The sequence below is a fragment of the Fundulus heteroclitus genome, chromosome 9 (genome assembly GCF_011125445.2).
Source record: "Fundulus heteroclitus isolate FHET01 chromosome 9, MU-UCD_Fhet_4.1, whole genome shotgun sequence".
NCBI lineage: Eukaryota > Metazoa > Chordata > Actinopteri > Cyprinodontiformes > Fundulidae > Fundulus > Fundulus heteroclitus.
In genome coordinates this window covers 6248862-6380751 of record NC_046369.1, presented here as the reverse complement: position 1 = coordinate 6380751, position 131890 = coordinate 6248862, and the positions used below count along the sequence as shown (strand labels likewise).

Genomic DNA, 131890 nt, shown 5'->3' with positions numbered 1-131890 from the left:
ATATGATTGATTTTGACTTTGTAAAGTGCCTCGAGATGACATGTTTCATGAATTGGCGCTATATAAATAAAATTTAATTGAATTGAATTGGGCTTTGACTGGACCGTTCTACCACACAAATCGACTTTAGTCTTTAGCGGTCTATTATAGTTCTAGTTGTATGTTTGGGGACATTGTCTTACCGCAAGGTGAACAAAGTCTTTTGGAGCCTCCAAACGGTTCTCTTCCTAGGCAGAGGAATATTTTTGTTCATTCATCGTTCACAAATGATGGTAGGATCGAATGAGAGATGGACTGGCATGTTGGTGCTGCTTCTGCTGTAATGCGAGCGCTGCTCCGGTCCGTTGTGGGGATGGAAGAGCTGAACCAAAAAGCAAAGCTCCCGATTTACCAGTCCGTCTATGTTCCAACCTTTACTGATGGCCATGAGGTATGGACCATGACCGGAAGAAGAAGACCTGGATACAAGCGGCCAGAATGTGCTTCCTCCAGAGGGCTGGGCTCAGCCTTAGACTTTAGATTATTAGGTCCCTGAAGGGTAATCCATTTGCAGCAAGTAACAGTACAGCAACCATCACACAATCACACAAATAATAGGCAAGACGAAAGGATAAGAAGCGACTTAAAAAAAGTTAAAAGAGATCAATCTAAAACACATATTTGTAAGTAAACTTTATTTATACAGCACCTTTCACAGGATAAAACCCCACAAAGTGCTTCACAATAAAAACAACCATAAAACAACACAAAATAAAAAGATAAAACAGCATAAATGCAACATCATAGCATTAAAAACTGGTTAAAAGCCAGTTTTTAAGAAGCAGGTCTTCAACTGCTTCTTAAAAGAAGGATCAGAGTCAAGACAACGTAAAGATAAAAGCACACAGTCTGGGGCCCACAGCTTTAAAAGATCGATCCCCTCTGGTCCTGAAATTAGTTTGTTTGTTAAAGATACAGGACTGGAGCTAAGACTTGAAGTAAAGATTAACAATGAATGCTAAAGTTAAAGTTAAAGTACAGCAACCAGGGGCCTGTTTCAATAAGGAGGTTCAACCAACTCTGAGTTAAAACTTGAACTCTGAGTTGACTTAGCCTGAGATGGGAAACTCTGAGTTTTGGGTTTCAGAACAGCTAAAATGAGTTAGTTCAATTAACTCTGAGTTGACTCACTGAGTTAAGCGCGTGCACCACAACTATAAAAAGCCATTATCAATGGAGCGCAGATATTACGAGTCACCATGGCAACAGCGTCAGACAAAAAAAGGTGTGCATATTTCTCACCAGCAGAACTGGATGTGCTTATGCAAGCATATGCAGAATTTGAGCATGTATTTAAAAAAAAAAGCAACACAGCTGCAGCGGCAAAGGAGAGAGAGTTAGCTTGGGTGAAAATAGCTGCTCGAGTCAATGCGTAAGTTTACATTTTAATTACTTTTATACAGTGTTGGGTGTAATGAATTAAGTTTCTTGTCTCTCCTTGTATTGTTCAAGTGGGTGAGGTTGATTTGGGATTTAGAAAGTAATTAATAAGTAAGTAAAACAAATTAGTAAGTAGACCAATACTTTCTAGAGACAGTAATTATCACATTAATCTAATTAGACTTGTTGAAGATAAAATTTGTAGTTAGTAATTAAGAACTATTTTAGAGTAACTTACCCAATGTTATAATATCAGAGGTGAAACTGGATGAACAGTATTTTATTAAACCTAATTTAATTTTCATGGATAGGTGCAACCCTGCAGGCATCAAAAGAACATGGCAGCAGCTGAAAATGAAATATAAAAACATACTTCAAGCAGGTAAGCCTTGAGCACATCATAGGAGTGGAGTAGCTACCTGGCTTTACAAACATTTGACATATTAAATGACTAAATGGCATTCAGTGTCTAGCAGTGCAGCAGCATTTTTGACATAGGTCTAAACGTTCATTCTCATTTGACTTCTACTCATCCAACAGAAAGAAGGCAGAAGCTCGTAAAACAGGTGGAGGACCTGCACCACCAACCCTGACAAATGCAGAAGAGAGTGCCTTCATAAAATGTAAGAGGTCTACCTACAGTGTTATTTTTTTTATATAGACTAAATGTGATATTTCCATTTATATTACTATGGATTGGGTTTTTTGTTGGTCCCAACAGATTCGGATGCCTCTTGGAGCCTCCTGTCCCAACAGTACCCCATACAGTTGTCAGTAGCCTACTCTATACACCATCAATTATGACAAATAGTATTATAAAGTGTACTCTATGAAATGCTCATCTTTACAGGATGATGGGGATGAAGAAACCGTTTCTGCTGCCACAGACAGGCCTACAGAGGTAATTTTAATATTATATGTCTACACATCAAACAATCTACACATTCACATTTATATATGGAGTAGCCTATAGAATCCAAGTTTATATCTATAAATGCTCATTCTTATCTCTAACCCCCAGAGTGTGGAAGAACAACAGGAGGAAGGTGTAATGATTTGAGTTTTTGTTATGGTTTGATTGTGTTGTTTTGTTATCAGTCAGGGTTCTGTAAGCTTTTAGGTTGGTTTACCTGCCAGGCCACTTAACTGTCTTAGTTTGTTTTGGGCCATAGTGTGGGCTCTGGGGTTATTTGGTATGTTGTGTATGTGATCAGTTTTATTTACTGTCTGCCATGTTTTTCTGTTTTGGTTTCTAGCTTGCTTCTGTTTTCTGTTGGGAACTGGGCACTGATGGCTGAGTTGATTGTTCTCTTTACACACCTGCTCTGCTCCACCCCTCCTGCAATTACCTTTTACTGGATTCACCTGGTCTCAGCTCTATATAATTCCTGTTCAGTCAGTCATCAGTGCCAGTTCGTCAGCTCTTGTTTTTGGTGAGTCTGATCCAGCATTTATAGTTAACTGTTGATCCTTTTTATTTTGTTCCAGCATTCTGAGCCATTCTGTTACTTAATTCCTGTTTACCTGATCTGATTCTGTTCCTGTCTAGTAGTGCTCATCTGTTCCCAGTCCTGCTGCTTAGTTTATTTGTTGCCAACCTTAGACCAATTCTTGGATGCTGCTTTTGGATTCTGGTTTGGACACTCTTGCTATTTTTTTGATTTTTGTTTTTTGACCCTGGACTGATTTTTGGATTGGTTTCTTGTTTTTCCCTTATTGTGATCTGACTGCCTCAGTTGTTTTGGTTCCTGTTCCAAAATAAATATCTTCTGTCGGCACTCTATTTGTCTGGCTGAATACTGGGTCCACGTTCTGAATCATTACAGAAGGTCCATCAACTTCTGGTGCACAGTTGGACACAGTTCAGTGATTTACAGTAAATGCCACAGTTTCATTCTGAATTTTAGACTACATTCATGATGTAACTCTAATCTAATGTATTTTCAGTTGCCAGTTACAGAGTTATATAGACTTCTTCTTATTGAAAAAACCGCCAGATCCAAAAGGCAGATCTGGAAATCGACATTCTGAAACTAAAGCTATATGGTCACAGGTGAATTCTAGGAAGTATTGAAACTATTTTAAAATCTTTTCTTTTTTTTTTTAGCAAATGAAGAACACCATATAAATTGCTGTGATAGGATAGGGATATGACAAAAAATCCACTCTGGGCCTCAAAATCCTTTCCCGACGTAAATGTAACTCCCTACGAAGTAATACAGCCTCTTCGTCAACAGGATCATCCATAAATGGACATGCCATTTCATTCCCTTTGATGCGCTCTGCGTGACTGAAATGTGCGCAATGAATATGTCCCCAAAGAATCAATGAGGTGTTTAAACACCACTTCCTCTTTAAAAAAAGGGGAGGAGACCAAAATAAACTCTGGGTTTTCTGAAGAAAACCTGCTCCTGACCAGGTTAGGTTCACAGAGTAAATTGCCATGGTAACTGACTCTGAGTATAAGTTACCTCTCTTTCAGAAACGGGCTTGAATTACTCTGCTTTCTCAGGTTTAACTTACCTCCCTTTCTGAAACAGAAAACCCAGAGTTTCCCTCATTTCAGGGTTAACATACTCAGAGTTTTCACTTAACCTCCTTTCTGAAACAGGCCCCAGATAGCCACCTTAAATCAGGACCTGAGAATCTACAGTTTGTTTAAAGAGCCAGTGACCGTAGGGACAAAAGAGTTTTTCCGTCTCTTGGTTCGACACCTTAGTAGAGCGTATCTGCTACCTGAAGGGAGGGGCTTAAACTCCTTGTATGGGGGGTGCGTGGGGTCTGCCAACTGGTGAGGAGCTCTGTCACCCGGCGGGAGCTCAGAGCAGAGTTGATTCTTCCCCGCATCAGAAGGGTTTAGTTGAGGTGGTTTTGGGCATCTAATCAGGATGCTCCCTGGGCACGTCCCACTGGGAGGAGACCCCGGGTAAGACCCAGAGCTGCTGTACTTGGTCCCTGAGCAAGACCCTTAACCCCAGATTGCTCCCCGAGCGCCGTTCAGTGGCAGCCCACTGCTCCCCAAGGGGATGGGTTAAATGCACAGAACAAATTTCATTTGAGTGTATGTTGCAACAACAACAATTATTATTATTATTATTTATCCTGTCTGGGATGGGAACACACTGGGGTACCCAGAATAAACTGGAGGATGTTGGAGGGGAGGGATATCTGGGTTTGGCCCCCATTACCCGATCAAGGATAAGCAGAAGACAAAGGATGGATGGACAGAATGGATGAGTTCAGTTTGGTGTTAGTTTTTTTTCCAACCCATTTTTGCTTGTTGGCCAGACTGTCCTCAAGAGACTGGATATTTCACGTTTGTCCCTTCATGACTAAACACAGCACTTCTTGTGGCTTTCTTTCACGCTTTCTCCAACACCAGATTTGCAGACTGCGTCATCAGTCTCTCTTCTGGCAACAGATCGTCCCACCTGAGCCGCGAGTCTCTGCGGCTCCTCCCAAGACGCCACGGGCAACTATGCTGCTTCGCTGATTAATGTTGTCTTTACTCGGCCTGTCGGTTTAGACGAACCGCCGGTCACGATAGGCTTGAAGTGGTGTCCTCCTCAGTGAGACGTTTAAGGACCGGGGAGTTGTTTGGACCCCCAACTTTCTCCCTGATCTTCCTGCCAGGTCCGTTCGTCTTCATGTTGCTGTTTTTCACTTTTCCAACAAACCTCTGATGCCTTTACAGAAACACTGTGATTATACGTAGATTAAAATGCACACAGGTGGATTTAACTTGATTTTTACACTTGATTTAGCAATCAGGCCATTTCTAAATCCAGTCGGTTAACACTTAAGGAGCCAAAATATTAAAACTTATACTGCATTTCTTTCATTTGCATTTATTAATTATGCATGACTTGTATTGGTCCATGGAACACATTGTCTTTTCTCTTTAATTATGACATAAGAGGAAAAGCATCATCATTTTGTACGCCACAGGTATGGACTCAGTTTAGGCCAGGGGTCACCAACACGGTGCCCACGGGCCCCAGGTAGCCCTCGAGGATCATATCTGGGGCCCTCAAGCCTGTTTAAAATATACCACCACCCTCCAGAGAGCTGCATCTAAAATGTTATTTCATTTATTTGCTCTTCCTTTTTAATCATACTTGTACTTACATAGATTTAAAATGATAAATGCATAAAGAAAAGGTGAGCTCTGACTCGTCTAGTTCAATTGTCAGCACAGGTATCACACAGTACCCAAAAAGTAGCTCTCAACTTCTAAAAGGTTGGTGACCCCTGGTTTAGGCTACGCATCGACAAGTCCAGAGCTGGAAATGTATCCGTGGAGCCAAACCTCCCCTCACGTCCCCCACGTCCTCGTGCAGCAATAACACTGACGCAAACAGCGGACGTGGGGTTGAAACGGACATTTTGAAGATTCAAAACGACTACGGGACGCCCCGCTTTAGGCTTAGCGCTCCTCACACAGTTGAGCGGTGACGGTGGACAGATTGACGGACATGAATCACCGAGCGACGCTTTTACGGAAAAGACAACAAGGACTTGCCTGTCACTTGAAACAGGCAGATTTTTTATTTATTTCCATTTTTTCTGGAGACGCATGAATCACTCCACTTAGCGCTAAACAACGTTTCCATGAGAGAACAATTAGTTTCTTCTCCCGGTCCCTTGGCAAAAAACGCATGCCAGCGGAGTGTTACAGATGAATCAGATCATCCTGCAACCACCCCACATGCTGTGGTTATGCAAACTATACCTTTTTTTGCCCCCCCCCCCTCTCTATATGGAAAGTCAGCCCAGATCACAATGGACTGTGCTTCACAAACCAAGAGGAGAAGAGACGTTAGACGCTCTCTGCACAAAACACAAGAGGCCTGCCAGTGCAGCGTGTCAGCCGGTGATTCACAGCCCTTTGGAGTGGGTGGCGGTGGAGAGGAGAGGAGAGGAGAGGAGAGGAAGAAAGCGGGAACACGTTCGGTGCTGCGGCTCACCGGGACCGAAGAGTGCGAGGGCGTGGGTGGGCTGAGAGGCTGAGCGGGCAAAGCGGGCACCTGGGACGAGCTCAGTAGGCGTGAGGACGGGGAGGGAGGGTTTACCGTGAACGTCAGAGTGGCTCGTCGAGTTGGAGGAGCCCAAAGATTAAGCACATCCACATGTGCACGCGGATTGCGTGGCCTGATTAGTGACATCCCCGAGCTGGTCGGGAAATGATCTCCCTTTTCAGGGGGGGACATTCTAAAACGCTTAACGTGAAAAAGCTTAACGTGGCTTAAGGTAGGAAAACAACGAGGAATCATCACCAAATTTCCCATGGCCATATCTTGTCATGAAGACTTAAGCCTGTCAAAAAAAAAAAAAAAAAATGAAATCCAACGATTATAGAAGATATCTCACACATTAACCTTTTCTTCTTCATTGGCGCCTATGGCGAGAAAAAGGCTTAACGTGGTTTAATGTACCTAATCAACGATCAATGATCACCAAATTTCTCTCATATATTGCTCCTCATAAGCACATGAAACTGTCAAAAAATCGAAACCAAAGTCCAATTATTATGGACGTTATCTGACATTAAGCGTTGCTGCTTCATTGAGGCCTATATTAAAAGAAAAAAGCTTAACGTGGTTCAATGTAGCCTACCTAAACAACGCTCAGTGATCACCAAATGTCTCTCTCATATTTCTCATCATGTCCACGTAAAACTATAAAAAATATCGAACCCACGTTAAGCCTTTTTCTTTTAATACAGGCCTCAACGAAGCAGCAACGCTTAATGTCAGATAACGTCCATAATAATTGGACTTTGGTTTTGATTTTTTGACAGTTTTATGTGCTTATGAGGAGCAATATGAAAGAGAAATTTAGTGATCATTGATCGTTGATTAGGTACATTAAACCACGTTAAGCCTTTTTCTCGCCATAGGCGCCAATGAAGAAGAGAACGTTAATGTGAGATATATTCTATAATCGTTGGATTTCAGTTTATTTATTTTTTTGTTGACAGGCTTAAGTCTTCATGACAAGATATGGCCATGCGAAATTTGGTGATGATTCCTCATTGTTTTCCTACCTTAAGCCACATTAAGCTTTTTCACGTAAAGCGTTTTTTTTTACGTTAAGCGTTTTAGAATGTCCCGCTTCAGGGCTCCTGCAGCCGGTGTCACATAAACCATCACAGGTGCAGGGTGGATTCATTTCTCATACGCCGTATAAAAAAAAAAAGAGGAGATTAAGGGACGTGTGACCCACTAAAAACAGCTGACCAGAACACATGGGGACAATATGCAAAAGAGCTCCCTGCCCAGTTCATGCCCTAATTACAGCAGCCGTGATCTGGGAAAGCGGACGGCACAGACACGCAGAGAGAGAAAATGTGCTGCGGGTGCATGTCTGCTGCACCGGTTGGCAGAGCGGAGGCTGACTGAAATGACCCCAGGGTGCTTGGACACCGAGCTCGGTGCTCTAATTCAGAGTTTTTTCCCTGACAGGGAGCAGCAGACAGCTCGAGGGATGGAGGGAGAGCGGGAGGAGGCTGACAAGGAAAAGCAGGCATGTCTTTGAAGGAGGGGAGGGAGAATTCAGACAAACAGCTCAGAAATTTGGGACGTGAGGAGAAAGCTCCAATCTGTCAGGTCCTCAAAAATACTTTTTACCTCAAGGTGAAACTAATAACCTCGCAGGGATTACTTCAGTTTACAAGACAATTACTCTGCTTTTATTAGGACACCACATATTCGGGCCTTCGGTGTGAAGGTTAACAGGAAAGAAGGCCGGTGTTCAAGTGGTGTGATTAAAAGAAAATGATTTTGTTATCAATTCTGGAAGTGCAAAGATAAAGTGTCTCTTTCACAACTAGAAGCACTTTTGCAATATTTACCGTTTTAAGCCCTCATCAAAAAGAACCTCACCATTTAGTAAGTTAGGTTTAGAGAGTTTACAGAACTGTAATCGTGTTGACCTTTCATTAAAAAAAAACAACAACCATGTGGCAAAGAGTGAAAAAGTAAGAATACTTTTGCACGGCACTGCAGCTATAAGCTTTACTTTCCAGCAGGGCTGGATGATAATTCTATAACAATATACTGTATATATGTATATCGATAATAGAAAAAAAAAAGGTCAATAAAAACTTCAATAGAACGGTATTCCTTCCTTTTGCATTCTAGCCTGTAATGTAGGTTAATATTACAGTCATAACATTCTCCCAACCAATCACAACGCAGACCAAGGAACACTCTGTCATCAAACTCCGCCCCCTTCAAAGAGTTCAGAGAGCTTGCCATCTTTTTAATTTTTCAAAACATGAGTTTTGGTAAAAAGTTGGCTGAATAAAGGATTGAGTTTGAATTCAGTGTTTGTATGTTCGGGATCTAAAAATAGGTCGCTAAGCAACAGCACAAAATGGGCAGGACTGCACTTAAAATATATGTTTTGAATTTGTTGATAATTATCGATATTGATCAAAATGATTTCTATTTTATCGATATGCTTTTTATCTATATCGTCCAGCCCTGCTTTCCAGTGAGAATGTCTTCATCACTCTCCAAACCAGCTCCCTCTGATGGCCGTCTTTTAGGTGTAAGATACTGACGGCTTGTAAATGCTCCACGCATCCCCGTGTTGGGAACAAATTCTCTTAGTTGTGCCCGAGTATTTGTTTTAATTTGACAAGGGAAGTCATCCTCATAAAAGTAAAAATGTAAAAGTAAAAACACACTTTTTACTTTCTAAATCCTGCAATGTCATTATGTTGAAGCTTTTACTACTTTTTAGTTGTGCCGTCGTTTTGGGTTTTTAATACTAGACGCTGTTTGCAAACCGCTGTTTTTTTTAATTGAAAAAAAAAAAAAAAGCACTATGGCGGATAACCCTGAAAAAGCAAAGCCTTGTTACTGTCAGAGCCATGTTGCCGCTCCATCTGCGCTTGTTTCCCAGATCCCCTGGCAGGAAACGCCGCATGTACAGAAAGGCCTCATAAATAACTGATCATGTCTTCCAGGCAGTACCACTATTCACCCCACATACTGCTTGACCCATGACTGGCAGCTTCAAACAAGCTGCGGAGAAAGAAAAAAATGCCTTTGAGAAGTGCGTGTTGTCTGAAAGACCAGCTTTTGCCAAAAATGACCTGTTTCTCAACGAAGGGGTCACTAGACACGAGGGGGGGCGTTTACCCCCATGGTAAAAATAAAAGACACAAGCACACCAAGAGGGGTTTTTCCCGGAGCCTGGTACTTACTACAGGAATTAAATGCTGTTTGATTTTGGACAATGAGATGAATTATCAGGACATTTCGTGAAATAATTATAGCTCCACCCTCATATAGTCAACTCCCTTTGCAAATTAGGTTTATAGGGAAACTAGCCTATCCAAATTTAGACAAACTATCAGCTATTTGCAGAAGAGACAGCAAATATTTAATATTTAAACACCTCAGTTCAAGTAATTGCAAAAGCAGTCTCTCCACTTTCAGTCACTGTCGCACTCTCCAAGTTATTCACCCCCCTCATAGAGTAGAAAAGCCGCTAGTCGCCTTTATCACCTGCCACAAAGATCATTCTTAGCCAGGCTAAATCCACAGAGGGAAACAGCCCCAGTCCACCAGTTTCTTACATTTATTTTTAATTTATTGTTTTGTGCTGCAACCACCTTGTTCAGTTCCCACCAGAGATTTCAGGCTCCTCTGATCGCCTCTCTATGATTGAATCCTCTGGGACACGTAGGACCCGTTTGAAGTTCAAATGAATCCCAAGCTTCAACTCCCTCGCAGATGGCGTTGGATTTTCTCCCAGGATGTCCTGATACTTCATGGAATTCATCTCGTCTTTTCACATCCTGCACTTTTTCAGTACCAGAGCATCCCTGAGCCACGGCCATGCCTCACTGTAGGCAGGATTTTCTGCTCAGTTTAAGCTTCAAACGTCCTCTAGACATCCAGTTGCTCTGATTCAAGAGCCCAAAAGGTTCATTAATATTCACTCCACAGAAGAACATCCCTTTGGCTTGCTCGTATAGTTGGGACTTATAATTTTTAAGCGCAGACGTAACAGGAAATGGGTTTTGTGTTTACTTTGAATACAGTCTTTGTTCTTCAACTATTTCAACTGTTCTTGTCTAACTAGTCTGGTGCATCCGCCTGAAGCGCCTACATTTTTCCAATGAATCAAAGTTACAGCAGGGATTATATAATTGTAGTTGTAACTGAAGCTGAATAGGATTTTAGAATCTTTATTGTCATCATGCGTTACCATAATTCAAATTCTGATCACAGACACCAGCTCAGATGTTTAAAACCTACCTGCTCCCCTTCATCTAGACTTCCAGCAGGGTGCAAACTGGCATCTGTGGGACTCTGTTCATGCAAAACGACGGACAACCGAAGCCGAGCGCTCTGCCAGCTCAGTAAAGGAGGAGGAAATGTCCATCTCATTATAAGACGACTCTCCAAACAAGGCCAACGTGCCTCTGAAGAGCAGCTCCTTGGAGTGTAGGTGTCCTGAATGTCTCTGCGTGAACCAGAGAGAATAACGCAGGCTGGAAAGGCTTCAGACAGCGTTCCTCTGCCGTTAGTAAACGTGAACACTGGGCCAAGAATTACAGAGACGGAGACATACGGACAGACAGCTAAAATTAAGAAAAAAAAAAAAGAAAAAAAAAACCTCTGCAGATCTTTTTCCAGGCTCACAAAAAATGATTTGTGGGCGAGGTGTGACAGAAAATAACTTACTAACTTATGTATGAAAGTTCACAATGCAGCTCATGTTTGTGTGCTTAGGAGCAACATCTATTTTTCCGTTGGGCAGTCTAGATATACAGCGCCCTCTAAAAGAATCGAAGCTACAAGCCCAAACTTTAATGTATTTTGTGGGGATTTGGCACCATAGATCTAGAAAAGCTAGAGTAAAGAAAAAGCTGGTGCTGCAGGCATCTGGACTCGGTTCGCTGCGTCAGCATGTAGAACCACCTTTCACTGCAATTATAGCCGCAAGTCTGTTGGGGTATGTTTCTAGAAGCTTTGCACATCTGGAGCCGTTTAACGTTTCTTCTTCACAAAACAGGTCGAACTCAATCAGATTAGACAGAGAGCATCCGAGGACAGCTGGCTGTAAATCCAATTAAGACTTGGATTTACATTTGGACTTTTTACTGATACTACTTCGCTGTACCTCTGGCCCAACTTCAGGTCTAGAGAAGCAGCTTTCACCAAATTTGGGATTCATCACTTCTGCAACACACCCGAATATCAAATCACAGAAACCCCTCATCAGAAGTCATTAAGCTCTGCAGGAGTCTCATTCATTGAGGTGTATTGCCTGTAGTAGCAGGATGGTCGTTCTGAGGACTGGACAAGATCAAATTTAACAAAGCTAAACTTGATGTATATTTAAGCCAACCTTTTATGTCACATTTTTGCCTGCTAGTATAACAGAGTTTATTTGTTCTCAACATTCTCCAGTAATCTCAATCATTGCCACAATTTTCTGAAAAAAGCCAAACATGTGACCGTCTGTATTACTGTCCAGCTTTATGCCAGAAATGCTTTGAGAAAAAGTCACGACATGCCCTGTTCTCAGAACGTTATAAGCCAATCCATTATTTATGGTATCGGTAAAGAGTAGTTTAAGTAAGTAGTAGTTGCCCTTGCTTCCTGTGTTAGTTCTCAACTATTTGTTGGCTCTCCTTTGGAAATGTTTTTTTTTGTTTTCTTTTTAAAAAAAAGGATTATGGAGTAAGGTCACAAGGTCATAGAATTTCAATTTTGTTCCCTGCTGTGGCTACAAAACACATCTCATGGATATTTGCATTTCATTTGCGTATGTGGAAGAGGTCCAAACTCCACCTCCTGACCTGCAAAGCATTACCTGCTTTATTCCAGGTGAAACCTCTAAGCCTGACATCTTTTTTTTCTAAGGGTGAAAGAAGACAAGCTCAGGGGGGAGGATTCAAACCTGGGACCTTCTACTACAAGGCAACAGTGCTACCCACTGAGCCACCGTGCAGCTATTAACTTTTTTTTTCTCCCTCCAATTCATCCATCCATCCACTTTCTGACTCGCTTATCCCTCATGTGGTCACGAGGGGTGCTGGTGGCCATCTACAGCTGTCAATGGGCGAGAGGCCCACTCACTTTTACACACACACTCACGCCTAAGGACTATTTGGAGAGACCAGTTAACCTAACAGTCATGTTTCTGGACTGTGGGAGGAAGCCGGAGTACCCGGAAAGAACCCACGCAAGCACAGGGAGAACATGCAAACTCCATGCAGAAAGACCCAGGGTTGGACTCAAACCTAGAACCTTCTTGCTGCAAGGCAACAGCGCTACCCACTGCTCCACTGTGGAGCCCTTTCCAATTCAATTCAGTTTTATTTATATAGCCTCTCATGTCTCACAACTCCTGTCATGTCAAGGCACTTCACAAAGTCAAATTCAATCAAATCAGACAGATTGGTCAGAAAGTTTCTAAGGAAACCCAGCAGGTTGCATCAAGTCTTGAAAGGCAGCATTCACTCCTCCTGAAAGAGCGTAGAGCCACAGGGAGAGTCGTCTGCATTGTTGCAGCAATCCCTCATACTGAGCATGCATGAAGCGACAGTGGAGAGGAAAAACCCCATTTAACAGGGAGGAAAACTTCCAGCAGAACCAGAACCAGGCTCAGTGTGAACGCTCATCTGCCTCGACCCACTGGGGGTTAGAGAAATAAAATAAAAATGTCTGAAACAGATACCAGTCGGTTATCTGTTATGTATACGTCCATAAGAAAAAAAAAAATCACAAACATACAATTTAAGTGTAAAATGTACTTTATCACATTCACATTGCAATTAATCTCAGTTGATAGCTGTATACGATACATTGGGAGAGGGGCTGGGTGACGAACACGTTCCTTCAGTCAATAACTTGTAATTCAGAGTGTTCTGCATAAACACACATCTACTTTTTCACTTCTTCAAATAGCTTGTTAATACAGTTTAAAAGTTCTCCTGCAACAAAAGGATGTAGGATTCAGCTTGGAGGGAAAACACATTAGTTTTTCTTTTCTTTTTTAGAAAGTATGAGACAAATCAAAATGGCTCTTCTGGGAACAACTTTTGGTCTGGTCGTTGCTCGGTGAAAGGCTGCATCGGCTAATTCAGTGTGCGGAGGGTGTTTTGACATATTTAGCAAAGACAATAACAAACCGTTAAAAACTACAATTCTCTTCAACTTAAACTGTGTATTAAACTTTCCAAGTACTGACTTCCATCCAATATGGACCTAAAAGAAAAATGAGGCTAAAAAAATAAAACAACATCCAAGGCATCAAAAATATATAGCGAGACACCATGAACAGACAAGTCAATATCTGAATATCAACTTTTTTTCCTTTTTTTTTTTTTTTAAATGAGTGTACAGGACTTTAATTCATGACTCTGTATTTACACTTTATAATGAATCTCTGCAGAACAACAGACATCTTGGCACCTAAAAGATGCGGTTTGATCGGCTGAACAATCGAACCACACAAAGCACAGATCAACGACTCAATCACACGTTCAGCCAGAATTCTCCAACACTATTTAAAAAAAATAATGCTTTCACGTGGGTAATCACACGTTCATCATACACTCCCATCCTTACACACACACACACACACACACACACACACACACACACACACACACAGGTGTAGAAGATACATTTCGAGTGGTTAACCACAGAGGAGCCGGCAGATGGGTCTAAACCTCTGCACAACAGCAGCAGCATCTCTTTCCTTCCACTCAGACAAGAAGGAGACGGCATCATGGACGTCGTTGCACACGCGCTGCAGAAACGGATGCAAAAATAAGAAGGATTTTCTTGAAATGAGTGTATTTGTCCTTGATTTGAGCAGGTATATAAGATGATCTGCCAATGAAATTAGACTTTTGCACTTAAAATGGGAACAACTCATCTCCATCTTATTTTGAGTGCAGTATGTCTACTTATCTTATTTTATGGGTCAGGATACTCATTCCATTGGCACATAATCTTATTCAGCTCCTCTAATCAAGGACAAATACACTCATTTCAAGAAACTGACACTTAGTTTTAGTTCCCTTTTTGCTGCGTAATCCGGCACACAACCTTCCCACACGGTACATGCAGCATCAGCTTGGCCTCAAAGGCAAAAAAAGGTCGTAGTGAGAAAACATCCTGTCTCGTTTTTTTCCATCCAGGATAGACGACAATGTCCGTCTCTGCTCGGACCTCCTTAAGGAACCCCAAAGATCATCCTGACCCAGAAACCTCCCCTGCAGCGACTAAAGCCAGGAATGTCGTTTTTTTTTTGCTGGTGTTGGCTTTAGATGCTACTCCTCCATCTCCCAAACTATATTTTTAAGCAAGCACAAACGTTTCTGTCTTACTTGTGCAGAATCCTTTCCCACCCCGTCGAACAAAATGCTTAATCCTAAACGATATACATTCCTCTGAGAACTGAAAGATGTGCTAAATGCCATGAAACACCAACTCCAGATTGCTCTGACGACTCAGGCTCATTGTCTTCATTTTTTCCCCTCAAATTAAGGATTTTTATTTCAGAAACTCTAAACTTTTCCAGATTTCAAATGCAGAACTCTTCATTTGTTTTTCAGATGATGTTTGACGTTTATGTAAGTTTATTGCAGGTTTGCCTTCTGGATTCATGGGTTTGTTCTCACCATTATGGAAAACTGCACAAAAATTGGTTATCTGAGCCAAAACCTAAATATGGCACCACTCTTTTTATACTATGATATCACCTTACATCAAGATAAGAAGACCTTGACACTGTTGTTTAGGAAATGGTTACATTTTGTCATTTGGAAACATTATAAGCTTTGAGATAATGCAATCTCAGGTTTGTTACGGTTACAATAACGGTTTCAATATCTTGAGTTTCATTGAGAGAACACCTTAAACTAATTTTATTTTTTGACAGCTTCATAACTGCTTTACCTTGATTAGTATTATTGATTATATATCTTGCATATCACTGCCAATAACGTTTTCAGGAGAAAACAAAAAGATGAAAATGAGCCTTGAATTTGCTGCAACGTTGGCAAGATCACCAACTGCCTCCTTGCTTATTCAAACTGTGTTGAAGATCTACCTCTTTAATAAATAGTAGAAAATAAAACTGTCTTTTTGTAGTGTATTTATGTGAAACATTGAAGCATTTTCTTCCCTACATTACGTCTCTAAAACATTCATGATAGTGTTCAGATATCAACCTACAGCGTGTTGGATGAGACCAGAAGCCACTTCTTTGGAGAAAGGCTGCAACTTCCAGATAAACTAACTCTGGAAAGTTGATCTGTGGACACTAGAGGTTGGAAGAAAAGTCGTGTTATAGTCCCACTAGATGCAGCCTTTGTTCTAGAGGAAAAAAAAAAAAAAAAACACGTTGCAGAAAAACACAACTGCAGCGAGCGGTCTGTCTCCCTCCTCCACCTCTCTCTACAGGGAAGCCGTGTTTTGGGCTGGACTTATAGTCAAAAGAGACCCATTCTGGACCCGAGCTTTAATTCCATCTTCCACTTGTCCTGTCCAGCCTTGAATAATGAAGATTTTTGTCTCTGCTCAAAGTTTTTAAGCTCCAGTTGTATCACGTTCTCAAAAAACAAAACAAAAAAAACTGAATCCTTCAAAGAAAAAACTGGACATCCCAACTGCTGGTAAGTACTGGCCCAGGTCTGCCTATATGTGCGAGTGTCTGCGAGACTTTTAAAGTTAAAGACGGGATGAGAGGAAGGTGTTGCCGCTGCGACGCACTGTGGCGTCGTTCGTAATTCAGGGCGCGGTTCCGAGCCGCTCGGTCCAGCTGCGGTAATCTTCCTCAACTCGTCCGAAGGCTCCAAGTACACAGTGTGGATCGTCTCGTTAAACTCTAATGTTTTACAAAAATAGTCTTTGATAAAAAGCAGTCCAGCCCCCCGTCGGGCATCAGCACTCGGCGTCCACGCTGTGCACGGTGACGGCGGCCTGCAGGTGATGCGTCTGCGCGTGCAGCGGGTGGTGGTGCGTGTGCACGTGTCGGTACGGGTGGAACTTGTGGCTCAGCAGCGCCGCCGTCTGAGGGGGCGTGTCCAGGTCCATGTCGTCGTCGTGGTTGCCGACGTCGACGCCCGCCGAGAGCGGGTCGTTGTTTCCGGGCGGATTCTCGCTGTCCTCCTGTGGACTCATGGTGCTGTAACCTGAACACAGAGATCCACGCAGAGGTCGGCGTTAATCGGTTCCTCATTTCATGCAAAATCAGTAATCACCTTCACAGAATTTATAATTATTAGAAACGATTAGTCAATAACCATTTTTTAATAGTCAAACAATAAAGGTTTTATTTCTATTAAAAGATTTTTATGCAGAGGAAATGTGAGAACATTCAGGTATCCAGAATCCCAAACAGGAGCGAGACTCTGATGGCTTTTGATACTGAATCACCGACCGTTGTCATGGAAGGAGATCAAATTCAACGTAAAGAAAATGACACGAAGGCGTGAAAATGTCCAATGAGCGAGGGAGAGGAGGACATGAATGGACGAGATGAAGCAGGGATGGCAAACTCGCCTTGTGGAGAATTTTAAGCTCCTTCAGGTAATAACATGTATAAAATGTATGCAAATTAAAGAGAAGAATACATTTCTTACTGTAAAACTTCTCATTTGTACAGCACCCTTTACACTTAATGGCACCCTTAGATAAAAATGCTTATAATTTGGTTATTGCGCCTGGAGAGTTTTACACAATTTTTATTTTATTTTATGTTGTGTGCATTGACTCAGTGGGGGCAGGGGATAAAAATTTAAAAATATATTGTTCTTACAGAATCACTGGTTGGTTCCACATTTATTGGCCACCCAGCTGCTGATACTTTGTGCTTCTCTCTTTTGCCAATAGGGCAGCATTTGGTTTTGTAACCTTTCACGTTTTGGATCATTATCCTGCTGAAAGACATGTTTTTTGCTCTTCTAGCAGAGTCCACCAGTTTTTTTTATTTTCAAAGAGATCATAGTACCATGCACTCCAACGAGCTTCCCAGGTGCTTTGGAGAAGAAACAGGCCCACAGCATCACACATCCTCTACCATACTTAAGAACATCTTTATTTGGCCATGACTGCAAAATAAAATGGAATTTGACTTTGGTTACAGCATACGTTAGGTACAAATGTACAAACAGTACCTTTCTTTTCTATTTTATAATTAAAGAAAAGAAAAAAGGAAAGTTGTGCGTTTGTGACATATATACTTATTTGTTTAAACAGCAGTGTAGCTGACTACTCAGGGTCTAAGTTCTTCACTGGGTTCTTCAGATTGACACCCTGGGGGAAGACATTGCCTCTGTAATGCTGACTTGACGTTAAAACTCAGCAGTTTGTGTGCAGGATGCGTGGGGTCTGCAGGGATGTCAGCTGACCCTGGCCTTGCTGGATGGAAGGTCAGCCCGTTGTGGTTTGGAGCAGTCACACAGCGATGTACGAACACCTGGCAGTTTAGGAGATGACCTGTGATGTTCTGGCTGAGATAAAAGCTCCATCTCACGTTTTTATCTCATCTGACCAGAGCACAGGCTTCCAATAGCGGTGTAGGTACCAGATCGACTCAGGGGCCTGCGCTTCTCGATGACGTCAAATATATGGCAACTCCACTCAAACAAACTACATTACGCCCGCGGTCTCCATTTGTTACAAATTCATTTTATTTAGTTAATTTACGGTTATTTTCCAGTAACTTAATCGAGGCATGAAAACTTTTAACATCATTTTGGAATACTTGTGTGGTAGTCTGACAATTTAATCGGTAATTTTGCAGGATCAAAGTTACAACCTTAGAGAAATTTCATTCCTCCAATTTTTTATTTATTTTTAAGTTGTGAAGGGAAACTATCAGTGTGGTCCTTGTTAATCATTATACCTAAATATTTTACCTCATTTTTATCAATTAAAGTGGGTTGATTATTTTGAATTGCTAAGATTTCACATTTTCTATGTTCATCTTTAAGCCTGAAGCTTTTGAGAAAAAAGAAATAAAACTGATTTGTTACAAATGCAGACCGCAGGCTCAATGTAGTTTGTTTGAGAGGGCGTTGCCATAATGTGACGTCATTGGGAGGCGCAAGGCTCACGGAGAATTTCTTCGTAAAAATTGTCCGTTTACAAACCGCAATCCCGCTCTCAAATAAAACCTACACCCCGCTATAATTACTTTAGTAAGTTGTCCAGACCAATCACAATGTTTTACGTAATTGTGCAAACGCTAAACCAATCATGTATAGTGACATCATCAGAAGGCGCAGGACCCCGAGTCGATCTGGTACCTACAGCGGCAGCAAACTGTTTAAAATTGTTTTGGTGGGACGGTAGGTAAAAGAGTTTGCTGCCACGTAACGTCATTAGTAACCCAGGGAGACAGGAGATCATGGATTACCAAGTTTGAAAATTTAAAATTCTGTAGTTATACTCATTTTTACAGAATACTTGGAGGTTTGGAGAACTGTGGGGCCACTAACTTGGTTAAAAACAAGAATCTGTCAGAGTGCTGCCCCAAATAAATGTAGTTAGAACAAAAGGTTTTGCACATTTCTAAGCGTGTGATTATGCTGCTGTAATAAAAGCTTGATTTATTATATGGCTTTCTATGCAGACTTACCAGTGGTGCTAATAGGTGTGGAGTGCACTGCATGCAGAAAAGGTACAAAGCGTACAACTAGAGATTGTTTTAACACATTTGTTCTGTTTCCCCATCTGTGGTGCTACATTCAGCAAAAAAAAAAAAAAAAAAAGCTCGCACATTCTGATTTTGTTTCATTTTAGCCCACTCTCTTCTCTTCATGTTCACCCTTGTTCTCCGTCAAACATCAGTTATGCAACAAGTAGCAGAGATCCTCGTTGCCAGGAAGTGGAATGATGCCACATGTGTGGGTGGCAGAGAGCCTGTGTGGGTGAAAGTGTTCGTCCGCAGCAAGTGTCAGACTTAGAAAAATCTTAAAAACGTGAACCTGAGCCAGTCAGCTCAGGCTGTAGACAGGAGAAAAAAAATTGCGGTTAATGTAAAGAATAAAAGGAGAACTCAGTCGCTGCCGCACAACCGGGAGCGAAAGGAGGATGTGAGACTGGTCTGATCAACTGACGCCCATTTATTTAGTTTTATGCTCCATGAAGCACTGAAAATGGAAGGTTTCCTGTTGTCTACGTGTCACAGTAGCCGCAGCGCCTGCAAAGGAGCGTTCATTAGGCTTGAACCTTTTCACTTTGGATGTTTGTGTAAGGGGACGGCATAAGGTGAATTGATTACTATAGGGTGAAAGGCAAATTATGCATGGTTTAAAAACATCTATAAAAAAATAAAGGTTTAGAAGCTTTAACTTTTGTTCATTCTTGTTTGCAAAACAGCTCAAGCAGCTCAATTTGTAAGCATATATTTCTTAGGACATGTCACAGACTCAGAGTTGCACTCAGAACTGGACTTTGGGCCCTAATTGTAGCTCTGGCCGTTTGTTGAAGTTTGTAAGACTGGATCTTGAAACTCCGCCACAGTTTTAAATCTTTTGGAGCCTCTATGGGGTTTTCCAGTATTACCCATTATTAAGCGTTTAGAGCCACTCGTCTTCCCATTAACCCAGATCCGCTTCCCTGTCCCTGCTGAATAAAAGCCTCACCCCAGCATGATGCTACCACCACCATGCTTCACAATGACAATGGCAAGGTTGATATGTTCTGCCACTAGTTTTGCAAATATTACATTTGCACGATACTCAGCGTTTATTTAAATTCGGCCTTCAAGATACCGTTTGCTCAGTAAGGATCTTTAAAAAACATCTGGGGGCTTCACAGTCATAGTAATGTTAAAAATGAAAAGTTGAACTCTATTGAATTCTGAAGCCAACTGGTGACCTGGATTTTATTTAGGGAATCAAACTAAAGGGAAGGGGGGGGGAGGGGTTCAACAACTTTCAGATTTTTTTTAAATGCAAACCTAAAATTCATGAATGCTTTTTTTTTGTTTACCACTTTACAGTACAGATAAAATCCCAGTAGAAGTCAATGAATGTGTAGTTAGTGTCTTTAAGCTGTCAGGGAACCGTCAGCTATTAACTGTTTTCCACAAAGTTAGAACATTAGATGAATTAAAATACGGTAGAAAAATATCTATTTTTTATCCATTTTATTCAGAGGCAAAAAAAGGTTTTTAGGAAATAATGGGATGGGAGGAATTCAGGTTAAGCATTTTTTTACTGAAACAACAAGAACTAAAACATGGATGTCTGCTTTTCATACCATTCACCATTTATGTATTTAAATAATCAAACTAAGAGTTAAAACACAGACTTTGTACATGCAGCAACAAACTACTCGTAAAACTAATCTGCAAACAGACCTAGTGCCTCCCTGCATGTGTTTCAGCGTGTGGGATATCAACTGTAAATAAATCTGTTGTGGCATCTTATGGCTGGTCAGACGTACGCCGCGTGGTTAAGCTGATGAAAACGGAGCTGCGTTTGCAGGTGTGCAGGTGCATGTGTGAATCAGGCGCCTTACCATGGTCGCTCTCGGTCCCCGACCGGCCCCAGTACCTCCGTCTCCGTTCAGGACTGTGGGTGTGTCGCTCAATGACTGCCGCTATGAATCTGGTGTTACTGACTGAAAGTTAAGACAGCACACAGGTCAGCAAGGCGCCAGACAGAAAAGTTATCAAACAGCAGGAGAGAAACATGCAGGGAAGCGCCACACTTACTGATTCCTCTGTCCTCGTGACTGTCTTCGTCCCTCTCGTCCCGCTCGTTGTCAAGGTTGGACATTCTCACTGACATTTCTGCAGGTAAAGGAGAGAGAAACGACCGAAATGAGAACAAACCCTCTTGTTCCACTATGTTGAAATGACAGAATCAACAAGTTACACCTGAAATGTTAAAACCAAGGACAGAAATGCCAAACGTGCCTTGTCTTATGGATCATCCGGGCCAGTTAAAGAAGAATAAAATTTCCTAGTTTACCCGGTCAAAAAGGGTTTCTCTGTTTGTCAGGATCTCTTTTGGAGACGCACTAGTTACAGAACAGAGGAGACCTTATGGTGTGTCATCTGCAGTATGATGAACTTTTGATTTCAACACAGCTTTTGTGTTATACTTTTGCTTTTCCTGAACTTCTGCCATGGAAACACCACAGAAATGCAAAGATTTTTAGCTGTTTGAATTGTTCAAAAGTCGGCCACCTGTCCACAAGGTAATAATAACAATAGCAAAGATCACAACAGCTATAAAGTATGCTGAACTACACCGTACTTGCCAGGGCCAGGAATTATGCCTTTTTTTATTTTCATCTCATGATATATTACGAAATCTCACATTTATCCAAGCAAATCTACACGAAAGAGAAAATAATGGGCAACAAACAAAATGCTTCGATGCTGGTTTGCATATAAATTAAGTGATTAAGAAGCAAGTTGGAGCTACTGATGACTGAGTGTGAGCACCTGTTTAAAAGTAGAACATTTAGCAGTTTGCTGGTGATGATTCCCATATTATCATTAAAGTATTTCAGAATGTGTAGCATTTTTCTTTCTTAGCCGTGTCACACAACGCCTCTGCATTTTTAGGCATCCTGCCCCTGGATCCTTTCACATTTTGTCCGGTTACACAAGCAAATGTATTTTATTAGGACTTTATGTCAGTGACCAAAACAAACATGAGCACCATTCTAAAAGGGAGATTAAAACAAGGTTTTCAACATGTTTGACAAAAGAAAAACAGAAAAAAAAATGTTGTGTGCATTTGTTCACTGCAAAAACGGACCTAAAAATAAGTAAAATGTTCTTAAAATTTGTATTTTTGTCCTAGATTTGAGCAGGTAAATAAGATGATATGCCAATAGAATGAGTATTTTGACCCCTAAAATAAGATAATTAGACATCCTGCACTTGAAATAAGATGATGGAGATGAGTTGTTCCTATTTTAAGTGCGTAAGACTTATTTCATTGGTAGATCATCTTATTTACGTGCTTAAATCTAGGACAGATACACTCATTTGAAGAAAATGTTACTTATTTTTAGTTTCGTTTTTGCAGTGTTTTAAGCGCCCCTCCTCTCCCCACAGTTAGATACTTTGAAGAACCATATTAACGCACAATTATAGCAGTAAGGTTTCTGAGTTATGTCTTTATAAACTGTGGGTATTGTTGCACTACTTAATGTTAATCTACCAAATGGGATCTGTCCATTGAAACTTGTGGTTGTTACTCACTTAAATGTTCAGAATACTTTTATAAGGCTCTGTAATGCTGTTTGTGGTATCACCCCTCAGTTGCTGTTGCCTTTATCTTCAAATAAATAATACACAACCTGTCTAAACACACAGACCCGGCTCCACGCTCACCCTGTGCAGCCAGCGGTGACATGTGCTGGTGTGAGCGTCTGTGGATCTGATGTCTGTAGGCGTACACCGCCAGCACCAGCACCATGATGCATCCCATGATGCCCCCAGCGACCGGACCCACGGGGGCGCTCTTGATCATGTTCAAAGATGCCACTTCCTCATCTGCAAAGGAAGCGAAGTGAACGATGAAGGAGGAGAAGTATACGAGGCAGGGAATCGTTAAAAAAGCTCACAAGAGGGTTCGAGAGCCTGAAGAGGAAACGACATCGAATCGTTTGTGCTTAGATCCGAACCCCTGCTGTGCTGCTCGTACATTTTTAGACTTTATTTTTATTCTGGTAATAGTGTGAAAAATATTTTACGCAAGGTGGACAGCCAAAGCTGTTGAGAAAATACCAAAGAAACAAAACAGTTTTAGGCAAAAAGGATAATTGTCTATAAATGAACTGAGCTGCAAGCTGAAGCATATTTTAAACAAAGTTTGCAAAGCAAAGTTTGTTTTTCATTGTATTGCTATTAGTTGTGCATTTATTCTTAATGTGCTTAAAAAAAAAGATACTTTTATTTGATTAACCTTGATTAACCTTATTAACTCACCGAGAAGACCCAGACCGTCGGCGTACGGACTCTTGGCGCCGACGATGCCCCCAAAACACTCCTTCTGCAGCGCGCAGTATGGCTTGTCCAGGTGGGTCTTACCGTCGCTGTCCACCATGCACCACTCACAGTCCAACACCCCGAAACAGTCGCTGGAACACAGACCAGACCAGGAATAGCAGCATGAAGGAGTTAGCTCATGTTGCTAACACGTGGATGTGGTATATTTGGTTGTTTTTTTAATTACTGAATGCTATTAACAGGCAGTAGTGTCAGTTCCACTACAGGACTTCATACCAACATTTAAATTCACACGTTTACATACACTGCCCATCTACAAGAATGTCCTATTATTTTGGCTTTAATGATTTATTTTAACCTTTTTTCTCTCTTTTTTTTTTTTAAAGCCTCATAATACGACATACAGCTGCAGTGATTGGGGAGAAAAGGGTTAGGCTTAGATTAATTGGGAGCAATAGATTACATTTATTTATAGTGGATTTATAGTGGTCAATATTATACTTACAGGCTCCACACCTAGTCCCACTAATAGCTGGATAAATGTTTGCACCTTGAACAGATCCTTTTTTGTAGCCATTAAGCTTCTTGTATAACTCTGGTTGGATATTTGCCAACTATCCTTGGCAGAACTGGTAAATATTTATTTAAATTGCGAGGATACCTAGGCTCAACACCATCATAAAAGCTGCTCTAACACCAGCAATACAGTCCAGAGCAGGGACAATTTAAGACTGAGCAGTTTAAAGGGGACATGTCATAAAAAATCCACCTTTCTTAGCCCTAAATACATTTTTGATGTACTTTGAGTCTCCAGGAGTGGAGAAAAGGTAAATGCAGTCTCACCAGGTGCTGTGTAGATATTAAGTTCTGTTTGTGTCACGTTTTTCAATCCGTTCAGTTTTCTCTATTACGTTTTTAGAAACAGTTATGTCACAGTCCTGGACTTTTGGCTAACCAATTTCACGCAGCCACTATTTTTATTTTCCGCTGTGACTTTGTACTGTAAGCTCTGCCACCTGCGTGATGTGCCTCTGCTGCATTTAAGGAGACCGCAACAAAACGAGTTGCTCTCAGACGTGTTTTCATCCACTGGTCTGTGGTGAATTAGCGAGGCAACATAAAGCATAACATTGTCATATGTTGACGTTTCACTGCAAAAACCAGGAAGTAAAGGTTGCAAATTAGCATGGACCACAGATCAGTAAAGGAGCGAAATTTTAACTAATTTAATGCTATTTTTTTTTCATGAAAGAGATTAAAAAATGCTTGAGTCTCTTCCTTGGTCCACATGTACCTGTTGTTGCTTCCAGACCTGTTTATCGGCGTTATGGGAACCATTTATGAAGACGCCGGCGGCAGAAACAGCAGATCAGTCATGTGAGGTAAATGTTTGCTACGTCAGAACTTATTCAACAAATGCGTTTCCATCTAATCTTTAGCGCATTTACTTTTTTTCAAAAATATTAAAAACCACCTCAAGCAAGTGTAAAAAACGTTTTTGAGAAATTTAGTAAGTTGATTTGAATTTGCCGTTTCCATTTACCTTTTCTAATGCCATACGTCAAAATTCGCATAAAAACGTCGACGGAAACACGACTAATGAAGAGCAATGAAAATCAAAGCATTGCCGTTTCACTTTATATGGACCACAACTCAATGATTTAAATGTGAAAAGGAAGAACCTAAAAGCATTATATATCCCCTTTAAGATGCAGGACCAAGAAAGAAGAGCCTCCTCCATAACCATTGAATAGCGTCACTATTTGGACACTCATCTTTGTAAAAGTCAAGATTTTATTAACTGCTAAGCACGGTGAAGGGAGGATGATTGGCTCAGATCAGCTGCTGTTGGTTAGGCTTTTGGAAGACATAATGATCCCTTTACCTCACTCTGTTACACTTTCCCACTGTATTCTGTATCATTTGTTATTAACGTTACGTTCTGTCTGCTTTTTTCTCGGCGTAGTAGCTACATCTGGCCTGGTTTTGTGTTTAGCTGTAACACCGTCCTGGAGGGGTTTGGTAGTTAAGCAACAGCTGCCAACAACTTTGTGTTGTTTTTCTATAGATGATGGTCGAGCACATCTTTCTCAGCTGATGGCCGCCTCCAGAACAGAGTCACAGCGAAACAGATCGCCAGATGTACCTACTGTGAAGAGAAAACCTGAGACAGAACAGAGTTAACATTTGAAATAACAGCAGATAATGCAAAATTGAAGAGTAGTAGAAAAAATAGTCAGATAAAAAGGGTCTGTATGTCGTCCAGCAGCCTAAACCAATAGCAGCATAACTACAGTGATACATAATTAACGTATTAAACCAACATGATTGGGGGGTGGATGTTTATATTGAACCCTGTGCAGATTGGGGAAAATTGCTACTAAATTCAGGCTTGTGTCTTTTTTTAAATTAATAAATCACTGAATTGGTATGCTATATAACTACAAAAGACAACTGAAAGCGTGCTACTCATGCTCTTGATGAAACTTCTGAGCCTTTATGAACTGCAGGTGCTGGTGATGTACCTCTAAACTTTTGAAATACATGCATATTAAAAATGTGCAGTGAGCGTGTGCACCTGCTGGTGTATCTCTGGCTGCAGCGGGTGTTGATGCACTGCGGCAAAGTGTCGTGCAGGCCGGGATCAATCACACTGAAGCTGACCGGCTCTTGATGCACCTCGCAGCTGGGGTTCCTGTACAGCAAACCAACATGTTGAAGAGGGACGTACAAAAATGGGCACTTGTCTTGGTCACAATAAAACTTAAAACAAAAATGTGTGTGTGTGTGTGTGTGTGTGCAGAACAGCTTTTCAAATCCAAGCATGAAATATGATTATATGCAACAAAGGCAAATTACTAGAGGGAAACAACATTGTCATGTGAGGTCTGTTAAGAAACTGACATTGAAATTGCTGATTACATAAAGCAGGGATCTGAAACATTGGCATGCTGTCATAGACAGCTGACGGCTGATGAAAGGAGGTGGGTGAAACAACAGCAATGATAGACAGATGCGGAGTGGCAGACGCAAGGACAAAAAAAATAGTAAGGCAGTGAGATAAAGAGAGTGGAAGGTGAGGAAACCCACAGAAACATACATAAATACAGTGCACTTCATATGTAATGTAAATAATAATTAAACTTTTCTCAAGGGATGTAAGAACCCCACTTATAGATGGATAAAGGTTCAGTCTAAAAGCAGAGTTATGTTAATCAGTGACGTCTGAATAATATGGGCTGTACATACTAGGGCCGGATGATAAAAACCGGCAAAATAAAAAGTTCAATAGAATAACAGTTTTCCTTCCTTTTGCATTCTAGCCATGTAGGTTAATATTACAGTCATTACATCCTCCCAACCAATCACAAACGCAGAACCAGGAATGCTCCGCCCCCTTCAAAGAGTTCAGAGAGCAGTGTGTTCTTTTTTACTTTTTTAAAAACTTGCAGGTTTGGTAAAAAGTTGGTTCGATAAAGGGTTGAGTTTCTATGTTTGTGTGTTCTGTATCTAAGAATAGGTCATTAAGCAACAGCATAATATGTTCAGGACTGAACTTAAAATATATGTTTTTTATATGTATTTTATGTTTTTTAATTTTTTGGATGATTATCAGTATCAAACAATATCATTTCTACTTCATCGATAAGCTTTTTTTCTATATCGCCCAGCCCTAGTATATAGTTGCGTGTGTATGACTATCTTTAATGGATTTATTGGAACTGCTGTTTTCAGAGTGTGGGGTGATCGTAAAACAAATAACTTCAGGTGTGAATTTATTAAACAATATCTCTAATCCATGCAGGATTATATTTACACAGACATGCCCAAACATACACACACATCCCCGTTAATACTGGGTTAAATATCTGTTACCAAGTTGCATCTCAGCTACATGTTTCTTATAAGCATCAACAAGCTTCTGCCGTCACTGTAACTATACTTCTTGGTTAGTTTCCTTGCACAGACCAGGCTTTTAAGCATAGTGCCTAAACACAACAAGGTCGAGCTCAGGAGCAGCTCACTGTTAGACACTATATCCATGCTGAAAGCGTTTTACACCAAACCGTCACCATCAAAGCAGCATGTTCAGGATGAGGAGGAAGAACTAAAGGACTATCAAAGCTCAAGGCTGCCACTAACTGGATGATGCACGAACAGCAGTGTGATTGTCCACAGAGAACAACCACTGAGATTAACACAGAATGAAAAGGAGCTGGGCAGAAAAGAAGCTCCTATAACTACACTTTCAAGCTCAACTAAGATTTATACCTGTACGGATAAGGAGAATGCTTTCTGCAGAAAGGTTTTAAGGTCAGCAAAGACAAAGACTGCATATAATGGGCACAGAAGCAAGAAGTAGGCAACTGGAGTCAATGTGAAGTGCTCAATTCTAAGAAATATATACCCAACTGTGAAGCATGGTGGTGGCAGCAAGGCTACAAGGGTTATTGGTGGATTGCCCAAAGTGGGTGGAATACTGAACAAGGAGGTCTGATTCTAAATGAATCATACTTCAGATCAACAGGTAAATGATTCAAACGTAGGCTACGTTCACACTGCAGGTCTAGATGCTTAATTCCGATTTTCTGCTGAAATCATTCTTTTTTTTTTTTTTAATAGAGGTGGCCGTTCATACTACTATTAAATGTGACCTTCATCAGACTTCTGTCTGAACGGTTCAAGACCGCAAAGTGACCCGCAGATAACAGAAGGAGTCGCATATGGGCTGCATTTCCCTGCAGTATGATCGTAGCCTTGCACCTGGATGTTGTAACAAGACAATGACTCCAAACACAAATTTAACAGCTGAGGCTTTGATGCTAAACTCACTGTGTGCTAATATCCTGCCAGAATATTATTCCACTTGCTTTTTGACGGTGAATGAAAGTGTCTGGTCAACATGCTACTTCCTACAGAACGTTTCCTCAAAAGATTTTAAGCCTGTCTGTAAATATGACCTTTTGTCGTTAGTCTAGAACAATTTCAGATTTAAAGTGGACTCTATCACTAGCAAAATGAACTGTTTAAATCACATTATTATATGAACGAAGACAAAAAAGAAGTATTGTTGATCTGCATTAGATTTTAAATCCTTTCTGCTGGGGCTTTGATTCCAGGCTTCCTACAGAAGAAGAAGCTCAGAGTAGCATTACTTATTGCATCTTTGAAAGGGTTTTTGTGTTATTTTACAGAGAAATGTAAAACCTTCCTGTTGCCAGACTGAGATAATTAGAGCTCCTCTAATGAGCCATCCCAATGCTTTATGCAGTTCTCCCACTGTCCTCCACGGTAATTGCACTCTCTTCTGGACTTCCACTACTCAAACAGCTCTGCATTTTTTCAAGCTGTTTGTTCATCATTTTAACTCCCCTAAATTACTCTCATCAACTTTGTAGCCATTCAAGGAACAAAATTGCGTTTTCACCCATAGCAGAACGAGTTGCTTCATTTGTGCTACTGACCTGTTTTCAGCATTGGTGAGGTTGCCTGTACACTCGTTGACCTCCAGAGGGCACTCACACGGACACTCGCACTCATTCTGCTCCATCCTGCACAAGTAGACCAATCAGTTAGTTAAAAAGTAAAGGAAACAGGTTGTCATACTTTAGAGTTTAAACATCACCGATTTATCACCTGCCTAAGAACCATTTTGCAGTTTTGCATAAGCTATAAAAACCCTGACCATGCCTCAACCTAACAGAAAGACACAATCTTGGTGTTCGTTCGTTCTCCTTCGGTTTTCTATCAGCAAGCTGAAAACATGCAACGTGTGCAATCACCTGTGGCAGTTGAGACAGAGGCGGTCCACCGTGCTGCAGGCGCAGAAAGCCAGCGAGTCACACGTCTCATTGACGATGCCAGCGAAGGCATTGGTGCCGGGGATCCTAGTGAGGCGGTACTTGGAGCAATGGCTGCCGTGGACGAGGTTGGTGAGGTCTCCCTGAGCGAGTAAAGATTAAGGAGGTCAACATGCATCAACCAAACAGGTGAACATTTATGTCTTAATATGCATTGTATGATTTATAATTCAGGTTAATGATTTAAATCACATCAGAACATAATTAAAAAAAAAAGAGGAAATATGGCTTAAGCTTGTTGGTTATATAATAGTAAAATTGGACTAAATAAAGACATTTTAACTGTAAAGCTAGAGAAGAAATGAAAGTACCGTGTGGCACCAGAAGATGGCAGTGTGACACCACAACATCGCTTATTTTACACCTCTCATTCCTTCTCTGGTGCATTTGTTTCAGACTTACCAGTATACTGGTGTTGAACTTGTAGAAGCGCTGCACTGTGCGGTCACTGAAGCTGTTGCAAAGGTTTTTCTTGACAAAGTTGGGGTGATTCAGGATGTCATTGGCCACAAGAGGCTCCTAAAATAGACCACAAACATACCCAAAAAAGGAAAGATTATAATTTATAATTACAAATAAATTATTTCTTGCAAAATAAAACAGTTTTAAAAAAGCAAAGGCAGTTTATTCACATAACAGTTGATTAGGATTTCATACCTTTTTACTTATTTTTTTCTGATTTAATACGCATGGGGGGGATTTTGTAGAAAACAGAACATATGGGACTGCCTGAAGAAACCGCTTTCACTACAATTAAAATAATAAAGTGGTTCTAACTACCTAAAATAAAATTTACAAAGCTATTTTGTTCTACAGTAAATAAATATACAGACTTTGCAAGGGAGATATTTTGGTATGACTTGATTTTGCCCTGATAAGCATCTTTACCTAAATGTATCACTCTACAAATAGTAAACCCATAATATTGAAAATATTAAATATAAATACATCATAATCTGCCTTTCCATTGCTTTTGAAAGTAGTCAAGTAAAAGTAAATTTCACTACAAAGACGTTTTGCAGCCATAGTTCTTTAAAAATTAGGAATACTAAATGTAGATGTCTCTTAAAAATAGGAATACCAAATACGGATAATGTGGCAACTGGGTTTGAAATGACACGTGGAGAAATGTTGTTTTCTTTGTTAAATACATTTTTTTTTTACCAGAATTATCTTGAATGGATGTGTTGCGGCTCATTGGCAAAAACAGAAAGTAAGGAGTGAGGCTTTTTGTTTCAAAGATTATCTATGCAGGAATCATGGGTGCGGTAGGACAGACAACTCAAGCAAGGGAGTGAACAGCCAGACCACCTGGGTGACCTCAGATGATTTCTTAAGTTCAAAGCCATCCAGGGTAGAACATTCTGTCTTTTAAATTTATTCTTATTATTTCATGGTCCTCTGTCAGTGCAGAGCTCTGTGGTTCACCTTAAAACAATAAGCACTCTCGCTTAACTAACTACAGACGAATTAACAGAGTTTTGAAGTAAAGCTTAACCTTCAAGAGTAAAACAAGGACTTGACGTGTAGAAAAGTGAAAGTTATGTGGTGGATATTAATCGTTGTCAAGGAAGAAAGCACACTACTCATTTTACTACTGCATGACACACTAATATAGAGTTGGCTATTTTGGTGACACAGCTGTTGCATTATTTTATTATTTTAATCACACGTGGTGATTTATAGCCAGGCTCAGGTAACAACAGAACTTCTAAATCTCTATAAGGTGCCGGTTTGCTAGATCTCCAAGCGACTGCTCTCAGACAACAGCCCTCCTCACTTTGTCTTTCACACTTTAAGCTTACAATAATTATTGTACTTTGAGTGAAATATAGAAATGTAAAGTCTGAAAACAATTTACAAGAAGTTAAAACTATATATGTCCTTTAAGTCATTTTAACAAGGCATTCTAATCATTATAATTTACACTGACATGATTTTTAACCCCGTATCAAAGTTTTAAGTGATGAAACAACGGCCACACTGGTAGTCATGTTCTTATTCCGTTTGATCTGAAAGGTAACATTCGGATTTACCCAGAATGGGTTGCGAGTGTTGAAAAAGGAGGAAAAACAAAGAATTTTTAAATAAATATCCCCCTCTCGTTTCCTCCTATTCTGGGACTCCAATCCTGATTGAGCCTCACTTTGCTTATCTCTGAATCCTTTACCTTGTGTGTGATGTGCTGCTGTTCTGCAGGGGCGTGACCTTTGGGATCAATGAGGGTTGGGTGAGCAACAAGGTATCCTCTGTCCTCCATTATGAAGCACCTGCATTGCAGAACAAATATCAGTAACAACTTCAAACAGCGCTTGAGAATTATAACAGCCTTCTTTTAACGGGACGTTTAGGCTCCATTCTACTTCTGCCTGTCCCTTAAAGATTTAGCCATATGCAGCTTCTTCCTGCTGCAACTCACTTACAAACTAAAGCCGTTTTACATGGCTGAACCCCCACATCCCCCCCAAAAAAAGAACTAGGTGGGGATGAGGAATCAAAAGAATAGATGGATAAAGTTATAGGGTACTGATGCAGATCTCCCACAGAAGAGTCCTGATAATCAGCTTATTTCTTCATCCTTCATTCTGCTGTCTTCTCTGTCTCTGAGCAACTTTTGTCCTTGCCCGGTCAAACATGAATGTTGTAAGCTTGCATAGATTTCCAGGGGGGATCGAGGGGGAAGAAAGGGGAATTAAAAATCTACCCTCTTCCTACCTTAACTTATGTCCTCTGTCCTGGTTGCAGATGGGCAACAGATCCAACAGGACCTTATAGAAGTACCGAAGAGTGAAGTCTATACCCATGACTGCAACCGCATAACCAGGGGCCATCTGAGAGCTGCAGACAGAGCAGAAAGACGGAGAAAAATGAGTCAGAAGGGAGGAAAGAACAACAACAAACGCTGGGAAAATGAAAATTCTGTGAGGTTTCCCATAAGTAGTCCAAAATTTATACAGATCCTTGTTAAACAAAGCAAAAATAAAACAGTTAAAAGCCAGGTTATTTTGAAATCTGTCTCAAACAAACATACTGTTTGTTACACTCACTGAACAATCCATCTACCAAACATAAACCCTCCCTTATCATACACCCTTAAACTGGTTGTTTGTTTATAGTCAGAATACTGGAAGGGGCTCTGATAAACAGTTTGGATTGTGGTGCTGTAAGCAACCCGGTGGCCATAATGCTCTGTTGTATTTTAGGCTCACTGACATAGAAATAAACATTTAAATCTATGCCCGGGACTCTAGATGTTTTTTTTTTTTCCCCCAATCTCTTTTGCACTAACAAGCCAAGAAATTTACCATCTGTCTTCTTTTTTTTTCTTCCAGGACTGAATCTTATAGCACTACACTGATTTGCCTGAGGGCACTTTGGAAGAGCAGACTTGAAGATAATTATGACAGAACACGGACTATTTCACTCGCTGAAAACCAATGAAAGACTCTATGGTATCTTTTGGCTTGTGTCAAATTATTTCCTGTTCTCAGAGACAGTTCATTTCCACTGAAATGACCCCCAGGAAAGAAGGCTTGCTGCTCACAATGTCTGTCCTCACAACAGTGGTTCTGTTGAGCAGTATCCAAGAAGGCTTAAATCTGATTGCCAATAATTAAATGCTTAATGTGACCGCTTTTAATCTAGAGGAAACAGACCAGACAGAACGCCACTACTTACACTACTTTTAAACTGTAACCATTTATTTCTGACCTGGAGGCATGAATGGTGTGGCTGATGGTGACGACGTAACCTGCCCCGCCGACATCCAGGTAGGGGCCGGTGAAGGTGATGAGGCCAGGGTTAGCCACAGCGTGCTGGTACCTGTACAACACAGTCAGAGGGTTTCCCCATCAAGTCCATTTCTGTCTTAGCCCAAACAAACAGGAGCAAGTTGGAATAATCAATGAAAACCTTATTTAGCTCAGTTGAAAATTCAAAAAGTCAGACCCTTAACTAGATTCTTACAGATAGTTATTTTAAAACTTGGTTTCTAATAATTGTGGCTTAGAGCTAGTGAAAATCAGAAATCCATTTTTTTCTAAAGATTTTATTATTACATAAGACCAATTAAAAAACAGGAACTTTACAGAAATGTTCATCAATGTGAAAAGACACAGAGGAGACCAGCCTGTGCCACAGCTCTTGCCTCCAGCTCGTCTATCTTGAATAGACTTTGCCTTTAAGTCCTCTTAATTTATCAGTTTGTGCTGGTTTTTCATTCATTATTTTTAGAAATTAGAAGCAAGCATTTTTATACAAGTAACACTAAAAGCTATGCTACACAAATACTGGGTTCAGGCCATTGTTTTTATTACAGCTTGAGCGAGACGCTAACGCTAGTAGCTTAGCTCGCTAGCATGCTCTGTGCCAGGAACCTTTCACATGATGTTCACTTTAAGTTTTGCTACATTTAATTTGCAACAAAGGTCAGAACTCTGATATGAGAATCATGTTACAATTAAGTTGAACATAGTGTAGTTAAAAGTTATGAATGTCTTTGGATTTGCAAATGTTTGTCAGGCTAGTGTTTCCAGTACAACCTGAGGACATATTTCTCTATTTTATGCATCTATAAATGGGTACAATACCACAAACAAACATTAAAGATGTAATGGAATAAATCAGAACATCTGTAATATTAGGATAGAAATCTATTAAATTTAATTTACTTAAAGTTAAATGGATGGTTAAATAGGCTACAGTTAAATGGGATAAATATTTATATATATTTTTTTTGGGCACTGTACGTTTCAATCCTCTACAGTTGTGAACTGTGAGACTGAGATTAGGCTTGGAAAGCCACATGAGTACATGTGGTTACTGTTCAGAAAAACATAAATTAGCTCTAAAGTAAGAAGAAAAATGTTTCACTTTTTACTCAGTGATGTAACGGCTAATTTGAATTCAAGAATTTCACTGGAATAACATTACCAGACTGAACTCATAAAAATCACATGCTTCTTCGTCTTTAACAGGCGCAAACTCCAAAGCTATTCAGGATTACCCTTTGCTGCCCTAAAACAAAAATCCAAACACCTTCAATGTCGTCTTGCACCCCTCTTCAAACCCACCAGAGTAAAGCTCACCATTGTCTGCGGGTCGGGTCGAAAGCTTTGTCCATCAGCGATCCTGGGTAAATCCGGAGTACCCCGCTGGGCGTTGCTATGTAACGCCGCACAATGTAGCAGTTGAGGCTACTCATTTCCATTAGTGTCATCCACTCATCCGTAACATGACTGGTCGCCATAACCTCGTTCCTGACAGAGGACTGTGGAGGGGAAAGGAAGGAGGGATGAAAGATGAGAGAAAGGATGAGGAGAAACAGCAGGGGTTGAAAAAAAAAGCTGGATAGATTTAGTGTTTTTGACTTGAATGTAAGTTCTGAAAACTTTTTTTTTTTTTTTTTTTGCAGGATTTGCTTTGAGAACAGAATGACTAAATGTTTCTCCTTTAAGAAAAAGAGGTGTTAAAAAAAGAGAGTCCAATCTATGAAGTGGCATTTAGAAGGAGTAAGTCTGACTGATTAATCCTAAAGCCTGGAACCATTCTGAGACAAACCTCCAAGTTTGAAAGGGGTGATGAGGTCACTGGAGGGGGTCTTAAAGACTAGCCTGGGAATCTGTACCAGGACTCTGCTTTGGAGTTCCAACTCCCCCCAGGAGAGGAATGCACACAGAATGCCAAAACCTGTGTGGGGGTTTAGCCCCTTCTTCTTAAAGCTGCAGGACATCTTTACAACCTCTGAGATTTTAACTGCAATATCTCATGGTGGAAAAAAAAACAAAACTATAAAGCACCGTCTCCCACAAAATAACTCATTAGATTAGGATGAAATTAATCTGTTTGTAAGGTTCATACAGTCAGGAAGATATGTAAACAGGTATCCAGTCCGCCCTTAGGGCAGGGAGTGTACCATGCGTTTAAGTAAACCAATTAACTCTTTACGTGTGCGTGCCTGCAGTCATGTGTGTTTTCAAAGCTTGAGTACCTTGAGGCCTGGGTTGGCAATAAGCCTGGTGTTATCACTGAGGTAGGCCGTGTAGTGCTCCACCATCCGCTTTGTCTCAGGCTGACTGAGATGCTCGTAAGGAGAGGAGAAACTACCGGCCGACAGCATCACTGTGGGGGATTCTGGGAAGCAGACGGACAGCAGAGTTAGACGGAGTAAGTTTAATGCTAAAGGTCTGGTGAATTTGGAGTTCTTCTTACCGACAGTGGCAAGCTGCTTGAAGTGCAGGCAGGAACTGGGCTGACCCAACAGGTCCAAGCGATGGTACAGCAGCTTAGAGCTGGGGGCTGTGTTCAGGTTCTTCAGCTGCTTCACTGGGATCTCTGGCTGCACGTACACGATGCACAGGATAAACGACGTGTCCTGGACCTAATCCAAAGAAAGAGGAGAGCTTATAAGATGCTTCCTGGATATTCTTTTCTGTTAAGAAGTCCAGTTAAATGCAGTACATTTATTCTCCTTTGTATGTCTGTGCTTTCAAATCTCTTAATGAAGAACAAATACTTCAAAATAAGTTCTATACCCTTGGCTTTTGGTTGAATAATAGATCATGTGCAACGAGATCCAGTAATGCAACTTCAAAAACATGTGCCAAACAACAGAAAATGGGGAGAAAAAATAAATAAATCACACTTTGACATTAACGTCTTGATGTTTATGGTCCAGATTCTTATCTGAAAAACTACCTGCACAGACAGATCATTTTGCAAGTCATGATTTCCTGAGTCCTTAACACACATTCGTTTTGAAAATTCAATACTTCTCCATGCTCGGAGTTCCTTATTTACCCACCTGCTTCTATAACACCTAAATATTTAAAGAAAAACAAACATCTATCTGCCTGGGTTCTATTATCTGTTTGCTGCACAAATCAAAAAACACAAAGCTGAAGTTGGCTTCTGATTCAGCAATAAGAAAAAAGGCAAATTTACAGGTTTTTTGGGTTGTTTTTTTCTTCCTTTTCTTTTTTACATCTAAACCAATTTAAATCACCTGTTTTTCTTTACAGTGGAAGCCATCTCTTCAAATAAATCCGTGTTTCAATCAACCTAGATATTATTTACACTGCAAAAAGGGCCAACCTGTGTGGGAAGCAAAACTCTTCTCAAATTATATTGTTCTAGGCCAGGTTAGTGATGTCCTGGCTCTGGAAAGCCCATTAAAGAACGTGCAATGCTGCCAAACTCATGTCAAACAACTTGTTTGAATAAAATAATCTAAACGTCGGATGGCATTTAAAAGGAAGCGAAAGCGGCATGCTGAAATTAAAGGTGATTTTTCTCCTCTTGCCAAAAAGCCTACATGTCAGCAAGCAGAAAGACTCAAAGTGGCGTGACGATGACGATGTGTCGGTTCTGTTATTTGCTCCAAGCAGAGAACACTTCAGGGCTTCTGAAGCAAACAGATTCACACAGTTTCTGGGTGTGGGGGCTTAATGTTGTTGTTTTTTTAACACTAACTAAATTAAGAGGGTGAAGTATGAGGACATAAATCTTGGCGGGGCTTAAGAACGCAGTAAAGTGATGATAGCATGCTTTAAAAGGAGGTAAACATGAATAAATGTGTTGCGCGTTTCCAGTGGTTATTGCTCCACAGACCAACAAAACACCTACCAGTTTCCAGGCATAGCTGACATTGTAAGCATCTTTGCTGTTGTCCCTGAGCCGGTTTGTGTGCCAGGAAAGGGACGAATTGACGGGCACAGCGATTACCTGGCTGCCTAAAGGTAGGCTGCAAAAAACAGAACACTGAATCAAAAAAGGTTTGTTCAAAATGTGACCCAAAATCTTCTCACCTGTACGACCCTGCCTGGAGGAATTTAAGTTACAGCTCTATTTTTTTTATTTCCTACAACAGTTCTTCATCCGCTCTCACCTGAGGATGTTCTGTCGGACAGCAGGGAATCCCGGGATGTTCTCATAGTGGATAATATCCGTGTGCAGGGGCGGCTCCGTCATCAGGTAGGGTCTGGTCAGTGAAGGGTGCATCAGGGTGTAACCTTGGCAGATCAAACCAAGTTTGAACACAGGAAGGCAGAACAAAGGACTGCATAATTGCTACTGTATATTCTAAGTATTTTATCATCATAAGTATCATGAAACAGGATATGTAAATGTTTGCAAATCAGCAAAAACATCTCTAGCCAGTGCATCTGAAAGAAGAGTCACAAAAAATGTTTCACATTAGTAAGGAAGAAGGCTTTTTGGAAAACAGATAAAAGTCCTTATGTTGCTTGTTTTTAATGTTAATGATATTTAACTTGTTGCCTTCAATTTACAGCTTTGCTTTCAAAGCATATCAGCAATCAAATTACCAGTTCAGGAATGTTTAATTACAGTGAAATAGTGGTTAAAATCACTAACTTTCATCCTTTTTCAACGCCATCTTAGAAAAAAAACATCATATTTGTTATTTATTACCAAAAACATTTCAGTCCAGCTAAGTTTTAGTCGTGATGCGGGTCTAAACCTGTAAAATCTAATCCGATTTAAAATGCTTGAGGAGAGATCTGTGACCCAAATGGTCTTTTTAATGACAGAAGTCCAGAGCGTTGTCTGTCAGCAGAATCGCTGCCTAACAGCAAGTGGCTGTACTCAAATGAGTCAGTTGGTACAGGGAATGAAGCACCCTTATAGACACGTTGGTACTTTCAACATTAATTGAACACGTGCTTTAGCTATAATTGGGAGTTACAGCACTAATAATGTTGATGCAGTAGCAAGCAACAGTTTAACGCCATATTAATACCCAAATGAATTAAAAACAAACAAAGACACAGAAAGGTGTGTAAATCTGGAAAGATTTAAATAAAAGCCGCTCCTCTCCAACACACGTTCTCATTATTTACGCCGTAGAAAATGTTTTGCCTCAATTGTTTCTCTTTTAGCATTTTAACCAACTCAACCATCAGTGCAAGCCAATAAAAACCGTACTAACATTCAGCTTCTCTGCAGAGATGCTTTAAAGCATGCAGTATTTGGATTGAAGCGAGATCTGGGTCGGCTCAACGTCCTGTATGGATCAGACATGGTTTCCCTGTAAGCGGCTACATGTCTAACCTTTGTTGTCAATGAGAAATGTGTAAGAAGCCAGCGAGTCTTGGTAGTAGGTGACATCTTCCAGGATGTACGCCAGGTTCACATCCACCCCGACCACACCCAGCAGCAGGTTAGCGAAGTAACAGGGCCGGCTCACGGTCATGATGAAACCTGGAGAAGACGCAACAGGTACGTTAGGCAGCCGGTCCTTCTTCAAAATTAACAAAACATTGTTCCTCTAACTTCATTTCTCCTACTATAACCACATCTGAAAATGACCATGCCTGACAAAGTACATCCTCCCATGGTTAACTTATTTCTGGAAAAAAGATGATAAATGGTGTGAACTTCGAGCACATTTATGCATAGAAGAAATAAATCTGATGTGATGAAATAAATGGTTATAACAACATTTCCAGAGCAATAATTGATACATCTACAAATTCCTATTAAGTGAAGCATTGCTTTATTTATACTTGTTTTATAAGTTGATCAGAAGAGAAGTCCAGAGGATTTTAATGGGTAATTCATGACATCTTGTTTCCCTTACTTATGTGCCACAGAGGCCCATTTTCCATATTCACTCTTCACATGGGAAAATAAGAGAATATGTCACTCTAGTCAGACAGATGTCTGGTGATTTTCACACATTACAAAATGACTGGAAAACATGGCTACTTCCATGCACGAAAAGCAATTAAAAAGTTTCAAACAGCAGGAACTGTGAAAACCAAGGCTGTTAATATCACTGCTGGGGAGCTGCAGTAGTTTTTTCTCAGTTATGTTTCTATAGTAAAACTTTTTTTTTTTACATTGTTGTAATTTTACATTTCTTTCTGAATGTTCCAACACTTTTGGGGGTTATTGTAAATGAAATGTAACATTATTTGGCAGTAAAGTAAAAAAAAGGCAATGTTTTCAAAACTGCATTCACAAAGAAAACAAAAAACAAAAAAACAAAAAAACTCGTTAATAATCAGCCAAATCCATCTTTGTGTGGACCAAGTTTGGTCTGACTGTATCTGACTACGAGGTAAAACTTAATTCAATTTCAGCTTAATTTCTGATCAACCTTGCTTTGCACTGTTTATTCAAATAAAAAAACATCCATTGTTAAATTTAGCCAACACAGACACTTAATGTGGGGATACACTAAACAGTTGGCCAATAATTCAAACTAAGCTAATTTTCCCTTGATCTATTTGAACTGATGATTGGCAGGTCAAATACAAACAAAATTCAATCACTTTCATGTTCAGTCAATGCATTCACACTAAAAACTTATACAATTCTGGGCTAATAAACAGCGAGATTATACTGTTTATGGCCAGATAATGGAAGATTTGCTTTTGTGCATAAGATAATCAATTAATCCCCTCATTTTACATCAGATTTAAATATCCTGCTTCTCTCAGGGAACCAGTTGCACTTTTCAGGGTTTGTTCATTTAGTTCTTGAGTTAAATATAAAAAGAGAATCAACACTTTGAATTTGTCTCAGTGTGTGTTGCAGTTCTGATGGTGGAGTTTTCCTTTGTCCCTGTCTGGTCCACAGCACTCACCATCTCCCATGGGGTCAGTGTAGGGCAGGCTGAAGCGCACCAGGTCGATCATTCGGTTGGGCAGGTTGATGTAGAAGCGTCCCACCGACGTCTCCAGGTTGCTCAGCTGGTTCAGCACCATCATGCTGCCCTTCACCACCGGCATCGTGGCCGCTGATCCAGGCGAGGAGCGCTCCCGCTCAAACGCTCGGTCGACGCCGTACTTCACAGAGTTCTGCTCGGCGAGGTCCCTCAGGAAGGCCAGCTCCTTCAAGCCTGTGACCCCCTCTACAAAAGGAGGAGTGGATAAGAAACTAAGTGAGAACAAGATCGAACATCTTAAACAGTCTTGGGGCTGTTGGCTTGACTACATCCCCATTAAACTGGGCAAACGTTTAAACGAAATTGACTTAAAACAGATGACTGAAAGCGTCTCCCAAAAACATCCATACCTGTTAAACTTTTTAACACCTCCCAGGTAACAACCACAAACCTTTTATGTATTTTATTTTAGGTGATCAACAAACACAAAGAAGAACAAATAATAAAGCAGAAGGAAAACAATACATTGTTTAACATTTTTTCAAAATAACATTCTTTAATACGGGACCACCATCCGTATTCAGCCGCCTTAGCTCTGATGCCTCTAAATAAAATATAGAGAAACCTGTTGGCTTCGGATATTAAATAATTATTATTATTTTTTCCCTTCCCTTTTTTTCAGATATTATATTAGCAAATAATGCCCCCTGTGTGTAATCTCATCCCAAATACAGCTGTTCTGTTAAGTTCTCAGAGCTTTCTTAGAGAACTTTGGTGAACAAAGAGAAACCACGTAGACCAAGGAACAGTGCAGATGGGTCAGAGGTAAAGTTTTAGAAAGGTTTACGGAGCGTATTAATTAAAGAAGCAGCCACACGGTTTGTGGTAACTCTGGAGGAGCTGCAGAGATCCATAATTCTGTTGAGTGTATATGTATACATATTATTTATATATATATATTGCCCTCTGTGGTTCGTCACAATTCATGTAGCGCACACAGCAAACGTGCAGGAGAAGGTGCTCTGGTCACTCAAATCAAACTTTTAAACATACATAACACAATTCGATAAATTTCACCCCAGTAACACACGGTGACAAAAAAAGAAATGCTGATTCTGACTGTGCTGCAAAAATTCCCTGAACACCAGGTTCACTGTGAAACTCGATGGTGGTGGTAGCAGCATGCTGTAGGGATCCACAACTGAACACTAAGCCAGACTTTTCCTTTGTAACTGTGCTAAACAGTTTAAAGGCCACGTATCATTTTCCATGCATCATTTGTGTTGGTGTCTCACATAAAACGTTACAGTTTACGGCTGTGTTGAGGGAAAATGGGAATTGCTACTGCTGAAAGGCATCTTATATGAACTTCTCTGACTCGTTTCTGCATCGGAAATTTCTTTTGAAACATTCAGGCCCAGACTTGATAAGCTTGACCTGAAGCGTTCCTCAAGCTCCTTCCAAGCATCCGCCATGCTGAGACCATGGCAAAAAATAAATAACTCTGTCAATTCTTTTACATATACATCCAAAACAGACAAAGCGACGCAACATTTTTTTTCACTTTATCTTTCCAGCCAGGCATCACAAGGTCATTCGCAGGATGGATGGATGACAAGCCCCCACAGCTGTCACCTGGAACATTTGGCATCCTACGACCCGTTGGGAAAGACGGAGCGGAGCATCTGCCAGCATCCAATCACTGAACGGATTACAGCAGGATCCCTTTCTAATGCCGGGGCTCTGCGCGCTTGATCAACACGCTGGACCGCATACTGGAGGCCATGTCGCCACGGGCGGCGGCGTCAAACAGACTCCAGGAGGAAATTCTGCTGACAGCTCACACGTCAGGTTGAGCAGAAACACCTCCAGGTCTCGTTTGCAGGGGTTGTGACGCATCCCTATTCTCCCAAAACATTTGATCTTAAGGGGGGAAAAATTTCCTTTTTTTTTGTATCTACAAATTATTAATGCATCCCGCCGTGTCTTCAACAAAAAACAGAAGATGGTGTTTTTTGCAACCTGTCAAACAAACAAACAAACACACAAACACACAGACAGAACTGTGCGCTGTAGTACCAGTGAGACTGCTGATCTCCTTCAACAATCAGCACTTCATATTTGGCAAGAGATGCAGCGGAAAAGACCCCCCCCCCTTCCCCCCCCAACCCACCCACAAGCCGAGCCTTTCAGCATCGTGCAACAGCATCAGCAAAGACACAAATGTTTTTTTGAATATGCAATGCTAATACACCAAGAGAACGAGAGATTTCTGCATCCTTTTCATCATCTCTCTTTAAAGAGCCAAGGTCCTCTGTCAGTCACACGCGTCCAGGCAGCAGCGCGTCCCTTTGAAGTCCCGCTCTCCCCCTTCCCTTAGATGTACCTCATTTCCATTCTCCGATGCAAAAATGATTTGTATTAATGGTGGCCTAATGCATGCACAGAAGGGGCGGGTTGCTGCGCCCTGCGGAGGGAAGTGGGAATTAGAGGAGGCAGATGGAAAGACAAAGACACTGAAAAAGGGAAAAAAAGAAAAAAGAAGAAGAAGAATACAGGCCTCAGACCAACACATGGATAAACAAGAAGCTTTCAAATGTTTCAGAACACCTTTATAACCTCCTGTCTTCTCTTGAGAACGAATATGTAGTGATGGGGAATCATAAATAAACAAAAATAGAGATTTTTTCAACACCAAAGCTGTAAACTTATTACAACGTTAAGAAAACGTTCCACATAGCGGACTAAATTTCACAGCTAAAACACATTTCTCTTCAAACGAAGCCGATAACTGATGTAAGAGCACTCCGGATTGTTGAAATGCGACAAACAGCTTTGGGGCAAACCGTGTCCTGTGATAAAACTTTTTTCTTTTCTTTTTTTTTGGAGGCGGATGGAGTCACAAAATGAATGCAACCATTGTGAGCTTTGCTAACCTGCAACAGAATATGGGCGTGTTTGGTCATTCACAAACTGCCGGCAGAAAGAAGTACAGCCTGCGGTCCACCCACCGTTCATCAGAGCGTAAGTGAGGATCATGACGGAGTTGTTGAGGTGTCGGTTCTCCTCTCGAACCACGCTGAGCGTCGCTCTCTTCTCCGGCTCAGACGACTCCCGAGACGTAACACCAGATGAGAGGTAGATGATGACCATATCTGTAGCTAATGGATGACAGGAAGCACTTATTACATCAGACTAAATAATAAGACGACTCAGAGAATCTCATGTAAAGAAAATAAAAATAAAAAAGCGGGAGCCGTAACGCTTCCTCTGGTCTTACTGGTGCTCTGCTTGCTGAGACTGCTGGTGTTGCGGAGCAGCTGGAAAGCTTTCTGGAAACCGGCAGCATGTTGGGTGGCTGCGTTGGAGGCCTTGATGTTGGCGAGGAAGGTGCTCATCTTCCTCTTAGTCTCGCTGGTGGCCGGAGACAGCAGACTCTTATAGCACTGGTCCAGAGAGCAGGAGCGAACGGTCTCTGCCACAGACAGGATGGAGATCTGGAGACGGACAAGGAGGGTTTCAAGTTTCACTCAAAAGGCATCAACTTCCGGCTCTGTCAAAGCAACGTAGAAATCACTGTTTCCTAATCGGACAGAGAAGCGTTTGATATCATTTTACAAACCTTATCGTGTTCGTCGACGGAGTTAAGGATCACGAGTGCGGAGTCGCGGGCGATCTGAAGCTGCGAGTCCGTTATGGACGCTCCGTGGTCAACCATCACCACAATGTGTTTAGACTGCGGACGCACGGCAGAGACGTACACAGGTCTGCAAAGAAACAGAGTGTGACACCTACAGTCAAGTCCACCAAGTACCAATGTTTTTCATTACAAGTTTAAAATCCTAAATCTTTCTAGACTTAACATTTCATTAGCCATTTTTCCAATCTGAACACAAACCAAGGTAAATTGCTATTTTTGCAGTTTGGGGTTTAGGGTCAGTCCACTCCAAGCATGAAAATCTCTCTCTTTTCCCTATGAAGCCACCATTTCCGACTGGGAAAATGCTAAAAGAGAAAATGCTTAGCGTCCATTTAAATCAAAAAGGTATCTGCAGGATAATACTTCCAAACCATTCATGCTTCGTATTTTCTTTGTAGGTGCTGGTACTGCAGACCATGATGTTGAGGTTTTGGTTAAGTTTTATAACCTCCGACTTCGGTTTTGGGTCACTTTTGCCCTGCGACAATAAATACGTTCACTAAAGGAGTCCGTTTAGGTTCAGTTTACAATGTCTTTTTTTTTTCCTGTTTGATCCATCTAAGAAAAAGAAAATCCTAAACTTTTAAAATTCCCAAAAAGAGTGTTTGTCAAAACACTTATGCTCTGAGAAAAGAACCCAACAACAAAGAAAACAAAACAGGGAATAAAGTAGCAGAGTTTTGTTCATGTCTTGGAACATTGCTGTGAACCAAGATGTCCTAAACAGGGATATTTAAATATACGGGTGCTCATCAAATCAGATTCCTCTTTAAGTGGCTAATTTATGTCAACGGATCAAAAGTAAATGGTTAATGTAAATGTACATTTATTAATCTGGGTGACATATTGCAAACCTGTATTTTTGCTTATTTTGACAATTTTGGCTCGCAGCATATGAGAAATGCAGTCTGCACCTCAGAAATTAGAAAGTGACCTACAGCCAGTAAGATTAATGCCTTTCAATCCAGAAATGTCCGGTTAAGGCCAACACAGTCATGGATAGGACTGCTGCCATGACAATTGTTCAGCAGATGGTTACTAAAAGTCTCCATTAGGAGGATGAGCCACAAAAAGTCATTGCTAAAGAAGCTAGCTGCTTACAGAGTGAAGTAACTAAGCATGATAATGGAAAATGCGTGTCAGAAAAAGGTAAACAAACAGCGGTGTAACCACAGGCTTAAAGGGACTGGGGAAATTTTACAAGATGTGGACTGTGGCTTCATTCAGTGTGGATCCTATAAACTGTAGCGATAAGAGACTGTATTTTATAGCATAAGAAAAAAATACTTTAGAGTGAAAAATAGCACACTTCTATGAACAAGATTCATAGAGATGTGAAACTGAGCAGGATAATAAAAAATGCTCATCTTTATGTATATTACAGACTACAAGAAATTGTGTCTGTAATATAAAAAAAACAGCAGATATGTTTAACATTTATAGAGTTTATAGGGCGCAGTGATGGTTAGAACGTCCAACAGCTCCTGGGAGGAATGACCTGCAATAACGCTCCTTTACCCCGGGCTCACATTGAATGCGGTGCAGATCTGGTTGCGGCGCTGCAAAGATCCCAAATAATTAGAAATCAATGTGTTAACGCACATCAGTTGCATGCGGTTACCGAGGCCTTGTAGCGGAGCAAAAAATTACCCAAGAAAGAAGTTTGACCGAACGCCGCAGCAGTTACCGGATCAAGCTCCTGAATTTCACTGAATTTCACGAGCTAAACAGGAAACGTCGGGCGCTATACAATATAAAGTTCCGATGAAATTCAGAATAAAGTCACCGCACCAACTTGGATAGCTTGACTAGTGTAAACAAAACAGCGACACAGAACCATGAGGAAACGGCTTTGGGAGGAGGACATTTTTTAAGTGCACGGATAACGAGTTTCGCCCTAAAAAAAAAAAAAAAAATCATGGCTGGTTTTTAATCATTTATGAGAGATAGCAACAGAAAGGACTACATGAACTTCTGTTCTCGCCTGTGCCGTTTCTGCAACCGGAGCCGCAGCTGGCCTAGGAGCAATGTGGAACTGGATCAGGACCGCAAGCCGCACCGCATTCAATGTGAGCCCGGTGTTATGCGCCTAGGCTGCAGCAGCCGGTCACTGAAGGAGCTCTCCAGGTTTGCAACAGCTTCATGCATGGAGAGGGACTCATTGCCCACTGGCTGTGTTTTCTATGATAGAGTCCTTCTGTCTCCCACCACCGGCACCGGGTCATTGGTGGTGCTGGCCTTCCTGATGAGCTTATCTAACTCATCTCAGCTGTAGGTCAGTTGCAGCAGACTGCATCACAGAAGATGTCTGGTGCCACCACATAGTCAGAAAGGTCTAGTAAATCCCTTTGCTGATTTAAATAACTAAAAATACCTTTTGTGTATAATGCAGCTCGGAGGAGGGGGCCCCTTATTACTCTCTGAAAGCCAACTTGTTGACTCTTTCAAATTATTAAAAGAGACAACTGCCCTTTCTACAAATCCGATCAGTGCATCTCAAGTTGAATCCCTTATTCTTAATCAGTACTAAGTTATTTAAAATTCGTAGTTTGCTGTCGTGTTTGCTGCATGGACGGGACAGGGATTTAAAGCCACTGTGTGTGGTCTGTTGGACAAGGAGACACTACCAGAGGTAAAGAGGGTGGGGTGGGGGGGGGGGGGGGGGGTCTTACACAAAGGCTTATTCACAACTGAAGCTGAAAACAACGTCCTTTCTCCTGTGGCGCAACGCCAGGCTGCTGATTCAAACAGTTGTGGGAGAAATCAAGTCAAGATGCAAAATACATAAGGAAAAAAGACGAAAGATGTTTTCAAGTCATGGTTTATAAAAAGAAAAAGAGAAAAAAAAAAAAAAACAGCACGGGGTGTGAAATTCCATCAGTCTGTAGTGGGACTAAGACACATTCCTGCTAAAGGCATGTGTGGTCATGAAGTACAAGGGCAGCATGCCATGAGCGTGCCCTCTGGGCCACCCTACAGCAACCAGCAGAAGAGGAGGAGGTGGGGGGGAACGGGTGCATGAAGGGGATGAAGATGAAGGCAACGACGAGCTGTCCTGAGCCAGTCAGATTCAGCTGTCACACATATGCAGACTATCTGTTTAAAAGATTAATGCCTAAATAAATCCAAACTATTTTAACAGAGAGAAGCAGGATTTATGTACCGGCTGCGGTGCTCGTAGTTTCCTTTGCAGTGAAACTTGTGGGCAGGGAAGACGGTAAAGATGCCCTCCTCTGAGCTGAAGTACTGCCACTTTATCCCAGGGTTGGACTTCAGGTTGTCTGCCAGCACTGCAGATAAAACGGAAAGAGAAAAAGATCAGCAGAGTGACGACACGGGGAAGAGTCTGGAAGGAGTAAATACATGAAAAGATTTTAAAAATTAAACCAACATCACCCCAAAAACATTAGAGACATATAATGCTCAACTTCAGTTAAACGCGAGTTGTGTATTTAAAAAAAGGGTGATCTGAAACAAGCTCATGAAACATCTTCTCCATATCTAAAATGTTCCACTAAGACTTGAGACAGTGTAAAAAGATCTGGTTTGTCAAACTCCTGTCACAAAATTCAGATCTTTAATTAAACAGATCTAAGGTTAAAAAATATGAATAATTTTGTTCTCTGGGGAAAAAACAGGACTTTCCCAGACTTCACAAAATCCCGGTTTTATCCATTGTGTTCGCCTGTTTTAAAAGATAAACTTTTTATTTGAAAAGCTGTGTGTATTTTATTATATTGTTCAAACTTCTCTGTATTTATTCATTCATATTTTAAGAAAATGTGGTTGGTTCTCTAAATCATAAAAAGGTAAAACTAGGCCTACGCCGGGCTCACACTGACTACGATGTGAGTTACAGTCCTGATCCAGTGTTGCTTCTCCAGAAACCCCCGAAGTATAGATGACATGATTAGAAAATGACTCCAGCTGTCCCAAATCACATTCTTACAGACGATCACTAAAGGTTGGACTCCAGGGAGCACATCAGCACCGCGCAAGGACCATAATACAGGCCTCTGATGGACCAAAATCAAGTACTCTGGTCATATAGTGACATTTATCTACCAACACTGGATTTCCAACCAAAACCCAAAGACTCAGCATAGACACAGGGCTTTTTCCTAAAAAAAAAAAAAAAAATGTGTTACTGGGTCACACAGTGAATGATAACTTTCCAGGAATCCCAGAAACTTCCTTTTTATGCCACACAACAAAACAACCTTCACACAGGCCTGGTGAGAGGGGGAGCTGGGTGGCAATAGGGAGGAGTAAATTATATTCTTGACTTTCATGTCTGGCAAAAAATAGGGACAAGGGGCTAAGAGTCGATAGCCCTGAAGGTCAAGGTTTAAAAAAATGGTCACAAAAAACTCTTTAACAAACTTTGAATCTAATAAAGTACAAGAATGCCAACATTTGGTGGTTGGTCAGATCACCAGATTATTTCAGTATAATTTGCTGTTTCTGTAAAATGCACAGGCTTAGGTAGCCAAACATGGTTGGTATGTGACAAGAAAACAAATGGCTTCAATTACATAAACCACACGAGGCTATTGCTTGTTATTTGGGTCTATTATGGTGAGTAAAACTACTTGACCAGATGTTTAATTGTTAAGTTCTCATCAATAATAAACATGTTTAAACATCCCGTAGGTCATTTGTGGCTTCATGTATGAATATTGACTATTGGTTGACTATTTGCTTTTACTCTGAAGTTGGTTTTCATGACCTGGAAAAGGATTTAAAGATGTTTTGAACTTCTGCTAATCACTTCTACAATCACGGCCTGTTTAGCTGACAGGCTAAAACAATCATTTTGCTGTAAAAAGTCACATTATTTAAAACAAAGGTTCACTTTTTTCATCATTTTCAAACTACAGTAAAACAGCGGGCTAAATGTTGAACAAATATTGATATTCAATACAAACTCAACCACTGCACATTAGACTTCATTGCATCAAGAAAGAAAAGCTACTTAGCAGGTTCCCATTTTCCAAAAGCCACCTCCTCTGTCTCTTTGGCTCATATAAATAGGAACCTCTGTAGTGCTGACAGTAAAAGAAGGCCAGGGAAGACAAATGGCTGTTTCAAATAGGAACCACATGACAACTATTTTCAAGCACTTTATATCAACATTTAGTGCCCTCTGGTTATGCCTTTACACTTGACAGCTTGGTTTTAGACGCCCTTCATTGGAATGGTTGATTGTCCCGCTAGATTTTAGTGGGAGCTGGTTCCTGTTATCTCAAAACCCTGAATGAAGACTTTTACCAGGTACAGGAAAACAAGCAGCAACGTGAACTGTTTCTAAATGGCTATTATATTGCTTTTACTGTTTGTCTTAAAAGCTTACAGACCAAGTGCAAGATTTTTTCATGCCCCAAGCCTTGTGGTCTGCTGATTGAAAACTCAAACTTTGCCCTGGTGCTCCCAGATTATGCCGACAATAATAACTCTTTGGTGTGGACACAGTCACAGAGTATAGAGGGCTAAAAGTTATCTACTTTCAGGATTAATGAAAAGTTTGAAACTAAGCACAGATATTTAAGAGGATATTCAAAAGGAAACAGTACTTTATGTGATATCTTGCGACATATTTTCAGCTTATTAAGGCTTCAGAGCAGTGATACAGGGACATTTCTGGCTAATAACAGGAAGGCTCAAATGGAGAACAGCAAAACTCCCCTACTTTACCCTTTTGGGCTTTCAACTTCTTTCATGAAACATGTTTGTTGGGAAATGTTAGCAGCCAACACAGAGATGTCCATTTCAATAATGCTAGCAATGCTAACTGTGCTAAACGCTGACTTAAAATGCTAAAGACGGTTTAAGACGTCAACTCTACACAAGTATTTCATCTCTTCTTTTAAATATTAAAAAATGTTTTACAGTAAAGGCCGCTGCCTTTGATTTAAACTATTAAGAGACATTTAAATTAGTCAATTTCTGAGCTGGGATGTCAGATTTTTACAAATTTCTATTCAGCCTCAAAACTATCTAGTAGTCTCCCTCTCACGTGTCGAGATACTTCACAAATAGCCTGGACATGCATGCTGGAACAAGTTTGGATCATGGACTGACCGAGAATGGAAACAGTAAGGATACGAGGGGTAGAGGAAAAAATGGAAAGGAAAAGGACAGAACAGAAAGAAAGAAGACAGAAAAAGAGGTAGTGGGGAAAGTAGATGAATCAAACTGGTGCTGTAATCAAGCTGCACTCAGCCCCTTATCTGGCCCCTGCTGGTATAAGAACCAATCACACCAATATCCGCCGTTGTACCTTTCCTTCTAAAAGAAAAAGGAAAATGGAAGATAAAAAGGGAGGCTGCTGGAGGAAACAACAGTCTTGACAGAATTACTCCATTTCAATCAGCTCTCACCCCTCCCTTCTATCCCTTCATTCATCATTCTCTCCTCCTCAATTATTCCTGGTGTCTTTAGCCACGCCCTCCCTTCCCGCTATGGCGTGCTTGTTTAGACTAGGCTGAGACAAATGGGAGAGACTGAATAGAGCTGGAGTGAGGAGGTCAAGGAGGAGTGAGTGTGAGGGACGGGAAGAGGAGCAGGGAGGCCGAGGGGGTAACTTGAACTCATTATGACTTGCCTTGTAAGGAAAATAAAACCCCCACCAATGATGATGTGTTGTGAATGGCTGTCGTTAAAAAATTTGGAGTAAGGTGTTCCCGCAAAAAGACCCCAGACAAAAACTTTGAGGTGGAGCAGAGACAGAATGACCAAGGAATAACTTAAGATGAAAGTGGCAAAGCGAGGACAAATACAGTTGTAACAAGATATTTACATAAATTGTATAAAAAGACACCTTTTTTTCTCCACAGTCTGACCGTGGAAGAGACTGACCACCCCACTTTGTGAGTGGATTTTTTTTTCTGGGAAATTATGAGAATGAACGCTGTGAGTGAACGCTGGCACGACTTGCTGCCGCTGCTCGCCGGAATTTTTGTATTTGCTGCTCCCTGCCTTTGCTCACCGGTAACTTTTTAACCGGTAACTTTTTAACAGACAGTGCAATTGTTTTTAACGGACAGTGCAATTGTTTTTTTACTGAGAACACGGCCACGATTCATCGGCACTACAGGTTGTGTGCGTCCCAACTAGGCTACTATCGGTAGCTCACCTGTCCTGCCCCGTTTTCAGCCTCACCTGACGTTTTTTAATAATGTGGACCGACAGGACATACATCCTGCTTGTCTGCATCTGGATATTTCTACTGCCCGCTCACCTGCAAGTGGCGGGTTTGCTGCAGTATTCAGCCGCTGACCTGCTCCGGCTCCGCTGTCACTCGCCCGGACCTGCGCCCGAGGCACTCCACCTTCACCCGGACATCACCTTCCAGCCACGCCGGAGATACATCCACCGAGGATCTCGCCGGATTTCCCACCACAACGGATCAACAGCAATAAAATCCATCTGGTCCAGCTCCCGACGGGGGATTCGTCGCCCTCCATGCTCCACCAGCCGGGCTGTCGACCACAGCGTGTTAGCCCGCCTAGCTCGGTCGGCTAGCACCACCACCAGCTGCAACAACACTGCACTCAACTTTGCTCTGCTTAACATCCGCTCACTGACAAGCAAGGGACATCTCATTCAGGACCTCATCACTGACCGTAAACTGGACTTTCTCTGTTTAACCGAGACCTGGCAACAGCCCCAAGAATACTCTCAGCTCAACGATTCCACTCCTAATGGGTTTGTTTACATCTCTCAACCCCGTGGTTCCGGGCGCGGAGGAGGTCTCGCGATAATTCATCGCGAGAATTGGAAAGTCTCGCCGGTATCTGCGCCAGTCTCAAGCACGTTTGAATCCACAGTCTGCAAGCTGTCTGGCCCAACTCCAACCATCATTGCTGCTGTCTACCGCCCCCCCAAAACCGAATAGTGCCTTTTTAACAGAGTTTGCCGATTTTCTCACCCACCTATCCTCTCTATCACCAAACTTAATCCTACTGGGTGATTTCAATATCCACATGGACAATACCAATTTGCCTCTCACCAAAGACTTTACTTCCTGCCTAGAGAGTTTTGGATGTCAGCAATACACCACTACCCCCACACACTCCAAAGGACATATTCTGGATTTAATCTGCTGCTCTGGCGTCATCCCTCACAACATAACAGCTGATGAACTCCCCATAACTGACCATTTTCTCCTCTCATTTGAAGTGAATATTACCCTCTCTATCTCTAAAACATCCCGCCTCATATCCTTCCGGAACATAAAGAACATTGATCCCTCCACCCTTATCTCAAGTATCCACTCTTCCTGCCTCCTTGACTTCAATAATCTGCTAACCCCTGATGACCTGGTCATCCACTACAACACTGGTCTCCATAATATCCTTGACTCGCTTGCTCCACTAAAAAATAGATTTGTTTCTTTTTCCGTCTCCGCCCCCTGGTACACCCCAAATCTCCGACGCATGAAAACCAAAGGACGGCAACTCGAAAGACTTTATAGAAAAACTGGTCTCACTATACACAAAGAAATGTACAATAATCACATTATTCACTATAAGGACTCCATTGCCAGCACTAAATCACAGTATTACTCGAGCTTAATCACTGCCAATCAACATAACTCTAAGTCACTTTTCTCTATACTCAATAATACTATCAAACCCAAGGACTCTTTCCCCCCGCACCTTTATACAACCTCCTTCTGCAATGACATCATGTCATACTTCACAGGAAAAATCAAGAACATTCACCAAAACCTTGGATCAACGGCTCATCTCAGCACCTCACCAGATCTTCCCTCGCCTACACAGTCGCTCTCCTCCTTCCATCTTCCCACTGTCTCGGAAATCACAGAGCTCATTCGGAAATCCAAACCATCCACCTGTCAACTGGACCCCTTCCCAACACAACTTGTCAAAACCTGCCTCCCCTCTCTGGTTCCCCTCATCTCCGCTATCATCCACACCTCCCTCACCACTGGAACTGTCCCTACACTTCTCAAAACTGCTGCCATCACTCCGATTGTAAAAAAACCTGGTGCCGACCCGATCAACTTCAACAACCTCCGTCCTATCTCCAATTTACCCTTCATTTCCAAAATTCTTGAAAAAACAGTTGCCTCCCAGCTCCATACTCACCTATCTGCCAACAGCCTGTATGAAGAATTTCAGTCTGGTTTCCGGCCACTCCATAGCACTGAAACAGCACTCATCAAAATCACCAATGACCTCCTCATGGCATCTGATTCTGGACTACTCACCATCCTCATCCTCCTCGACCTGAGTGCAGCCTTTGACACCATCTGTCACACCACTCTCCTCAGTAGGCTTTCTTCCATTGGCATCACTAACACTCCGTTGGACTGGTTTATTTCCTAATTCTCTGACCGCACTCAGTACATTCAACTGAAGACCCTCAAATCCACCCCCTCCCCCCTCACCTCAGGCGTGCCCCAGGGCTCTGTACTCGGGCCCCTCCTCTTCATCATCTACCTCCTTCCCCTTGGCAATATCTTCCGCAAATTTAACATCCAATTCCATTGCTATGCTGATGACACCCAGCTCTACCTCTCCACACAACCATCGTCCTCTCTTCCCCCCACCTCCCTCACAAATTGCATCTGTGAAATAAAAGCCTGGTTCACCAAAAACTTCCTTCAATTAAACAGTAGTAAAACTGAGGTTCTCCTCATCGGCACCAAATCAACTCTTTCCAAAACTGACAGTTTCCCACTTGTTATTGACAGTTCCTCCATCTCCCCCTCCCCCCAGGTTAAGAGTCTGGGTGTCATCCTCGATAGCACCCTATCTTTTCAATCCCATATCAATAACATTACCCGGTCTGCCTACTTTCACTTAAGAAACATCAACCGCCTCCGTCCCTCCCTTACCCCACACACTGCTGCCATACTTGTGCACAGCCTTGTCACCTCCCGACTGGATTACTGCAACTCTCTCCTCTTTGGCCTTCCTCAGAAATCACTCCATAAACTACAACTGGTCCAGAACTCAGCTGCTCGCATCATAACAAGAACTCCCTCTATCCACCACATCACCCCGGTCCTCCAACAGCTTCACTGGCTCCCCGTGCAGTTCCGCATTCAATATAAAATTCTCATGGTGACATTCAAGGCCCTTCACCACCTAGCCCCCCCTTATCTGTCAGGCCTCCTGCACATTCCCACCCCCTCCCGTGCTCTTAGATCCTCATCTGCTTTACACCTGTCTGTCCCTTCCGCCCGTCTCACCACCATGGGGAGCAGAGCATTCAGCCGCTCTGCCCCCCGCCTCTGGAACTCTCTACCACCCCTACTTAGAAACACGGACTCACTTCAAAATTTTAAATCACAACTCAAAACTCATCTGTTTAAGACCGCCTATTCTCTTTAATTATCAATTTCCCTGTCCCAGCCTCGGTATTTATTTATTTTTTATTTATTTTTTAAATGTTTTTTGTTTTGATTCTGTTCCTGACATTCTGTTTTTTACCCTTCTGTACGGCGACCTTGAGTGTCTAGAAAGGCGCCTTTTAAATAAAATGTATTATTATTATTATTAGAATAAGTAATATTTTTGTAAGAACTCTTCCGCCTGCATTAAAATGAGGAATGGAGGAGCATCTTGTAAAATAAATACCTTGATATTGGTTTTACAAAAAAAAAAAAAGGAAACGCTAAAACCTTATAGCACACCAGCATCAAACCATCTATGCACTAAAGCTGCACATTACGTGTGTTGTTGAGTTCAATCTTTTTCTCCTAGGGATAGAAGCTAAACTGAGCAACAGCAACACAAAAGGAAAAAACGCAGCTGGTTAATAAAAGTCTTCCATTTTCGCACGACTCAGATCCAGACAGACATGTGCTGCAGACACATGTGAGGTTTACAAGGTCATAATCTGCACTGGGCTCATAAAACTCTGGAAAAATGTTTTGCTAAATGTGTCACGGTGGCAGTCAGAACAAACCTTTTTGCCACTCACATCTTTCACAATGAGCTTTTTTTTTTTTTTTTTTTAACAACTGATGCAACCACTATTTGAAACAAAGCCAGAAAAAAATCCCCCAAAAAAAACACTCTTCATAAGAAAATATATGACAAGACTACCGGAATAAAACTGCAGACTAGAGTTTAAAGTAGAACGGAGATCATTTGATCTTAAAGATAAAAGGTTGAATAAAACCTGAAAAGAGAAAGAAAAAGAGGAAAATGCACTTTTAAACTGTCTCTGAAGAGCGAGTCTTATGTTGAGCTAACAGTAATCAATCAATGTTAAACTTTCTGGAACTGAGAAAGGAAAACAAAGGGGTAAAACTCATGAAAATCTGCTTCTATGGGAACTGTGATCCCCATCAGGGTAGTTTGCATAACATTCCTTTCAGTGTACAGGAGTGGGACATCTGAACCTACCTGAGTTGAGGTCTCGGCCCGGGTTGAACGCTCTGCTGTTGACTGTGGGGGAAAGCCTGTCACAGCAGATGGTTTTTGACACGTTGGTATTGAAGTTTCCATCAAACCTGCAGACATACATAAAGGAAGCGGTTGGAAATTTACGGAGAATCGTTTCTTTGAGATTTAGCACAACAAACCAGACCCACAGGTTTGATCACCCGACTTTATACCATTCATGCTTTTAAATCGTTACTACGAACCACAGCAATCTCATAAACAGACAGGAGTGAAACCATGTTGGTCAAAAGAAAAAAATCAAACAGCTGCTTTAAGTAACAGACTTTGTTTGTTTCATTCCAGTGCCGATATTTTGCCAAGTGTATTATCTGTTGCCCAGAACATCCTTTAAAGCAGATTTTTATGGCTTGTGAATAAAACTTTCCAGAGAAAACGGCTGGAATTATCCAAACATACCTAAAACACAGCTGCCTAAATAAGTAAAACATGAATACCGTTAAAAAGACTTCATTTCTTAAGTCGATCATTAAGTAATCCAATCTCAGTCTTCATACTTGCCTTGTATAATACCACACAGACCTTTAAAACAAGATTAGTTGAAAAAAGAAAAACTCCTGCATTGCTTTTAGTATTTAATGGCAACAGCATTTCTCAGTATCCAAGTAGAAAGTTTTTTTTGTTGTTTTTTTTTTTAACAAAGAGATCCTGCTGCGTTTTAAAGGTAACATAACAGATGAAGCTGGCAAAGCCGGCGCAGCCACAAAAATCTGGAATGCACAAGGACGTCCTCATAAGTCTGAGCAGATCCCGTTGGGTGGATATAAACGATTAACTTTGTTGTGGTTTCTCAGCACGGCTGTTGCTTAAATTTTCATTTGAAACTGTTGACTGGCTAAAACCAAATTTTGGTAGGCGGGCACTAGGTGTTGCTTTGTCCAATCAGCTCAGAGAGTTCTGCTGAATGTCCCTCTCTCCCCAAACGGACTCGTCCCAGATTGAAAATGTGCAGAACATAGAGTGAAACACATTTTTAATCTGGCCTGCCAGGTTAAGAAATGCCTGGAGGAGGGAAACGCCTCCTGGGGGCGGCTTTAGCACCACCTCCAGCCGGTAGCGTTGTGCCGCTATTAAGCGTTACTGTGCGACATTAACACCTTGAAAAAAAATCTGTAGAAATGATTAAGAATAAAAAAGTAAATTAATCATTACAAATACATAAATAGAAGATTTATATACAATAACGCAAAGAGGCGAAATGCGACTGTCGCATCTGCTGCACAGAGTTCAAATTTAGGGCTCTATGAGGACGTTTTCCCTGAGCCATGGCAAGAACGACGACAAGGACTTTAAAGTACAAAACCACAAACGTCTGACTGCTGTGGAATTATTCCTGTAGGTTAGACATTGAATATTCACTGATACATATCAGGTATCATCACCGACAAACTAAATATGCTCGTCCTGAACACAATTAGCTCTGCAGAGTTTGGCTGCTTGACATGCTGGGTAACACTATGCCCACCCAACACACAACAAACTAGCTGCTTCACTCTTTCTTTTGATCTACGCAGCATTGGCCACTGAGATTGTGGAAGTTTATTTGAACCTGCGCATAACCCGTTTTTCCTGGAGCCTACGGCGTTATATTACAACATAATTACAATTTACACAACTTTTTGCTGAGGTACTGAAGTTTGAGGACTTTGACAAAAACAAAAATCTAAATTTAAGCAAGTCTGCTCTTGAAAAGTCATTACATGATTAATATACTTATTATAGCAACAATACAATTGCATCTGGATGGACTCATTAAAAAAGGAGCTTATAATCAAAGGTATTTCTACTGTAAGTTTAACACCTGACTTTTGAGACGATGAAAATTTAAGGGAGGCTGGACTCAGACTCAGTTTGGTGGCTTGAAATGAAACGAGGTGAACATATTCTAACGTTTAATAAGCCACAGATTTTACATCCTTAATTAAACAATTTGGCATATTTAATGAAGAAGCGAAATAAAGTTCAAAGAGATCCAATTAAAAAAAGAAATCTGAGAGATAAATGTGAATGTAGGTGATCTTGCGCACACTGCACAATCTTTATCAGAGAGTGAAAAAAAAAAGGTAACGACAACAGAAGTTCATGGGGAAATGACGAGTTTTAGCCTTTGGTGAAATAATAAGAAAAAAAAGAGCTAAAGATACATGCAAGAAATGCGAGTGACCTGATTTAGGTGACATATGCTTTTATTTAAAGAGAGTTCTGTTTAGTGGAAGGGAGCAGAAAATGTCAGTGGCAAAAAAAGGAAAAAATATTCACTTGTCTACAGAGACGCTTTTCTGCACTGTTGCTGATGGGTTTTATGAAGAAGCTCTGGTTTGATTTGGTTTATGTAGGTCAGCAAGCTCTGCCATTGCAGAAAACTGTCAACACGCTTTCAAGATTTTGCTAATCTAAATGTTTCAGAGAGATTTCAGCAACTGCATGTGCTGGTGTTGATTGCAAAGCATGCTTAAAAAAAAAAAAAAAAAAAAAAAAAAAAAAAGGATGTGGGGAGTATGCAGAGGAGCAGGCTGTCCTGCACTGCACCGAGCTTGGGAACTTTGTTCCTTCCTTTCCTCCAGCTAAACTATCCCCAAACATCCATATCTCCATCTGTAGAAACATAGATTGCACAGAATCACATTCGGAACAGGGTTCATTTTTTTTTCCTAATAGAAGCTCTAGTGCAGACTGCATAAAAAATACTAATTTAGACCCCCTTAATTCATCACGATTCTCCTTCAGTCCAGTCTGTTTGGATGTGGGGGAGGGCAGGAGGCTCAGCGAAATGCGTGCTGGATATAAAAAGACAAAACGTATTTGCAGCCGCTTTGAATTCAACATCAAAAAGCCGTATGTTAAGTAGGGCGAGAGCGGGAAGGAATGCTGTGAGTTTTAAACATCTTAATTAGGCAGGGGAATCTGTTTGAGAGCAAAAAACAGAAATAGGATTTAGCTCATCAAACATTGAAAGACACACATAAAACTGAATTTAGTTTAATATAAAAAATACTGTTGCAGATGAAAAAAAATTTTAAGTTTAGATGTATATCAATAATTCTGGTCCGGAAAAATAGCTTAGGTATAATACCTCTGCTAAATGAATCATGTATAGTATGTAGACTCAACAAGGTTTGGAACCAGCAGAGAAAACATCTGATACTAACAGGATGAACTAGAAAGGCAGAGCCTCCTAAATAAAACAGTGGGCGACGTTTTTAGCCGTTACAAGCCACTGACTTTGTAGAATCTGTTGCATTAAGCTGCATCCCTCAAAAAGAAGCATGTATTTCCTCAAAGCAGACAGCTCTGCACTATTCAAAAAGCCCCGTGAGAACAATTACCTTGAAGAGACTTGCTGCTGTGCGAGCCCCAGAGAGTAATACCATTTCTAATGTGTTTGCAATCCCTGAGCTCCAGCAGCAGAGTAAAGCAAGCGCCACGCTAAACTGAGAACTGCAATGCTTGAAAAAAAAAAAAAAAGGCCTTTTATGTATCCCAACCCTGGATGATGATGCTTTTCTGTCAAAGCAGAACGTAAAGGCAAAATGCCAAACAGATTTAGCGAAACTGGTGCGTAGCAGCTTTTACCAAAGACGGTGCTGGATCGCATTAAAATGCAATGTGTCCCTTATATAATGAGTTTTAGGCTGTCTCATGTAGAGGAAGAAATGTCCTAAAATATCTCTCCAATTCAAACATCCTAAATTTCATTTCAGCTTTTAACTTTTTGCACTCTCTCTTTTTCTTCATAGTAGGTACACCTGGTCTGGTTCTGTTAACTGTGGCATCATCCAGGGAAGACAGATCACCCGCTATTACTATATAACATAGAAAGGATTTCTGGATCGATGTGTGCTTCTGTGCTTTCTGTGTCTCTGCTCTGTCTTCTCTAACCCCCAGTCGGTCGAAGCAGATGGCCTTCCTGTTAATGGGGAGTTTTTCTTCCCACTGTCGTTTCATGCTTGCTCGGTATGAGGGATTGCTGCAAAGCCATGTACAATACAGACCACTCTCCCTGTAGCTCTACGCTTCTCCAGGAGTGAATGCTGCTTGTCGGGACTTTGATGCAATCAACTGGGTTCCCTTATATAGGATTTTTTTTTTACCAATCTGTATAATCTGATTGAATTTGACTTCAGAAAGTGTCTTGAGATGACATGCTTCATGAATTGGCTCTATATAAATAAATTAAATAGAATTTAATTGAATGACTGATGTGGATGGAAAGAAATACATAAACGTAAAAAATTATTTACACATACAAAGTGGAAAAATTTCGGCATGCATGCAGTCATACTGAATAATTCAGATTACCATTGAAAAGTTAAAAAAATGTAAATTCACTAAATGAAACACATAGGTTAATTACACAAGCTAATGACAACAAGCCTTTCATTCATTATGATGATTTTATGCTCACACCTAAAAAAAAACAACATTTAATTTCTTAAATTAGATCAAATGTAAAAAACATAAATGTGGGCCTAATACGAATTTGAAAACCTAGTTTAAGGCTGTGATTTTCAAAAGATACTTATAATCTAAGAAAATGGGCTTATTGGAAGAAATATCCTAATTCATGGAATATAACTATATATATAGACACACACAAAACCCCATTTAATTCGACACACAAATAAAAATCTAGCATAAAAAATTGTCTTCAGAAGTTGGCTAAACAGCAAATAGTGTCAAGCCCCTTTCATGTTTTATGAGTCTTTATTACGCCTCGCAATCAACTGAGGGAGATTTAATTTGACCCGTGAATATTACGACCGTGATCCACCTCAGGAAGTAGTAACATGTTTATCACTATGAACTTTGGCGTACGAATATAAAAACAAAGACAGCAGTTAAGCAGCATTGTCTGCAGCATGCACAGATAGGTTTGTCCACAACAATTCTGCTGGGAATCAAGGCACTAAATACATCTGAAAACCCTTCAGGAAGATCATGATCATGAATTGTATCAAAAAACCTTTGGTTCCACGACCCCAGCTGCAGGATTTGAAACCCAAGGGTTGACGATGAGCGTCATCATCTCTGCAGATTGACTTGTCTGACATTTAACGTTTGGTTTGCTTATTGCAAAAAATACAATTAAGAAAGGGTATCTAAGTGTGTAATTTAATCTCAGTATAAATTCTATCTGTTCTGCGAATGCTTTAGATGTTAGTTATAGAAAATGAGTAAAACTCATGAAGACCAAGGAACACGCCAGTTAACCACCAAGACATGACCAACCAATTAAAATAACTGACCGGGCAAGGACTCCATTAAAATGGGAAACCAAGAGACATATTGAAACTCTGGAGGAGCTGCTGAGACCCACAGCTCGGGCAGGATAATTACCGTTGTAAACTGTACCAATCTGCCTCAGAGGGGTGGCAAGAAGAAAGTCATTGATAAAAGAAAGCCACAAGAAGTCCACTTTGCAGCTTACCACAAACCATGTAGGAGTCACAGGAAAAACACGTGGATGAGTGTTCTGGTGAGATGAAAGGATTAAGCGGTTTGCCCGACATGCACGGGGCTGCACATAAGTTTCAAAGCACCCATGAAATTGGGATGCTTTTTGGACAGAGAAGCTCACCACAGTTGATTGAAAGGTAAATAGAATTAAATACGGGCAATAATGGAAGAAAACTTGTTACAGACTTAAAAAGACTTGACTGGAGCAGATGGCAACCTTTTAGCAAGACAGTGACTCTAAACACACAGCCAGAGCTCCAATGGAATGATAAAGAACATAGAATTTCCATGTGAGAATGGCCCAGTCAAAGTCCAGACCTAAATACAATTAAGAATTAATTGACCAGTATTGAATCAAGAAGGGCTGAAAAGAAGTGGAAAGTACTTTTTTCAATTATTTGGGAAAACTAAAAAAATAATGTATCAATTTTATATTAACTTAGCAATTATGCGCCATTTTGCATTGGTTCATCTCATAAAATTCCAATAAATTACATTCACATTCCACTGCGAAAAAGTGTAAAGGAAAAATACTTTGCAAGAAGGCACTGTAACATAAGTTAAAAAACGCCAAGAAAAACTGAAGTACTGTGTCAGAACGGTTTCGGCTGGGCATGCTTTCAGACGGGCGATAAATCAAATGTTTTTATGGGATTCCCAGCCAGCTATAACTCAAGACAGGCAAAAGTAAATGGCCATCTGAGAGAGAAGAAGGAAGAGGTTAAATTCAAGAATTCAAACTGGTTCTGCACAAGTTACGAGCTCTATTAATAATAAGACCATTAAGGGTGTCTAACTGTTAATTTTGGAAAGTTACAGATAATAAACACCAACAGCCCCTACGTGACTTTATAACAATGTGAGAGAGAGGAGGCTACCCTACATGTCAAGAAAAAAAACTATAAATCTAGTTTACAAGCGGATCAGCTAAGCTGAATGCATCTTCACAGATACACTGGAGGCTCCAGCAGTGAGGCCATGGCTCCAGGGCTTAACTCTGCAACAGCTGATCATCATAAAAGAGGTGGTAGTCAAAACTAAAGTTTAATGAAAGCAAACTCTGCAAATGCAGTAGATTATGCTACTATTGCATAATTGGGAGTTTAAACAGAAATACCGTTCCATACAGTGAGGTATAGAAAGATTGATTTGGATCAGCTCCAAGCAACTGAAGCTACAAAGCCTCACTGAACTTCTCAGTTAAATTACATTTCCCAAGCCTCCAACTCAAATATCATAACCAGAGCATCATCAAAAGAGAAATGGTCTGCATAACCAAGATTGCTTCAACGTCCTATTTCACTCTTACTCGAAATGCAATAGCAATAAATCTGGGCTCGCTCCATAGCTGTATCCTAACATAATGGTGGCAGATGTAAGACCACAGTAACTAACAAAGCTAGTACTTTTATTGCCTTTTTTCTACAGCCAGTAGAAAAAAAAATTTAAAATCAGCCTTATGGCATATGAGGAAGTTGTGAAGAAAAATGCACTACAACTCCAGTCCAGTGGGTGGCGGTAATAATAAACCAAAGGCCAAGCATGCAAAGGTCGATCAAGAAGTGCGTATTCTCCCAACTGCTCACATAAAATGGAAAATGCACAACTGGCATATGTCCACTCCCTTTGGTCCAGTCTTGATCACAAAAAGTACGCTTAAATATGAGTCCCATAGAAAATAGAAAACACCACCATGCAGGTCTTAAAGATGGCGGGGGAGTGATTTCCCTTTATCCACACTTTACTTTCTTTGGACTTTGGTCCCTCGGGGAACCCAGTACTTCTCAGCTTTCTCATTGCTTGTTGAGGGGGCGGGGTTGTGTGCAGTAACAAAAACTGTCCGCCACAAGGGTGGAATAAGGAGATAAAGAGTTTACAAATCTATCAATTTTATAACCTTAATTTATCACAAAAAGTGGTTTTAAGATGATTTTAGGCGAGAAAGTAGACCTCCAAACTTCATATGTGCAGTCGGTTGATCAGGATTATGAGTGAATTTTAATTCTGCTTGGACTTTTCGGGAGCAGCAGAGGCCCACTGTCTAACTGAAATGTTACAGCCGCTGCGGCATTTCCCACAGACTGGATCAAGTTCGTCGTTGCTGAAAAGTCACTATAAAGTGTTTACTAAGTTAGTGGGGGATATTTGCACATATCAGGTATCAAATGTTAAAATCTTGGCCGGATGTTCTCGGCATTTTGAGTCTCTCTCTCTCTCTCTCTCTCTCTGAGGAGAGACCTGCTCAGTGCTTATAGTCTTATACTCATAAAGCTCTTAAGTCTAGTCTCCCCTCCACGTCTGCAGCACGAGGGGCGAAGTATGAATACAACTTCTCCGCCACCCTCTGGGCCGGAGTGGTACTGCAGTTTTTCATCACTACAGCCCATACATCATCAGGTTGATTGGGTTGGGTTGATAATGGAAACAGGAAAACCCAAAAGACCCGGGCTTTCGTATAGCGGGGTAATATACATAAATTCTCAATATCATAACCCATTCAACACAATGAATCCATCGATTCCAGATGGATGTGTGGAGCCGTCTGGAGCTCAGCGGAAATACATCGTTCTGGTGAGAGTCAGGTTAGAAAGTCCCTGCATTGGAAAATGGGCTATTGACCTTTAACAGCCACGTTGAGGTTTTCTTGGATCTTCTTTAAAAGGATGTTAATACATTTAAGCCTGAACAATCTGTCAGTTAAAGCATGACTCAAACTCAACACTGCATTAATTCTTCATTTGCGGGATTTTTTCCCCTGTACTAGCAGTACTTTGACTATAGAAATTGTCAAAGAATGAAAAATGAGATGATATCTAGATTGGAGGAAAGTAAAAAAAATAAATATACAAAACTAACAGAAAACATTGGAAAATGGGTTAAACAGATGACATGAAAGAGAAGAGTTAACATTTTTGGAGGCATTTAAAAATAAGGAAAAGAACATTTACACTGGTTACTAAAGCATAAATGAAACTCCTTGTACAACCAGGCAGCAGTTCTGATATCTAATCTCTAGTGTGCAAGAAGAGATCTCTTCATTTTGTTGACTGTGCAACCAAGAGACCAAATGATCTGCTTGATATGAATTTCAAGGAGCGTTTCGCCACTGCAACGTATGCCTTTGAAGTGGCCCGTTAGTCTGCCAGTAGTTTAAATAGTGAGAATTCATCTACAGATACATGACCCCAGTATTGACACCATGCAAACTTTAATCTGAAATGGAAATTCTGCATTATCGCCTCAAAGATAATATTACATCTGTACACACTGAATCGTCCAAGCAAAGATCTCTGTTTTCTAGTAAACGTATCAATGTTAAGAAATGTCAAGCATGATTTGTTTTTAAATGTTGAATTTTCCATTAAATTGGACAATAAAGAAATGATGGGCACATAAACGTTTATAAATTACACATTTCATATATTTTATACTGAAAATCAGCTGAGGCAAACAGCATCCTGTGAGGGTAGCAGCAACATTATTTGTTGTTCAAATAGTCTAATCACTCAGATTATGACAAATATAGCAGCTAAGTCTACTTGGGCAATTGTTTGGCAAACTTGCATGAAACAAATTACACTGAAGTATTTCTGCATTAGGACTCATTTGACTCATTACTATGTTCTAGGTATATTTTAAAGGAAACTGGTTGCATTCATCCCAATTAGCCACTTTAATACACCATTTAGATTCAGATATTTTTCTTGACTGATGAGGAGTGTCTCCTATGCAGCTACACAGCACACTTCTCAGTTTTACAACTGCATTGCAGCAGAAGTGTTGAGATGAGCATCCAGGGGTCTCATGTTAGAAACACAAACATACAAACACACACGCCAACTCTACAAGCCGTATCTATTTTCAGACACAGTCAGTTTGCGGGAGTAAGCGATGATTAAAGCATACCACCGAATGCTAACCGTTGCCCTTTGTGGCCTCCCTGAGAAAAGGTAGGCTGCCAGACATGAGCAGTGTGTGAACCACCCGATCCCCCGTAAACTGCTTGACCTGACAGAGACCCCAGAAAACAGCTGAGGGCTGAAACTAGTGAAATGAACTCTGAAGTGGACTGAAAAGAGCTGTGGTCTTATCATTAGCCTAAGCTAACGCCTGTCTGTTTTAGTTAAAATGTTTGCAAAACATAGCGCAATCCCAAAAAAAACTGCTTAGATGCAATAATTGATAGGATATAATATTTTATGTGCCATACATTCGCGCTCTGCATATATCAATTTTACGTTTATTATCATATACACAGCCAAACATTCGCTGTGTAATGAAATTCTTCCTTTGCTCTACACTCGCCATCATGGCAACAAACAAATAGTAGTAATAAAACAAATTCAAGAAAATGAGAAAAGAGGTGACGGAACATATATATGTATCCCAAAAATAAAAAAAGAGTGAAACTTTAGTTGCTATATTGCATATTTTCTGAAAATAAATACTTTACAGAAATCAAGCTAGTATGTAGTTATTTTAGTTTAAGACCCTGGTTAGTTATGCATAAACAATTGCACTGCTGTTTTTTGTAGCTCAAACACTTTTTCCATTATTAATTTACTTGATTAAAGAAGTCTACAAAACTCGCTTAAGTTATTTTTTAACCAGCTTGCTCAAATTCTTGGATATTTTTGTTTTAAAAAAGGTCAAACAAGACAGAAAACAACTGAATTAAAAGCATTTCCTCCTGTATAGCTATGAAGAAGTAAAACCTAAAATTTACCGTGGAAGCCTTTTCTGAAAGTATTTTATTATCATGTGAAAATCCCAAAATGACAGCAGGAGAGTTAAGTTTTCTTGCTCCCCAAGGGAAAACGCTTTGAAGTTCAGAGATCTATCAGAATCAGCTTCAGTTAGGCACATCTATCACCAATACCTCCATTGTGACTACTTCCTAGCAAACTTGAGTGTGTGTGAGTGTGTGTATATATATATATATATATATATATATATATATATATATATATGTGTGTGTTCCCTTTTCACTGGCAGTTTATTTTAAATGATGCTTTTCCAACAACTTTTCTCTACATGCTGTTCTTCAGCCCTTTTCAGCAAAAAGTACAGCTTCCTAAGTATGTCAGCTTCAGCCTGTGCTTCATACACTTTATAATATATATATATATATATATATATATATATATATATATATATATATATATATATATATATATATATATATATATATATATATATATATATATATATATATATACACATACACACACACACACATATATAATCACTCACAATGTTTTTGCCATTTATAATATCTTAAAGCTGAAAAACCGTGTTTTTACAATGATGTTCAAATTAACATGTTGAGGCAAACCATATGGTCCATTTGAGTGTACAACCATTGAATGCATGTCCAGCATACTGAGCACTTGGTTTGGCTACAGGTGGCTGTTGGCTGTAAGCCAGGCACTGCCTCCCCCCCCCCCCCTCCCCTTTCTGTATGACGGGAGGAAAGACAGGTGACCTAGCAGCCTGTGAAGTCTGCAGTGCAAAAACTTCAGAGAGAAGTGACTAGTTGCTTCGGCTGATAAAGGGAAGGGAGATAGAGAGAAATGGAGAGAGAGGGGATGAAGGGCAGAGACAGCTGCGGCTCTGTAGATTGGAACTGAAAACTGTGCTCTCTTTTTCTATGCTCCGCTTTTGAACCATGTTTTCGCCTGCTGGAGTCGATGATTGGCTGAGAAGCTCAGTCGGACTGGGCCAATTTTAAACTCTCAGCAAAAAGCCAAATCGGACGTATTTAGCCTTATATCAAGTTTCATAAAAATGACCACAGGCCTCCAGCAATGGACCTGTATTTACCAATCCCTATACCAAAATTATATTTTGGGGGACAGTAAATTGTGTAAAATCATTGTGCCATTAAGATGATGCAGTCAATAGTAAATCTTATGACATATAGCAACATACAGTTGATGTCAACATTGTTATGATTTTCCTAGAGCTAAAAACACAATGTGTCTCTGCAGTCAGAGACTCTGTCCTTCTACACATGACTGATGCACAGCAGTGTATAATGCTTTTAAGCCTGAAATGAAATTCAACATGGAAAAATGCTGCCAAATATTACTGCAAGCCTGTTCTGCCCAGTGCAATGAGCTGCCATGTAAACAGTTATGTAGAAACCGTGTGATTGTCTAAACTACTGATATTTTTGTGTAAAAGGATACATAAGCCATTTATAGACATCTGAGTGCAGGTGCTAACTGCGGGAGGTGCGCTTACACATAATAAAGCATCCTGCGGAGGTTGTCTTATGCGATAAACATTGAGTGAAACGTGTGGTTTTGAGGCAAAATTACTCACTCCATCATTGATGCAGGTATGGAGCAGCAGTCCTGTATCGCTGTCAGTGGAGAGGTGAGGTGGGCGGTGTAAGAGGCCTCCACCACCTGTTTGTTTCTGTTCACCACATCCAGGTAACGGTTAAACTTTTCCCGAATCTTCTTGGCCAACTGCGCAAAAGAAACAGAAAAAAAATGTATAAAACAATTAAACAATGATAGGAAATGTATACAAATTTAAGTCAAATTTAGATTTGTATTTGCATAATTATGGATTGCAATTTAAACAGACAGTCAGGAATGCCCTGAAAAAAAAAAGTTCTTGGGAAGTGATTTTGGGGTTCAAAATAAATCTTGGAATAGTTTTGTTATCTTGTAAATAACCAGTAGGGTGTGGATTAATACCGCGTTTTCCAATCTGGACTGAATTATACTGCCATAATTACAGATTCTTTAACAAACAAGTTCTGAAACCTTTACTTTGTGAAAAAATAATTTTGAAAATTTTTAAGTCTAGTCTCAAGTCGTTCTCATGCATTGTTCCAGCTCCTGGGCTGGATTTATCCTTACGCGTCTACTGAATTCCCATCTGTGTGCATCATGGAACCCAAAAGTCGACGGATTGCTTAAACATTCACGTGCACAAACACTCACATGTATTATTTATTATCAAGGAAGCTGTGCAACATCAAAGAGCTTTCAGGCCTCAGGCTGCACAGATTGTGAAATTCGACATGGTTAAAAGCAGGAATATGTGATGGATGGTTAAAGCTCAATAATAGAAGCTTGCATCTATGGTGCACAGTAAATTATTAAGAAAACAACCCTGACAAACTACACTAAGCCAATCACAGATGAATTATTGCAAATATTTTCAAAGATGAAGAGCTGCCCAACAGTGGCCTGATTTTCATGTACACTCCTCAACCCTCATGTGTAGTCCATTTATGCTTGCAATACACCATCAATTATTCATCTTTTTGAGAGTCCATGTTTTCTGAAGGGCAAATACAATTCAAAACAAGGAAAAATAAGCACCCCCCCCCCACCCTAGGTGTCTGTTGATATAAAAATCTAAATAACACAATAACAGGCCTAAGAGGCACACAAAAGAAAACTTTGGTTACAATAGCTCATTTAAGTGTGTTGACTAAAGGCTCATCATGTTGAAGTGAAGCAGCAGAAACAAGAGGAGGAAACTGTACAAAAATCTCCCATAAAAACCCTGAAATCGATCGAATCGTTACTATGGAGACGGATGACACGATAACATGGTGGTTTTCCTACCAATATTCTTTCTATCAACAATGGTGGCAACAATTAAGTTACTTTTTTATTTCCAGTTTTAAGATTTTAAGTTAATTGTGTAAATGTTTTTGTTGTTTTTAATTGCGTAAGAGAATTTTGTCTGGTACACCATTTCTGTGTTGACCTGTCCAAATGTATTTCATCATTATCCAACTAAAATAATCAGTAATGGCCCAGTCTTAGGCTGCGTTAACACTGCAGGTTTTAATGCTCAGTTCCAACTTTTTGTTGAAATCAGATTTTTTTGGGGTGGCCATTCATGCTACTATTAAGTACGACCGCCTTCATACTTCTGTCTGGACGGTTCAAGACCACAAAGCAACCCGCGTATGCAGATAACAGGAGGAGACGTCACAGCAGTGCACTGTTTACGGAAGTAATGGTGAACGTAATTGTCTCTAGAAGTGTTTAATAACTGCCAGTGTCTCTCATTATTATTAGAAAGCTGTTGAGCAAGGGAAGCCGAATATATTAAGACCATGTCATAGCAAGATGGAGTCAGTTAATAAGAAAGCAGCACATCTATTAATTATCTCTTATGGAGCGCTAACTGCTACTACTGTGTGTGGAAGAGTAGTGCGAGACAGGATAAATGCAACATGACCGTTCAGACTGCGGACGCTTTGAAGAAAATGCGATACGTAACCGAATTAGTACCACATATGGAAGTGACATAAATCTGATTTTCTTTTTTTGGGGGGGTGGGGGGGGGGTGGGGGGGGGGGAAAAGACTGATATTGGGCCGGTCACACTGCCATGAAAAATATGGATATGGGTTGCATATGGGTAAAAAGATGGGATTTGGGTCACATTTCCCTGCAGTGTAAACGTAGCCTTAGTTTTCTGGCAGACGCCACCAGATTTTTATTTCATGTACATTATTAAGGTTCCAAGGGCCTTTGGAAGAGACACAGGCCCAAGGCATCAGATCCTCCACCATACTTAACACTAGGCATGGGGTGCCTTTCCACATAGTCCTCCTCCTTGTTTACCTCAGAGCCACTTGAAATGTTTGTTGCTGAAAAGCAATACGTTTACACCCTGTTCACATCTATCCAAATATGGGTGTAAATGTAAACACACTCTAAACACAATGAAGATGTTTTTTTTTTCTTCCTGACCATCCAGAGGTGGCCTAGGACACTTGTCTGCATTAGATTGGTGATCTGAGCACAGTCCTTCCTGGGACACATTAAAGGACCACCCAATGACCTGATGGGACTCCCCTCAAGCTGTAATGTTATTTGGATTACCCCTAATAATAATAATTTAAAAAAACTAACAAAAAAACAGGCACAGGAACTAGGAGTTGGTCCTGTAACCAGTGGGTTGCTGGTTCAATTGTCTCAGTCGTATCCTTGGGCAAGATACTTTGCCTGCATTGTCAGTGGTCAGAGGGCCCGGTGGTGCCAACTGTATAGCAGCTTCGCTCCTGTCAGTCTGCCTCAGAGCAGTTATGGCTACAGCTTACCACCGCCAGCATGTGAATGTATGACTTGATAAAACGCTATACAAGTACAGGCCCTTTACCACTTACCAATAAATGAAATAGGAAAAAAATCCATTTGAATAAACAATGCAAACCACAAAATCATGTCATATGTGAGTTTTCCAGTCACATTAACCTTATAACGCACCTAATAAACATCTGTGAAGGCAAGCTGTTACACTGTTTTACATGTTAAAATCTATAGCCTGCCTTTAATAAGACTAGCTAATTTTAGTTCAATTTAGTACCACTAAGCTTTTTAAAAACACATTCTTGTTTAATTCTCACATTGTGCGTCTGTTAATCTTATAAAGAGTATGTATACAAAGTATTTCCAGCATCGCTTCATGTTTGATTACTGCAAAGCCATGGACAATGCAGAGGACTCTCCCTGTGGCTCTACGCTTCTTCAGGAGGAGAGAATGCTGCTTGTTGGGACTTTGGTAAAAAAAAAAATCCTATATAAGGGAACCCAGTTGATTGCATCAATCTGTATAATCTGATTTAATTTGACTTTGTAAAGTGCCTTGAGATGACATGTTTCATGAATTGGCGCTATATAGATAAAATGGAATTGAGTTGAATGTTGCAGTAAAATGTAAGTCAGGCGACTCTCAGATGTATTGAGATTTATTTCTGAACAATATCAGAACAAAAACAGTGACTGAAGGCATCTGTGATGCTACAGAAACATGAGCAAACCATATGATATCTTGTTTGTTGCTCTGCAGGCAACCCACCATCTGACATGGTTTTGGGTATAATAAAGCAGATAATTATGACCCAATGACTCAGGATGGATATATGAAATCTTATCACAAACACAACTGAAGTGGTTATATATATATATATATATATATATATATATATATATATATATATATATATATATATATATATATATATATATATATATATATATATATATATATATATATATATATATATAAGGCACAACAAAGTTTTATGAACATGTATGATTCAGGAATTATTTCAGATTTCATAGAGTTTCTGGAGCATTTTTGTTGTTCAAGAGGGAAAAAAACAAAACAAAAAACTTAACAGTACACCAAAAATCATGAAAAGTATCCAAATCATTAGCAGAAGGTGTTGAAACTAGGGCAGAAAAAAAAGAAAAAAGATGAAAACAAGACATTGAGGTCCAAATGCTTTCCACAGGAACATCTAATAAGCCTTTCTGGGTACAGATGAAAGCTCATTTCCACAGTAACTGGACCCCTTTTGTTCACATCTCATAATTACTGCTGCTTGCAAAAAAGCCTGTGACTGAAGCCAAGAACAGGAATAAAACAGAGACCCAGACCCACTGACCGCTTGTACACCTAATCAGCCAGCCGGTATTCCGATTTGGACCTTAATAGGGGCCTGAGGCACAGCCCACAATTACTGCCGCTCCACCACAAGGAACCCAGACAGCATGACACTTATAGCGATGTTGTCACACAGCAACTTCAAGTTAAACTCCCCCGTACAAGGTAATGGGAATTTCATGGAAATTAGCTAACACGAACCTTGCTTTGAATATGGATAAATTGGCCAGAGTACAGCTGAGGAGGGTTTCTGTGGCTGGGGGGGGAGGGAGCGAAAGCAACCCAGAAAGCACAGATCAAGTTTTAATACAAATGACTTAAAAAGAAACCAAACCCTTTTGGTGGTTCAAGTTAAAGCTAGGGTTACAGTCTGCCATGGAACAGCCAAAACTAATCTGCTCTCCTCATATCAACTAAACTCTCCAGAACACAGAGCTCTTCTCTCCACCCTCTGACTCACTCAACCAGCCTCGCAGGCTTGTAAAACTACGGACCTTCATCGGCCACAAATAGTCACTGGAAAAATGTGTTCTGCAGATCTGGTTTCTTTCCACAGGATTCCTACACATTTTGCATGTAAACATTACACATTTTCCCAGAGTTCTCAGTTCCTTTTGACCTAATCTTAGAGTAAAAACACTGAACAAGCTTTTAATATGAGAGCTAGAAAAACCATGGACAGACAGCTGCCACCGAGCAGAGTGTCTAGCAACATCAAATTAGTAATCTATGGACTTCCTGTTTCCAATGTACAACTATGACGTGACAGCAGCCAGTTTCTCAAAATGGGAAACTCAAGAAAGCTTGCCGCTCAAATAGACAGATTTGTATAAGACATTTCTCAAAGAACAGCCCAGGCGTAGAAACCGCGGCCATATTAGAGTCGTACAAACAGAGCTGTGAAGCTTGGATAGTTTACTTTTCAGTCAAATACTGAACAGATCTGTCCTGAATATGGTCTCAACAGACAGACATATTATGGCAACAAAAAAAATACTGCTGCGTCGATACCTGCCGGAGTGACTCACAATATGATGATCGTGACCATATGAAGGGAGTTTTTTCCCCCATTGATTTTCCAAAACCTTGAAGGATTGGCGAGAAATGTCAGTGTTGGATACGAGCTTGTAACCAAGAGGACTTTAGAATCTGACCAACAACACCTATGGGCTCTACATTTCCTCGGTGGCTAGGAGCCAACATTTGAATGTCCAGACACAATAGGGCATTCGTCAAATGATGTTAAATGACCAAATTTAGACGCATGTGTCGCTGAAATCTTGTGGTCGTACAAGCAGAGCGCTAACGCTTAAATAGTTTACTTGTTTGAGTCGAATAGTGAATGGATCTGTCCTGAATAGACAATAATATGGCAACAACAAAACATGGCTGCTGCTTTGGTATCTGCTGGGGTGACTAACGATATGGTGATCATGATCATATGAAGGGAGTTTTTTTTCCCATTGATTTTCCAAAACCCTGAAGGATTGCAGAGAAATGTCAGTGTTGGACACGAGCTTGTAACCCAGAGGACTTTACTGTGGAATCTGACCAAAGACACCTAAATGTGGTCTCTCCATTTCCTCTGTCGTAAGGAGCCAACATTTGAATGTCCTGACCTGAAACCAGCGACTGCAGCATCTGGGCAGGTAGGCGACGTTTATTTGGCTTTTTCTCAGCAGCTTTAAAACTTAATACAATCCATGAAGGCTGTTCATGTGAGCTTCAGTGTTGCATTTAGTCCACCTATTACCAGCAACTTTGGGCTTGTTTTTCTCTAAAGTCACTTGTAACTTTTGTGAGTCAGCAGTTGCAGTTTCTTGAGTTTCTGAGCGTGCAGTCGCTTTTTTTGGGCTTTGCTTTTTTCTCTCCACAGAACACCATTTTGTGGTTAACGCGCCACGCAGCAAGAGCGGGACTCAACCGCCCCTCCCCCACAACAACTATTTCACGACCAGTAAAAATTCCGGTGTGTATAAATACCTAAATATGTGCATTTGTGATGATTAGAAATTAGCTGTGATTCTATGCGGATTTAGCGGGTTTCTTCTTTGGGTTTCATCCATTGTAAGAGAGTTCCAAAAAAAGTAAAAAACACAGCAACTGGACTTGTTTTCAGTACTTTGAAGACGTTTCGCTTCCTATCCAGGAAGCTTTGTCAATTCAAAAAGTCTGGAGTAATGTGGAACATGCAAATTCAACAGAAACAGGTCCACCCCCTTAGTAATGGGCAGAGTGGACCTGTTTCTGTTGAATTTGCATGTTATCTAAGCCATTACAAGGCCTTTGTTGGGCAGTAGTATAAAGCTTGACCGCGGGTCGGAGTCGAACCCAGGTCGACCGCGTTGAGGACTAAGGCCTCCGTACATGGGTCGCGCTACCCGCTCCCCACTGCCCACCAGCGCGCCCCTCATCAGCCTTGTTTTTGCGTGCGGGACTGTCTGCATAGTTACAAATATTACCAGGTGGGCGGTGCAGAAACTTTTGTCCACGCGGAGAGGCGTGGAAGCCTACATGACGTAATATAGCCGCGCGGACCTCACTGATATGTCAAGCAAAACCAGGCTTAACTGGTAGCATGAGGCGGTAGCTAGACCTTACAGAGGTTACACAGCCAGCGACTTTTAGGGACATTGACTCTGGTCATATGCAAAACTATTTTTCCATCAGACTGTTTTTGGGGTTGTCTTATTGTTCCCCCTTTTGTGAATCTGATGTTAACTTCATTAACACCAAAATAGCTGTCACTGATTAACAACCCCCTCTACCACTTAACTGAAACATCAATCACTGATGTTGTAGTCTGATTAAATAGTGTCCTTTTCATTTTTTGAGCCATGCACACTTCTGGGTTTTAGTGTAGTATGGCATTTTTCTTTTAATTAAGTCTATTTTTCTTGATGGAAATATACCTGCGCAAATGTAATGAAAACCACTTTGACAGTATATGTCAATGAGCAGAACAGTCAGACAAAGACAGGCACAGAAAGGGAGAGCCTGTCATTACAGAGAGACAGATGTCTGCACAGCAGTCTGAATAATGAATTTTCACAAGGAGAGCCTCGCTAAAGATGCCGGTGGCTCCTCTTTGTGGCTCCTTGTCCTTTTTTCTCCCATCTCAACTGTTTCTCTGCAGATACCCTCCTAATTGAGCCTCGTCTTGGCTCAGGGACACATCCCCACTGCCTAGAGAGCATGAGCGAGCCAACTATGACAGAGCTATTATCTGAAGTAGTAGGAGCCAGCCTCGGGAGGGTTACGCTGAAAATTTATGGGCACTATTTAAGCTGGCCAACGAAATAAATACTTGAACTACACTCTGGAATCGAAGCTGTCTTAAGGAGAGATGCTCATTTAAAAGATAAAAGGAAATATTTCAACATAGATTTCAGTAACCAAAGACAAAAGTCAACGAGTGTAGCTGCTTAGAGCATTTCTTTAATCAAAACAATGCTTTAAAAATAATTTCAGCTGCCTCTGAGATACCAAATGCCTGCAAGGTGTGAAACACTGTACTCTGCTCACACACTCTGCCATGTACAGACACAGACAGACACAGAGACCCAGTCACCGGAGAAATGCAAACAATCGTCAACCTGTCTGTTCTTGCTGGTGGCTGTTTACCACTGTGGTATATATTGTCACTTTTCCAAGATCCCTGATGCAGCAGAGCAAACACAAACACACACTTGTACACACAACGCCTGCACTCAGTTACGTTTGATTTGACACGGGGTGCCAGGAATTCTGTGTAGATTTATTTTTCCACTATAAAATGCAAAATGGGGCACATACTATTGACATTTGGACTGAAGGGAGGCAATTTAAGAAAACCGTTTCATTTTAGCTGCAGCTCATCTCTCTTTTTTACCAGTCGGTCCAAAGCTTTGCACTCTTATTTTAACGAGGAGAGAAAGGGACGGATAGCGAGAGACAAAGGAGTAAAAAGAAATAAATAGGACACCAAACTTCAAAGCAAGTGTGTGAGCAAATGTAGAATTTTTATAAACCCCCTGGTGTCTATCCTCAGTGCTGCTGAAGTGAGCACTACACAAGACCACAGACAGACATCCGCCATGGCACATGCATGCACAGACAAGCAGGAGCACACGTGTACACACACATGCACGCACACACACACACACACACACACACACACACACACACACACACACACACACACACACACACACACACAAACACACAGCAGAGGCCTCTGTTACCTGTTGAACTTCTGTCTCTCCGTTTGAGGTCTTCTCCGTGTACACAAATGAGTTGAAAATCCTCTGCAGAGGGAGAAAGAAAGTAGAAAAGGTGAAGTTAGACCCTAAGGAATGCTGAAGACTGCAATCCACCAACTATAAAAGCTGACTATGTTGCTGCAGAAACACATCAAAACAGAAGAATGGACTAATTAAATTATAAGTGACACTCAAGGCTTTGTATGAAACAAGAACATTAGTGACGCACCTCCCCATCCCTGTGCAGGTGACCGTTTGTTCATAGTCATGCTAAAGATTTGAATTTCGTAACTATAAAATTCATTATGGTCGCTCTGAAAACATTTAAACCATGCTAGACTAATTTTATTTAAGGTGTACCATCAAGAGTAAAAGGTTTCACTTAAGACCAGCACAATTTTCAGTCTACATTAATGTGTGTCAGAACATTAATGATGCACTGCTACATCTATATGCTGATGACAACGTTCATTTCTATGGACACATTTTTTTGAAATTCTGGAACTATAAAACCTGACAGCACAGACTGACATTTAGGATGTCCCTTTAAATTAAAAGGCAGGGTAACACTCAGGGCTCTGTAATTGAGCCACTATTTGTCATGCAAACAGTTTCATTTGTATTTGACAATCTGCAGGCTACATTTCACACCATTCTCTCATTTCTTTCCACCTTAAACTGATACTAAATGCTGAATGAACAGCTCTAGCTCAATTTGCCCCTTCGCTGATTCTTAATGCACTTTGAAACCCATGTGTTGTCATTTTGACCTTTACTACTTTATTTTTGTACCAACAAGCAAACCCTTTTTTAAGTATTTTTGGAGAGACATTGTCACTTATATGTTGTAAAATTTAAACCAACTGTGCATTTCTAAATTCTATACTATGAAAACAGATTTTCTATTTACTATACAATTTCTGAACACAGTTTGTCAGTTCACTGTTCTGTAACAGATTATAACTTGAGTCTTTTAGATCTTTAAAAATCTATTTGTTTCAATTTCAGTTAATATACTTTTATTGTCCCGTAAAAAAAAAAAAAAAAACTTGTTTTGGGCAAGTAAAGCTGTGCAAAAGTAGAGTAAAAATGGTGCAATTCAACAATAAAATAACAGTAAACGAATAATAAAGAAGAAGAAGAAGAATGAGTGAAATCGCTTGTCCACTATCATTCCTTGTGATTATTTGTCACAACCTAAGTTACAATTCTTCAAATGTCATCCACTACTTCATAATTATAAAGCCTAAAGCTTTTTCAAAGCACTTAGCAATTTGTGTTTGTGTTTTATCAGGATATTAAACTCTTTACTTACTGAAAATATATCGTAAAGCCCCACTGGAGAGCTTCAGGCCCTATTAATGCCACTGGAAAATTAATGAGCCATTAAGATGTGGCAAGCTCTTAATATCAGTTCAGACTAGAAAATAGAAAACATTTACTAAACAATTGTCCCTGGAGATGCATTAATCAAATGGCCAGAGTTCAGAGTTGTCCAATTTTTATTTGACCTGCCCAGGTCAAATATAAAAAGGATCCAAATTCTTTCCCTTTTAATGAATAATTCAAAAGTGAAAACTCCCACTTTTTCCCAGTCAAACAGTTCAATCAATAGCATGTATTTTGATGCACTTTTTCAACTTAAATGAAAATTAAAGGCAAATGATTTAATGTAAAAATGGGAATAATTTGAAGTCTTCATTTTCTGTTGAATGCAGAACTACTGCTGCAGCTCAAGATCCTGAAGCACACTTTCCTCTTATTTGTCTAAGTGTTAAGAAAAACGTGCATCATATGTGCAGGTGAAACAATTTTTACCATTGGTTGAAATTGAGCCGATAAACAGGAGGTTAATCCAATAGGCAGCTGCAAATCTACAAAAGAATGATCATGAAAAATAATAATTTTAAAGTCAATGTCCAGATGACCACTTGATTGACCTTCTGAGTTGGGAGCTTAATAGCCAAAACACACCGGATCAGATTTGGCATCCAATCCCACAGATAACCGGGTCATATGAAGTCTGCTGCAATTAGAACATGCAAAAGTGAAATCAAGTAAAATCTACTTGCAACGCAAACAGCATACAACCTCTGGTAAGGCTGGTCTACAAATAGAAAACGCATAAAAAGTGAAACGGCAATCATGTTTTAGCTTTTTCGGGCAGCAACTGCGGCTGTGTGATTACTGCCACACCAGCTGGTGTTTACCCTGTCGGGATTTCGGTGTACACTCTCGAGTGAATACTCTCAATATTGAGAGTCCAGTGGTCCGTACAGGGACCCTTTAGCCAGATCCTTTGAGAGAAGGCACAAACAAATTCGCTGACATCACAATGAGCTAAATCAATGTTGCAAAATGAGGAGGGGAACATTTCTACGCAGCACAGTGAGAAACTGATAAATATAATGCGAAAAACAGCTGCTTTAGGTTACTGCAGCTAACGGCAGTTTTACAAACAACTTAGATTTTCAGATGGCTGTCATGAGTTAGTTGGAGGGAAAAGAAACATATTTGGAATAAACTAAAAACACCAAAGGTAGTAGAACTGAAATGTTCTTTTTGGCACAAAATTGACCAATATTAGTTAGCTTAAGTTAGTTAACAAGTAATATTCCAACCCACATGCAATCCCCACTTACATACCCGGACAACACGGCCTTGTCCTTTGCTTAAGTCACTGGTTAACACAGAAAATGTGTCGCCCGAGTGTTGTTCAGCTCCAGCAAAGACCAAATGCTTTGTTAAGCCGGGCTCACAGGGTGATGTTAGATTTACACATTTATCTTCCAGGCTGGGGCTTTTTAGGCACCCCTAATGTATACTAAATGAGCGGGAAGCAGGAGGGGTGTATCAAGACAGAGAAAACGAGTCCCGGGTTGACCTTACTACACAGAAAACCCCATAGCTGTCTGGTGAACGTGCACCTGCTACAACATATAAACATACAATAACAAGCATGCTTCCCTTCAAATGGTCTCAGTAATTTGCAGCTATGTACACACAGTTTTCAAGACCAGGCAGCAGTTCGCTGTGGAAGCTACAAGCAGAGGAAAAACTAATGTTTGTGTTGTGGCAGCAGGTAGGCAGGTGGCTCATCGCAGGCTACTCCATCACACACAAAGCCTTAAATTGTCTGGTTTCTACACTGCAGTCATTTCCTCCTGTCTATCCACACCTTTTGTAGACACATTCCAGAGGGCCAGCGATACCCTCAAATACACAACACAACCACCTGACCTGGAGATCTCCGAAATCTTGCATATTCTTTGAAATTCGATATTTTTTGTGTTGAAGATACAACAGCTGACATATGGGCAGCAATAATGCCAAGTATGAACCAATAAAAAGGAGGAGAAAGACGTTTTGATCCTCGTTTAAAACACAGCAAGAAATATGTTCAGTGTGGACCGGTCTATTTGCAGCTTTAATGTTACCCCAATTTAAGGTGGTCTACATGCCAAATAAAACACTGAAATAGCTGTTTTTGGTTCATAAAAATATTGAAGGTTCCACAAATAAAAGTGTCTTTTAAAGAGTCTTTTCTCAGGGTGGAATAATTTAGTGCAGTTCTGAGTAGCTAGATTAGAGCTGGAGTTGGAATTTTCAAATGCAAATGTTAGAAGTCATTTTAATTTACTGCAAGAATTGGAGCAGGTCAATTGCTTATTAACTTGTATAGAGACTCAGCCAATCCCATGGCAGTAACTCAACAGATTTGGGAATCTAGACATTGTGATTATGACTTGTTAAAGAACAAAGCAAGTATCTCAATGGGGAAGAAAAGAGTTAGAATGTGGGGGTGTGAGTACCAGACAGGCTTGTCTGAGTGTTGTGTATTTTTTGTATTTAATGTAGAAAGCCAAGCAATGCCATCGGTGTCCCTGGGTCCACCAGATCTTCCTGAGATACGCCAAGTTTGGTGCAAGAAAAAAAACACAGGCCTTCTAAATGTGCCAACAGCAACTCCTGTTATTTGGCCTGTATCTGTGATCAGTAGTATGATGAATACTATTAATAAACTCCTGAAAAAGTACAAAATTTGATATTAATGGATTGACATTACTTTTGCCATAAAAAGTTCATAGCTAGTTAAAAGTTGACTGCAGATACAAGTTATTATATAGTTAATGTGTGGCAATGTTGAAACATTGTAGTTGTTAGAAACCATAGTGATATATATATATATATATATATATAGTGATATATATATATATATATATATATAAGGGCTGGGCAACGATTAAAATATTTAATCGTGATTAATCGCCCTGATTAATCGCGATTAATCGCATTGTATTTACAAACTCCAAGAATGAATTCAAAAGTAGTGTAAAGAGCACTTTTATTTTAATGTTCTGCTGCCATATGAACAAAAGTGTTGTAACATTTGTAGCACTTATTTTATACTGGATATTTTCAACCCATCTATTGAATTTAGTGCACTAGTTGATCTTTTCTTCATAAGAGAACAGCAAGCACTGCAGCCAAAATATGGCCTTTTTTGACCTGCTGTATATTAGCCAGTCCCTAAGCTTGATGTATCATGAAACTGTTGACCTTTTGGGTTTTGTGGTTTGTATTTTATTATTACAATTAAATAATAATAATAATGATAATAATAATGATAATAATAATAATAATAATAATAATAATAATAATAATAATAATAATAATATTAATGTTATGTTCCGTGTTTTTTCGCTAATCCACCTCTTATATATTTCAATCCTTATGTAATTTTGTCTGTGTTGTGTGCACCTGCCTGTTGCTTTAATCCTATAAATTTCCCCGTCGTGGGATAAAAAAAGGATTAGTTAATGTTATCTTATCTTAAATAACACTTTTTAATATATGTACTGGGTTCTTTCAAGGTCTTAATTACATGTTATGTGTGGGCTCCAGTAACATCCATCCATCCATCCATCCATCCATCCATCCATCCATCCATCCACTGATCTACCTGGATGTTCCCTGGAGGACTGAAACGCCTCAGTCAGAGACGTCTGTGGGTCTGTCGGGGCAGTGAGAGAAGTTTCGTCTCCTCTCTCCGTTTCTGGGGCTCGACGTTTTCATGTTTTTTCACGTGCTTAGATAAATTTGTTGTGTTTCCACTGAAATGAACCGGCTTTTTACAAAACATACAGCTTGATTTCATTTACGGTATTAAAATAAAGCCAAACGGTGCTACTTCCCCTGTCCATGTTTTTTCGCTGCTGCGGTCTCTCTCTGCTGTTTCTTTGTTAAAGTTTGTGTGAGAGCTGAGTGGGCGGGCCAGGCTGAGCCTGCGTGCTGATTGGCTGGCGCCGCTGAGCTATGTACGAGAGGGGAGGGGGAGCGGGAGAGTGCTGCCGTGACAGCGCGCTGCAGTCAGCGCGCGTGCTGACTGACACTGACTGAAAGCATGTGAGCAACATGCGTTAATGCGCGATAAAATAAATATCGCCGTTAATAGTCTAATGAATTAACGCGAAATTAACGCGTTAACTTGCCCAGCCCTAATATATATATATATACACACACACACACAAAAACAAACACACCACTATTGTAAAGGATTGACTATGAATTAATTTAAACAAAACAGTTGTACAAATTAATTCAATAAATTATCACATCCAAAGCAATTTAGTTTGACAAAATATTTAAATTTACATAGATATATATGGATATGGAGTTTGTCCACTGCCTCATTTTTAAAACCCTAACCTTAATTGACTCTTTTAAACTTTAATGCGTTTTCACCAGTACTGGTCAAACTGAGCTTACAGTACTGTACTTTAATTGTGCTTTTCCCAACCATATTGAACATAGTTTATCTTTAACTTAATAAAAACAATTAGTTCATTCATTAAATAATTGCAATTAACACCCCAAAAACAACCCACTAGTTTACTTTATAAATTTATATGTTTTACAATCACATTTCTCTCTCTCACACACAGGTAAAGCTGCATATTTCACTAAAGAGTTATTTGCAAGGAGTAAAACCCAGCCCAAGGCCATCAACCCTTCCACAACCTCCTCAGTGAGGAAAAGAAGCAGCTCCATAATTTGGATCTGCCCACTAAACATGAACAAGCTAAATAAAATTAATAAATAAATACTAAAACAGAACTGGCTCTAGATATAAAGGGAATTATGCACATTTACATTTCCAGACTACACAAACTGAATAATAGAGGAAAATGGAGGAGAGAGCACTTCATTCTTCCATTGAGTCAGCAATTATTCGGGGGGGGGGGGGGGGGGGGGGGTGGGGGGGGAGAGATTGGGGACTAGGGGAGAGAAAAAGTCCTGTTGTTGATTAGCCCACAGGTTAGCTTTCTTGGCCCCGTCGCCTCGGGTGTTTGTTGTTGTAGCTGTTTTGTGGTTTTCACAGCTACGGCGCAGTCGGCAAGGAATGCTCGCCTCTGTAATGCGAGAGGCCCGAGGCTGTCTGAGCCACTGAAGCCCCGTGGACTACCATGACCCGTAATCAAACAAGGACACCAACAACTGTATGCTGTCTGAACATATTTAAACTGTGCTGCGCAAAGCACTGCGCAAAAAGGTGAAGCGTCTTTGTGAAGCTACTCCACTACTCGACTGTAGCACTGACTTTATGTGTGCTGCTGTTCTCGTAGGAGGACCTCAATTACATCCCTAAAACCGTTTTGTTCTGGGAATGACATGCACCGATCCAGCTTCCCATCAATTTTGGCCAGCTTTCTGATCCTTGTTGAAGAAGAAACACTGAAAACTGCATGACGCTGCCGATACCGTGTTTCACTATGGAAATGATGTTCCCAGAGTAATCTGCAGTGTTCTTTCCCCTCAACACATTTGCACCACTTTGTGTCACATATGAACCCCATAAAATACATTTAGCTGTAAGGTGTGTTTTTTCTCTTCCCTTCAGCACCACGCGCTTGTCTGTGCGTGCATGCACGTGCGTGTGAGACCCTGACTTCGCCTTTCGACTCAATTTTGCTGCTGAAAAGTTCATACTCTTTAGAACCTAACTTTAAATTGGCTTGACACTCATATCACTAATCTAGTGTGCAACTCTCTCTATGTGTACTTGCCACTGTCATACCTGAACTTCCCCCATCATGGGACAACAAAGGTATTTCTTATATCATAAAGCTGAGTTGTTCATGACTCTTGGCTTCGCTAGTTTTATTTTGAAGACAGATATAATGCCATTCTACCAAGGTCAAGTCAGCATAGAAATCCCTTCTCTGAGCATGGATATCAATGTGGAGGCACATGGGTATGTTTCAGGAGCTCATAGTTTTGCAGCTGTACGATAAAATCCATTTTTACCAGGAGCATAATAATGAGACCGTGCACACAGAACATCATAGCTCTCCCAGAATGTCATAACGTAGCTCGGTCTCTAACGCCAAGTTAAAAGGAGAGCCTTAAAGATTGAACTTAAAAGCCTTCCTGATCTAAATTGGGCAGCCTTCTGACAACTAAGCTCAAAAGCAATGCAGTCGAACACTGATCACAGAGAGCTGGGTTTTGTCTCATTAGGCCAGTTTTAAATCCATCCACCTTGGGGTTAATCCTAGCCACAGCTGAATGGTTTGCAGGAATGCCTCAACTTCAGGGGAAGCTCATGCTGTGAGTTACAACACTAAATGCCAGAGTCTATAGTCCCACAAACCTGGGTTGTGTTTGGTGTCAAGACGGCAACACACAGGCCTGTTGACACACACTGGCTCAAGTGTGAGAATACCAGAGGGTTGTTCCCAGCCTTTCAGCTTTGATAACCTCAGTTTGAGAAAAAGCTCAAGTCCTCTGTAGCTCATTTTTAATCTATTACTCCTCATTACATCCGGTTACAACAGTTCACAGTCAACAAGTGCCAACTGGAAGCATTTTAAATCAGTTTATCTGTCGCTTCAGCTCGTCCGCTTTAAGAAGCTCTTTGCGTTGATGTGGGACTTTTAACTCTCAGTGAAGGAGTGAGAACTAATGATGACTGATGAGAGTACGCGAGGAAACAGATCCAGTCACCAGTTTATTTTTGTCAAGGGTGAAAATAAACAAAGTGCAGAGTGGGATGAAAAACTTTTTTTTTCTGAGCTTCTTCCTGGTGCTAGATTAAAAGTGTTATATTGGTGCTTAATTCAAAGTTCTAATTGGTACGGGCTGAAATGTTACAGTGCAATAATGGGACGTCTCTACATGCAGGCAATACGTCCTTAGGTAATGCCCTTTTTAAAAATCCTTTTATTGTATAAGCAGTCTTGTAAAAGCATTACATTCCCTGTCATTAGGCATACGCTGGTCACTGGTATCAAATGTACAGATTTGGTTTAAAGTTATTTTAATTGGATTTCAGGGTAAGGGCTGAAGTGATTGGGTCTTTCCCCAGCTATATGAAGCACGGAGTAACGCAGCGATCCCAGTGAAACAACCTGTTGCTGAACAATGCTGGTCAGCTAGCAGAAAAAAAAACAAACACACTTTTTCCTTCTGTACAAGAAAAACAAGTTTCGCTGTTAGGAAATATTTCCAGTCATTACAGAAAAACAAGAGCCGTCATGGTGTGGAAACTGAAGTCGCAAACACCAAGATCCTTATCAAGATAACAGCGCTGAGAGAGAACTGTCAGATAAGAATCTGACTACTGATTATCTGAAGAGTAGCTACCTGAGCAGATAACCCCACAGATTAACCGAGTTAACATGCTCCTACTTTAAAAAGAAGACTGGAAAAAGGGATAAAGTTGACATTAACGCTGGGAACTTTGAACAGCTTTGATGATTTGTAATCATGGCCATTCAACAAAGGTTAAATAGGTCTACGGTTCATGTAAAGTGATGATAAATGGACGTTTGGATGTTCTGTAAGGCTCTTATGACACATGGCAGCATATGTCTGCATTAAGAGCATCTGACAAGATCACATACCTGGACTACTGTGAAGCAAACCATAAAGAGAACGTCACCTTCGGGTTTTTTTTTTGCTGTACGACAGTAAATGCATGACTGCTACAATTCACTTACAATACATGCTTGTGGAAACATTTTCTTCCATGTTTGGTTAAATAAAACATTCTAATTAACTTCTAAATACTAAGGCTTTTGTAGTTGTAAGCGCATAAATAAGGGCTTGATTTCAGCAGTTTGTCATGCAGGAATTAATGTTTTATACACATTTCATAAATTAACAGGGACTTATACAGTTCCTCCTTTTTACATAGAAATGATTCAGTTGCGGGTTATATAAAGTGGAACAGCAATGCTTAGGTCTGAATTCCTTGTTAATTTACCCCCAGGTTCCCTCTTTTGCCTGAGAGCAACTTGTTTTGGTGCCGTCTCTTTAAATGCGATTTTTGGAGTGTGCTGGAGGGACGGTGTAATGAATTGTGTGGGTTAATACACCCAACAAGCAAACGTTTGCCCTTATCCACTTGTACCTTCGACAGCTATCAGCTTGAAATACAAACTCACTCAGAGAAATACAAGTGGCAGATTTATGAGACTGGTAAGCTGGAAGTCCATTACCATGTTTAGCAGTTTCGCTGCAAGTACTGTGACAAAATAGTTCAAAAAACCTAATAAACAGAGAAAACTGAACAGCTTGAAAAATATGGCCCAAAAATATATCCACACAGCTCCTTCACATTTTCTGCTTTCTTCAAGACCTAAAGTACACAACAAAATGTATTTAAGGGCTAACAAAGTGGATTTTGCACAATATGTCCCTTTTAAATTACAAATCTTTATTTGCATTTTTTGTGGTAAGCAATAAATTGTTAAGTTTATTGTAAATTATACAACAGCATTTATAGGATAGCTGGAACATAAATGTATTGTTCTATCAATAAAAAAAATGTTAGTTGCAGCCCTAGAGTATACTACAACTTGTCATTGGGCATGGGAAAGTTACTGGCTTCAAGCTTTATTAAGGTTTTTAAAAGCTCTTTTTGAAACCTCAAAAGAATTACAGTCATTTCAGAGATGCCAAAGAAAAGTGTGAGTAACTAGAGTTTAGAGTAGATTAGCACAGCCGCTCCCCTCCCTAAACCTGTTTATGCAAAAAAAGGACTGTCCGTAACGCTTTTTCTTCACATGCAAGAAATACAAATTCGGCTTTGTGGAAATGTTCCCAGTCACAACAAACAGGCCATCATGGTATGGAAACTGAAGGAGCGACACCACTCGTTTTGATTTAACACCGTTTCAGCACTACAGTTGGCAAGCTTAGGGCAGCGTGTGTATTTAAAGGCATACTATGCAACATTTTTCAGTTAATTAATATGTTCCATACCGTTTTGGATGATTAAATGAGTCATTTCAGGTTGAACTAAGGTTTTCTCGGCCGCCCTGGTGGTCTGTGGGGGAAATACCGCACTTGCAATGCAGGAGCACTCGGCCCGCAGTCACAGGCTCAGTAGTCTCGTGTGCATCGCGAGAGTCGGTCTTGCTTTACGGCGAGAACTGCTACACGCCCGCAGTGAAAGGTGTGCTCGTTGGTAGCGCAGTGGCGATATTTATGCAGTTATCATGGCGGAACCAGCGAGAAAACAGCAAAAGCCCACGTTGGAGCAGACAAGAAAGAGGAAAAGGGTTCTGGACAGAGAGAGGAGTCGTACACGGGTGAACATAGAAGGCTGCAAGGCTGACGCGGACCTCGCGTTTCTGCTGATGCGATTGTAAGTAACATTGTAGGGTTTCCCTCACGCTACCGCCTCGCCGACATTCCAAAAAAATAATAATAAAAAAATAAAACTAACTCGATATGCGCGCCGCTCCGCTCAGCCGGTCAGCGGTGCAAAGTTTGTCTCCCCCCCCGCTCCGCTCCGCTCAGCCCCCCGCTCCGCTCAGCCGGTCAGCGGTGCAAACTTTGTCTCCCCCCCGCTCCGCTCCGCTCCGCGGTGAAAACTTTGTCTCTCTCGCTGGAAAATCAACCCCGGTTGCATAGTATACCTTTAAGATGTGACCTGCAGGCTGGCTATGTGACCATTTGACACAACAAAAACAACTATTACCAGCTTATTTGTGCAACTTGGTGAAAAGCAGAACAGCACAATGTATATATTCTGTACATTGAGAACATTACATTTTTATTCTGTATTTTTACATGGGGTTTATGCATCCAAAAATAAATATATTGTATAAACAATAATTTTAGCAGTAAAATGATGATTGCAACATAAGTAATAGGTCTAAATTACACATTTAGTTTTAAGTCCTGCATAATTCCTTTTACTTATGGTCCTTCTACATGACCGTAAACTGTGCCATGGCTAAAAGGAGGCGCATCCAGGCTACAATCTATAAAGAAATACAGGACAATGTTTGGGAAAAATAAAAGTGTGAACCATCTAAAAAGAACAGAAGCTGAAATCAGGCAGACTTAATGCTCCAGCTGTTAGCTCTTCACTCGCCAGCCTGGAGAATCCACATGTAAATATAAACACCACCCTCCTGCAAGGTAGCATGGCCGAGTGATCTGGTGCGGCACAGAACCTCCAGGTTTGATCCTGGCTTAACTCCCACAGAATGCCACTTTGGGTCCCTGAAAAAGACCCTTTAGATAGGTTTATACTTGATTAAACAGGTGCACGTGCAAAATGTGGTGATGCAATGGAGCTCTCCCCACCCCCGTGATTGGGCACCATGCGCTATTGTAATGCGTGGTCGTGCACCTCCGAGTTTTTGTAACTTTCATTCAAATTGGGGGAATCCACAGGAACCCTGGCCGAGCAAGTTGGTCTATGCTGACATAATATGGAGTAGACGTTTTAAGGGGCACAACCTTGTTAAATGCTATGTTGTTAGTGCTTATTCTGTGACTGAAGACAGCAAACAGGGGAGGCAGCGGTCCCTGTGCTGGTCCCTCTTGGGCACCTTTGCTCTGGGGTTCTTTTCGGGCATCTGGGGTTCTGGTTTCCTCCGTGTCTGCCTCAATGCTCTGGAAGGCGTGTCTCTGGCTCCTAATAACCACGATTGAGCATTTTGGTTATGGATATACCTCACATACACAAGTGCACTCTCACAAACACCTACAGGTGCTTGGATCCAGATGTATACAGATTCACTTCTATACAGAAAACCCCTACACACTGTCACTTTACACATTTATTTGTGATGTTATCAAGGCTTTGATGGTACCTGTACCACTTTATCATTTGATTTTGCTGTTCTTTTTATATCTCCCTTTGCAGGTGTAGAAGCAGACTTAGAGGATGTTATCTTGCTCTCCTCTATTTGTGTCACCTTTTCTGCCTTTTAGCATTTGTCTCATCTATTTCTCTTCCTTTTTTTCCTCTTCTACCTTCCCATTTATGTGTGTCCATTGAACGATAGTACCAGAATAAAATCTAAAAGCTTCTTGCATATATAAATCAAGCTGACCACAATGGTGAAAGCAGTAATGCTCCTCTTGTGAAAGTAAAATCTGTTGGCTCTCATTGGCATTAAGACAACAATTCTTAATGCTACACTGCCAGACAGGACTTGTTAAAAAAATTAAAACAGCAAACACCTGCCAGACTGATAACATGTAGCACTCTAGTACTGCACATTATCAATCTGGGACTGCTCCATTGGAATCTGTTTGGGGAGAGGAGGGAATTTCAGCAGAACTCTCTGAGCTGATTGGGCGAAGTGACACCTAGTGCCCACCCAACGATGGTTGGTTTTAGCCAATCACGGTACCAAATTAAAACATTACCAGTAGCTGCTATGAGAAACCACAATAAGATAAGCTAGCCATCGGAGAGCAAGGCACTACTTGCTGTTCTACTATTGTTAGAAATGTGGCGCATGAGTAGAATGTAGAAATGGGATGAACGAGTGGAAGGTCAATCCTGGGGGCGTCATGCACACCTAGACAGTCTGGGACACAAGGCTGGGACACAAGGTCATCAGATAGCACCAAAGTGGTGACACATTATTTTACTGACGACGTGTTAGGAAGCGTACAGCCCTTGCATGGGTGTGTACCTAGACTTCTTTATAATGCTTAAGAAATGATCAGTCGGGGCTCTTGCCACATTCATTGTCGTTGCGTCATGTTCGATCAAGAGCCCATCAGCACTGATGTGTCTGTAAACCATTCCTCTGCCTTTTAGATTAAATATGGTAAAATATAGTTACGGTTTAAAGAGTCTTTTTATTACGACAGAAGTCTACAATGCAAACACCACATTATCAGATAAAAGAACCAGGGGAGGCCGAGAACAGGTCGATACCTAAACACTATCAAAGAAGAAATTGTGGATTTTTATGAAACAGATGTGATAGCAGCAGCTACGCATGCATCCTCCTACGCTCCTACGTTTGTTCGCCTGTGGGCTCGGTCGCTCTTGCTTTCGTCGCACCGGTATGTCCTGATTTAAACCTCAATACTGCAACGTGATTGGCCCGAATCGCTTTTGGTTCGGGCACAAACGGTTGAAGCCAGAGCGGTACAAGATGGATTCTCCTGCGTTTGTGAATTCATCTCCAGGGCTTCACTGGTCCAAAGTTCATCTATAAAACACACCGAAGGCCAAATGACATGGCTTGGGTGTGGCTGAATTTAAGCACAAACGTTTTGATACTGTGAGCTATACAAATATGGAAACCTAGTGTGTGTGTGTGAGAGATATTCTACTGCAAGATGAATGATTTGCTTCCACACAGGCCGATGCGTAGTTGTTTCAGAGCTGTCGAGCCTCAAAACCTGGTGTGCACACAACTGGACGAGGAAAAACCTGAAGCCCAGGAGACATTAACTGCTGCTTCCTTGATGCTGCTGGTACACAGCCCATTTCCCTCTCCCTACCCCCCCCCCCCCCCCTGCTCATTGCACTACAAAGGACTGGAAGCCAAGGGTGCATCAGAGCTTCACTTCTGATGTGCATGTGTTTTTTTCCTCCGCCTTTTTTCTCCTAGACCCTGGCCATGTCCTCTTCTCCAGTCTCCATTTTCTTTTTCCTAAACGCTACAAAGGAAAGTCAGGAAAAACTGGCCCTTGGGAGAGGATAACTGAATGAGATTGTGCTTTTTTTGCAATGATAATAAAAACAGGCTTGAAATAACAGCTCTGCATTTGTTTCACAAACCAGAAAACGTTTTTTTCATCCACATCTTTCTATGTTAAAGTTGAACTTGACTATAGGAGAAAGAAGTGCTTTAGGGTTTATTGTAAATCAAGGAGTATGTAACTCAGTGCTAAACAGCTACAAGCCAGAAGACAACAGGTTTGGTTAAGTAAAAAATATAGTTATGACAGCTCTGTGGTGAAAGCTTACATTTTCTAAGGATTATTGCAGATCTTAGATTATTAGTAATGCGGTATCTGAGATACAAAACTGATTCAAGCATGAAACAAAATCATAAAGGATTCTCATTTAGAACAGCAAAAGGTGGCTATAAGGATATATATATATATATATATATATATATATATATATATATATATATATATATATATATATATATATATATATATATATATATATATAGTGATTGGAAACTAAACTCAACAATTATGGCCTATTTCAGTTTATCTTGGTGTTACAACTTAAAATTGTGGACCACCAATGTTGCCATAAGGATGAGACTCCATGATAAAAATGAAAAGGAGAGACATTGTTTCTCCAATATTTCTCATCTGTTCATTTGCCTGTGTTGATCCAGAATCTATTTTTTATTTTTTTTTGCTTTGTTTTATGTATAAAACACTAAACATTTAGGCTTCATTTTATATCAGACATCTAATTGTTCTGTATGTTCCCAACACAGCAAACTGCAGGTTTACCAGTGGTCCCCTGAATATTTGAGATTGGTAGTAGTCTATGTCTGCTTTCTATTCTTCCAAACCATAAGATCATTTTGGCAATAGGTTCTGTTGAAAGTCTCTTCATGGTAAAAGCGACAGGTTGTTTTTTACTGTCATCATATGTTTGCCAAGGAGGATGGATTACTGTGAAGCCAAATGACCATGTACAACTTCCCTGGACTGATCTTTTTTTTTTTTTGCAATCTGTCATTATAGCACCTGAGTTGAACGATGATGATTGATTCAGTTCAGTTGCTACAATGCACAGCATTATAGCAACATTATAATTGCACTATGAATGCTTTGCCTATGATTTGCCTAAAGAGGAAGGTAGTTGTCCAGAAAATGTTTTTTATCTAAACATTTGGCAGCCCAACAGCCCAGCACAATAGTTATTAAATACTTTATTAAGTTAGGCTGGAATAGGCCATTTATTCGCTGCTTCCTAGTTTCCGCTAGCTGGCTGCACATGCGCACTTCTAGTGTTTATGCATCCAGTTAGCTTCGGTGTTAGCCATGTTCAAAGTATGCCATGCAAATGTTGCCCTCTCAGGTTGACTGATTGGGTTATTGCCCGACAAAAACTCATCCCATTGGCTAAAGCGGGGTAGATTTGATCAGATGAACTTGACAGTAGGCTTTTAGACTTGCCATAAAAGTTATTGTGAGTTATTTAAAGTACAGAAATCAAACAAGTTGAGAAAGATGCTACAAAAAGGCTTTGATGTAACTATTAACTTCTTGTGTTTAGAACCTCTTAGTATTAATCGAGAAGTTATCCCTGTTAATGAGTTCAACATAAAGTTTTACAGTTTCAAGTTTATATGACTGAACTCTTCAGTAGAGAGCCTCATAGTCTCTTAGATTCTTAAAAAAAATAAATAAATACAAAGATTGTAGAAAAAAAACCCTCCTGTCTTGTACACGTCTTTCCAAAATGCTGACGCTGAAGCTCATCATACATGGCACAGGATTTGCAAAGCTCTGGCTGCTAATGATCGAACTGGACCTTGCCGACGTTGACAGCACATTCATGAAAACAAAAGAACAGGAAAATGGGGAGCGTTTAGTAGAAGGAACCAGGTCAAAGCAGGGTTTCTATTTGTGCCCATAATGGCCAGAGAGGAACCCAACTGTAGCTAATTAAATGCGTCTCCATTTCAACTCAGTGAAGAAGGTTGGCTCATTAAACGACAAGCTGTCTGTGTCTACCAAGCTGCTGCATTTAAGGGTGATTGGGGTCAATTTAATTTGCTTGAATCTAACCAACAGACCACCTAAGGCAGCGCTCCAAGGCCTCAGCCCACCTACTGTGTTGATCTGGGTGGTGGAAGTGTGTGTGGAGATGTTTACCGACGGTTGGAGAAATATCTTGTGCAGGACACAATTCAAAACATTTACTGCACATTCATAAAAACATGCATCTTTCTAGTCAAAGCAGTGTTGTGATGTACAAAACTGTCACTCTCACCAAAGATTAATCATCATCTGCCTCTTGTATTATCTCACCGTAGACTTGCTCTTGACAAACCACCTTTGAGTAATGGCCAACAAGGGGAAGATACTAGTTCTTCTATAAGAAATAATAGACTTTGATTCACTTATTTTAGGTTAACTGGGGAAAACATTTAAAGATCCCAATTGGAATAATAAAATGAGGAAGCTATAGAGACACCAAATATTGTGGTACTTTAAAACATTCAATATGGAGGACTTGGACTGGATCTCAAGTTGAAAAAAAAACAAAACAGTTTTGTGGAGTTGAAAAATTAAGATGCAAATGTATCTATAGCATGTACTTTCACTTAAAGCCCAAAAAGCTGACAACATGCAGCAATCCGACCCCCACCGTATAATAAGCCTGCTTTACTCGCCCTCCCGCAAGGCGAAGCGTCGTTTGATTATTTTAAATGTCTCGATGTTTGAGAGAAACGTAAAGTTCCCATCTGGAATAAAAGCTCCCGGTCAGCTTACCTAACGCGCTATGCTGTTATTAGCTTATTAGCTAAGCGCAAGGCGCTGTTTTTAGCTCTTCGCGCTTATACGAACACTGGATGGCACTTCCTCGTGCACCTCTTGGGAGCCACCAGACCACTACCGCCAGGATTCCCCAATGTTCTGTGGGAAACCCTGGTAAGATTTAACCAGGGTTAAAGAGCAGACGCCGATGCACTGAAAACTTTTTGCTATCCTGTCTCAAAGAGAGGAGACGGAAACACGGGGAAATAAGCACGCATGCCTCTGCAAATTATCGTGCTTATTTTAATTAATTCAATTCCATTTTATTTATATAGCGGCAACTTATGATACATGTCATCTGAAGGCACTTTCCAAAGTAAAATTTAATCAAATCATACAGATTGGTCAAAAAGTTCTCTCTCTAAGGAAACCCAGCAGGTTGCATCAAGTCTCTCCAAGCAGCATTCACTCCTCCTGAAAGAGCGTAGAGCCACAGGGACAGTCGTCTGCATTGATGGTTTTGCAGCAATCCCTCATACTGAGCATGCATGAAGCGACTTTAATGACATGATTAAAATTTATTGTGTGATTAATTGATTTATTGATTATCGCGACAGGCCTGTTTGTGGTCATGTGCAACAACACAATCATGCCAGGTAACACAGATTGTATTTAACTCAAAAATATAGCCTAATTTTTAAAATGGGAAGAGTTTACAAATGATTTCATCAAGAGTTAGTACAAGTTTTTTTTTTTATATATAAACCTCTCCTCAATATCATACTTCAGTTATCAAAAAACAAAGGAGACAAAGTAATATCAGACAAAAAAGAACACTTTTAGATTTGGAAACACACCTTGTCTAATTTTTTTATGGATCTCGTAATCTGATAAACAACAAATAAAATCTGGCATAAACATAAGGAGTAGGAAAACAAAGGTGTACATTTAAAACTAATATTTTACACCCATCAATACTAGTACCAGAAGATGTTACCCAACCCTCTACATGTTTAAACGACCCCTGCAGGTACTTTGGGGAAACTGGACTTTCTTCATCTTCCAACACCTCATTCAACCAGGGTCTCCTCCCTTCCAGAGCACTGGGAGGATGTAGCCCATCAGCTAGTGGTGCTGTGGTTCTGAAACAACAAGACCTGCTTTTGTCTGTGCACCATCAGAGTCAAGAGAGCGTCACCAGCAAGCTGATCCCCAACAGCCTCTACAGCAACTCCCTACGCCTCCCTCAGGACGCTCTCAGCCCGAGTTGTTTGCTCTCCCTCTCCACCAGACAGGATATAATGCTTTCCACATGTGAGGGTAAAAAAAAGAGGGAATGGTTGGGTGGAGAGAGAAAAAGAGTGGTGGAGAAGTGGGGAGGAGTTGGATTTGAAGAGACAAAAAGCATACCAGACTGGTGGTTTAGAATAAATGTTAAAATCAGATTTGATTCTACTCAGATAATTTAATGTCAAAGATATGTGGTGTGAACATTTAAGCGCCCATCAACAGTCCACAGTCCACTCAGCTACAAGGCCAAAGACAAGAACTGTGTCGCCTGTACCAGGTCCTTGAGGTTTAAAGCTTCATGCAGTCCAGGGTTTTGGAAATGCACCTTAAAGCTAGGGTCGGCAATTTTTCCAGAAGTTTCCCCAAGTCCCTTTTTGAATAACTGCGTATGCACAAGACAGTCTTCCGCTCTTTAGGGGGATTGTGTAAAAAAAAAAAAAAAATCTCCCAAATCCACTCTGGTCTTATTTCTTTCTACTGAGGCCTTCCTCTTCTTCTCATAAACATGCACACGGTTCACTTCTTGCGACTCTCAGCCACGTTCAAGGTCTATGGTGTAGCAGCAGAGCTACAATGAACGGCTAACACTGAAGTTATCCGCTAAGCTAACCGCTAACTGGATACTTAAACACTAGAAGTGCGCAAGCTCAGCCAGCAAGCGAAAACTAACCAGGAACGAACACACAAACTGGCGTTACGTGAGCACGTCACAATGACTGGCATGTTGGACAACCAATAAAAAAAGCGCCAATTCATGTCGTATATTCAATGAAATGACAATTCATTACTAAACTGAGTTCTGACTGATTGATGAATAATTTTGTGTCAAACTACCTTCTAAAAATTCAGGTTGCTGCCGTTTTGGCCTCAAAAAGTATTCACACCCCACTACACTCCCAAGGTAAAAATCAATCCAGTGTACTTTTATTGCATAGCATGAATCACAGTATTAAGACATTTCAAAGTTCGAACTCCATGACCTCTGTTTTTAATGCCTTGTTTTAAGAACAAGGAGAAGCTGTTTAGTAGACCTCAGAGTTCTAGATGGGTATAGAACTCCCAGAGGTGTGAGAGGTCAGTGTTTCCGCTACATGTAATTGATGGTGGTGCGCACACAGCTTCAATCACGTATTCATCTCGTTCACTTTGTGTGCCTCTGATAACTGTCTTTTTGGCACAGTTTGTTTTGTGGTATACAGTATCTCAGGCAATGTATTAAAATTCAGAAATCATTTTATCTGTTTTCTAAACTTTTTTTAAGTTCCAAACACATTTAATCACTATTTTTAATACCCTTGTGGTCTTGGCAAAAGCTCTCATACAGCTTGGGTCCCAAATGTATGAAAAAATATCCATATTAGATGATGACGTATACTCTGTTTCTGCACCAGGGTCTCCTCTCAGTGGACGAGCAGATAGTATGGATCCGATTGGGGGCAAATTACAATTAGCTCAGTTATATCTTCACTTAAATGTAAAAAGAAAAACTTCCCTGGCAGAAGGAAATAAAGTACAAAATGAATAGAGCCTATTTTATTCCTAGAAAAGAACACATTATAGCATCTGGAACTGCCGGGCGCTTGGTAAAAATGCAATTTAATGGACCGCATCTAAAAAGCTTGATACTACACCAAGTGGCAGAGGCTGAGGAGTTAAAGCTGATCTCAATGTGGCTGATGGTTACATTTCTCAGCCCAAATAAAAAGCACTTTGGCAGAACACTGGACCACAAATTGCCACTGATGGAAGGCGAGCACCTTGCAAAGAAGCCCTGTGTGTTATTCTGTGGTTTATTGAGCGAATAGAAAATGTGTTGGGTAACGCTTTGTCCTCAATCCACAAACTGTAGTCTGAAGGTGTCAAACCGGCGCAGACGATTTACAATTCATGAGCATTATTCGCAAGACAAAGGACTGAAGGAATGGTGTGCCTTGTGAATCCCAACAAAAACCAAGGAAATAAGGTAAATGAGGCTCATTTGTTCTTCCTGTTTTGTATTCTATGTGCAAACGATACTTTGCATTGGAAAATGCCAAACGCATCAATGGACAGTAAAAAAAACTAGAGACATACTTTGCACTAAGCCATCTCAAGTTCTGCAAACAGAAAACTTGAACGACACCTTGGTTTTCCAGAATTTTCCTCTGAGGAAAACCTGTTGGGTTTGCCACTGAGAGCAATTGTCAAGTGCATGTGGTTACAAGCATTGGACACAATCCATCACCTTACAGTTGTTTACCGCATAAAGTCTTTGAAGTCGAAGTAATGCAAGCATTAAAACAGGGCCTCGAGCCACAGCAACCACACATTAATTGTGTCAGACTAATTGCACTGAATAAAACTTTAGGAAAACTAATTTTAATACAGTGACTTAAACTTGGAACAAAGTACTAAATGCATTCCAAACCCATGAAAGCATAAGTTAATAAAGCTTTTCAGAAATCATGCATTGCAAACCTTTTGAAGGTTCCAATGGAATATCTGACATTTGTCTTTCTTGATTTCAGCCTGGAAGCTGCAACATGCACACAACCTGCATCTGCAGCAGCGCCAGCTCTGTGATGCATTGTGGGAGTAACAACTCGCTGTTAAAGTGGAGCCTGAGTGAAAAGATTCCGCGGAGCAATCGAAGCTGCATACCTAAGCACCTCCATTAGGTGATAAAAATCTTGCAGTGAAAGAGAAGGAAAACAAAGCATTGCACACAGCAGTCAAGTTATTCCAAAAAACGGACCACATAATGAGAAAATCCTGCCATTGTTTGGAGAGCATGAAAGATTCGCTCAATCAAAAGGCTCATAAATTATTGCTTTTGCGTTCAAACAATAAACAGCGCATACATGGAGCTACGGGGTAGAAGAGTATCAATTACTCACAGATTCTAACACAGACTTAAGCAATCAGTTGTATTGAGTTAGCTTGCTGGTCTACAAACTAAACTCTTTCCCCCAATCTTGCTTGCAAAACAGCTAAAGCTCTGACAGACGGAGAGAAGCTGTGAACAACAATTTTCAGAATCCTAATTGGATTCAGCTCTGGACTTTGACTAGGCCATTCTAACTTAGACCATATGGCTCTATAAGTCATGGGATTTGAGATCCTCTGTTTCTGTTAACCTTTCTCTTATTTATCCATCTGTATCTTTTTATGTTTCTGTCTCTATCATCTATCTTTATACATGGTTATACTTTGGAGACTCCATGCCTCTCTGGATAAGGTGGAATCTTGTGCAATTTGCGAATTTCAGCCAATTAAGGAATTTCACACCTTACCCAGAGGTTCAAAGCAACAGTCGGCCCTCTTGTTACTGCTGTTGCCATAGCAATAAGTTAGCCAATGCTGAACCGACAGTCAGGGGATAGACCTGGGAAGACTGCTACTTGCTGCTATAACAAACACTTGTCAGAGTTAAGAAAATCAAAGCACTTAATGATTAAAGCAGTAAACACGTCTCTCTTCCAAGTTTTCCCTGCATACCAGCAACAAAGCATGGGTACCCTGCTTTACGATGCAGAGAGCCTCAGTAGAGAAACTGAAAGGTCTTAAAAGCCACGCATGCAGATTCTGACCACCCACAGGAAATACATGATAAAACAATGACTGCTAGAACACTGTGGCGCCCGTCATCCTTAAAATTAAACAAGTGGGTTTCATTTTTTGATAAGAAATATTTGTAAAACACATTGACAGGTGGAGTTTATAGAGATTAAGAAGAAAACGTTAAAATGTTCTAAAATACTGTTATGAATATAGTTTTTTTGGTGTAAAATAGGTGTGGAACTAAGACATGAAAGTGGACAATACTAACTGGACAATACTGAACCCAAACAATACATTGGTTTGCCGATCTTTTTCTCCTTAAGGTTTGTTCACACTAAACGCGATATATATATATATATATATATATATATATATATATATATATATATATATATATATATATATATATATATATATATATATATATATATATATATATACACACACATATACACATACATACATACATACACACACAAGTTATTTATATAATGTTTTTAATTGCTCTATTTTTGTAAAAAAAAAAAATATTTTGTACTTCTTTATCTGTACTTTTCTTTTGTTCCAACGGTTTAAAAATAAAACAAAAACAAAAAAATAAAACAGCCAGTGATCCTTACTTGTGTTTTTTACACTCTTGTTTCATTAAAAAAATAAGTATTGATAATGGTACTGATAAAATACCTGATCGATAAGGAGTATCACTAAGAGTGGTAGTATGGATAAATTCTTAACGATACCATCCTTACTCGTTGTCTTTTTGCCAGCTAAAAATGATTGTTTAAATACAGTCTGGAGTTTAAAAATCAGTTTAAAGAAAAAAAGATGTTAATGCAACTGTGGTCTTAAGGAAAAAAATTTAGAGTCCAAGGCTTTTTACATTGAGACAAGGAAAACGTAGTTAAGTCCATGACAACACCAAGACCTTGAAAATCCAGCTTGATGTCAACAACATAACAGCTGCCTCCCTTCCAGGGCCAAAACTTTAAAACAATTCATTTAGTAAGACTTGGAACCAAAACAATGGTTATGAACACCATCCAAAGAAGGAAGGCAAGAAAAAGAAATGGCAGAAAAACCAATAAAATGCAAGCTTTTGATATATGGTTTGTGTTAAGAAAGCCCCTTTCTTAGCAAAGTAAAAAGATGGTCTGATGGGGGGGTTGGAGGCCTGGACCGTCTGCATAAGCTATTCTGGTTTATCGTGAAATTCCTATGCTATGAACTCATCTATAAAGGCTTTCTCAAGCATTAATGTGTAGAGATATACAGATAAATCTTCTCAAATGCTCTGAACACAAAGAGACAAAACAGTGTATATTCTGCACCGACATTAGCGCAAATGCTAATAAATAATCAGCCAGGAATGAGCTCATATAAACGCCGCCTGGATCCAATCAAACTGAACTATGGCCCTTGTATTAGGCTGATTAACAGCTGGAACAACAATGGCAGGCGGGTGTTAGGGGACAGCAAGTAAAAAGCAAGGGTATGGTGAGATAATTTAGAGATAAGCATAAAAGGACCAAGTCAGTAAGAAGGGAAAAAAAGATTCCTGGGGTGGTCTGCTCCTCGGGTTTCTGAGCAAGATGTGAGCTCATGTCTGGTGTGTTATTAGGCCTCTATGCAGACGGGGCGCTTTGCTCGAACACATGTACTCTCAGGGCACCTACCCTCGCTGATCATCGGAGACTGAGGAGAGGATTAAGCATCATATAATAGAGGTTTTACCTTTGAAAAGCTAAATTTCAACAACCTTGACTTGACGATCTTTGTTGGCTTGTTTTTGCTTGGCTGAAAGAGAAACGTCCTGACGAAAGAACATACATTACCTCAAATGTGTTCACAAGGCTACTGTAAATATTGTGGTGGTTGCTAAGGTTTGAATGTGAGCGGTATGGAGCTGAGGTTGAAAAAACGTCACCTTATGCCTGTATTAAAAATGGAAACTGCTTCAAAAACTACCCCAAGATAAACTGAAATCAGGTTATTTAATCACTCTTGTTGTAGTTCATATCTATTCATGACCAAACGTTCTTACAGAATTGCAGTGTTGGCACATTATATTGTCAGATTGTGCAATGCCAAAGTGAATCACTAGAAAAACAATGCTACAACCCAAAAAAAGCCACTTTTTCCTCTATGTTTTTTTCCTGATAATAATCATAAGAACAAGGAAAGCTTGAAATACTCTGGATTGATTTCAGAGTATCTACATTCTGCATCAACATGACGTCACATGTGACATTGTTCCACATGGTCAAGAAGTTCAAGTTACAGTAAATGAGGCTTTAATGAATTCAAGAGTATCCAAAAAGGGCCAAATGGTCTCTCCTCCTGAGAAATTAACTAGAAAACTGTGTTGCCACCAGTGCAGAGCTTGTTCAACATTAAGGTAGGTGTGAGTGCATCTCCATGCACTGAGGAAGACCTTTAAACTGAGGTCTTCACGCGGTTACTTCCCCAGTTCTTGCACCTTTTACAAAGTCCAACTCAAGCACGTTTTAAGCAATTTCATCATAAAATAAAGATTTTCCAGCATCTTACAAAAGTGGCAAATTACTACGCAACAGCAGTAAAGAACTCCTTGGATACAACGTTTGCTAGGTCATATTATGATGTGCCACATATTCAATTCAGAATACAAATAATGTACTTAACCAGCTGCATGAACCTTTACTGCCTTTTATGCCCACACTTAATGTGGATATTAGTGACCAAGACAACAAACCCCAGGATAGCAATGTGGTGATGGGGGAAATAGAAAGTTGTCAGGAAAATATGATCGACTTAAAGGCAATCAATTTCATGGTAAACTTAGTAATTGTTTTGCTAAAACTGTACAGTCCTAATTACAAATATGCTTTTAGAGATCACATTTATAAGATAAGTTTATTTGTCTTTGCACAGTGTTGCGAGAATTATAAAAAAAAAAAAAAAAACTGTTGGCTGCCGGGCCCAGAAATAAAACGGATAAATACAAAATAAAGTATAAATAAGTCTGATTAAAAAACAATAACATAGGGAAAAGCAGCTTAAGAGTCACTGGAGTGTCTGCATCTATAGGGCATGGACGGTTATAGACAAGTTGCAGCGGATAAATCAAATTGTAGAGAAAGTTATGAACAGTAACAGATGAGGATAATCAGTCAACTGTGCATAAACAAATAAATGTGGTAGAGACATCAGTATTAAGAGTAAAATGCAAGAGAGGCACGGCAACATCCATTTAACAGTTTCTGTTTCCTCCGACTGGAGAAGAGATGAAAAGGTTCTAACAAAGAAGAACCCATCCAGAGGACCTACTCAATTTGTTATTTCAACCTGGATTATTAAAATACATCAGAACACAGAAAAAAATACATTTGGTTTCTATAGACTATCTCCCAGAAAAGCACGAAACACAGACTGAAGTACGACATTAAAATAATAAAATAAAATAATTTTCCATTATGATGACTCTTCCTAATTAAACGGGATATCTGGAAATTAAAGTGTCCGGAGATGGAAAGCCATGAATAAATAATATGTGAATCTGTGATCCGTTTTCAAAAATGCCTGGATAGGCAGTAGCCTAAAAATGATGCTTATCTCAAGGAACCAACAACACAAAGATGAGACAACAGGGGCAACCTGGATTTCTCAGAAGTTACCATGCACTATTACACGTTTGTGTGTTGTTTCACTGTTTTGGTTCGCATTCGTGCAGCTTAAAGGGAGAGCTCAGATCGCGACAGAACCCCATTAATGTTCTGTCCATGAAGCTAAGAACAGCTAGCGCTAGCTTATGTCTGTTGTCCAGGTCGGATTACAACTTCGCTGATGCATGAGTTTTATGTTGCTCTCAAACGTGCATGTCGTACTGTTATCTTAGGATGTAGCACCGTTACGCTCACGGTCTAATTTCAGCACAAGTTTGACAACTTTCAGTGGAACGGCCCGTTTTGCTGATGCATTTGGAATTTTCTGAAATACGGTACACAATCGTGGCATAAAATTATTCTGCACAAAGAAAAATCAGTGCTTTAGAGTAAGAAAGCATTAGTCTCTATGACATGAGCTCATTAGCTAGAGCTGTGGTGAGGATGGAAAACATCACCCACGGAAAACAAGTCTAGAAAGACAGAAGCAGTAACAAATTTTAACTTTACACAATAAAAGGTCTTTTTACTTAAGATTCACAGCACAACAACCTGCATATTCAACGTTGTCAGAAGCCCTTTCAAGGAAATTCAAAGGTTTTAGTAGAATTAGATGTTAAAGTAAAGACACAAAACACACTGGGACATCCATGGTGCCCGGGTTCCTCTGGGTACATGATGATGGCCGACCTCATGTGGCAAGAGTATGCAGGCAGTTCCTAGAGGATGAAGGAATTTATACCACTCTGGCCTCTACGCTCCCTTGATCTAAACCCAATAGAAGATCTCTGGGACATTGTGTTAAGGTCCATCCAACACCACCTGGATGCACCTCAGAGTATCCAGGGGCTCAGGGACACCCTAGTCAGGACCTGGGAGGAGACACCCCTGGCCGCCATCCATCATCTTACAAGGAGCATGCCCCAATGTTGTCAGGCATGCATACAAGCACAAGGAGGCATACCAACAACTGGGTATTATTTTCAATTTCTACAATGACATTTCAGCAAATTGGACCAGCCTGCCACATATCAGATTTTAATTTTCACTTCCTCTGTGACTTTGTCTGTGGGACAATGATTTTTATTTTCATCAAATGATGTGGCATCCTTTTGCTCCTAACACATTACCCATTCATGTCAGTATGGATTATCCAGCCCGCTTTATTTTTCTAGTCGAGATCTGATGTGCTTTTAAAGTGCTACTCAACTTTTTGAGCAGTGTATACATGTGTTTGTGTTTATACATTACCTAATGTATTGTTTTAAAAACTTTACAGATTTGGAGACGTGTGTTATCTGTGCTAGTTTGTTTTTATCTACATTTACATGCATATTAAGAAGGCACTAAATTCTTATCATAGCTGAACACTACAGAGTAGTAGAACATTTCAAATTCCCTGTCGTTTTCAGTTCATCATTAAATACCTCTGCGTTAAGTGGAGCACACACGGATGATGACGGGATTCCGTTTATTTTTATGTGCACTAATCTCCTTTACATAAGCATGAAATCCTATAAAAATAGCTGTCATTAATAAATAAAAATACATCACGCTGATGTTCAGACCAGACATTTTTTAAGGGGTTTATTTGTTAGGGGGATATTTTGGTAAATACATTGACACGCACACACAGAGCTGTGTACAGGGCCTCTGCACCAGCATGTCAACTACGTAGAGGATGGGTATGGGTGGGGGGACAGGCTGAATATGCATCAGTCTTTTGGTCTTCCTGGGCTGTCTGAACATTGGAAATCTCTCTCCCATTCAGATTCACAATTCAATCATCGGCGTGTGCAGAATCTCGAGTGTGAACAGGGGGGTGGGGGGGGGGGGGGTGGGACTTCCCAAGGACCTTCACAAGTTCCTGGTATGTAAATGAAAAACGGCTTTGCTGTCATAAACGTGACGAGTATGGGAGCGCAGTGCTTGGCTTGCGACATGTGAAGGAGACGTATGACTGAGGCCCTCAAAGAAGAATTTCCCCATCTGGCATTTTAGCTGCAGCAGTTCGTCAATCACAGTGCATCGCTTGACATTCCTTAGACGTGGGAAGAAAAAAAATAAAAAATAAAAAAATCGCAATATAATGGCGACATGCAGTCATGTGAAAAAGTAGGACATCCTACGCCTGCCTCAGTGTGTGTTTTTCTGAAATATTAGTACATATTTGATATTTCATATCAATGTAATGATACTGTAAAAGTAAAAGTTAAAGAGATATTCATTTGAACCAAAGCATTTTTCTGTGAATTATGTTATAAAATGCATTTTCTAGTAAGGGATAAATTATGACATCCCCACATTAATTCATACTTAAATTTGGCTAAAATCAAACACATCACATAAGGTGCACATGAGTGAATCATTACTCAGCATTTTGAAGGAAATTTTCCTTCAGGAAGCAGACCGTAGCAACTTATGCATCTGGTAAGAGATAAAAAAAAAAAAAAATCTGTAATCAGCCTTTCCCCTTTCTGGGAAATGGTCTACATTGGAGGATATTCCAAACGACTTTCAACATGCCTAGGTCCGTCAGCCTGAGGAAGTTCATCCCAAAAGCCGGACACAAGATGTTAAAAGAAGTCTCCACAACCCCTAAAATGGCATCTCTGGATTTACAGCAGAGGTTTTTGCTAATATTGCTATGATAATGCATGCCTGTCTGGCCAATTAGACCTTACAAGTTTGACTTTCATCTCAGGCTTCAAGGAGGAAACCTTTGAAAAACATAAAAGGCCGTTCCACTCGAAGAAAATAAACTCAGCGACATGGCTGGGTGTCAAACACAAACTGGCATTATTTTTCAGAGAAAGGAAGCAACGAAAACTACATTTTAACATTTTGATCATGTTAATTTCACAACGCTTTACAAACTCCATATTTATAGTCCTTCATACACAAACTATTTCCTTTATCTGTGTAAGCAAGAAAAAGAGCGAGCAGGGTAAACATATACCCCTCAAATTATATATGACATGGCATTGTGATCCAACAAATTTATGTTTGACATATTCTGTTGAAACCCTGCATTTAAAAACATTCTAAAATTAGAAACCACCACGTTGCAGCAAATGTACAGAAAAGAGGGCAGGTTTTCTGGTAAAACTGCCAAGAGATGCCAGAAGCCAATTCCAGCTGCTTGAACGTGCCAACATCTGGACTAGAAATACGGAGAAAAACTGGAATGACACCAACCAGCAATGCTGAGACCAAGCTAATCATACGGGAAAAGAAACTTTGAGGCACGCAGGCTACCAAGGACTGTAAAACCCTGCTTCAAACCGACTGCTAAATTACAAAACCTTGCAGATAAACTGCCAAAACTGATTTCACAAACACTCAATGTTTGATTTGATGAGCTTTCATTTTAAATTTACAGTTGGGAATATTTGCTGTAAAGCAATTATCTTCCAGTCATTCAGTTACAATACAAAATGTATTTAATAGGAAATCTGCATTCCCATTATCCCAACTATTATGTTGGGTATTACTATTTGTTTATTAAAATATATTGTACATTTGGAAAGATATCTTTGTCCTGTGACCTGTTGCACTTTTATATGTTATTTTGTACTACACATCTGTGAATAAATTGAAAACAATATTTGAATCAGTATAAGAAAAAAGCTGCCACATAAAGAATATATTATATAATTAAATTTCTTTTCTTTTTACCCATGGGTACATAGATTTGTTTGATATAATTATTCCGTTTAAAAACAAACTGCTTTTCAATTCCACAAAAGCAGAATATGATTATTTCTAGTCAAGCAGAATCTTATTATATCAAAACCAGATGACTTAGACGTGACATTTTAAGCTGTCTTTAATATTTTATACAAGCAATTATTATGATGCCTGCAGCTAAAATTACTACAACAGAGGTTTCTGTGTGTATTCCCTAGAGAAAGTAGGGAATATTACGTTAACTATGAAGTCTCCCAAACGCTTCAGACATTTCCCAAAACGGAAAGTCCCACGACAGACATAAGAGTTCTGAATGAAACCTTATTCCGTTCAGTCTTCCTGTTATCTGCTCAAAGTCTTGCTCTCTCTCAGCCAGAACGAAATTCACACATCTTAACATGTGACAGAAAATAATTTCCTTTTAATGTCTTGAACATCTATGTGTGCCCGTTAACTAAATTTAAAAACTTCAGCGGAACTAGAAATGGATAACTTTGATTCTTCTTCCTGCAGTAACAACATCCAATTGAATTTACACTCATATGTTTTAGCCTCGCCATGTTTTATCTCACATTCCAAGTCCCAGCAGCTCCTCTCTGCTTCCCAATTACCAAGCGATAACACCCTCGTCATCCTCCCCCCCAACCGACTTTGCCATTTTCCTCCAGCAAAATACAAACACTGCACATCTTTTCATCTTCAGACCAGCCTTGTCTTACTGAGGCTCAGGCAGAGATGGCAAAGTTCAACTGATCAGCCCGGGTCACTTCCTGATCCATCTTCAAAAGGTAGAGAAGAAGAAAAAAAAGACGGAACAGCAGAGGACACCGTTTCACACACCACCACCCAAAGACACGGCAGCACCAGGAGGCAGGAGAGGATCACGACGGCGCGGTGGACATACAGAAGACACAACCAGTGACGGTGAGGCAGAAAGCATCTTAGACTGGCGACAAAGCTTTAAGAAGAATAACTCTAGGTTCCTTACACAGAAGCTGGCAGCTCTGCCCAGCCTGAACACTGTTCCACGTGAGCACAAAAAAAACGTAAAACATTTTAGCAGCAGCTTTTTTTAGTATTTCATGCATCACTGAATGAAGCCAGTATGTTATTGGCAACCTGGCTGAACCTGGAGGCAGTTTAGTTTAAAAGACATTTGCTTCCAATGCCTTTAAAACCAAACAGAGCAGTATGTATGTATGTATTGTGCAGGTCCGGCTTAAATTTTTCATGATGCAAAGCAACTATGTGGCAGCAGACTTCTAAAAGGCTCTGCAGAAAGACATTTACCTCACTGAGGTGACCTCCAAGGCCTTGAACTTTGAGAAGTGCTTCAACTCCTCACAAGCTGACAACAGACTTCACTGACTGCTTTTTTTTCTATATGTGTCTCAGACTCCGCTGCGTGACAGCCTGCCATGCCGAGGCTGGACCGGCTGCATAAAATCTCTTGGAATCGTTCTTCTCTCTCAAACCATGCCGCTAATTTCGCTCTTCTTTTTTCTTCTTCCTCCAGTTTTCTGCCTTGGGGAACAACCCTAAGAGGCTGCTGTTACATATGCAGGGTCACATCTCTACCCAAGAATATGCAACTAGCCGACCCATCCCCCCAAAAAATCCAAACCGGCATAAAGTTTGGACGGATTTTTGAGCTTCAGAAAGGCGCTGCCCAACAAAAAACCCTCAAAGATTTCTGTATGCGACTTAGCGGTGAAAGTGTGAGAAAGAGCAGACCTAAACGGGAAGAGGAAAAAGGGGTGTTAAAAAAACTGCGAGAAAAAGAAGTGCAATGTGCTTCTCCACAGCGGGAGTTTCAACTCTCTCCTCATCGAGAATGCAAAGTCTCCTCTGCAGCAGTGTGTGAATGTGTGTGTGTGTGTGTGCGTGCTGAGGGGGATGGGAGAGCAACAAATCCAACTCTTCTGGGGGGAGGGAGCTGCTCTCTAAGTTCTGTCGCTTGTTCCCCCGAAAGCGGATTCTATCACAATCCCCCACCTCTGTTTTAACTCTGGGCCCACACGGCCAGTCAAGAGACTGGCCTGCTGAAGGACGGCCTTTGGTTCGATCAGTTCTGTTGCAGTGCACTAAGTAACGCCTGCAGGGGTCTGATGAACATAAAGTGAAAAGACACAGACAAAGTAACAGCAAACGTCCATTTCCTCTGAAACAGAGGTAAGAGGTGCATCAGAAACAGGAAACTCATGCTGCGCTCCATTTGTCCTCGGTAGTCTGTAGCATTTCTGACCTCGCGTCCGCACATTTCTAGTGAAACGGTCTGTTTTTAGCATTTTCTATTATTTATTTAGCGTTTAGTCCGTCATACATGCACTGCTTTTCAGTAATCATAAAACTGGATGTTTCGCCGCTGCTAATGTGCATAAAACGACGTAGAACTGGATTATTGTCATTTTTATAACAGTGGCTAAACGAGCAGTAAATAATTTACTAAATGACAACCCTACTGTTTAGCGTTTCGTGTTCAGTTGAACGGTTCAGCGCGGCTTTACAAAAAGACAAAGACTTTGCAAAAAAATGTGACTTTAAAATGCATTCTGAGACTCCGGTCGGCTGTATTGCCCGACAAGAAGGAAACTAGGATGCAAAAAGGTGAAGATGACGTAATCTCTGACTGGTCAGTTTAGAATTCAAAGGTGAATCGAAGGCAGTATCATTTAAAAAAGTGAGTTGGTTAAAAAAAAAAGAGAGACAATTGGTTATTAAATCAACTTAAAATATTCAAGAGGTTAGTTTAAAATCCTCAAATTTTTGAATTAGGCTCTGTGTCTGGAAAGAGTATCATTAAATGTGGTTTATTTTCTTAGTTATTTTGATAATGAATAATGAATCTTATGGTAGTTGTACCTTGGTTTTAAATGTGGAACCTGCAAACAAAAAAGAAAGACAAAGTGAGGAATGGAAAGATTGATAGAAGAAAGTATGTACAGATGGATATGTGGATAAATAAAGGACAAACTGATTCTCACTGACTTACCGATGCACCTTTTAAAGACTGGGATAAGTTTTGAAACCTACTTTTGCGTATTCTGTTTGCTTTTCCAAAACATAAAGCCTAAAAAGCGACGTTTCCCTACTGTTGCAGACTTTTAGGAACCCCGCTCTTCAGAGCTCACAAACACTGTAAATGTTTAAACGAATCACAGAAGATGTCAACAGAGAATTCCAGATGTTGCTGCTCCTCCATGCTGGAGAAGTATTAATCATAATTAACCTCCCCATCTGCAACTTGGGAAAGAAAAATGAAATCTGACTGCTTTTAGTTCATGTGGGGTAGAATCCAAGACAGTTAGTTCCAAAAGGTCCTTGTGTCTACCAAAAGATATTTTTTTTTTAGTTTGGAGGGGGGGAAATACTCATCTCAAAGGAAAAGCTTGGCATCTGATTTGATTAAAGTCACTTTGGAGACTTCAACACCAAAGCAGCTCCAGCTCTGATTTCGCCCCAACTGGAGATGAGTCCAGTTTTTGACCACCCCCACATAGGCTCTGCGGCAAAATGGCTTTCAACTCTGCTTACTCAGAGCAAAAGTCTACATCTGTCAGGAGCTGAATGTGGGCTTCACTGTGACCAATGAGAAAAAACACTAAAGTATGACTGCAGTTGTAAAAATGGAAGTACAGAAGCATGGAGGTCTTTAAAAAAACAACAACAACAGAAAGTGGCACGTGGATCGTCTTATCAGATCATTTAGTTTGATAACGAGTTAACTGAAAATAAAGCTTGGATCACATTTAAGATTTTCATAAACACAATATCCTGATAACTGCAAGTGGCATTTTGATGCATAACAGATAAAACTGATCAAAAGGGCCTGCTTTGCATGCAGATGACGTTATTTTGTCTAATTGACCGCATTCTGATTTTATCCCGGAAAATGTTCTGACTAGACTCAGACGTTCTGCATTTCAGGGCAGATCGGTTCAAGATATGAGGGAAAGAGATAGAGGGCAAAAAAAAAAGAATAAAGAAAAACATAAGCAGACAGAAAAATGTGAAGGATGGCAGAGGCTGCAAAAACACTTCAAAACCACTTTCAGTCAAGGCCAAACACAGAGGGGCCCCTCTTGCTGCTAAGAAATGTGGGGAAAGGATCAAAAAGCGGCGACATAAATGATCTGGCCACGTCAGGACAGAGATTTAAAGCGCAGCAGCTGGTGCACACAGGGAGGAACATCAGCTTTATGCTCCATTTTAGCCTCCGTCCAGCACAAACTAAACAGAGCTGTGCTTGCAGGGGCATAAAATTAGAAATGAAGCTCGACTGAAAGGATTTATCAAATGAATGTTTGGTTTCTGGAAGAATCAGTGGTACTTCTGATAGGAATTATTTAAATATAAGACTCTTGACAACTACGTGAATTTACTTTGTTGACTTAAGATGATGTTTTTTGTCCAGTCTCTTTCTTATTGTTAAATCATGAACGCCTTCCTTAACAGACGTGAGGACAGCGATGCCTTAGATGTTCTGGGTTCACTGGTGATCTCCTGGCTACGTTTTCAACGCCCTCTTGGAGTAATTCTGGCACCCCCGGTCATTTCTGTCTTTTGTGGATACGTTAAGCCCCAAATCCTTAAGACTAGCTTTGGAACCCTTTCTAAACAGACGGCTGTCAATGACTGTTTCTCATCTGTTCTCTGATTTCTGCTGTGTTGCTTTTGAGGAACCTTTAACCCTTAGCCTTCAATTGTTTTTACTTTTAAATCACTGCTGCACCCTATACTGTATTTTAAATCTACTGTAATCCACAAGCTGTATTCTTGCACAAATGCCCTTGCGCAATCAAATTTTGCACACACAAATGGTTTTAAAAATACACTGCGACTTCTCCTGCATTGTCTACATTTAAATTGTTACTTTTAAATCACTGCTGCACCATATACTGGAATTTGATTTTTATTGCAATTTACAAGCTGTATGCAACGACATTTGGTTCTGTACGCACTCTGTGCATACAACTCTACTTCTACATCCTGCAGAGAGTTGAGTCAACAGCTAATCACAGCAGGTTCCATGGCTGATTTTTTATTTTACATGTTTGGGTTCATGCAAAGGCTTTATTTTTTTCCCTTTTACACTGCATCACACTTGCATTAGGAGACTGGAGGTGGCGGACCTTCCCTGCGTCTGGAGACTGAGTCGCGGCGCTTCAAGGCAGTTTGACATAATGATCTTCCGTGGCCCTCCCATGCCTGGATGCCAGCCAACTCATTCAAACACACCGACATATAAAAAGATTGTTGCTTTTAGGGTTGATGCGAAGGTGATTCTAAGTTTTCAAAGATTGCCGACATCCCAGTGGGACTCCAGAATAAGAAAGTCCTCAGTTTACAGAAACCATAACCAGGCGACTTTAAAGTGAAACATTCACAACCGTGCGTCTCATTTACACTTCAGCAAGGAAAAAATAAAAATTGTAGCTTGAAGGTATTCTTTTATTAGCTGCAACCTGGGAATTAAAACTCCAGGGTTGTGCCTAAAAACAAGGAAGTTTAAAATAAAAAAAAGAGAGAAGAAAACATTCCCAGCAATAACAGTTATAGAAGAGAACACAGGCACAGAGATTTCAGCAAATCCCGCGAGGGCGTATAAATCACCGAGACTCGTCACGATTTATGGGAGCTGCACGACGATTTCTGCACTGGCGCTGCAGTTCAAGGATGACTAATAGGAAGCACCTGTAGCTCCGTCAGCCCAAAGACATGTGAAAGCAGGTGAGACAAAAACCCGAGCACCGGAAGGCATTCATCTTTTTGCATAAAACCCTGCGTGCTGATGTTTGACTCATTTCAAGTTGTTGTTACCTAAAGGATGTGGCTGGACATGCATAAAGCATGAAAAATACACCCCAGGTCTAAACAGAAAATGGATTAGAAGCAGTAATGCTCGCAGATGAAGCGGCGGGACCGCGAGTGTAAAAGTAACCTTGGCAGAGCTGAGAGTGGAGCAAGCTGAGCAGCAAGGCGCACCAAGGCTTTGAAGCTTTTACTGCAGAGAGCGTACCAGGAATTCTGATGCCATGCTGTAACCCCACCCCCCCCACACACACACACACACACACTCCAACTGGTTCAATATAAAGGGAGGATAAAGAGCAGAGCCAGTGTTTATCCAGCTGAGGGACAATAAAAAGGAAAGTACTAAAATGAGAAATGGAAGGTTACAAAAAGCCTGGAGGAGGGAGAAAAGACGGAACAGGGGAGTGTGTGTCTGATAAAACAAACTTATTGGAACCTATTGGAGTCCAAGATAAAGAGAACCACAAGGGATCGGTCTGGGCTCTGCTGCTTTTGGATCAAACCCAAAACCAGAAATATTACAGACTAAACACAGCGGCAGTGCAACAACATTTCCTCTTTCTTGCAATCGATCGGAAATCATACTCAATATTCAGTTACTGCCGACTAATTCATGGATCAGACCCGCCTGGTTAACCCCCCCCCCCCCCCCCCACACACACACACACACACATTTCTTCATTTACTACTTCCCCTCCACAACCACTTTGTAGCTTTGTATTCAAGCCATTGAGTATCAGTTTGTTTTTCTTTGCAGTTCAGTGATTCTATGAATTATAAAGATACATATTCATCACAACGTTAAAACCTCATGTATGATATTAAATAACCATACATTGTTTTGTATAGACTTTGGATTACATCCTAATTCCATTTGTTGGTCTAGTGGACCCTTATGAAAAAGGACAGCTTTTGACCCCTAGATGCAACCATAATAACTAGTTTTATTGGAGTCAAAGAGCCACATTTCCTTACAGTATGACATGAGTAGATTACTCTATGGCAAGGGTGTCAATCTCATTTCTATATGGGGCCACTTTGGCGTCATGAAGTCATTAAAAGGGCCGGTTGCACGTGTATAGATGATACTTTTCATTTCATAATTTCATTCCAGTTCACATAGTAGTATAAAAAATGCACAGTAACATAAAAGTAGCACCATTAGGCCCAGTTTATACAGTTTATCTGCAAAAAACGTTGATATTGGGGTGAGTTACACTTACAGGAGGCACAGTTTTAGCCACTTTATGCACTTTAAAAGGATATACGTCTCTACTTTATGACATGGGATGCCTTTTTTTTGCCTCTTGAGGGCCGGATAATTTATCTTGACGGGCCGGATTCGGCCCGCGGGCCTTGAGTTTGACACCTGTGCTCTATGGCCTAATTCATACCTCCCAGTCAGCTCTATTGCATGGTCATCTTTCAGCTTTTCACTTTCAGGGGTCGCCACAGCGAGTCATCTGTCTACATCTAACCCAGGAGGAATATGTGGTAAAAATGCTGTCATCCATAGCTGTCCACTAGGCCTCTTCATAGATGGCCACATCCAGTGACTGTGCGCGCCAACAGACTATACAACTACTATTCAGAAGGGGGCGCCACACACAGGCTTCAGAATAAGAAAACGACAGTCGTTAAAGGAAACATCTTGGGGAAAACTTCTCGCTGAGGAACCAGCGAAAAGAAGTGTGGGGGGGGAGGGGGCGGAGCTAACGAAAACGTTAGCTGCGCAAACTCATATTCTGCAAACAAAAATATTAGCTGATAATGATGACAAATAAGGAAATTTGAGGAAGCTAAGACTAGCCCCTAGATGCCAGCTGTCAGTCTATGTCACACGTCTTCAAACAAAAAGATGCTGCACGCACGCACACACGCTACATGCCCAACAGGTGGAGCAATGCATGTTTGAGAGGATAGATGTCTTAGTTTAGAATAAATGACTTAAATATTAACTTTTACACAGTTGTGGAAGCATTTAAGAATATTATATCCCTCTGTGCCCAGCCAGCTGCATTTTTAGAAGAAAAAAAGGATGCAAGTCAAGAAGCCTCTCCAGAGTTCCCAGTTATTGCAAGAAAAACAAGCAACCAGCTCCATTACCTCTACCTTGTAAAATGAATAAGCCCAAAGTCGCTGATTAAAGGCAGACCTGGCAACACTACTGGAAGCCCAGAACACAGTGCTGAGCGTTTCTGGGCGTCCCTTTCCCCCTCCATCTTCACTCTTTAATAAACATGTAATAAATCATGACTTTTTGGGTTACTTATTGATGTAACATCAATAATATGTTTAATGTGCACCATTTTCAAATTGAAAAGCGTACATAAAAATATGGTACATAAAAAAGTTCTCCTATTTTATACATTCTGGTTAAATGTCCCGCGAGGATTGCCATAGGGCAGCCAGGCAGTAAGCCAGTTGGTGTTTTGTACAGAGGTGTTGGAAGGGTCCTGCTGAGCCATGCAGCGACCCAAAAGCCCAGCTCCGAGTTCAGTCGGATGGAAATCTTGTTGTGAAAAGTATCTTACTTACACCAGGAGCGTTGCGTGATGCAGCTCGAAGCCCAGCCTATTAATTGGATACAGAAGTGTACTGCTAGCTAATATCGGCTAGTGTTACCTTTTTTTGACTATGGGAACTTTACTGATGTTTTTTTTGTTGCTCTGAAACATCGATGCATTTAAAATAAACAATGCTTAGCCTTGTGGAGTGGCGAGTAAAGCATGGCGGCCTGCCAGGCTTATAATACGGTGGGGGAAACCCTGGTTAGAGACAAACCACCAAACTAGACCATTTAAATATCAATGACAAGAATTTGGGAAAAATGTAAAAACGAGCATTTGAATGCATGACTTCTACAGAATAGTCTTGATCCAAACCATCAATGCAATGGAGGCTTCCTTAGATGGTTATCAAGAATATAAAGTTCACAGACTACTTTGAACTAAAATGGTGCAAACAATTCAAATACTAATTACGCTTCTAATAAACGGATGTGATTTACCCAAGACACATCGAAGCACATTGTTCAGAACATATTTTCAGAACTCTGATAATATTGATGGAAAAGAAATTACTACACTTAACAAGGGTCTTCATTCAATCAGCATTCATTTCAAGATGCTTGCGAGGATCAGAACCAAACAAGACCTGCCTAATTAAAAAAAATAAAAATAAAAAAGTAAAAAGTGGGGGTTCGTCTAACTAGACAGAGAATCGCTGCCTTTATACCAGCGTTACTTGCCAGAAGTGAGAGGCCTGGGAATCTTCAGCTTGGCTCAGGTGAGGCTGATCGTAACTCTTCCGAAGAATATTAACAGAGTCTGAACCTTGAACCCAGCAGAGAAGTCCATTATACCTGTGTACCTGGCGCCTCTTTGCTTCCCAGCAGAATGAAATATAACAAGCTCAATAGGAGCTGCTCAACTTTTATCCGGTTATACAAAAGGACAAAAAGAAGCTGCTTTCTTAATTTCTATTAACAGAAAAACAGCTGTGACTGTCAAAACACATTAAATCTATCAGATATTATGAAGAGACCCAAAGCCAATGAGAGACCGCTTTTTAATGAATTCTGCAATTGTGCTCCAACTGAAGCAAGAGAACAAAAAATAAAACCCTCCTGGATATGTTTAGGAAAGCCGAAGAAAAAAGAAAGACCTTTAAGTAGAGCAAAGTGTCATCTGTACACCTTCATGTCCAATGGGACAATCGGTGAAGGGCCGGCCTGTCTCAGCTTACACCGCTGTAAAACAATGATGGGTGGAGCGGAGACAACTACAATTACATTTCAAATTCAGAGTCTGGGACACTCAATCAACAACAAAAGTCTTTAAATAATTTACGAAACAAACTTTACAAACATTGTATCTTAAAAGCCAGCACAGAAATTCCTGCAGGAACAAAAAATAAATAAATAAATTCTTCATCTTCATTTCTAGTTATTTTCCTGATAGAATCTGTTTCTAGTCTTCCTTCTCAACACGAATCAGACTAAAGAAGAGCTGTGAGAGACTTGAAACATCTTGAAAAAAAAATAAATAAAATAAATCGCCATTAACTGAGATACCCCATGATATTAAAGAAGGAAGATTTGTAAAGTCCTGGCTTCAGTGAATGTAACAAAGGCACAACTATGACAGAGAGGAGTTGTATGGAAGCGGGGACTCATTCATGTTTTATTGACAGGTCTGATACTATGGGGGCTTGAAAGGGTGACGTAATAATCATACTGAGTTGTAGGATACCTGGGCATCAGGAAACAAGGTTCAGTTTGTGTACACCACCTTCATCCACAACGATGTCCTTATTTTCTGTTCTTTTGTTTTTAAAATGTAAAAACAAGGTGCAAACATGCCATGTCATTAACTTTCACAGGATCGCTTCAGGAAAAAGAACGATGGATTGAAATTTTTCAGTTAACCAACATGGAATCAAAGCCAAGGAGCTTGGATCTCTGAACTATGATGCCAAGCGGACGCGAGACGACCAAAACCTCACTTTTAACGCCATATGTGTTCACTGACATTTTCAAACTCGTGAGTTTGAGTTAAACCTTGTTGTTCTGGTTTACACGGAGGCTGCTAGCGCTAGGCTAGCTACCTGAGGCAAACAAACAAATTAGATGTATAAAAGATCACATGTGAAAATTCCCTGCTTCATAAATCTATTCACCAATAAGCCCCTAAATGTTTCCAACATAAATGCAGAATGGATATCAGAAGAATAATTTTAAACGAATGTATCCAGGTTTAAGTGGCCCTTGAAAAAAAAAAATGGACATGAGGCAAGAAAATAGGAAGAAAATTCTTCAGTCGTGGTGGCTGGCAGTGGCAGTAAGACTCTGAGCCACCTCATGAAACAGGTAAACAAACAAGTGATTTAAAGCTTGTACACAGCGAAAAGAGACCTAAAAGCAAGTATAACCTTCTTGAAACGAGTGTATTTGTCCTTGATCTGAACAGGTAAATAAGATGATCTGCCAACGGAATAAGAGTTTTGCACTTAAAAAAAAAGGAACACCTCATCTTAATCATCCTATTTCAAGTGCAGTGTATCTAATTATCTTATTTTAGGGGTGAAAATACTCATTCACAAGGCAGATTATCTTGTTTACCTGCTCAAGTTAAGGGCAAATAGCCATTTCAACAAAGATTTTACTTTTAGTTCCCTTTTGCCATAATGTCTTTGAATTTATGTGATTATCAGGCAGCTCATTCATGACTACATATGAAGCTAGCTGTACTGTTAGCTAAACCGTTAGCCTTGCCATTCTCTGTTATATTACGGATGATTAAAACCAGATGAAAATGGGAAAACAGTAAGTGAAAAGAGGCAGGGGTGAGAAACAAGGACATTTATTGTTAAATATATAAAGAAATGTGAGATGTTTGATACTAATGTTTATAACCCAATTATTCAAATGAGGAAAAGTTCATTCTTTTTACTTTCCTGGCTGTTTTGTAGTATTTATTGGTTCCGTTTTTAATTAAGACTTTAACGGTTTTATGCTAACGCTAAAGATCTGAGAATCGATTTAGAGATTAGACACTGATCTTCAAATGGAAAGAGGGAAGAGACAGGAAAAAATCTAATTCAAGGCGTAAAGAGGCAAGCGAGAGAAGGAAAACAAGTGATGGAGTGTGCAGGGAAAGAGGGAAGAGGCAGATCAGATGATAGAGAGGTACAGTAAATACTACAGCATGATGTTTTCTTCTGAAAATTGTAAACGACTGAAAGCAGTTCACGTTTACCTTTTTTGCAGACAATGTAGGACAGAGAGCAAGTTGTGAAGAACAACTTTTTTTGAAAAATGTAAATAATTGTCACTTATTGACTAATTCTATCATTCTTTTTATTATGTCTTAATATTAATACTGATTTTAGAGATCTTGTTTACATTGTCAAGATTAATGTAAAAAATAAACACCTTTTGAAGTAGTTTTTGCAGTGTCTGGCTTCAATAAAAGTGCCACAATAATCAAGAAAGCTAAAATAAAAGCTATCTCCCCCCCAGTAATGTTCTCTCAGATTGGGCATATGCGTTTGTGTTTCTGTAGTTTGAGGAGTTTGGCTCAGCCCCCAATGGTCCCAGGCCCAGGAAACGCCCCTGGCCATGCACGCTTTTGCAAGGCACCGTGTGCTAATGATGAAATTATTTCAGGAAAAGGTTGATACCTGAGCAGAACTGCAAGAAGCAGGAGAAGCAATGCTCGCCTCGTCAGTAATTTAGTAGGAATTAACTCTATATCTTTGACAAGTTCAGCTAAATTTCTCTCAAATATCACATTAACCTTTATAACTAGGGCTGGGTATCATCTAGGATGAGCCGATTCGATACGATTCTCGATACACAGCTCAGCTTGCTTTGATTCCAATATCGATATTTATTACTTTGAATTAATGATCAGTGATTCAATCACCAAAATCAGCCAAATATTATGTTTATGTTCTATTTATTGATCACAGACATATTAACAGGAAAATAAAGTGCATTTGCTTCAATGCATTTAACGTGTCACAGAAACCAAAAATGTGCCCAAACATCTGATTTTAGGGACAAAGGAGCTTCTAAAATCCTGTCGGCCGTTCCACAAATTCGTCTCACTTGCTCTCCTTCGCTGTGAACTGTAATGGTTGCGCTGTAATAACGCCCCCTAGAGGTTGGGAGGTATATCGATATTGAAAGCCAGAATATCGATATTAAATCGTTTTTAAAAATATCGATATTAATCTTTATATCGATTTTTATGCACAGCCCTATTTATAACGGAACGGAGTGAACATTGGCGTATTTTCACACCAGCTGGATGCTACAAACACCTCTTCTTATTCACCATGAGCCTCTCGGACAGAGCCCAGGCTGCACCAGGAAGCCCGTGGGATCAGGTCCACGCTGCGTCCAAGTCCAGTCCGATGTGGACAGCTGCTTTCTCACATGCGCCGCATGAGAGGACTGACCCAGGCAAAGTCCAGGGATCTTACTGCGTTCAAAACATTGGGAGGGAAGGAAAAGAAAGAATCTCAACAAACTAAAAGGTTCCCAATGATCCAGTTAGATTAAACCCATTTAATTTAAAACCCATTTGATTTCCATTCAGACTCCAACCCACAGATTCCATTCCCCCATCTATGCATGCCTGTTATATTTGTGGCAGCACAAAAAGCATCACAATCAGTCGGATGAGCTTCCTGCCGAGACAGATTCTCACAGCTTATACGACGACATGACAGCTCTGGGGAGTCCCCCCACCCCCCCGCCCAATGCGGAGTGACGCTGAATGCCGCTTTTGGCATGAATTTTCAATCAGTCATAAAAGTTTAAAGTGAGACCGACAAAAGCTAAAATTATTTCTAATTAATTGCACATTTGTCGTCAACAGAACAACTTCTCTGTCATTTGAGAGAAGAACAGGCGGTAATTCTCCATATTTGCAGGGAGGAAAAAAAAAAAAAAAAACAAGAATAATTCCAAGACAAAGCGGCAGAAATAAGAGAGAGAAGGAGAGAGAGAGAGAGAGAGCACAAACTGGGGCTCGGGGAGGGGATGAGCAGTGACAACGGCGGATCTGCCGGGATCAGAGGAAGCCCTCAAAGCCGACTCCCGGTGCTGGGATGAAGGCGGCTCAGTGTGGAGGCAGAGGAGATGAAACACCGTTTGGGGCCTAGGCCCCCCCATCCCCCCACACACCCCCCTCGCTGCCTTGCCTCTGTGCTTGAGGCCTGTGAGCTCCTCTGCCTCTGAAGTGCAAAACACCCCCCCCCCCCCCTTCACACTGCCTCAAATCCACCCAGCAACCACCACCCCTGCCTGCACCCTGCCATTTGGTGTGTTTATGGCACTCTGCATGGATGGACATGACAGGGTACGGTTAGAAGGTGTTTTTTTTTTGTTGTTGTTTAAAGAGTTATCACTCCAACAGAAATCCGTTCATTAGTGAGAAAAAAAATAGGAAATTCACCAAGAGATGGGAATTAGATGGTTTTCCTCGGACTAAAAATTCCTGACCCACCCCCTGCAATCACTAAACCTGTCAAAACCACAAAATCCCACCCTGACCTGTTCTCTGGTGCATTTTGTTTTGAGCTTAGCAAAAATCAGATAAAGGTTAGAAACACACTGGAGATAATCTGGGGATAATCTTGTAATTTCCTTATTTTCAACTCTAACGATGAACATCCAGCGCATTTCTCTCCTTTCTCGCGTTTCACAAACAAACTGTAAATTGGTAAAACCCTGAAATCAACAGGTCACACATAAAAGAACGATGGGAATTGGTACCCATCAGCGCCATCTATAAAACAAAAAAGGTGAAGAATTTGCCTCATTTTTCTTTAATCAAACCAAAACTAGCTACGGTATGCCGCTCATAAGAACCAGGTCAAACAAAACCGCCAAATATACCGTTTATTTGGTTCAGTCCAGCTGTCTGTTGCTTTCGTTTGATGGACTAGACGTAAAATGATAGGAGTTACTAATTGATGCATAAATAGTGAGCATTTTCTGCTGGAATCAACCCCCTTGTTTTCTCTCAAGGACACACACAACAGTATATTTTTTTCTCCTTCGTCTTTAAAAGTCATTAGTTAAAAGCTAACTGAATGGGTAGGTTACGTTTAAACTGGAAAAAAGCCTGATTGCTATGTCGAATTTCCCTTTTTTATATACTATTTTTTTCCTCCCACCACTCAAATAAGCCAAAACTAGAAAATCACTATTCAGCCATTTCTTTGGCAATTTCTGGTTTCCTCTGAGCCAGGCATTTTTGAGTTTCACCTACCAATTCTGAGCCTTTGAAGTGTGTTACTTCTGATAAGGACAGTATCGTGTAAAAGAGAAGGGTGTGCTGCAGGTTTATTGATAGAGAAAACCATTTTGAATCAAAACCATTTGGAGAACTAAAATGAAGGAATTACAAGATTAACCCCATTTACGGATCAAACCACATACCTCTCCCCTTTATCTAATTTTATATCTAAAAATAAAAAAGAGAAGTGGCCAAGTGGGTGCTTGCATCCTCGAAAGGCTGGAAGTTCCTCGGTTGGAATCACACAGACTGCAACGCCACCCTGGGTCCCTGAGCAAGGGCCCTTAGCCCCGAAATGGTCTGCATGCACCGCACGGGATGGGTTACACGCAAAGGACGCATTTCATTGGAATGTACAAAGGTTGCAAGGACAGATAAAGATGATTATAAACTCAAAGGAAGAACAGAGACCAGGCTGTTGGCTGGTGAAAAAACCGTTTGAGTTCTTAATTATGAGGCATTCAGTGGATGAGGTCGGGCTAAAATCCTGAAGACATCAAACGTGACATTGAATTACTTTAAATAATTTATTTAAAATACATTTAGATAAAAAGAAATGTATACACATTTTTTAACGATTTCGTTTAACCAAAATACAGTTTTATTTTAAGTTTTACCCGCTGACTCAGACTTTGATTCTCTTTTCCTGCAAAAAGGACTATTAGCTTTATCGGATTTCTCCTACGCCTCAAAATAAAAGCATAAAAATCACAGGCAACTATCTGGACAGCCAATCCCCACAGAGTAGCTGGAGAAATAATCGGCCCGTTCCGATCTCTGACAAACTGATTGGTGCATCTCCGCAATTAACACGTTCGTGGGAAGTTTGGGGTGGGTGTGGGGGGGCGATTTGGCCTCATCTGTGATTTCACCATTATCCCGGGCAAACGCCGGGTTTTTCCTGACGGCTCTGTGGCCCCTGCGTTCAAAGAGGGCCACTGGCTGTTCACAAAAATCCACGAGTTAAAAGGCAATTATATGCCCAGGCAGAGACACGGGGAGCTAAAGGAGACACAGCCTGTTAACCATGATGATGGGGCCCCTTTTTTGCACATAATTAGTAATCTCCCCCTGATTGTCAGGATGTACCGGAGGAGCGCGTGCTGATGCTCCGCGGTCCACATGCAGCCAAACTTCAAAGCATTGCTGCAGCCCTGCGACGACACCGCTTATTGTTTCATAACACCAGAACGGTTCTTTTTTTATATATATATAAATAACATTCTTCTTTCTGTCAGGACCAGTTTAAAAAAAAAAACATACAACATGAGTAAAATGTAACAATTGCTCCTTCTTTTTTTACCTGCATTGTGAAGACTCCCAGCTCCTGCGAGGACAGCTTTTTCATTTGCTCCGCCAGAACTTGCGCTTCTTCCAGGATGGAAAACTCCGTCTCGGCTCCGCAGTATCCACGAGAGAGAGCCGAGCAAATCAAAGCCAGCCGCCACCAAAGCGCCGCCGCGCCGCCACCGCCGCCGCCGACTGGAAGGTGTTTGTCCCGGAAAGCAGCGCGAGTCCTCGGCGTCCGAGCCTCCGCAGTCCGCCTCGCCATGATGGCAGGAGGTTCGCGGCGCTGAGGTGGGGAAACGCGGCGTGTGTGAAGTGAACTGGTGTCGAAAAAAACAAAACCCCAAGAACTTCAAGGGAACTTTTTTTTTTTTTACAACTTTGCAGCGGAGAGTACGAGTGCGCGTTCTCTCTCCTCCCCGGTGAGAGCTTCAAGTACTCCCGGCAACGCAGACCATCGCGCCTCCTTTACGTCCCCGAAGAATAGGAGGCATATCCATGCGGAAAAGTAGACGTGTTTACGCTTTTTTCCCCCCCTTTCTGGTTCGGCGTTGCTCGCTTCCTCACGTCGTCGCTCCAACTCCTGCAAGTCTGGCAAAGTGTGTCAGAGCCGGAGACTCACCACAATGGGAGTGAAAGCAGGAGGCGTGGAAACAGCGAGGAGTCCCACCGGCGCCTGGATCTCTCGATCAATGGATCAGGGGCCCGTGATGCGTTCACAGCTGCTGGGAAAAAACAAAACAAAACAAAAAAAACAACATGAATTAAACAAGTTATAATTTTGTTTTGTTAACAATTACGCAATGAAACGAATGAATTTGCGTTAATCACCGTTTTATATAAGAAATAACGAAAGCTTAAATCTACCAGCAAAGAAAAATGAAAAATTGGCCCAATTACGTACATTCTAACACTTTCCTCAACTCAACTGGCACTATCAAAATGTTTGACCCACCCTTTGACCTCACACCCCACCTGTGCATGTTTTCATATTTAGATTTGTCATTAATTATGGAAGGATTAGATTTTTTTCATATATATAAAATAAAAGAATGAGCAGATAGCTGTCTTTAACCGCTTATCAATGCAGGGCGAGAGGCCGGGAACACCCTGGACGGGTCACAGGTAGAAAAATCCGTTTTGATTTTGTTTTCATCTTTAGAAAGAAAACATTGCCCATGGTGAGAGTTAGTCTTTTCAGAAGTGAATTCACAGTATGATATACGCTATAAAAACATTTAACAAACGTATTCCATGCAAAACCGCATTAAAAAATGCAAACATTGCATTTGTTAATTTCCACTTGTTTGATGTTGTAAATAATATGTGGGAGAACCCCTTTGAGATGGAAGCAACAGCGCCTCCTGCAGTCACAATATACCGCAGTTGTGTAGAATCATTACAAAAATATGCAGGCCAATGTTTGTTTGTTTTTTAGCCTTTGATTTGTTGGAGAGCTTTTCAAGTTTTTTTTTTTATATCCCAGAAAGCTCAACTGAATCAAAACGGCACAAGTAGAGGTTCCACAGTTACCTCCAACGTGACTGTCTATGTAAACACGTTTGTGAGGATGATGAGGATGGTATTAATCCCACGCACAAAAGAACTGAACCAGGGGAACTTTCTGTGAAAGAAAAGTAAAAAAGTTGAAGGCATCAGTAAATCCTTTAGTGGCTTCACCCAGGAGAGAAACACAGCTACGCTCTGTCAGTTTTCAACTCTATGGGATGAAAATACTAGAATGCAGCTGAAGCTTAGCCAATAGCTGTGTCAATGAGAGAGAGACATTAAACACTGAAAGACATGGCCAAGTTTATCACGAGTAGAAGGAGGTTATGAAGTTATTGGCCCAGTTAGTACTATGAAGGCATAGACACACCCCTCCAGCTCAGCTCAAAAGAACTCCACGCCAGATCTAACTTCTATGAAGAGATAAAACACAGAGAAAATACATTAAAATGTTCAAATAGCAGCAAATAATGTATAGATGGAGAGTTGTAGGGGAATGTAGCAGAATGAGGGAAAGTTGGCGTCATGTCCTCCAGCGGCTATTGCAGTATAACTAAATATTCAAGACTTTCTAAGAGAATATCACAACTGACTGTATCAAATGCAGATCTGAGATCTTACAGGGCAAGTTCAGGCAAAGGTCTGTGTTCCAAGGTCATGAATATCATTAGTGACTTTCACCGGTTCTATGTCAGTGCTACGATGAGCTCTGAAGCCCGACTCAAATGCGCCACCCATCATAGCCGACTTCTCTGGATGTTGAGGAGACACAGCTCTTCTCCCGGAGGGTTAAGCTCCTCACCCTATCTCTAACTTAGTGCCTGGCCAAACTGCGGAGCAAACTCATTTCAGCCGCTTTTATCTGTAATGGATCTGTGCAGCGTGCGCAATACTGCGGCGGCCGCGTCCCCAGCACCATTCTGCCATCAGTTGTCAATAAGACCCCAGGATAGTTAAACTCCTCCACATGAGGCAGGAACTCCCAACCCGGAGAGGGAAACCCACCTTTTTTCTTCTCCTTGAACCGGATGATCCCAGTGGCTATGTTGTCTGGGACTAAATGTCCCCGGTAGCCTCTCCCATGGCAAACAGGCTCTTGGTGACGACTCAGACAAAGAGCGGTTCAAAAGTCAGGAGCCAGGAGGGACAGGTGCAAAGATTGGGTGGCGGTCAAAGGTGGAGGCCTTGGACACTTGATCGACAGAACTGAAACATACTAAATATATAAATGAAAAAGGAAAATTGTTAAACAAAAGGAGTTTGTGCACCTGTGGGAACCAAATACAAGCATTACTATATTATTATACAGAGGTTGGAACATAGACAATGTTTATAAAAACAAGACGTGTCCCTGTATTCACTGCTGTATCCTTTGTCTTTTGAATGTGGTGTCTTATCAAGACAAAAGGTATTTAGTGCAAGTTTTATTTGTGTATGTGTTGTTGTACCTGTAGCTGAGTCGGAACATTTTTTGCTCATCTCAACAGCGCGGAGCCGGGTCTCTAATTCCGACAACTTTGCTTCCAAACAACAAAAACTCTACATTTCTAACACATGCCACTACCACTGAAGAAGGCAGAGGAGTAACTAAACATCTGGCCAACAGGGTAGGAGAGAAGAGGAGAGCATCTGAGACAGAGAAACGACAGGAGAGACACAGCTGGTAGCCACAGCAGTGCTGAAGTTGGCGCATATGTATAAGCATGATATTATCGCACATGTCATACTGCTCTATTATCTGTGGCCAGGCTTCAAAACCTGCCATAAAGCAATTAATCACATTCTACAAGCAAACTTTACAAGTATTTGATCAGAAATTAGTGAAGCGGCATTACTGCCAAATTCCCCAAAAGCATCACTTGTTGAGTTTAAACAATTTTCTAAAGTTTTATTTTCCTGTGACCATATTTATAGGTGCATGATTGGTCTTGCCCCAGATTTAATTAGTCAATTAATACAAAAATCTAACAGTGAAGGTGTGCGAACAAGAGTAAGTGAGAACTGCCGAGTCAAAAGGTGCAGAACAACTTTTGGTCAATTAGCATTTTCAGTCAAAGCATCACAGCTGTGGGACGCTTTACAGCAGGATCTGAAGTCGCTGTCAGAAATAAGGCTTTTCTCAACAAAACTCAAGCATCAACGCTGCAAACATTAATAATCTGATTTGAAGATGTGTTATCTTTATGTATTTTACCTTTTCAATGTGATTTGTAATTTTATAGCACTTTATATGAGTCATAAATTTGAAACTTTGAATTCACACAGGGATTTTTTTTTTTTGTGGATCAAAAGCCTGAGCAGGGACGGGGCTGCAAATTAGCATTCTGCTAGACGCTCTATGTACGCTGCATCAGTTGCCCACCAGTAACGATGTCTTAGTTGTACTGTTCCTGTTAAAATAAATAAAATGAAATAAGCTAGAGACCCTTACACAAAAAAGAGGCCTACACTAAAAAACAACAATGCGTAGGCTGAAATGTTTGCTTTAAGCTCACTTTAGACAACGGATTTATTACTTGGTCAAAAATTATAAGACAATTACTCACACCTGCTTCGCATAAATGCATGGTGTGTTGTATAAAAGTATATTTCTGAGTGAAGAAACCAGACAAATAGGCGATCCAGAAAGGATCCAGCTCTTGTTTTCCTTCCCGCTATTACAAAGAGCAAAGACTTTGTAGATTTGTTCATTTCAGGTTTAACCCATGGCTGCCATGTAAAGATGGTGAGTTCATTAAAGAATGGTGTGGTCAGGGCAGACGAGGCCAGGCTTTGAAGTGCAACAGCACTCCAACCCATCAAACAGCTGACCTTTAATCAATGTTTTCTCTTCATCTCCACTTCATTGGCTTGCAGAGCATATCTGAATTGCAGCTGCACAGCTGGCCTTCCCCCAACCTTCTCAATGATTCATGTAAACTTGTATTTCGAAATGTTCAGGCCAACCATCATTGCATCAAGGCAGAAAAGGTCCAGTCTGTGGCAGGCTGAGTTGGAGATGTTAATAAAAATGGACATTTTCAAGAGGGTAGCTGATTTGGAAGCTGTGCTTTTATACGATGTTTTGCCAGTTTGTATTTAGGTCATTTTATGCCTTACTTATTATTCTGCATAATAAGTTATGAGCGGCTTTGGTAATATTCTCACAAGAGACCTTTAACAAAACTTACAATTAATTCAAGCCATTTGGAAAAGTAAGTGTAACTGTGTTAACTCTGGACATCTGGGAGACACCAAATTTCGGCTCTGGGGTGCCATTTGACAGTTGGTGTCTGCCAGATGTCTAGATAAAGCCTGAAAACATCAGCAGAGTCATCAAGAGTTAACAGACGAGGAAAAGGAAAGAAGAGCTCTGGAGAGATGGAAGCATGCTCTCAGGAGATGGGAAGCAAAAGTTCTGAGAAAGAAAGTGCGACGCGAGCATGTGAATGAGCGGAAATGTGACAGAACGACGAAGAGCCAAAGAGGAGCAAAGCATGCCAAGAATATTTATTTATCTAGCCAGTGAAAATATTTGACAGAAGAATATGCTGGAAAAAAAAATACAGAGATGAAGGTTAAACTGGATGTTTTCTACAGTCATCTATGTTTCATCAATATTAATCAGAGTGATAAAGAAAACTTTTATCAAGCCTTCAGATGAGCTAAAACAAAGCTAAGTATATCTTAGTGTCTATTATTAAAGAAAAGCAACAATCTTTCACATAATTTGCAATAAATATATTTTATTCTTATTTAGTTAAATAATATTTTTGGCTCACATATTGTTTTCCCTCTTTTTATTTTATTAGGTGCTTTAAATCACCTTGTGGTGGCATGATTATTGTGTTTTTCTGGTTGTTTGCTATTCATTCATTTATGAGTGAGTGAGTGAGTGAGTGAGTGAGTGAGTGAGTGAGTGCGTGAGTGAGTGAGTGCGTGAGTGAGTGAGTGCGTGAGTGAGTGAACACACAGCTTTGCAGGCTGTGGTCTGCTCCTGAAAGGCTTATCTGTTTGTTTCTCCGTCTCATTGACTGCAGAACCCCTCAGATGTTTGCTGGAGTATCACATCCTCCGAGATCCTTGGGAGCGCAAGGTGTTTTAATCAGAGGTGGGTAAAGTAGACAAAAAAAATGTATTCAAGTAAGAGTTGCACGACTTCAACATAGTTTTACTCAAGTAAAAGTAGCCAGCCAAGAAATTACACACAAGTAAAAAACAAAAAAAGTACTCGGTCGGAAGTCTACTGAAGTACCTAGCAACTAATCATAACATCTGATTTATCAATTAAAAGTGATGTCATTGGACAGGTGCAGTGTTGTATAAAGTACTGAAATCTCGGAGTCAAGTAAAAGTATAGGTACCTCTCCAAAATATGACTTTAGTAAAAAGTCCAAGTCACTGACTGAAATGTTACTTAAGTACAAGACATTTCAGATACTTTAAGACTTTTACTCAAGTATGAAAATTACTGTAAAAATAGATGTACTCAAGTAATGTAATAAAAAGTATAAGTAATAAGTAAAACAAAGCAAATGCAGTTTGAATGACATTTTTTAGATTTTGGTCAACTTTGAAAGTCAAATTCACTTAAAATAATATAAACAACCAAGTGCAGGAGAAATTTAGACCAAGTTTAGACAGAAAATACAACCTTTTTGTAAGCTTCTTATCCTGTTGGTGGTGATGAACAAGCCCAGGCAAGTCCCGACTTTGTCGCAGTCAATCAATAGATGGGGTCAAAACACTTGCGTGTGTGAGTCTCTCTCTCTCTTTTTGTAACGAGCAACTAAACCACAGATTGAAAATGTATTGGAGTAAAAGTTTGCAATTAAGTTCCAAAATATAGTGAAGTAAAAGTAAAAGTTATCAAAAAAATGTATACTTGAGAAAAGTATAAAGTACTCCAAAATATACTTAAGTACAGTAGTAAAGTATTTTTACTTCGTTACTATACAACACTGGACAGGTGAAAATGTAAAGTACAGTTTCTGGTATTTCAAACAAAACAAGACTCAAACAAAACATTCAAAAAATAACATTTACAAAATAATACATTCAGACAGGAGAAACACTTTTGAGTTTTTTCCCCAAACATAACACCAATGATACCAAGACTTTACTGGATTTAATTTATATATAGTGTGTGTTAGAACAATGCAAAGTACCTCATATCTACTGTTTATTGTATGTTTACTTGACCTCCAAATGGCTCAATGATCTCACCAGAGAGAAAATAACATTGAAACAACAAACAAGAAGTGTCACTTAAAAAAAACTAAAAACATAGGTGTGTCTCTCTGGTGTATTTTTGGTAAAAACATGTCTGTTCTTCACATTACTCAAGGTGGGTAAAGTGTCCAGACATTTTACTCAAGTAGGAGTACCAATTTTTTTAATAATATTACTCAAGTAAATGAAATGTACAGTGCAGTAAAACTACTTCTAAAAGTAAAATTGGTTCAAAAACTTACTAAAGTAAATGCAACTAAGTAAATATAACCAGTTACTTTCCACCTCTGGTTTTGATCTGGTTTATTGCGAGGAAAACATCTCTTTTTTTTATTATACATACACCTTTTCAATTCTAGTTAAATAGAATCCAATTCAGTCCAATACAATACAATCAGATTCTGGTCCAGTCTTAATACAGTCCAGTTTATTCCAAATTATTTTGCAATACATTCAAATACATTAAAGATGATAATTGGCAAACAGTTCTTCATCTAGGAAGCCCATCGTTTTGCTGCTGCTGCCTTTGGTTGACTTTGAAGCGAGCTCTCCTCCTGAGCAAGCATCAAGTGGCGACAACTGCGATCCATTCCCATTTAATCGAAGAGAGACTCCAGCAGAGGCAGGGTGAGCATGAAGGGCCACCTGCAGCAGCACTGTTCCAGGAATACCTCCATTTGGAAGAAAAAAAAAAAACACAGACAATATGCAAAATAACAGCAGCATTGGCTATGTCAATGGCTTTGTCTAGGAAAGAAACAAACCCAAACACGGCAGCACTGACCCAGATGTGCAATCCAGAAACAACAAAAATCATGATGTCATACAACAGAATTGTTGGACTATTAAATCAGTAAAGGTAAATATGCTTAAAATATCAAAACAACGAGAAGGCAGGGGTGTTTTATTCTATATCACAAGGAGTAAAAAAGAAAAATAAGTTTTTAGTTCTAAACTGCAATGCAGTCAAGTTTAGTTTTTATTCAAATTGGTTAAAAAGTTTTCCAACCAAGGAAATTAAGCTGATTGCGTAAGCATGTAGCGATAGTGGACAGTTGCTCGCATTGTTTGTCGTGTTTCCATCTGATTCTCATGCTAATTTTGAGCAAACTTTCAAAATGTCCCCAAAAACAAAACGCACATCAGACGTGTTTCCATTTACTAGTTTCTAGCAAATTAACCAGGCAAAGCAAAGCGTGATATATTGACGTTACGCTGTAATAAACAACAAGTAGAGCTTGCACACAGACCATAGATCTGGAGCGAGGTTTTAATGAATGTGTAGCAATTTCTTTTTCACCAACGAGAGTAAGAAATGCTTGAGTCTCTTCTTTGATCCAAATGTAAGTGTTGCTGCTTCCAGCTCTGCTTTCGAACGTTATGGGAACATTCAGGAAGATGGCGGCAGCAGAAACCGCGGATCAGTCATGTGAGGTAAATGTTTGCTACGTCAGAACTTATTCGACAAAAGTTTCCATCTCATCCTTAGCGAATTTACTGTTTTTCAAAAAAGGTGGAAAAAAAACAAATACTGTTTACTGTTTTTCAAAAAAGCGAGCATAAAAAACATTTTGTGCAAAATTTAGAGAGTTAATTCAAATTTTGCCATTTCCATCAACCCTTTGTGATGAAATACTTCAAAATGTGCATAAAAATGTTGATGGAAACATGACTAATGGCTTTGCAGCAATCCCTCATTCTGAGCATGAATGTAGCAGCAGCAGAAAGGAAGAATCCTCCAGCCTCAGTGTGAACGGCCGTCTGCCACTATCAACTGGGGGTTTGTGAATTGGGAAATTGGTCGATACAGTTCTCCTGATTTATGCCTTTGTAAAATTAAATTCAGATCTATTGTAACCTCTCTGCAAACCATGACTTTACTTGGAGAAAGGTGAATAAAATCAGGAACATTCTATTTGGAGGACATTTTATTTTAGGCTAATTGGATGCAGTTATGATGGTTGGAGGGCTTGAACTCAAGAAAACCAAAGGTGCAACGGTTACATCAACAATTATTAGTTTGAGTGTGTGCATATTTATTCAGCCAGGTCATTTTGGCTTATTTTGTGTGTCCCCCCAGTTTTTTTTTTCCCTGTTAATTTACTCAGGGCATATGCTACAATGAAGGTGGAAAGAAAGTTTTGAAATAATTTATCACAGTCAAAGTCTTCCCCCAGTTCCCCAAATCCTGTCATTTCAACAATGGTGTTTAGTCTTTTCTTTTCAGATCCACTGTACATCTTTATTACTTTTTCTTTTTGAATAATTTTCAGAGCAGCTGCTCCGTTAATAGCTGTCAGTCTGTGGTGTGAACAATACCTTTTTCACTTTTCAACTCACAAGAAAGCAGCCATAGACTGCCATTAACAGAGACAAAAAGGATTGGCCTTACAGGATTAGCGCCTCATTTGCATTTTCTTAATTATGTTACAAACCCATAAAGCCACCTGGTTCGGGAAGATAAAGCGGAGAAGAAAGCAATTTGAGGCTGATAAGTGAACGCCACAGCATTTTTGACATTTAGAGTAAGATGCAATGAGGACCAAATTTGTGCAACTCAAAGAGTTTTGCATCAGGCTTCAAAGACTCCAATAGTGTTTCCCGTCAAAAACAAAATCCAACAGTATTGTCAGCAGCTGCTTTTGGGAGTGGTTAACCAAGGTTAACTTAAAGCAGTGTTCTGTGAGGTTCTGATGTTCTTCATATACAACAAAGGCTGTGTTAGAGCGCTGTTGGTAGGAGACGATTCCTCTGCCGCATTTTCTCAGCTGGTGATAATCAAGCCGAAGCTAAATATAACTGACAGCTCACTGCTGCAATTCCAACTAAACACACGGACTGTTGCTGACACCAGGAAGCTCGTTAGCAGGTTAAACCCTTTCAAACGGCAAATTGGCTTGACGTTGGCTTGTTTAAAGTAGTTTTTTTTAAATGCTCGTGCATTCACTGACAACAAAATTGAGCTTGTTTACCATTGCGGTTCTTTAGGCAACATTTTCCCTCGCAAATAGCTATATCCAGCAACTACTGTGAACTGCCAGAGACTGCCAGAACTATAAAATTGTGTGATATAAAAAAAAAAAAACAGAAAACAATAGCATACCCTCAGCTACAGACTGTTTTTGATCATACCGTATGTTGGGGCATGGAACTCAGAATGAGCATGTCTTGCAGACAGAATAAAAAAAAAAACGTATTAACGAACAGCTACTGTGAATGTTAGGATCGCTTAAAGCATATTTTGAAGCTTGAATCCTGAGCATCCTGTTGAAGTGTCTGACCTTGCAGCTCTGCGCTCTTTTAAAACAAAACACTAACAACTGACAACATGGTTCAGAGTGCATTCTGACAATCTATCCTTGTTGTGGCCCGCTTTAAACATCCTCTGTTCATCCTGCAGAGTCAGAACGCCTGCTGTGCAGCAGGTGGGTGCACCGAACTTAACTGTGTCGTACATCAAGGGTGATCAGCTTAAAACAAAATTAGTCAGCAATGTACCAAAATGCACCATTGCAGCTAACTTAAAGTTAATAGTTTTACTCCTAAGAGCAGCTATGCTGTGTTTGGGGAAACAAGGCAGGCTCGAGGAGGATTTTGTGCAACGTTTTGGACCATGATGCCAGAGTGACAGGAGGTCTGAGCACCGCGGCGCTGCTGCCAAAGAAGTCTGGGATAATGTTTTTGCCATTGGCACATCTTTTGTTTTTCATTCTGTGGCCTCGACATGCTTCTTCCTTGCTCAAACGGGGAAATCCTAACCCCAGTTACGCCAATCCAAAGAGGCAAGACATTAAGTTCCACACCGAAGGGATTTAAAAGGTCATTTTATATTATCGTTCTTCTGATTTCCCAATAATTTAGCCAACAGGGGCCACTAGTGTAGATCTACAGCCTTGTTCCTGAAATCCGTCGACAGCTCTTGGGCTTTGCTCAGGAACACCTGTAACTGACTGGTGTATAGGTTATACTATACTCCCAAACCTTTTTTTTTCTCCCTGTTGCCCTCTGCTCAGTGCTTTTGTTAACCTTGTTTTTAGCTCAGACCTGGTTTCTGACTCTGTGGTTCTGCCTGTGATGTACCATTCTATAAAACCAGCCATGCCAACACTGTAAACCAGCACATTTCAAGCAGTAGTGGTGAGAAAGGCCGCTCATTGCTTCTCTCCGGTTACAAAACATTTCTCTTCACTGGCACGACATTGGGAATGCTCTATAGCATGACTGTGGTCACTGCAGGCCCCCACAGCTCTGGCTCAGCCTCAAACCCCTTGGAGGATACAACTCTATTTCTCTTTAGTTTACGCACATCAAGCTTTTGTTGTGTGTCACTATAAGCAAGATGCAGGAATGTTGGCATTTAATTTGTTAAACAACATATAGCTTCAACAGTAGTCAGAACAAAAGGCATATTGTGTTGACGCGACTCGGTGGACCACTTTCGACATCAGTTGCATTCGATAAAGCAGATAGGATGGCTGACTAACCTGATTTTCTGTCTTGATGGCTGTGGCGCCTCAAGGATCACTTGATAGCGAGCTCAGAAATCCTCCCAGACACAAACAACCTCCCAGTCCCCAGCTGATGTGACCTCGCTGGCAGCTTCAGCGGTTCAGCTGCAGAATCTCTGGGATGTGCTCCATCTGCAGACAGAAAACGCTGCAGGGACAAACCGGCCGGACCCAGATCTGCTGCTTAATGCATGACAGTCTGCTGCGCTTCACCAGAAATGGAGAACAGATCAACAGGCCAGAAAGGATTGTCTTGTTCTGGGTCACAAACGGACACAGAGGCCTTATGGCTATGTGGAAACCTCAATGAAGTATTATTATTATTATTATTATTATTATTATTATTATTATTATTATTATTATTATTATTATTATTATTATTATTATTATTATTATTATTATTATTATTAATAATGATAATAATAATAATAATAATAATAATAATAATAAAGTCAGTATGACAGCAGAGTAACTTGATACTGCTGGAATCTGCAACTTGATGTTCAAACTTCACTCTTCAAAAAAATATATTTGCATTTGTTTTTTTTTTTGCCCAGTTGACACAACGCCTTGGAAAAGTTTTTATGCCACATTTTGCATGTTGCAAGCACAACCTTTAATTCTATTTTTAGGTGAATTAAAATTGATAGAATTCAAAGCAGCACATAACTGTAAATTTACTCCATTTTCAAATGAAAATTATGGGAC

The 131890-nt window shown here is 40.4% G+C and overlaps 1 protein-coding gene and 1 long non-coding RNA gene across 2 annotated transcripts in view; both read right to left on the bottom strand.

The window, feature by feature from the left end:
- Positions 1-13183: 13183 nt before the first annotated feature.
- Positions 13184-120658, bottom strand: cachd1 (cache domain containing 1). The gene is made up of 27 exons (XM_012878071.3): positions 119971-120658; positions 75131-75193; positions 66802-66950; positions 54961-55067; positions 46740-46866; positions 43499-43643; positions 43157-43373; positions 42888-43037; positions 39856-40122; positions 38316-38465; positions 37132-37255; positions 36870-36987; positions 35457-35625; positions 35236-35378; positions 34334-34515; positions 32958-33068; positions 31962-32084; positions 31417-31516; positions 29649-29765; positions 29169-29329; positions 28851-28937; positions 25964-26080; positions 23365-23516; positions 22768-22929; positions 21130-21207; positions 20934-21035; positions 13184-16594 (listed from the first exon to the last, which is right to left on the bottom strand). Exons 1-27 carry the CDS (start codon positions 120217-120219, stop codon positions 16344-16346), a joined length of 3921 nt encoding a protein of 1306 aa, XP_012733525.2. The 5' UTR covers positions 120220-120658; the 3' UTR covers positions 13184-16343.
- Positions 120659-127061: 6403 nt separating this feature from the next.
- LOC110369492 overlaps positions 127062-131890 on the bottom strand; it is an 11763-nt gene continuing 6934 nt past the window's right edge. The window contains exons 2-3 of the long non-coding RNA XR_002429109.2: positions 131159-131314; positions 127062-127345 (exon numbers count right to left, since the gene is read on the bottom strand). This is a non-coding gene — a long non-coding RNA (uncharacterized LOC110369492). The remainder of the gene's footprint in view (positions 127346-131158; positions 131315-131890) is intronic.

What these genes read in the sequence shown, in the direction of transcription:
- cachd1 (XM_012878071.3), bottom strand. Translation starts at nt 120,219, where the DNA reads ATGGCGAGGCGGACTGCGGAGGCTCGGACGCCGAGGACTCGCGCTGCT. An exon ending in GACAGAGGACATAAGTTAAG is followed by an intron (nt 31,517 to 31,961) that starts GTAGGAAGAGGG and finishes TCTGCAATGCAG; the next exon opens with GTGCTTCATAATGGAGGACA. An exon ending in CGACGGTCTGGGTCTTCTCG is followed by an intron (nt 22,930 to 23,364) that starts GTGAGTTAATAA and finishes CTTCCTTTGCAG; the next exon opens with ATGAGGAAGTGGCATCTTTG.